Here is a 144,179-nt window from a genome sequence, read left to right on the forward strand (position 1 = left end):
TCACATCTGATAGATACACTGTCAGGCCTTGGTCTAGCCCAAGTAGCAGAGGGACCCTCTCATACTGCTGGCCATCTGTGGGATGGAATCTTCACTAATAACCCCAACATCAATTTTACCTATACCTTGCCATTAACCTGGACATATAATTAAACTGTAATGTGTAATATAAAACTTCACTACAATTCTCCCCCAGGAATCAGAAATGTCACCAGACGTTCCAGGCATGGAATAAAATCCAAACCTCTGACCTTGACTCTTAACTCTCTCACTCACTTATCATCACGGAAACTAGTCCAGATCAGATAGCAGAGGATTATCACAACTGGCCCATTTCAGCTCTTAACGTTGTTGCTCCTGCCAAAAGCTCAAATCCGATTTATAGAAAATTATCTCAGCCATGGTTTAACGACACGCTCAAAATAATCAAACAAGAATACCGGAGACAAGAGCGCAAATGGCTGTCTAAATATATCAGAGAGAAGAGAGATAAGTTCAAAGCCCGCATAAGCAGCTACAAACAATCAATTTTGGATGCCAAAACCAAAGATTATACATCAAAAATAAACTCAGCCAACAATGATTCCAAAACTCTTTTCCAAACCATATAAAACTGACCACACCGAGGGGAGAAGCTATGGCAATCATGAATCAAGACTTCTGCAATTCCCTAGTCAGTATCTTTCAGGAAAAGTCTTGAATATTTTTAACAATTTTACCAACAGCTTCTTATCAAACAGATCTATAAATTCAAGTCCTAATCTAGCTAGCCTTGGACATTTTAGTACTCCTTCAGTGGTACAGATTGCCAAACTCATTTCGAAGATTAAAGCAGGATCCCCTGATGACCTGTGCCCTCAAGGATTGTTCACATGGTCCCTGAAGTCATAGCACAACACCTTTCTGTTATTTTTTCCACCATGTTTATCATTGTATTTTCCCCGCCATCTGGAAAGCAGCATCAGTGCTTCCTCTCCTAAAGAAATCTACTCTTAATTCTCTGGATCTCAGCAATTACAGCACCATTGCAAGGCTTCCTTTTCCAGCTAAATGAGCAGAAACATTTATGAATATCCAACTCTCCGCATTTATGGAGGTTAATCATCTTTTAGATGACACACAGTTTAATTATAGAGAAAATCAAAGCACCAAATTGCTCTGAGAGCAACAGCACAGGTGCACCACAATGAAGATTGGAACAAGATATTAAATAAAATCCATGTCCAAAGCGTATTCTTCCAAACGTTTCTTCTTTATTCCATATATTTTTTTAAAGACGTGATCTGGATGATCAAGACACAGCGACGCGTTTCGTCCTTGTCAAAAGGACTTCTTCAGGGCGAGATGAGCCTTATACACTGTCATCATTGGTAAATAAACCACATGGTGACCCAAGAGCAGGGGAGAGGAGTTGGCCTAATGGCTAGGGCGGTCGACCTCGAATCTGGGGAACTGGGTTCGAGTCTCAGCAATAATGCTGAACATCCTGTGATTCTGCGCAAATCATTTAATCTAGCAAAACCAAAGGGGATGATGGATGGAGTGTTGAACATTGCAAGCACTCACCCCCAGTCAACTGATCTGAAAATGAATGTGTCCTCATGTAATGCAACTGGTGCGGTGTAAAGCATTCTGATACTCGATTTGGGTCAAGTTTGCGCTATATAAAACTCTGTAAAAATTTTTTTTTAAAGAATTAAAAAAGAGTACAGTAACCAGTTGCTTGCGTTCTTAATAGATAATATATAGAATTAAAGGTTTTGATTGGCACCCTAATCTATTAGGATAAGGGTGATTGGGAGTATAATAACTCACAAAAAGAACTGTTCAAAGTCCCAGGTCAGGGAACTTGATGAATGATGACAAAGGTTGCACAGTTGCAACACCAACCAGAATCAGCCTAAATCCTCCTCATTAGTGGTACACCAGACGGTTGCAGTGGGTGTTTATCGGTGTGCACACGCTTTTGTGGGTAGTTCCAGATTACGTTTATACAAATAAGGGATAGCATGGTAGGTGCTGAGGGTTATAGGGATCCACTGTCTAGCCTTCTTTGACCACCAAATCTGCTCTGCTTACACCGAGGATATTAGATCATCTCTAGATGATTGTGGCAATGCAGTCTTGATCCTGCTCGACTTCTCAGCAGCTTTTGATATGGCCAATCATGAACTTTTAGTCGACCTTCTGCGTGATTTAGGGATTAGAGACTCAACACTGGTGCTGCCTAAATCATTTCTTTCAGGACGCCAACAAATGGTGTCACTTGGTACTTTTGAGTCAGGAACCTATGGCTTGCCTTGTTGGTTTCCTCAGGGTCCCTCTTTATCCCCCACTCTGTTTAATCTTTTTGTTACACCGCTTGTTGCTTTGATTAAATCCTTTGGACTGTCATTGGCGTCGTATGCCGATAATATACAAATCATAGTCTGATTGACAAAAAATCAAAGTGGGGATACATTTAACAACTCTATGAGGGCATTGAGTAGCTGGATGGCCAACAATTGCCTGATCTTAACTCCTCCAAACCGGAGGATATTCAGTTCAGCAATAATCCAGCCATTTGGTCTTCTTATTGGTAGCAGTCTGATATGGGTATGACACCTACGCCAACTTCCAAAGTAAAAAATCTTGGGTTTCTCCTCGACAGTGAACTAAAATACAAAGAACAAGTCAACCTGACTACTTCCTCCTCTTTTTACCAGCTCGGCATTGTAAAGAAAATTGAAAAATGTCTTCTGGCTGATCTTATAAAAGTAGTTGTCATCGCCTTAGTGCTATCGCGACTGGGCTATTGTAACAGTCTTTACATCGGCCTTCCAGAAGGTCCACTTAAAAAACTTCAGACCATTCAAAATATGTCGGCACGATTTCTTCTAAGAATTCCCAAATATCAGTCTGCTAAAGCTTCTATTAGACAACTGCACTGGCTCCCAGTCTGCCATCATATTACTTTTAAGGCTCTTTGTCTGGCCTACAAAACAGGTCATGGAAAAGTCCCAGCCTAATTCAAGAAAAAATGTGTGCAGTGGGTTCTTGGCAGAATATTGCGCTCTTGCTCAGCTAATTTGGTGAGGTTTGCTTCCTTCAAATGTGCTATATGGGGGAAGAAGCTTCTTCAGTATCACAGCTCTTCACAGGAAGTGCCTGCCACCTGAACTGAAAACAGCGCCTTCACTCTCGGTTTACAGGAAGAACCTTAAAACCTGTCTATTTTACCAATGATCTCTGCTCTCGTCTGCACCCTTTTGATCTCCACAGGCTGTCTCCTCCAAGTAGTCATGAGTGTGTGTAGGATTGTGCTGGTGTTTAGGCATATGGAACTCTATATAGAAATCACTGAATACCTCCCCAATCTCTTTGGCCTCATAATTGTCTTCACCATTTTCATTAGTGATTTGGGTGACATCATTTACAGCTTATGTTTTTTTTATAACATTGGCAAGTGTCTTCCCTGGCCTCTCTCTTTCCCCTGTACTTTAGCGCAGCATTTGCTCAGTCACATACATCATTTATTGTAACTAATCCAGATCTCCTCTCTAATTTTTCTTCTTGTGTTGTAAGTGATTTTCCAAATGTTTGATTTCATTCTCTAGCTTGGTGGCACCACAGCATTTTGAGAACTCTATTCTGCGTATAAATGCATTGTTCCCTAACCACTACTTTACAAGCCTTGCACAGGGTGGCCTTCTGATTTGCAGAATTCTTATTTTCTTTGAAGTAATTATGGGTTGATGACCTAAGCACTCACAAAACTGTTTTTCTACCCACATTCTGGGGGATAAGTGCCATATTTTCTTTTCACATTGATTTCCTGGTAAAATAATTTGCATCAGCCCATGGGAGTGGTCCAATCATGTTTGGTCTAAATGTTCAGTTTCAGATACCCATGGGCTGACATCTTGGGTTGTAAACCAGAAGTCAAGTCTATGCCCAAAGTTATGACTTTCAAAGTAGTATGCATCTTGTCTGTGGCTGTGATGCCTCAGTTTCTACATATCAAGGAGTCCATTCTCCATTATGTTTTTGAGAGTGTTTCGAGCAATTGTGTGGCCTCTGGCTGAGGTTCTCTAGACTTCGATGCAGGCAATGTATTAGCAGCCTCAGTTTGTTTGCCTGTTCAGTGCATTCGATTGGCAGTTTGAGTTGCTTAGTGTGAGTGGCCTTCCCCATTTCATCAGCGCTTTGGTAGAAGCCACGTAGTGTGCATGCAGATTCAGTGTAAGAAGAGATGAGGCACCTCCACCACTGTCAGTAGTGCTATTGTGCTAATACTTGTGCCCAGTAGACATCCCAGGAGTGGCTATCACACAGCCTGGCCCAGTGGGACTACTGCTAGGGCTTACAACACCAGCCACCAATGTACAGTGTGAGACCCACCATACTCTTATAATAGTCTCTGCCACGGCACACCAATTATGATGTAGTCCGCAGGCAGTGTATCTATTGAATAGGGGAGCAGGGAGTCACAGTCGCTATACACACTCCACAGAGTCCTACTCAGGATTGTAAGAGTTGATTTAGAGTCACTACCTCAGAGATCCTTCCCCATATGTTCTCTATCCCCCTCACGGAGAGGTTCTGCAATTTAGCAGTGGGTGGCTTTTTCTAGTCTCCCAGATTCAAATGAAGGTGCCAACATTTTCGAAAAGGCCCAACCGCAGATGCAGGGTGTACCAGGCCATCGCATAGCACTAAGTTGCCCTTCGCCCCTCACCATCCTCACTTTTTGATGATCACATTACTTTGTCAGTGACGTTAGGTTGCTCGGAGGGCAATGCATGTAAAAGATGCAGTCATATTCAATTCGACTTGTTCGTCCTCTCCCAGGCACCTAATTTCAGAGGGATTCCGCTGTCCTTTAGACATTAAGGCACCCATTGAAGTAAGCGGGGAAGGGGAATCGACTTGGTCTAGGAGCACTAATGGAGATATAGACCTAGATTTGTGTCTCAGGTTGCCCATAGTTTTCTACTTGCCTCTGCGTTCTTCGAACTTGGTTGGCCATGTGTGACAGTTTGGCTTCTCTGGTCACCTACTCTCTCTCCTTTAGATTGCTATGACCTCAGAGTGTTGATGACATGTTTTAGATTTCATGCAACTCAGTGGCAGTTAATGTCGTTGTTGGTAAAGTTGTTAATAAAGGTATCTCTTACTTTATGCTGGCTCCGTCCTTACTTTGAGAAGACATCACAATTTTGGTGATGATCTGGATGGGATCTGGAGTATGTAGTACCTTAACGAGGTGACAAGATCTCACACGTCATTTCTGTCAGTTCGGCTGTTTGAAGTTGTGCTGGACGTGGCAACTGATTTCCAAAAACTCAAGGTACAGACTGCTGTTTGCTGTGGGGACTGGTTACAGTGTCCCAATTCTTCACTGTCGAATCTGTTGTGCGGCAAATGGATTTGATGTTAGGTGCCGGTCACCAGGGAGCATTGGACCGAGGAGCGGCTTCATGCGAGAGAGCTTCTGATTAGGGGTGGGCGGAATTTGCGAAAGTGACTTTCACAAATTATCGCGAAAATGTTAAAAATCTCCGCAAACATGCGGAAATATCGCGAAGATGTGGAAGTTTTTTTCCCGCCCGTTCGCAGTATTTTCTGCGTGGTCGCGGCTCGCCAACTTACCCCTGCAGTTGCGCGTGGGCGCGGCCATCTTGTTTTTGCTCTTCTCGCGGTGCATGATCGCGAGAAGAAAGATGTGATCGCGCGACCAATGACATTACTGCGGGCGCGAACTGTCGCGAGACAGCGCAAATGGCTACCAACAATCCAACATCTCGTGGAGAACGTGACCGGATCGGGAAAACTTGTGGGAGAACGCGGGGATTCAGGTAAGGTGATCAAGCGCGGGCGAGAAGGTATTAATTTACAGCGCGAGCAAGAAACAAATTATCGCTAAGCTGCGGAATGCGGAAATTTTGACATTTTCGCGCTCTCCGCGGAACACGAAAATGTCAAATTATCGCAATTTCCGCGAGCGGAACGGAAATTTAGCCCAGGCCTACTTTTGATGCTTACGTGGAGTTACGGCTTGTTTTTTTTTTCTCTCTCTCTCCTGTGGATTATTCTTGTGGAGTCTGTGGTTTCCTGTACTCTGCAGCCCGTTTTGAAGTAAGCTGGCCTGCGCAGTGTATCTCGTAATGTGTCTAGCGGAGGCATGTAAATAAGTAGTTTCAACCTTTCACAGTTTCGTAAAGATTTCGTCTCAGCTGTATCCAGTCTCACGTATTCTGCTGTCGGTCCTGACGGAAGCTGGGCTGTGCAAGGGAATTTTGTGTATTTAGGAGGCACGTAAACAAGGCAGTTACTGCTCTTGGACGTTTTGTTTCAGCATCATTATTCACAAGGAGTTTTTCCTTCTGTCGACATCTGTGACTGTGTTTTTTTTCTGTGGAGAAGACAATTATTTGAGGCGGTATCTCTTCGTTTCAGTGAGTGGAAGCACCTCATTTTTTTTTTTAAGAAATGTATGCGACAACAGAAGCTAAGAAACTCAAGTTTTGAATTATTATTTCTTTTGTTTTGTTCAAGAGGATTCATTTTAGAACAGTGACTCTGTTTAGTCATCTTATCTTTAAAAACGTAACATTTACATTTATTCTTGTTTTTCGAGGTGAATTTTCCATATGTTCTGGATTACCTTATTTATCCTTAACAGTGTTTAGTTGTGTTCTGCTTAGTTTTGTACAATTGTTGACATTATAGCTAAGCAATATGCAGAATGTTACTTCTCCACCATTGTTTTACCATCTCCAGGGGAACCTTTGATATGTTGGTCTAAATGGAAAAACGTTTTTGGGAATTATCCACATGTGTGTGGCACTAATCTTAGGGCAGAGGGGAAGCATGCTTTATTGTTACATTGTTTAGGAGCGGAAGGACAGGATGTTCTTGAAAACTTACCAGATCTTCCACATGCTGAAGCACGTGACTTGAATGAATTTTAAACTTCTATTGCCAAATTGGATCGTCATTATTTGGCCTGTTTTAGTACTATTTTGGAAAGATATCATTTTGGTTTGAGGGTACAGGGGCAGAATGAATCTGTAGAGGAGTTTGTGACTGCGTTGAGGAAATTGGCTTTGAAATCCAATGTTGGGGGTGTAGTTGAAGAAAGAATTAGGGACCAATTTGTGTTATGTTGCAACATTTACAAAATTAGAGACAAATTGTGGATGAAAGATGAACCCCCTTGGAGGAATTCCCCATTGTTGCGAAACAAGTGGAACACATGATGAAATGTGTGGGTGAATTAAAATCGGGGAAAAATTTAAATTCCTCAGAAAAAGAAAATTCTACTGAGATAAATGCAGTCAAGACTCAGAGTGTTCCTGAAGTAAAACAAACTCTGAGACCAAGAGTGCTAGGAAGTCTGAGCAGAATGTCAAAGTGAGGTGTTTCAGGTGTGGATTTTATGGACATGAAGCAAACGACAAATGTTGTCCTGCTGTGTCTCAAGTGTGCAATTCATGTGGTGTAAAAGGAGATTTTAGAAAATGCTGTAGAAACAAGTTTAGAAAACAATATAGGGGTAGAGGCAAAGATTCATGTCAAGAAATAGTTTTGCAAGTTTAGGAGTCTAATAAACTGGTTCTGTCTGAAGTAGTGAGCATCGATGGTAAGGATATTATGATGAAATTTGACTCATGTTCACGTATTACCATTATTTCTGAACAAACATTTTTCAAAATGTTTTGTAACAACTAGGGTGTCTATTAGAATGTCGGGCGGATCGCCTCCGCCCACATACCATTTCCCCCCGCCATATTAGAAAGACCGCCCACCGGTCTTCTGCCAGTCACACAGGTGACCGGGCGGGAAAGGGTCCTTATATGGTGGCGGTGTCTGCTAGACCCCGCCATCCATATTATGATGGCAGCGGGAAGCAGCCTTTATGGCATGCGGTCTTTGCCTTTGGGGTTCCGTAGCTGGCCCCCAGGCAGTTAGGGGGGTGCACAACATTGGCATGGGCAAAATAGCAGGCACCTCGTGGTGCCTGTCACCTTGTGCATGCCAATGCACGACGTGCATTCCCAGCATTGTGGCAGGCGGTGCTGTGAGCACTGCTCGCCACAATGCCGGGAATAGGGGATGCCAGCGCCACAGTGGCGGTGGCATCCTAATTGCTAATAAGTTTGTAAAGAAAGTTGGTAAACTATTTCAAAACAAGCTGGGAAAGTTGGTTGGCTACAAACACCGGATCAAGTTAAAATGTGATGTAATTCCTGTTGTATCAAAAGTGAGAAGGATTCCCTTACATCTACAGTCGGAGGTGGAGAGTGAACTCAAGAAGTTAACAGAGTGTGGGGTCATCGAAGAGGTTGAAGCAACTGAATGGTTGGCGCCCATTATCGTTGCACGCAAAGGAAATGGCGACATTCGTCTTTGTGAGCACCTTAGTGCGTTGAACAGTGAAGTAGTGGATGCCAAATTTCTTCTACCCAGTATTGAGGAAATGATTTCTACCTTCTCAGGTGCAAATGTTTTAGGCACATTAGACTTGATGTCAGCCTATCATCAGGTTGAATTGGATGGGTGCTCACAGGATCTGACTGCTTTTACAACTCCTTTTGGAAATTTTTGTTTCAAGAGAATGCCTTTTGGATTGATTTCTGCTGCAGCAGTTTTTCAAAGAATGATTTCAAACATCTTAAAAGATCAAGCTGGTGTTAAATATGATCAAGATGATATAATTGTTTTAGGAACAAACAATCAGGAGCATGATCACCATGTTTGCAAAGTGTTATCCAAGCTTCAGATGGCTGGTCTGACACTGAAGGCTGAAAAGTGTAAGTTTGGTGTTAGTGAAGTTTCATATTTAGGTTTCAAAGTTACTTCAGCAGGGATTAGACCTAAGAAAGACGTTGTCGATACTATTCAAACTTTGCAAGAACTAAAGAGGAACTTTCTTCGTTTTTGGGGACGGTTGAGTATTATAGTTGTTTTATCAAAAATGTTGCAAGTAAAACGTTTAATAGGAGAATTCTGTTAAAAACAAAACAGATTTTATCTGGGGAAAGGAATGTTGCCAGGAATTTGAAAATGTCAAGCGGAAGCTTAACAATGCTCCTTCTCTCCAGTCTTTTGATGCAATGTGTGAGACTAACATAGTGTGTGATGCCAGTGGAAAAGGGTTGGGAGCTCTTCTTATTCAAATGAACGATGGAAATGAGAATTTAATTGAGTGCATTTCTAGATCTGTCAGAGATGCTGAATACAACTACTCAGTTAATGAAAGAGTCTTGAGCTGTGTATTGGTCAATTTTGAGAATGAAACATTTTTTGGGAGTGTCAGGTTCTATGTCCAGACTGATCACAAACCGTCAGTTGAAGTGTTCAATAAGAAGAGTCTGGATTCGATTTCATCTCGAATTCACAGATGGATTGTTGGAGTGCAAGATTTTTCATTCACTGTCCATCAAGGTTGGTTGACATGTCTACCCCTCCGTTGGTTGTTGTTGATGATCTGGATGAGGAAGATGAGGTGAGTGTCTGTGAGGTGACAGGAGAAACCATAATGAAGATGAATGGTTAGCTGAACTGCAGAAGGATGACGTTTTGTGGAAGGTAAGGAACTTTGTCAGTTCAGGTAAAAGAAATAGATCTGAACTGAAGGAATGCGAGGGAGGTTGGGAGAAAATCATTGATGAGCTTGCGGTGGACAAGGGTTTCTTATTGCGAGGCACAAGATTATTTTCTCCTGAGATTTTGAGAAGTAGGATATTACAATTGGCTCATGAGGGCCACATGGGCATTGTAAAAACTAAGGGTAGGCTTCGCAGAGATTTCTGGTGGCCTGGTCTAGATCATGATGTGGAGCATTTGATCAGAGACTCTACTGAGTGTGTTCTTAGTGACAAAGGTTTAAGAACTAGTCAGACGCCCATGCTTTGTAGAACTCTACCCAAATATCCTTGGGAAGAAGTTACCATGGACATCTTGGGACCAGTGAGAGGAGAACATGCCACTCCCTATGTTTTAGTTCCCATGGATCTGCACTCAAGATGGGTTGAAGTGTTGTGTGTCCATGATATTTCTTCCTCTTTGGTGATTACATTTTTGGATAATATTTTTAGACGTGAAAGTTTTCCACGTTACTTGTTAACAGACAATGGTGTCCAGTTTTGCTCACGTGAAATGGACAATTATTTGAATGAGTGCACAAAACCTCTGCCTTATATCATCAAAAGACCAATGGTGCTATTGAGAGGGTGATCAAGTCACTTAAGGAAGGTATTCAATTGGCAAGAGTCAATAATTTGGATTCAAAGGTTGAGTTGTCTAAAAGACTGTCTGTGTATCGTATGTCACGTCACACAACCACTGGAAAGTCTCCATTTGAATTGTTCAAAGGAAGGGCACCTTCAACCAAGGTAATTCCTGTATGGATGCGCTGGTCTAAAGGGTGTGTAGACAATTCTGTTGGTGAGTGCAGAGATAAAGAATTAATGACGCAGAAAAAGAGGAAGTCTATGTTTGACTTGCCTAAAAATGTTAAGAATGTGTCTGTTAGCGTGGGGGACTTTGTTAAAGTAAAGGCTCCTAAAGGTTGTGCTGATTGGTGAAAATTCACCAGGAGGTTGCAAGTGGTGAAATATTTAAAAATGCAGTCAGGACACATGATGGACGCATCTGGAACAAAGGCAGGGTTGTAGTTGTTCCTGGTCCTAATGATAATTCTGGTATCATTTATGGAAGTGGCCAAGTGTCTAGTGATTTGCATAAAAAATGTATGCAAAACAATCACGAGGGTGGTCAGGGAGCACAAAGGAAGAGTTTTAGAGTCATTAAAAGAGCTGCATATCTTAGAGATTTTGTAGAATGAATTATGCTTGTTTCTCTATCTTCCTTTGTTTCTCTTTCTCTTGGTTTACTCTCTAATTTCTCTTTTTCCTTTATCCTTCTTTCTGTATTTACACTTAGGTCATTTACCGTTCTTTTTGTATATCTTTTATTAGTCATTTAATCGTTTTGTGTTTTTTAATATTTCATTATTTGTATGTGGAGGGAGAAGTGTGACAGTTTGGCTTCTCTGGTCATCTTCTCTCTCTCAGTTAGAATGCTATGACCTCAGAGTGTTGATGACATGTTTTAGATTTCATGCAACTCAGTGGCAGTTAATGTCGTCATTGGTGAAGGTGTTAATAAAAGTATCTCTTACCTTATGCTGGCTCTGTCCTTGCTTTGAGAAAACATCACACCATGCCGTACTGTTTTATAAAGCATATCCTCCTGGGGTGAGATTGGTGCGATCTTACACTTACAATGATCCATGGGACTATTTCCTGCCACCATTTTCTGTTGAGGGTTTGCGCTCCCGGCAAAGAATTGCATCCTTCCATTGTTTCCTTCCCTTACGAATCAGAGTTGTACGGGGTTGATTTTCAGTGTGTAGGTATAACATGTAATTATTGGCCATGTATTAGGAATTTGCTCTGGTCTGAGTAGTTCTTGGAGATACCTTAGCATATAGAATATGTTCGTTTATTTTTATTTTTACTTTCAGTGCTTTTCTGGCATACATGATATGCTTTTTTAATTGTCGCATTTGTTTGGACATCTTATCACACTTACATCCCCATCTTGTGGTTTTGTTTATTTACAGGTGCTAAAAATAGGGTGGATACCCCCCTATTGATATGTAACTATGATCATTTTGATAATCCGGGCTCAACACTTGGAAGGTTATTTCAAAACCTTGCTCATAAAGTGCACATCCATTATATTTTTTATTACAGGTATGTACATTTTTCATTATTGGTCTTTACATTATACTCATCACCCTTCAATAATGCCATATGTTGAATGACCTTTCGTTATTTTCTTTCACCTCTCTTTGGTTATTTCTTTGCAGTACATATATAATAATGACTTTTTGGTCCCTCATTAGGATCGTGTCTATTTATTACAGATGCCGCATCAAAATATGACTTACACATGTAGGAAACATTATCCACTATAAAGACGATATGAGTGGAAATATTTGATGGCAGTGAATTTCTGGCATGTGTATATTACACACATTATTTTTCTTGGCCGCAGCTTTGCCATTGCCCCTTCTGCTTGGTTTCCCTTTCACACAAGGTTCTTTTCTCTTTTTCTGCATTTGCAACAAGACCATTCACACAATACTGATGTAACGGTCATATATTTTAGGTGGACATCCTAATTCCTCTTGATTACCCTGTCTCCAATATATTATTGACAATCTGTTTGTCAAATTTTAATTGTGCATGGATTGGGGTTGGTATTACTCACCGCAAGTGCTCTTCAATATTCTTTTCCTATCTTTTCTGAATCTCTTGCTTAATTATTTTTTTTTGGGAGTTTTCTCATTTCATCAATAAAAGATAGCATCATGGCTCCTCGTTTTTGCATAACAATGGTGTGTTTCTTTATGACATAATACTCTCTCCCTCCTGCTCTCCTTTATGATCATATCCAACAAGATTATGGTTTTTTTTGTTTTCATATTCTTTATGATTTTGTAACATTGTCTTGTCTCAATAGTTTGTTTTGTTTTTGTGAAATTCTAATTTTGGATTGTGTGTCAATTTGTTTATTTTGTGAATGTATGTACATTTACATAAATATTTTTATATATTTGTACAGTTTATATGTACAGTTTTTTTATATGAAATATTTATTTATTTAACTTACATCCCTGAAGAAGTCCATTGTCTATTGGACAAAACTCGTTGGCTGGCTTTTTAAGACCATTTAAATGAAGCATTGATAAATGAAGAATATCACTAGATGACTTGAGGATTATTACTATCAGCTGTGAAATATTGATGTGCTTATAATATTTTTTCACTTAAATGTGGTGCAACTCTGTTCTTCATATATGATGATAATTTTATACTCTGTATTCTGAAATTCACCCTCCTTCATACCCAAACAATTGTCTCATCGTAAATGTTCACTTTTTCTTTCCTGTCTTCAAGGTTGCTGAGCAAAAGACCAAAGGCTAACACAAACCAACACTAGCCAACTGATAAGTGGCAGGTGCATGACTACATTTTGAAATGCAGATGGGGAGAATCATTGCAAAAACAAATACAATGTTTATGAATCCTCTAACTGAACATAATGACAGCAGTATGTAGCAATGTTGCTTTTCTGTTTGATCTCTATTGATCCCTCACTTAATGTTTGTACCATCATGATGCTGGGCAATGTGATACTGGTGCACCTCGTGTAACAATAGTTACAACAAATCGGCCTATTAAAGTTAGGCAATGGTTTGAGAAGGAATGCATTGAAATTATATCACAAGAAAGTTGCAGGATATTTCCATACAATCCTGTTTGACTAAACAATTACAGCTTCAGAGACACCATTGTGCCATGGCTTGTTGAAGTTTAAAATCAATCAATCAGGGACTTGTATACTGTGGCTACTCACCCGTGAGGGTCTCAAGGTGCTGGGGGTGGGGGTATGTTGGTCACACTGGGTGGAGGCTAGGGTGAGTTGGGCGGAGTGGAGTTGTCTGCTGGGTACCTTAGAATGCGAGGCAGTGGTTCAGGTATGCTGTTCCTTTGTTGTGTAGAGCTTTATAGGCATGACTGAGGAGCTTGAAGTTGATTCTCTGGTTGACTGGGAGCCAGTGGAGTTGTTGGCGGTGTTGCGTGATGTGGCAGGGGATGTCGAGCACCAGTCTAGCTGCGGCGTTTTGAAATTACTGTCGTTTTTTAGCTGTTTCTGGGTGACTCCAGCGCACAGTGTGTTGCCGTAGTAGAATCTCCTGTTGATGAGTGTGTGGGTGCTGGTCTTTCTGGATTCTATGGGTATCCATCTGAATGTCTTTCAAAGCAGGCTGAGGAAACTGGGTTGATTTGGCAGTTCATTGTATGCGATGAGTCTAGTATGATGCTGAGGTTACATGCATGGTCTATCGAGTGGACGGGATCTCAGGGCATCCGGCCACCAGAAGTCATCCCAGGCTAAAGGCGTGGGTCCAAGGATGAGCACTTCGGTCTTGTCCGAGATGAGCTAGCGGCAGCTGTCTGTCATCCAGGAAGAAACGGCCTTCATTCTATTGTGTGAGTTAGTTTTGGCGGTTGTGGGTTCGTTGTTGAGGAAGAGGATCAGCTGGGTGTCATTGGTGTAGGAGATAATGTTGAGTCTGTGGCTACTGACAATGGCTGCCAGGAGGACCATGTAGACATTGAAGAGGGTGGGTCTCAGGCTGGAACCCTGGGGCACTCCACAGCTGATCTCTCTGGGTTCAGAGATGAACAGTGGTAGTCTAACTTGCTGAGTCTGGCCGGTGAGGAAGAAGTGGATTCAGTCCTGTGCCTTGTTGCGGATTCCTACATCGTGGAGTCTTGTGTTTGGGGTGTGGTGAGAGACAGTGTCAAAGGCGGCCGAGAAGTCTAGTAGAATGTGGACTGGGGCAGCGCCCTTGTCGAGGAGGGAGCAGACGTCTTCTGTGGCACCAAGGAGTGCGGTCTCTGTGCTGTGGTTGCTTTGGAAGCCGGATTGGGAGGTGTCCATGATGTGGTTCACTTCAATGAACTAGGAGAATTGGGCGTTGGTGGCCTTCTTGATGACCTTGGCTGGGAAGGGGAGGAGGGAGACGGGTCTGAAGTTCTTGAGGTCTGTCAGGTCTGAGGATTTCTTCTTCAGCAGGTGGTTGATCTTGGCACGTTTGGGGAAGGTGACAGTTTCGATGGAGCAGTTGATGGTGCGGCAAAGCTGGAGGGCCATGGCGGCTGCTCTTTGGAAGATGTGGTACAGGCAAGGATCCGTCGGGGCTCCTGAGTCGATGCTCTTCATAGTCTTGAGTGTGTCCTCTGCTGTGAGAGGGTCCAGTGATGGTGGTGGACATAGTGACTCCCTGATCTTGTGGTGCAAGAATGTGCAAGTTCGTTGCATAGGTCTTGGGAGGGAGGAACGTCTGTGGTCTCGCTGTTTGGCCTGGCAACACTTAAACAATACAGTAATATGTGTCAGAAAAAGTGCTCTGCCATGCCAGCTAAGCCACTCCTAAGTTTGCCATGTCAGTCCACAGGATAGAATAGTTAATGTATGAATGTGCGATGCGGCAACCACTAAAGAAAGTTATGTCAATGCAGACAGATACTGAATGCTATTTGACACTGTATAGAGATAGATGTATTTCAGAGGCCTCATTAAGAAATAACATTTTCAGTTGTGGCTAGACAAATGATGAAAACTTCTTAAAAAGCGATTTGAAAAATTAGAAGAAAATAACAAAATATAAAATAAATTTGGAGCATTAACATGCTAGGTTTGATTAAACTAATGCATTCATAAAGTTGTAAGCTATCCGTTCTATTTTTTACTAGGCCTCAAATGACTAAAGCAATGCTATTTGAAAAAAAGCTTGAATAGAAGATGCTAAATATGCAGAAAAAGTTTGATACTTTAACTCTCCATGAACATGCCTGTCATAATAAAAATAAGTTACTTATATATTTTCAAGTATTTCCACAAAGATGACTGTCAACACATGATTTACTTTTTGTCATTTAATGGTGTAATGCAGACTTCATACATTAAGACACAGAATTTAAAATGTGAACTTGAGTTTTAACTTACTTGTAATTTCCCAGTCAACGGTGATTATGCAAACGGTTTTCTTTTTCATTAATACAGATGTTTTAACTGGTACACTACACTGACAAAATATTGTCACTCAAAATATCCCTATACAAAAATATCATGACCAAAATATCAATGTCAAAAATATCTACATCCTATACTTATGAAGGTAAGTAAACAAATATCGCAAAAAATATTGATGTCATAAATATAGTGGTACAAAACTTACAAGATGTAATATACATGTTAACAAATATAATAATGTAACTTAATTAACAAAGTTCCACATATATAATAATTATTGTCCAATCACCAAAGATAACGCACTCTCAGAGGTCAACTGTTTATTTCTTTAGACAATCGCTACGCGTTTCGACACCAAATGTGTCTTGCTCACACGATGTTTGAAACTTTACTAAACGTGCATTTATACAAAATTGTAAAAATAGAAGAAGCACTTCACTATTTCCTTGCAAACAGTACCAACATGGCAGCCATTATAGAACAGGTACCGGATTCGTATTGTCAAACACCATGTCTCTATTGGATTTAGCGTTCCGTAATTAGCATTCGAGTATATATTAATACTATCCGTGCATGAAACCCAGTTCATAAGTTAAACTTGATTTGAGATACAGGTATTACACTGAATCTAACACCGGGTATATTCTACAAGCAGTAACCTCGAATTGAAGTTACTAAAACTTTACGAGTTCCAACAAACACAGTTGTCACAGTGCACCACATTTGCATATGTGAACTTAACATCCAAATTTCAAGCGGACTAGTGCCATTTGCAAGTAAGTACACATTGATGTATACATAGTATCAATAGTATATAGGTATCTCACGTGTACACATTGATATACATAATACATATGTTCAAAATTGCATTCACATAATTAACTCACAATTTGCTAATCATAGAACCGTAAGCCCTGAAAAAAAGGCTGATAAAAAGGATTGAATATATCACTGGACTAGTGCCCATACATCACCCTTGCCGTGTATCTGTGAAGGAAACTACCTATAAATGCCAAATGGTAAAATTGATTCCAGATTATACTTCTCTGATAAACGTGACACCACAACAAGATTTTACTACAAAGGATTCTAAGTTTAGTGAATCCATATTTCAAAATATTAAAAAATAAAAAAAATTTGAAAGACAAGTTTTATAAAAGAAAATTTTTGTGAAGAAATATATATATAATCAAGGAGTGTAGTTCTTATCTTATTGGACGTGCAGTGGCAATCCTGGTGAAGAAAAAAGTAGGGAACCCGTGCAGTGTCTTGAAAAGTGATGGGTCCCTTCCTTTCCTCCTAGACAATAAAAAAAAGAACAGTTAAAATCGAAGACAGCTCAAACAGTAATCAGCATTACAGTAATGTCAAAGCGTCTAGGTTAACATAAAAACAACATTTTGGAGAAATAACTACTAAGGGACACAGCTTCAGTCATCATGTAGATGAGTTGCCAATTCCTCGTCAAGGTTGTGTCCCCCTGGAAATTTAGTTTCCAATTCCATTATCCATTTAGATTCTCTCTTCCTAAGGGATAGTTCTCTGTTACCTCCTCTTTTGCCTACATTTACCTGTTCTATGGCAAAGTATTTAAGGAGGGAGTTATTGGAATGATGTTTTTCCTGAAAGTGTTGTGCAATGGGATAGTTATGGTCTGTATTCGTAATAGCTCTCAGATGTTCCTGAATACGTTTCTTAACCATGCAGGTTGTACTCCCTACATACCTGAGTTTGCATGGACATTCAAGTACATAGATAACAAAGCTGGTGTTACAAGTCAAAAACTGTGTTATGATCTTATATTGTACTGACCCCACAACTTCAAATTCTTTGACCATGTGGCTGGATTTACATGCTCTACAATGTCCGCATGGATAGAAGCCTTTAAGATTAAATAGGTTTCTACTTGGGGTTTCCGTAATGTCCCCCTTAACCAGCATGTCTCTCATACTTTTCCCTTTCCTGTATGTAACTAAAGGTCTGTCACTAATACTGCCACCTATGATGGAATCTGATTTTAAGATTTTCCAATTGTCAGCCAAGATCTTCTGAAACTGTTTGGATTTATGGTTGATTGTCGTTATTACTCTCGTTTGTACTTCATCATTGTTGTCCTTTTCTGTGTACTCTAGAGCCTTGGATCTACTGATGTCCTTGATCTTATCAGTAGCCTTTTTTAAAACCCATTCTGGGTAACCATGCTCCTTAAATCTAACTAGCATGGTACTTTGTTCATGTAGAAAAGCCTCATCCGTACTGCAGTTTCTCCGTGCCCTAAGTAGCTCTCCGAATGGAATACTCCATTTCAATGACTCAGGATGAGCACTGAGGGCATGTAATAAGCTGTTGCCGGCAGTTTCCTTCCGGTGTAAGCTAGATACCATGATACCGTTCTGTACCATGATGAGGGTGTCGAGGAATTCTATTCTGTTTTTGCTCATACTCGATGTTAGCTGTATATTGTATGTATTGTTGTTCAGTTTCTTGATGAACTCTCTAGCTTCTTTTTCATTGCCTTTCCATATAATGAAAAGGTCATCGATATACCTCATCCATACTTTGACTTTGTTAAAGTCAAAGTCAAGATCTTTATCTTTCCGAAGTTCCTCCTCCCACTTCCCTAGGAAGAGGTTCGCAAAACTCGGTGCGAAGCACGTCCCCATTGCGGTGCCTCGCACCTGTTTGTAAAGCTCACCGTTGAACAGAAAGATGTTATTAGTGAGGCATACCTTCATCATGTCAGCCAACATTTTTGTATGTTCAAGATAGCAGATGTTCCTTGCCTTTAAAAAGTGTACACAGGCTTCTAAACCCTGGCTGTGATCAATGATAGTATACAATGAATTCACATCCAGGGTAATCAGTATGAATTCATCATCCCATGTGATATCTGCAATTTTATTCAGGAAATCCTTAGTATCCCTAATATGTGACGGTAATTGGACAACATATTCTTTTAAGAAGAAATCTACATATTTCGACATGTTCTCATTGACATTACCCAATGATGAAACTATGGGTCTCCCTGGTGGTATCTCAGAATTTTTGTGTATTTTTGGAAATAAATACAAAATGGGTAGTTTTGGAAAATCTTTTTTGAGAAAGCAGTATTCCTGCCAAGTAATGAGCCCTTCTACCTGCCAATTAGTTTTTCCCATGTAGTGGTTATACTACAATTATAAACATTAGTGGTACATTTGCAATAAAAGTTAGCATCATTCAATTGTTTTTGAGCTTCCTCTATGTACATTTGTTTGTCCCACAGAACAATATTGCCCCCTTTATCCGAAGGTCTTATCACAATATTGTTGTCTTGTGCTAATGAAAGGATAAATGCTCTTTGTTGTTTGGACAAATTCAAGTTTACATTTTTTGTGTACCTATCTTTTTGTTTGTATTTAATCAATTCCTTTGTAACCACTTCATGAAAAGTATCGATAGAGTCATAGAGGAGAGTAGGAAAAAAGATGGACTTAGGTTTGAAGGCTGTGCAAGCAGCTCTATTGGTGGTAACACAATTCTGATCTTCCAATGGTATATTACTCCCAGTATCTAGAGTGGAGTCCCCCAATACACACATTGTTTCAAGCACATTTGCATCATCTACAATCAGATTAGGTTGGGACAAATTGTCCACATGCCAAGTGGAATTATCTGGGGGGTCTATCGTTCCTCAGAGTATGCCACTTCTTTAGTTTAAGTTTTCTTATGAACTTAAAAATATCCACTCTAGTATTGGCATAGTTGTATAGTTCAGTAACGCCCATGGAAAAAACCACATTATGCTTGGGACTGACTTTCTGCCCTACTGAACTATACAACTATGCCAATACTAGAGTGGATATTTTTAAGTTCATAAGAAAACTTAAACTAAAGAAGTGGCATACTCTGAGGAATGATAGACCCCCAGATAATTCCACTTGGCATGTGGACAATTTGTCCCAACCTAATCTGATTGTAGATGATGCAAATGTGCTTGTAACAATGTGTGTATTTGCGCACCCAGTTTTTTTAAACGAATAGCGGCCACCCGGGTGGGACAAATTCCGGGGGCAAAATATGCCCCCCCCGGGGCTTTTAAAACATATTGGCGGGGGGCTCACTGCACCCCCTGGGGACCGCCACCCCCAGGGCTTATTAATTACGTTTGGGGGGCTCAAAGGCCCCCCCAGCACCGGGGATCGCCACCCCCAGGGTTTATCTAAAATATTTGCGGGGGGCTTATGGCCCCCCGCAACCCCGGGGACTGCCATCCCCGGGGCTTGTTTAAAAAAAAAAACTCTGTGTGGGGGGGCTCAAGCCCCCCCACACGCCCGGGGGACCGCCACCTCCCTGGGACTCTAAATATTTAAATTAGGGGACCCGTGATGTCATCAGTGATGTCATGAGTGATGTCACTGACCATGTCATGAGTGATGTAATATGTGACGTCATCAACAGTGCATTGCGGGCGCGCGAATTATAGCTAGCTGAAATAACTATAACGGGGGAATTTCAATGGTTTTGTACGAGTGAAATGTCCAGCTAACTCTAACACCCCTGAAACCTATGGTTTTTTCAGTGAAATTCTAAGGTTTTTTAAATGCTAATTCCTAACTATAACATGCCTGAAACCTATGTTTTTTTAGTGAATATGTATATATATATTTATTTATTATTTTAATCTTTTTTATATACAGTATTAGAGTATTTTATACATCTTTCTCTAGACTGTACTTTTGCCAACCTGAACTTCCCCTAGTTAGGATTAACTAGGGTGTTATACCTTAGCAGTAAGCAATGCTACAAGATTTAAAATTCAGAGAGTAGGGGGCTAATAAGATGATATTTAGCGCTGATTCCCCCATTCACCATGTTGCGTTAAGCTTCCAATATACAGCTCCACTCTGATCTATGCGAATGTCCTATGAGCCCGGGTACAATTGTTACTGTGAAATGAAGTAGTAAGAATACTAATATAATTCTAGTACCATGGTCCAAATCAACAATTAGCACATGAACATGTTTTACTGGTCTTAGTCAACACTATATAACGGGTGGTTATTCTATACCATTGTCAAGTAAACTGATGTAGATGGTTTTTAATTCACACAAGACACAGGGGTTCCTTTGATATTAAACACTTATTTTAGGTAATTTTTGTACTAAGTTTGGCGAGATAAACACATGGCAAGACAAGGATGGCAAGATAAAGGATGACATCCATTCATTATGAGATTTATCCTACCATTTGCAATTATGTTATTCATTTTACAGCTTTAAGACAAATGGCAACCTGCCAATGAATAATGGATATCTATACAGGTTATATTTTGCACAAAAGGGCACCAATATTTCCTTTTTTGTATTTATGCACATATGGGATTAAACCCAGGATTTTAACATTGATCATACATCAGTAAGAGGAATCAAAAGATAGCTCTTACCAGGGGCTGATTCATACAGAAGCACCTAGTCTACAGCTAGATTAACTCTGTGATTCCCACAATGTGCACCAAAGCGATTTTAATACAAGATTCCAACACAAATCTTGCTTCCTTTTACCATATGTATAGATGGAATTAGATTGGTGACTATCAGGCACTTCTGTTATTTTGAATGTCGCAAGTTTATATCAGCATGTTTTGCACAAAATAGGAATGTGATCTTTTCCTATATGCCTTTGTTTGCACTTGAGTTTACACTTAGGGATGTAACCCTAGTAACATTTTAATTTCAGCAACCAGAGTATGTATTTGTTATAGGCTCTGAATATTGAATATTGAATAACCTTATATTTCTTTGAAAGCAGCCATCACTATGCTCAATATACAATAGCATTATTTTGCACAATTGCGCATTTGCACAACAATGCTGTTTTTTTGCACATTATAACGTAATTTGCTGTAATGCTGAGCATAACATTGCGAATATCTTGCCATTGCCATATTTCTTTCTTTGTTTATAAAACTGAGCCATAGTATGTCTACAATTTCACCTAAAACGTAGTCACATGGTCTATTTTGAAACCTGCACTGTCACTTTAAAAGATATGGTCTGACATTTTCACATTGTCATGTGAACAAGGCTCGGACGAGCTGAAACTTTATGGCGACATACTGCACAAAATAAATTAAGCTGCACTTATCTACTGGTCCGTGTCCGTATGTGCTGTGCTGCTGCTGCTGCTCGACTGCGGAGATCGTGAGATATATATATATATATATATATATATTCACTGAAAAAACCATAGGTTTCAGGGGTGTTATAGTTAGCTGGACTTTTCACTTGTACAAAACCATTGAAATTCCCCCGTTATAGTTAGTTCAGCTAACTATAACTCGCGCGCCCGCAATGCACTGCTGATGACGTCACATATTACATCACTCATGACATGGTCAGTGACATCACTCATGACATCACTGATGACATCTCAAATGACATCACTGATGACATCACTGATGACATCATCCAGTGAATGTGTGTTTTTCTGAAAATTAAATATGTTTTATATATGTATATCTCAAGGTCGATGGAAGAATAAATGGGTATATAAGTGTCTAAATGGATGATTTGTTTTTGAAAAATTGATTGTGTAACTGACTGATTAAGTGTATCATAGTGAATACATGGCTTAGTGAGTAATGTTTAAATATGTAAATATCTGTATCAGTCTCTCACTTTGTGTATAAGTGGCTGCATGGGTTGGTGAGTAGCTACATGGGTGTCTATATAGGTTATTAGTTGGTTTTTTGAGTATCAGTCTGAGTGTCTGCATGGTTCGGTGGGGGGTATTACGTAGTGCATAGGTGCATGAATGAGTGACTCACTGTTTGTATGTGTTGAACACAGCATGTGTGCAGGACTGTATGGGTGGATGAGTGTGTGTATGGGTGTGTTAGTGAGTGAATGACTGTCTCAATAGTGTCTTTATGAGTAACTACATATGTTTTAAACTAGTATATGTGACTATTGGTGTATATATGTGAGTATATGTGAGAGTGAGAGATTGAAAGAGTTCCTGTATGAATAAGTATGTGTTTCTATAAGTGATTGTTTAAAAGACTAAGTATGTGTAAGTTTCCGTAGAAGTAAGTGTGGTGGTGTGTGTATAACTGTATATGCAAGTAAATGTATGTTTGATTCTTTATTAGCATGAGTGACTATGTGTGTGAGTAACTCTATGGATGAGTGGCATTGTGTAACAGGATGTATAGGTGCATGAGTACATATGATGAGTGAGTACATGTATGAGTGACTGTATAGGACTGTTGGTGAATGAGTGGATGTGTATGTGGATCTTAGAATTACTGAAGAGGTTGTTGTAACTGGTATTGGTATGTCCATTGTTTTGAAAATTTTAGTCTCTATTTTTGAGTGTGTGTATCAAAGGTTATATTAGGGTGAGAGGAGGTCTGCCACTCTATCACAAGGATGATGTCATCAGTGATGTCATCAGTGATGTCATTTGAGATGTCATCAGTGATGTCATGAGTGATGTCACTGACCATGTCATGAGTGATGTAATATGTGACGTCATCAGCAGTGCATTGCGGGCGCGCGAGTTATAGTTAGCTGAACTAACTATAACGGGGGAATTTCAATAGTTTTGTACAAGTGAAAAGTCCAGCTAACTATAACACCCCTGAAACCTATGGTTTTTTCAGTGAATTTCTGAGGTTTTTTAAATGCTAATTCCTAACTATAACGTGCCTGAAACCTATGGTTTTTTCTGTGAATTTCAAAGGTTTTTTAAATGCTAATTTCTAACTATGCCTACAGAGATAGGACATGTGAAGAAAGAAGAAAAAATGCACAGAAAGAAACAAAAGAAGTGCATAAAGGACCAACAGAAGTCCTCAAATACGAAGATAAGTGCAGGAAGAAGGATAACGTGCAGAAAGAACAAAAAGAAGAGCAGAAAGAAGCCTTGTTGCAAAATCATCCTTTACCCTCAACTTTTTCAGACGGATACTGGTGGTAACTGAGTCTGACTAGCCAGTCCTAGAGCCAGTGCTATGTTAAAAGACACTTAGAATACAGTGAAAACACCTACATACACTAGGGAACATTATGCGTTGGGGTCCCCCTGTGATTAGCATGACCTCCTCTGTAAGCCCCTAGTACATAATAGGGCATGGGGATTAAAACTACCTCTTAAAACAGGCCACAGGGCGTTTTTGCACACGTTAACTCAGGCCCCGTCCCCTCCCTTCACCACTGTGTAAACACACCCTGTGTCCATTTTTAGTTGGGAGATTAAGTTCATTTGAATCCTGAGGGTCCCTAGGGTCCAACTAGCCCACTAGGTACCTCCAGTAAATGCCACAGAGCTGTGTTGCAGAGAGGTGTAAAAAGTGGCACGGCCTGGACCACCTCCTTGCAATGCAGCTCAGTGGCGCTTACTGGAAGCACTTGGTGGGCTAGTTAGCCCCCAGGGGCCCTCAGTATTGAAGGGAAATTATATCCCCAATTTAAAACGTGCCATAGTGCGTGTTTGCACACGTCACCTCAGGCCCCGTCCCCTCCCTTCACCACTGTGTAAACGCGCCCTGTGGCTGTTCTAAGTTGAGAGATTAAGTCCCCTTGAATCCTAAGGGTCCCTAGGGTCAAACTAGACCACTAGGTACCTCCAGTAAGCGCCACAGAGCTGCGTTGCAGAGAGGTGTAAAAAGGGGCTTGGCCTCAGAACACCTGTCTGAAGCGCAGCTCCCTGGCGCATACTGGAGATGCCTGTTGGGGGCGCGTTTGCAGAGTGCTGCACGGAGGGGGCATGGCCTCCGGCACGATGCCAGTCTTTTATTTATTTTAATTTTTTAAGAAGGGGGGCTGTGTGGTTCCCCTTCTTATTCTAATTTATTGGCCCTGATGACCCCATCCCCCAGGGCCTGTCTCCTAATTATATTTTTTTGACCCCAATCCCTAGGGCCGGCCACTGTTTTTTATTATTTTAAAAAAATATTTATTTATAGACACACCTAGGACATGCTGGACAAACCGTAAGTACCTATCACCATGACGATTTGCGGGATATTCATTAAAAGGCGACTATGCATGCAATGAATCCACGTGGAATGTATTTACACTACTAGTGAAGCTCTGACATGTCTGATGCCCTACCGTGCCTAATCCCGGTAGACACCCTTGTCGTTTATTTATACAAACATGGGTAGCTATTGACGGGCACATTTAATACACATGCACACCAAGCCATTCAAAGGGGATTCGACAAAAATTCGACCAAAACTATGCAAGAAACCCCCCTCACGGTTAATAAAACACACATCCACTGCCGGATGTGTAATACTTTTTATTTTACTCTCTGGAAAGGGGACGAACATCACTTGAGAGTCACAGCGCGCTCCTGACAGAGCCCAATGCTGTGTTACACCCACCATTGCCTGCCGAGTGCCACACACCTCTGTGTTGTATTCCACTAGCTAGTGCATATGCTATGACACTCTCTAGCCCATGTGCACTGTAACACCACCCCGTGAATATGTCATGCCACACTTGTCTTCGCACGGGTTATATTGCCCCATCTAACGTGCCTTCCTCGATGCCTATGTTATAACGCACAGTGCTATGCCATACATATTACAATCTGCGATCCATATCTGTGTCACAGTGCATATGCAACGTTACACTCCCCAGCACATATTTTATATTACAACTTTAGAGACTAGTTAGGTTACACAACACTGCCCTGTGCATATTACACTCCAAGGCGCATATCGCATAGCACGCGCTAGTGCCTGTGCTATCTCGCGCTCTCCAATGAATCTGTCATTGCGCACAATGTATTGCATATTATATTTCACGCCCGGTTCATCTTATATCACACTTTTTGGTGCATAGTTTATACCATACACTATATCTAGTTTTCATTTTCAATCGTGCTCTCAGGACTATGTTCTATATAACACTGTGTTCACCTACCCTTTTCACGGGCATTACATTTTGCGATAGGGGGTGGAGGGTCAGGGGGTGTTTCTGCCAAGTGAGCCCGGAGTCACAGTCACAAACGTCCTCTTCTTCCTGAATAAAAGTGAGATTATGCTGCATACTTGTTCATATTTTAAGTAGTTCGCACAGACTCAATGTTTTAAAAACAATAAAGTTCCTAATACCCGCCTTCTCTGAACAGTTAGCTTGCTGCCCCATCCCCCTCCTCCCTATCCTCTGTTGTGTGAATCCATGGAATAGCCTCCTCCCTCCTGCCATGCATGGTCTGATGTGCTGCCACTGCCCTCAATTTAGTATGATGTACCAGTCCACTCCTCCTGCCCTCCATTGCCCAATTCTATGCCCCATCATTGACCTCCTGCTTAAACTCTGTGCTTAGCTTGCTGCCCCTATTCTCCTTCCCCCTGCCCTCCGATGTCTTTGTGCATGCCCCTGCTCCATCCTTTTTGCCCACCATGTCCCATGGACCTGCCACTCCTATCTACTCTGAGTGTTCTGTTGAGCTGCCACTCCCCTCCCACCTGCCTAGCATTGTCAGATGACTGTAACCTGTCCCTGCCACCTCCACCCTGCCTGTCCACATGCCATGCCCCTATCCTCTTCCTCCTGTCCTACATGGTCCATTGTACTGCCACACCCTTCTGCCCTCCCTGGTCTGTTGTGCTGCAACTGCTCCTCCTGCCTGCCCCGTGTGGTCTGTTGTGAGGTCCCTTCCCCTGAACTTTCTTGTCTGTGCACAGGTCCTGACCCTCCCTTCTATCCTCCATCGTCCTTTGTGCATGCCCCTGCACCCTCCTTCTTGCCCATCATAGCCATTGGTCTTCTGTGCTGCCATGGCCCCTCCCACCTTCCCTGTGTGGTCAGTTAGCTGCCCCTGACCCCCTCCCACCTTCCCTCCATGGTCTGTGTGTATGCCATCACAGTCTCACTGTTGCTCTTCATGGTGTGTCTTGCTTCTAGTGCCCATCCTGCCTGACCTCCATGGCTATCTTGCTGCTCCTGCCCTGCCCCCTTGCCCCCAGCCCTCTGTTTACATGTGAAGACCCCTACTCCCTCCCTCCTGGCTTGTCTGTTCCATTGTAATGCCCCTGATCCGTCCCTACTGCCCTTTATGGTCTGTAATGCTGCAGCTTTCTCTCCTGTCTGTCCATTATGGTCAGCTAGCTACCATTGCCTCTTGCCCCTCTGTTCTCTGTTGTCCATGTGCATGGTCCTGTCCCCTCCCTCTTGCTTTCTATGGATTGTTGTGCTGCACTCCCGTCCTGCATGCCCTGTGTGGTGTATTGTGCTGCTGCAAACCCTGATGCCTGCCCTGCAGGGTCAGTTTGGTGCACCTCTCCATGTCCCTCTTGTCCTCTGTTATCCAAGTCCATGTCCCTATCCCATTTCCTTCCATGATCCAATGTACCATACTTGCGAACATTTTGAACTTGGTAAGAGGGAGATTTTGAAAAAAAACTGGGGTATTGATTTTCCCCTTTGAGTTACATTGAAAAAGAGGATATTGTAGACAGGAGACAGATCAAATAAGGCCCATTTGAGCTTAAAAACATTGGACGTTTCCTGGCTGAATCGGGTCTGTTGGCATGTATGGTTGTACTACCATTGCCTCTTCCTTCTGCCCACAATGGTCTATTACATTGCCACAGCCTTGAAGGAGGGTAGATTTTGTATCACAGGGGGCCCCTGGCCCGTTCTGTCCACACCTGAAGTATGAGACCCTTGTCCTTGCCCTGCCAGCCGCATTTGTAGGCCGTATTAAATTGACCAGCGGGTCCTGTGTTGCTATATAATTATCCTGAGACATCCTTACCACTCAGCCAGCATAAAACCCCTGTGTAGGCCCTTCTGTTCAATATGTAGGCCTCTTTGTTAAATTGACCATAGCTCTGCAATTTTAGTGTATAGCAGTCTGAAGGCAGGTCTGCGAGGCCTTCTGCTCCAAACTAGTAGCCCCCACCCTACCCGAGTGCTCCGTGCTCGGTATCAAAGTTCAACATCCCACTGAAGCTGTCGACATACAGTAGGCTGCATCCTGGACTGGTATTTGCTTCCTGGGCAGGTTTCCCGCTTTTAAGGAAGTGGCAACCGCAGAGCGTCAAGTTAGGAGAACTGAGGAGATTTTGTACATGAATATATTGAATTCCCGTACAATACCCATTATTTTCTGCTTGCTCTATGGAACTTACGATAAGCGATTGGCCTGAGAGACTGACCTTTTCACCCAGTCCATTGTCAGCATTAAGTGGGTAAATGACGAAATGTCTGGTAAAATCTGCAGACGAAGCTTTTGGGTAGCATACGTAGGTAGATGTAGCGTGCAAAGGAGCCCACAAAATGATATAAAAAGGGAGCACCCACAGATATCGACGGACTACCTCGCCGTCTGTATGTAGGTTAACAGGCTGTGCAGGTTTTCCCCAAGAGCTGGGAGCTCTTGTCTTCCTTTGCTTAAAATGTCTTGCTCTGCTTTGCTTGAAGTATCTTATTCTATTTTACCTATATGAAATGTCATGTTATGTTTAACCATTGTTCTCTTTACTTTTGCATTTAAAAGATTTTGTATTGTAATTGCAGGAATGCTTGCTCTAAGAGTAAACGTGAGTGTTCCTAGGTAACATTTTCCTTGGTGTAACTTGTTTCTCATGATGCATTTATAGATGTGTTTTCTCTCTCTCTCTGTCAGTACATTAATTGAGATACAGAGAATATCATGACAGCTGTATGATTATCTGGATTCTGTATTTTGTACTTTATGTCTCTATTCTGCGGTTTCTTTGAAGTTGTATCTTCTCATTAAACTGCCATTGTATTCTGCCACCAATTCCATGTCTCATATGTCTGTTTTCTTCATTTTTGGAGCAAGCGTTCCTAGGCACCCCGGCTCAAATTAAGGTGCCCCTTTTGTCCCTGACTCACTCTCCTGCTCAGTTCTGTGGTGGCTCCCGGGGCTCTGGGGACTGCCTCTAGCTTCCTTGACCCGTAATAGATCTTCCCTCCAACAGCCTCTCTTGCAAGTCCTGTATTGTTGGTTTGTTGCCCCTGCCCCCCTTTCCACTGCCCTCCATAGTCTGTTGTGCTTCCACGGCCCTTCCTGCCTGCTCAGTGTGGTTAAATTGTTGCCTTTGCACTCTCCTACCTGCCTTCAATTTTCAGAGTCCGTGCCCCTGGCCTTTGCCTCTCAATAGTATCCCAATGAACAACTAGATTGCTAACATTCTATATTTATTACAAAAGTGTGGAACGCCTGACATCATCTTGATGTAATCAAAACTGTAATACCTAGAGCATTTGCTTTAGAAATTACATATATGAGAGGGTCTTATTGGCATCAAAATTATGGTTAGTGCTCTAAAAGACTAAAATAGGGACATTTTGTCTGAGTTTTCAAATAGCGACAAAGCACTTTTAAATTATTTGTTATCTTTATGTTTTTTTATCCAGTTGACCACTTGATTAAATGTTGCACTTAGGGGAGAGGATGTGGTGTTACTTCCAGAACTGCAGACTTTGCAACTGGGGAACCAGGTTGAAGTTTCTGCTTCAGCTCGACATTCTGTGATTCTGGTCAAATCACTTAGTCTCCCCATGTCTACAACCAAAATGAATATGTGCTTGTGTGATGTAACCAATGCTCATGTAAAGCACTCCAATACCTGACAAGTCTGCACTATATAACACTGCAAAAACACTAAATAATAAGTGTTTTGCACACTTCTGTCATTGGGCTATATTTGGGCTACATCTGGGTGATTTTGGGCTACATTTGGGCTCTTTTAGCTCCGGTGGCCATCTTGGGAGATTTATTTGTTATGAAGTTTCCTAATTTCCTCATGTACTGCAGTCTCCTCAGTAGGAAATGCTTTCAGTTTTTTACGTTGATTCCATCATGAAGGTATTCAGATATGTCACACATTTGCCATAAATTCTGAATGTTAGCACTCTAGTTGCTCATTAGATCACTGTAGTAAAACTACTGTTCACCATGGAAGTCTGCTCCTGGTATTAAAAGTGCATGTTTCAGTCTGCATGTCAGAATTTTTTAATGAAATAGAAGAGGATTTGAGAAGTCACTCAAAATGTGCCCTCATTTTCTTTCTTCAGCATTAATGATAATTTCTATGGCAAAATGAACCCCCTCATTGTGTTCCTTTTTAAATTAAATGTTTTAAGTGTTACCAGTTTATTCCAATCAAGATGGCTTCAGGTGTGCCATACTTTTGTCATAATGAAGACAGTAAGCGCTCTAGTTGTTTTTAAGAACATTCTGGGACATTCTGTCATTGGGCTATACTTGGGCTACATCTGGGTGATATTTGGGCTACATTTGGGTTCTTTTGTCTCTGGTGGCCATCTTGGGAGACTTATTTGTTATGAAGTTTCCTAATTTCCTCATTTACTGCAGTCTCCTCAGTAGGAAATACTTTCAGTTTTTTACTTTGATTCCATCAAGAAGGCATTCAGATGTGTCACACATTTGCCATAAATTCAGAATGTTAGCACTCTTTTTGCTCATTAGATCACTGTAGTAAAGCTACTGCTCACCAGGGAAAACTGCTGCTGGTATTGAAAGTTCATGTTTCAGTCTGCATGTCAGAATTTTTTAATGAAATAGAAGAGGATTTGAGAAGTCACTCAAAATGTGCCCTAATTTTTCTTTCTGCAGCACTAATCATACTTTTTATGGAAAAATGAACCCCCTCATTTTGTTCCTTTTGAAATTAAATGTTTTAAGAGTTACCACTTTATTCCAAGCAAGATGGCTTCAGGTGTGCCATACGTTTATCATAGGTAGGACTGTTAGCGCTCTAGTAGTTCTTTGGAACACTCTGGGAAGCTGCAGTAGAACACAAAGGAATCAACTGACAGTCTCTGCCCTTGTTGGATGTACATGTTTTACTGAGAATGTCAGACTTCATTCTCACATGACTGAGAAAGATAATGTGAATTTACAGAAAATAAGCTCTCAGTTTAGCTTATAGATCACCTTCCAAACCTCTGTGGTAAAAGCATGAGAAAATATTTTTCTCTCAATCATGATATCCCAGCAGAAGGCTTTTTCACATGGTGAAATCACCTTAGAACATACCACAATTCCTAAAATGAGTATGGTACCATCAACAAATGATTTATAATGTAACTAAAGTCTTAAAACCTTCTATTAACTGCAATGCTTTTTAATGAGGTGCTATCATGTATATTGGTCCCAAGATGGCTGCCAACACTTCTTGGATGAAGTGCTGACAGCCAATCAGATCTCAGGATGAGATGTGTGGTTAGGCTCCGCCCACATATATATATGCTTTTAAATGCTATTTTCTCAGGAAATACTGAACAGATTTACACCAAACCTACAAAAGGCACTTCCTTGACCTGAGGACTACCTCTCTGCCAAATTTCAAGTAAATCTGTTCAGCCGTTCGGGCTGTAGCCCTGTCTAAATGTCCTATGGAAAAATGCATGGGAAAAACGCGTTTTGGGACCCCCCTTTTATCTCAGCCCCCGCTTGACGAATCCCCCCGAGACTTTCAGGGTAGGAGCGGAGCGTAGCGCCCCACCTATTTTGAAAAATTCGCGAGGATTCGTCGACCGGCGCCAAGGTTATTCAAAATAGAATGTTGCGGATTTCCTATGGAAAAGGGGTCCTAACTATAACTACCTACTGGCGACCGCCAGTAGGTAATATATATATATATATATATATATATATACATATATATACATGAAGAGAGTTCAAATCCACAGGAATGAGGCGGCACGCTGTCCTGGTGATATAGGTGTTTTTAATCGCACACCAACAACAACGCGTTTCAGCCGTAAAACAGCCTTTGTCAAGTTGCCAAAGCTTTACCAAGCAGACATTTTTAAACATTTAACATCATAATGAATGAATGAATATAAAATGTATAGAGCGCTAACTTAGCCCAAGGGTGTCAAGGCGCTAACAGCAGAACTATATGCAAACAGGAGAAGACACACTCAGACAAGCATCTAAGGGAACAGCAAGGCCTTTAAAACCTTTCGAAAAAGAGTGTCTGATTGTTGTCCTGAAATTTCCTCAGGGAGGGAATTCCACAATTTGGCTGCGGCAATTGAAAAGGCTCTCTCGCCCCATCTCAACCTTTTAAACCTGGGAATGGTAAGGAGGTGTTTGCTTGCTGACCTGAGATTCTTAATGGGAGCATTGTGTCAAAATAAAGCTTTAATGCCATCAGGACCCAGGCCATAGTAAGCATTGTGAGTGAGGCAAAGGGTTTTGAACATAATTCTGCAATCCATAGGGAGCCAGTGCAAAGAAAGAAGAGAAGCCAAGACTGAGTGGTGTTAAGGCAAGTCCATCACCAGCCTGGCAGCGGCATTCTGCACCAGCTGCAGGCGCCGCAACTGTCCCTTGTTGATGCCCAAACAAAGGGCATTACACAGTAGTCCAATCTGGACAATATTAGCGCAACGACAACTTGCATGAGGCAAATGAGAGAAACTGCAAGATCTTCCTTATAAGCCTGAATAGCCCAAAACTGGTGGTCACCCTCCTGCTAATCTGCAGGTTCAAAGAAAGGGAATTGTCCACCAAAACTCCCAAGTATTTACCATGGGAGACGGGACTTGGGCACGTGCCCAGAGAGTCAGGCCACCACTCCCCGGATCTAATGTCCAACTTGTCCCCAATTATCTGCATGTCATCCGCGTACGACAGCACCTCCAAACCAAAAGATTTTACCACCTTTTCCAGCGGGGCAACATAGATATTAAATAACTTAGATCCCTGAGGCACTCAGCATGATAGGGGCGTTGGATCCGAATAGAAATTTCCCAATTTAACTGTTTGAGTCTGCTCGCTAAGAAAGGAAGCGAGAAGCCCTAAAGCCGAGCCCCCAATACCTATCTCTCTGAGGCGCTCCACAAGTCTCAGTGGGGATAAGATATCAAAGGCTGCGGTAAGATCAAGTATAATTAGCAAGGTGGTATGCCCTGCATCCACCTGTGTACGAATATTGTCAAAAACCGCAGTGAGCGCAGTTTCTGTGCTATGGCAGCTTCAGAACCCATGTTGAGAACCATCAAGGATTTGCTGGTCCCTCAAATAGGCACTCAGGTGGGAATTCAGGTGAGATTCTAGAATCTTCGCTGGGACCGGCAAGAGGGAAATAGGACGATAATTTTTCAGTTCCATCGGGTCCAGTGAGGGCTTTTTTAAAAGTGGCTTAACCTCTGCTGCCTTCCATACCCAGGGATATTGTCTCTCCGAGATGGCTAGATTTAGGACAATGGTAAGATGTGGTATAATAGCTAACCCTGGGCATAGTTTGCGAAATAGCGCTACGTGTAGCTATGCAAAGTGCACTTCGCACTACGCGAGCTACGTGTAGCTTCGCAAACTGCGTAGTGCATTGTGCAAGATGCTGTTCGCACTGATTGCACAGTGCCGGATGCTTGTCCGCACTGTGCAATCTGTGCAAACTGCATCATGCACAGTGCAAGCGGTCGTTTTCTGCCGCTCGAGTAGATTTCTACTCGAGGGGCAGCTTTCTCAACGCGGACTGGTAGTTTCTCATCACGAGTGGTCGCGAGCATACGTGACCACTAGCAATGAGAAACCTGACCTCCCCGCGATATGAAGCTCGCCGGGAGGTTTATTTTACACGCTCGCGATCTGCAACTTGATGTCACTGATCGCGATTGAGGAAAAAGTCTCACCAGGATGTCATTTTGCTTGCTCGCGGTCGCCAACTTGACATTGAGGAATAATTGCTGCACTACGCTACGCGTGTTTGCACTGTGCTATGTGCAATTTGCGTAGTGCGATGTAGCGCAAAGTACGCGAGCGTAGCGTAGTGCTTTGCCCAGGCTTAATAATAGCATCTATACCAACTTTTAGGACCTTCAAGGAACAAGGATCTGTAGGCGATCCAGACTTAACTCCTTCTAATAAGTGGTCTATAATCTCTGGTGACATACTCGGAAAAGCAAGTAAACTAGGAGTCACCTTCCTGCTGGAACTTTCCGTTGGATAGGTTACAGGCTGGGCATCTAGTTCCTTATTTAGATTTGAGGCTTCCAACTGAGCATATATATCTGAGATCTTAGTGTAAGAAAGGCTGAGAGCCTATCGCAGAGTTCCTGTGAGGGCTCCACAGGATCAGTAACCGGGGGAGAAATAAGGGAGTTAACAATGTTAAAAAGCTCTTTGGAGGATTTAAGTGACTCTGAAATTTTTCTGTAGTACCTTCCCTTTTCCTCCATGATAGTTGCTTTTTATGCTTTCAAGCATTGTTTATGCATCCCAAGAAACCGCCGGGCAGGCCCATCATGTCTTCAAATGATGGTCTACTGGAGAACACATCAATATTTTTGGACCATTTTTTAGCTCCATGTGTTGCAGAGCTTTGATCTTACTGTAAAGACACTACTGACTTTTTAAAACGTATTCATGATATAAGATGGGAAGAAGGTTTTGTCATGATTTCCCTTGATGTATGTTCTTTGTATACATGCATTGACCAACAGAAGGGGGTGGAAGCCTGCATGTATTATTTACAACGTCAACCTCTGGATATGTTGAATCATACACTAATGCTAAAAGAGATGATGCTTTTCTGCTTACAAGAAAACATTTTTCTTTTTGATACTACACTGTACCGACAAAGAACTGGTACGGCGATGGGCACCTGCTTCGCCCCCAGTCTTGCGAATCTCTTCCTGGGCTGGTGGGAGGAGCAGGTGGTCTGGAGCAATACCTTTGAAAAATATACTGAACACGTCCCCTTATGGTTGAGATACATTGACGATCTTTTTAATTATCTGGGACGGAGGTGTAGACTTAGCGAGGGAGTTCATTGATGCATTATCTGTCAATGATCTGAATTTACGTTTCACTCATTCTATCAGCGAAACCTCATGCGATTTCCTTGACATAAAAGTCTCTTTTGATAATATCAAAAACAAACTCACTACCGCCCTCTTCAGAAAAGAAATGTCGGGGAATGCTTTGCTGCATGCTCGTAACCATCACCCCCCTTCTTTGATTAATAGTATTCCTTAAGGGGAGATACTAAGAGCTCACAGGAATTGCAGCACTGATAGGGGCTATAATACTGAGAAGGGTACCATGGTAACGAGATTTAAACAACGTGGATACAGTGACAAAATTTTGAAACAAGCAACTGAGAAACTAGGTAATGTCAAACAAAGTGAGGTTTTATTTCGCAAAATTGCAACTAATACTGATAATGATGTGACCTCCAGCGGTCCACGTATGATTACAACATATAATGTGAAATCTGGGAATCTGAAAGCTTTGATGAAAAAACACTGGGCTGATCCAGTGATTGGTGACAAAGTGGGGGAAGTTCCATCAATAACTTATAGATGACCTGTATCCCTAAAAGACAAATTAGTTAAGAGTTACCAACAAATTCAACCCACTACAACCTTCCTACACGTGAAAGATGGCTTCCACAGGTGTAATTCTTGCAAAGCCTGTAAATATTCCACCAGCTGCAAGAGTTACAAAACACATGATGGCAGGGATAAACACATTAGAAAGTTTACTACATGTACCATCGATTATGTAATATACATTTTGGAATGCCCATCCAGCATGCGTTATATTAGTAGTACAAAACATCCATTAAAGAAACGCATCCTGGAACATTAAAGGGCTATAACTAATTTGGATTTCAACTATCCCATAGCACGACATTTCTATAATGCACATAACAGAAATAATAAACTGCTCACGTTCTGTGGAAGAGACAGAGTAATGAAACACATACGTGGTGGGGACAGAAAAAAACAGCTGCGCATCCTGGAATCAAGGTACATCATTGATTTAAACACCAGGATGCCCTATGAATTGAATAGAGAGGAAGAATTGAATACTCATATTGGGCATTGAGACTAGGCCAATATGTATCCGTAACCCAACTGCACCTCTATTGAGGATTATTATTCTTTTTAATTTCTATTCATTAAGTCTTTTCTTTATCTTGTTTTGTGTAGATAATTCTGATTTACCCGCACTAATATTTTAATATGGGGTACACATTCACATGGGTTTACACTGGCAGCGAGGCTAGGTTATAATACTGGACATTGGTCATTGATTGTTCTGTCATGTATTGCAATATCGTTTTCTGCAGTAAGGATATGTTACTGAAGCTTTTAATATTTGGACATTTGTCCTATATTAAGAGGTGATCATGTTATTTGATATATTATATCATTCTAGATCTCCGCACTATGTCCCATTGGGGACTCAAGCATCCTTGTTTATATTTCCTGGAGTTCTACATAAGTCCTCACAGCAACTGTATAATAGTGAAGATATTACAATAGGGCTATTTAAAACTAGCACCTCCTTTCACATGTCTTTTCAACACATATTATTTTCACTTCTTTATGACTTATCTTTACAAAGTGTAAACATTGATCATGCATATGTGAGCTGTACATATGAGGATGTTACGCATTGATAATCAATTTGTAATTTTGAAATCATTTAACCCTAATGCATACTGTGTCATAAAATAGAATGATGCTAGCGATTTCAGTGGTACCATCAGTATCATGGGAAATAGACAATTGAATATGGCGAGAGACATATTCCTGCATTTTGCATATAAACACGTTTTTGAAGTTTGATATATTATTTTTTACAGGATACATTATATAGATCGTATTTCTGTTAGAGATGTACTCATCAAGCGGAAATGATCGTAACTCTATTTAAATGATTATTCTTATGTCCTTTGAATGGTTTTTCGTTCATTTTGCATATTATTAATTATGTGTACCAATCTGCATATTTTTACTGTGTATCACAGCATTGTGAACATTAACAATACATTACGTTGTTTGTCTGCGTAACTTTCTATTTCCATGACTAGTTACACTGTTGAGCGGACAGCTTAGATCGTATCTCGGTAAGTTTTCAATAGAATTAATCATATTTGATTAATTTCTTTTATTTTCAATTTGTCTCCACCGCACTCTTAAAGATGCTAATCATTTATAATGAAATTGAAAATGTATATATTTCTGCATCGCCAAGCATTCTTGCATGTATATGCATAGTAACTTTTTCATGTCTATTATGATGTGTAATGTTTAAAAATGTCTGCTTGGTAACGCTTTGGCAACTTGACAAATGCCGTTTTGCGGCTGAAACGCGTTTTTGTTGGTGAGCGATTAAAAACACCTATATCACCAGGACAGTGAGCCGTCTCATTCCTGTGGGTTTGAACTTTCTTCATATATTGTGGTTATCGCTACCACGACAGGCACCGGCATCTTTTGCAGGTGTGCGGCTTTCAGCGGACACTTCTTTGAGAATAAATATATATATATATATTCACTGAAAAAACCATAGGTTTCACACACGTTATAGTTAGGAATTAGCATTTAAAAAACCTTAGAAATTCAGTGAAAAAACCATAGGTTTCACACATGTTATAGTTAGCTGGACATTTTACTCGTAAAAAACCAATGAAATTGCCCCGTTATAGTTAGTTCAGCTAACTATAACTCGCGCGCCCGCAATGCACTGCTGATGACGTCACATATTACATCACTCATGACATGGTCAGTGACATCACTCATGACATCACTGATGACATCTCAAATGACATCACTGATGACCTCACTGATGACATCATCCAGTGAATGTGTGTTTTTCTGAAAATTAAATATGTTTTATATATGTATATCTCAAGGTCAATGGAAGAATAAATGGGTATATAAGTGTCTAAATGGATGATTTGTTTTTGAAAAATTGATTGTGTAACTGACTGATTAAGTGTATCTCTCACTTTGTGTATAAGTGGCTGCATGGGTTGGTGAGTAGCTACATGGGTGTCTATATAGGTTATTAGTTGTTTTTTTGAGTATCAGTCTGAGTGTCTGTATGGTACGGTGGGGGGTATTATGTAGTGCATAGATGCATGAATGAGTGACTCACTGTTTGTATGTGTTGAAGACAGCATGTGTGCAGGACTGTATGGGTGGATGAGTGTGTGTATGGGTGTGTTAGTGAGTGAATGACTGTCTCAATAGTGTCTTCAGGAGTAACTACATATGTTTTAAACTAGTATATGTGACTATTGGTGTATATAAGTGAGTATATGTGAGAGTGAGAGATTGAAAGAGTTCCTGTATGAATAAGTATGTGTTTCTATAAGTGATTGTTTAAAAGACTAAGTATGTGTAAGTTTCCGTAGAAGTAAGTATGGTGGTGTGTGTATTACTGTATATGCAAGTAAATGTATGTTTTATTCTTTATTAGCATGAGTGACTACGTGTGTGAGTAACTTTATGGATGAGTGGCATTGTGTAACAGGATGTATAGATGTATGAGTACATATGATGAGTGAGTACATGTATGAGTGACTGTATAGGACTGTTGGTGAATGAGTGGATGTGTATGTGGATCTTTGAATTACTGAAGAGGTTGTTGTAACTGGTATTGGTATGTCCATTGTTTTGAAATTTTTAGTCTCTATTTTTGAATGTGTGTATCAAAGCTTATATTAAGGTGAGAGGAGGTCTGCCACTCTATCACAAGGATGATGTCATCAGTGATGTCATCAGTGATGTCATTTGAGATGTCATCAGTGATGTCATGAGTGATGTCACTGACCATGTCATGAGTGATGTAATATGTGACGTCATCAGCAGTGCATTGCGGGCGCGCGAGTTATAGTTAGCTGAACTAACTATAACGGGGCAATTTCATTGGTTTTTTACGAGTAAAATGTCCAGCTAACTATAACATGTGTGAAACCTATGGTTTTTTCACTGAATTTCTAAGGTTTTTTAAATGCTAATTCCTAACTATAACGTGTGTGAAACCTATGGTTTTTTCAGTGAATTTCTAAGGTTTTTTAAATGCTAATTCCTAACTATAACGTGTGTGAAACCCATGGTTTTTTCAGTGAATTTGCAAGGTTTTTTAAATGCTAATTCCTAACTATAACGTGTGTGAAACCCATGGTTTTTTCAGTGAATTTGCAAGGTTTTTTAAATGCTATTTTTTTTTTATATTCTTCATTTTTTTCAAACATATTTTTAATTTAATTTTTTACCTTTTATAAAGACTATGCTTAATTTTTTAAAATCATTAAATATTTATTTTATATAAATTTTTTAAAATAAACAAGTAAAATTTATTTCTAGATTATTATTTTTTTTTTTTTATAGTACGCGTACCGTAAGCTCACGGTAAGCGTACGGTTTACGCAACGTCCGTAATCTATCTACGCTGCTTGCGTATAGTTACGTACTTTGCGTAGCGCGCGTACTGCGCGTGGGACGCGTGCGCGCTTATGCAACACGCGCACGTTACGCGGAAGTGCCGGGAAATGACTGTTATGCGCATGCGCGCAAGCGCGTGTCTTTTTTACGCGCACGCGTACTTTTTGCCGTAAGCGTACCGTAAGCGTACCGTAAGCGTACGGTTGGTCATGTGATCATGAAACACAACTTTTGATTGGTTGAAACTACTTTCAGTTCTAGAACTCTCCTACACCACACCCATTCCCCTCATTTCTGCTTGTGATCCCTTGGGAGAAGGAGCTGGTTTGTCTTTGGGATACGATGGCAGAACAGCAGAGCTCTTCTGAGAGTGAGGCTAGCACCAGCAGCACTGTCTTGAGGCAGAGAGCGAGGAAAGTAAAGCCTTCTTATGTTTGGGATTATTTTACTTTTCCAGAAGGCCAGCAAAAGGTGAATGCACCCTTAGTTACTTGCAAGCTGAGTCAGCGTGTACTTTCTAGAGGTAATCCTGACAGGAAGTATTCCTTTGGGAATCACACCATGATGAGGCACCTCAAGGATGTACACAAAAGGACACATGCTCAACTTTTTGGAGGTAACTCTTCAGAAAGACGAGCCAGTACATCCACAGCAGCTCAGCCTGGACCATCACCTGCAGAGCTTACTCCTTCTTCTGCAGCTCAGGTGAGCCCTTCATCTGTGGGGGGAGAATCTCCTTTTGCTGGCCCTCTGGAAATGAACCCTCGATTTCGGAAGGTTGATATTCATTGCACATTTTGTAAAGCTCTAATTTGTTATAGGGAGACCAGTGTTTCCCTAGTGAATAACAAAATAGATCAGCACATTTGTAGCTTTGAATGATTTTCCCATGGTTCCTTTCCTCTGTCCCTGCATGAACACAACGGTTCTTTTAAGAGCCAACCTTATCTTTCATCTTTTTTTTACATTTTTTTTAAAAAACTTTTTTTTTTTTTTTACCGTACGCGTACGGTAAGCGTACCTTTTTTTTTATTTTTTAAAAAAAACACTAAAAATCATTTTTCACATTACAAGGTCCTTGAGAGACTACAATTATTACTATTGACTTACCATACTCACTGAAAAAAATATTTATTCATTTGTTTTTTTTAAAAATAGTTTTTTAAATGGTTGTAGTTTACGAAAATTTTCTATATCGATCTGAAAAAAAAGAAAAAAGTATTAATATTTTTAAACCATTTTATAATACAGTACACATATTTACATTTTTTACCAAAAAATATTTTTGCCTTATTTTTGCTGTTTTCAGAATATATTGCATTTCACTATAAATTGTGAAAGCAATTGCATTCATCATTTTACAGCGGGCAAAAAAAAATAACAATCTCAAAGATTGTATTAAAAAAGCCCAGAATCTCTTCTCACTTAAACTTATCATTACAGAAATGCATATTATTCTAAAAAAATATCATCTAAAAAAAAAACTTTTTTCTTTAAAATACCGTCTGATATTTTTGTTTCAGGAGTATAATCACAATATTATATCTCAAATAACTCCAAAATACATCTGATTTTATTTCCTTTAGGCCAAATTGTATTTTTTTTTTTCCCTGGAATAAATTTCCAAGGGAAAACCATTAAAATTCTAAAGTTTAATCTGTCCAGATCTCACCGATTCTCTGTAACATTTTGGTTCACAAAAATTTTTTGAATAATTTATTTAGTCCACAATAGAATTGGTTACTTTTCCACATGGCCAAATAGTAATTTTTTAAATCATTTTTGTAAAAATTTCCAATGGCAGTCCAATAGCATTCCAAAATTTAAAATGTGCAGAAGTTACCGATTATCTCTAAATTATTGGTTTTTCAAAATTGCATTAAAAATGTAAAAAGTCCACATTACAATTGGTTATCTTTCCTTTAGGCCAAATGATAATTTTAAAAAATATTTTTTCTACAAAATTGCAATGGTAATCCAGTAAAATGGTAAAATTATTTTGTCCAGATCTTGCCAAGTCTCTCTAAAATTTAGGTTTCAGAAAGATTAGATAGGAATTTGCTAAATCAAAAGGCAAACGTTGTTTGAAAATCAATTGGGAATCATTACACAGTGTCCAGCCTTTTTCACATTTAAGATAAACTGTGTAATGTCCAGAAGTAACAGTAGGTCCATCATGGAAAATTATTGCAACAGTTACAAAAGTTTTTCCTGAAATTGATAATTGCTGTCCTGTAAACTTCTTTATTAAAGTATCCAATTTTGAACCATCAGCTCTACATCGTTGCATCATTAAAATTACATACTGTCCGTATTCCCTTAAAATTAATGTTGAAAACATGTCAGAATTACACTCACCACATTTCATGCTATGATTAGCATCTTTAACTAATTTTGCAAAAGTGACTGTTTTACTCTCTGGCAATGTCAAATAAATAAACCTTTCATTATCAACAATAGAGCCACATATATTATAACAATTTTCACAACTATGTTCCCAATTATAAGAGAGACCAAAAAAAATGTCAATGGGAACTCCTTCTTCTTCCACTACCTGAAGAAAAAACAACAAGAATTCCTGTGCGTCTTGCTGTACATTTTGAGAAAACTGTGTTCGTCCTGAACATACATCTAAAAGTTTTCTAATGTCAGTAGCACTTTCTATTTGAGTTTTATCTTTACTCAGCTTTTGAAAAAGGAGACTGAGCTCTGAACAGAATCTTTTTCCCTGATTTACTATTATCTGCTCTTGCAAACTTTCCAGATAAAATACAACATTCAGCACTACATTAGCGTAGCAGTTAACACCAGAGCTATTTTCAAAATGACATCCTACAACCTGTTCTTCATTTTCCTTATTCTTTTTGCTTGCAATTACATCACTCCTCTTTTTTTTCCTCTTCTCTACATCTTCATTACAGATATTCTCATTTCTCCTTTTACGAGAAACTACACGTTTCTCCAACACAGGATACTGACCTAAATGAGGAGCATAGGTTCTTCTTAATCTATTATACTCCTTTACACAGTTTGTATCAGCACTAACTTTAGAATCATCAAAGTCAATCATGAATAAACCTGATAATGTTTTGACTCGTGACAAAGCTACATATGCCATACCTTCTTTGAACACAGTTGAACCAATGTTCACAAATGCACAATCTACAGTCAATCCTTGAGACTTGTGGATAGTTACAGCATATGCTAGTGAAAACGGAAACTGCTTCCTACGTACATATAAGTCTTTCACAAGCATGAAACGAACTGAACAACGACAAATGTCTTTAACTTCCTCTATCTGATCAAATTTTATTTTTAAACATTCAATTCCATCTTTTTTCTGATAATTAATAAAACCCACAACTCTTCCCATCGCTCCATTCACTAAGCCTTTTTCAACATCCAAATTTCTCCTTAAAAACACTCTACAGTTCATGCAAACATATAGATTTTTTTCTAATCCTGCTGTTTTGGAGATATTCTTCTCTAGTGAGTCCAATTTATTTTTCAGTTTGCCTGTTACTGTGACAGTAATTCTTCCATCCTCAATTTTGTCCACTGCTTCCAATTTCATGATGTCTTCATTTTCCAATTTCAAAAGCTCCTCATTAAATATTGAGCATTCACGTAGAGTTGGCATTAAGCAGATGACACTTTTGTTTTCTGCAATATTCTTGTATATTTTCTCTGCAACTATTTCTTCCTTTGGAAATAAGTTATGTAACAGCCGACTCTGTAATGCTTTTTTGCCAACTTCTGTGAGTAGTCCAATTCTGATATCTTTCAGAATACTTCCATATTCTTCATCGTTTGCTTGCCTCATATTAGTTGTAAGTTCCTTGTACTCAAAGAAGGACCAAATATTTGTATTTCCAATGCTTCCCAATGACTTCTTCGTGTCTTCATGTGTCACAGTATTAAACACTGGTTGTCCTTTAACTGGAGTAAGTTGCAAAAGATCCCCAAAAACTATGACGTGTTTTCCACCAAATAACACGTCATAGTCTGTCTTCAAAATTTGCTGCATTCTTAAATGCACAAAGGCAAGCATTAAGTTTGATACCATGCTCACCTCATCAATAATGAGAACTTGCATCTTCTTCAATACTCTTGACACTTCTAAGGATGCTTCTCCAGTTAGCTTGTTGAATTGTATTTTGTTCTCATGCTCCACTGGTAACATTAGCAAACGATGTAAGGTGATTCCTTTTATGTTATATGCTGCTAACCCAGTTGGAGCAGTAACCACACAAGACAAAGTAGAATCCGTTTTTTGCTTTAGGTAGCTTCTGATGACTTTAATTAGGAAACTTTTTCCAGTGCCAGCTTGTCCGCTTACATACATCCTGATTGGATGAAATGATGTGCATGAGCACTCTTTTTTGATATGTAGAAATCCGTGATCAATTTTGTTTTTGATCTCTTCATAAATTTGTTGCTGCTCTTGATTCAGTTGTCTTTCCAAATTTTCTAAGTCTATAAATTCTTCTTGAGCTTGATTCATAGCCGTTTCCACTTCATTCATGGCTATTGATGCTTCATTTTCAACGATTGGTTGTCCTAGGGGATCTTGACTGTATGTTCCTGAACTTTGGCTGTCCTGAGAACTGTCTCTAGCTATTTCTGCTGCAATTGTAGTTTCCTGTTCAATTTCTTCATTTAACATTTGCAGATAAGTTGAGAATGTACTGCATTGTATGCTGTCTTTGCAAGCATTAAAAGAATCTTCATAGCTCTGGAATTCTCCCAGTAGTTCATCCTCTGTACGCCATGGTTTAAACAACTGTAAAAGAGCCAAGTAGTAAAATTCTTTCTTGTCGGTAGTGTCGCAACTCAGCTTCCGGTGATTTATCAAACTTCCTTTGGTTTGCTTCACCAAACATCCTTCTTCACCAACAACTTTATATTTTCCACTGTTGATGTCTTCTGCAGCTTTCCGTGAATAAATGTAGTTCTGCAGCACTTCATAGAGACACATGTTCTCCAGATGATGACTTCTCTTGGGATAATATGTGTCCAACATGTTTGTTTTCAATATGTCTGTACTTTCTGGGTCATTCTCAGCCAAATATTCAATTTCTCCAACAGATTTCAGTACCCGATTTCTCATTGCTGCAAGGCCTAAACTTGCCCAAATTATTCTTCTTGACTTCGAGTAGAGACTTGCAGAAGATAACCTATCTGAACATTCGTAGGATCCAATTTCTCGATGCGATAACATCTTCAAACTGAAACTGTACAGCTTCTTACTGACAGTCTTCTCGTGAGAAATCTCTTCCCACATTTCCTTCAATTCTGTTTTTTCTGATTTCGTAATGTAAGACGTTACATATCGAGCAACAGCAATGGAATTGTCAGCAACATACTGTATATCCATGTTAGCGTTCCACATGGATAAAATGACTGGGTTGTAGTCATTTATATTTTTTGATTCTTCTTTTCTTTTAAGGTTGTAGGTATTCTTAGGTGATTTTCTTGTGATAGTATGTCTCACAGCTGACATAAAACTGTTGACTCTTCCATTTGTAAGAACAGGTCTAGGAAATCCAAATCGACATTTAGTGTAGTATTTTTCTTTGCTCTTGTATTTCCGTCGACAGTATTTTCCACACCGATGACTTTGGAAACGTAGAACTTGCTCCTTTAACTTGTTCTCTTCTGTGCTTTTAGGTATAGCACATGTTGCATATTCTTCAATGTAAGATAACACTGCTTCATCAGTATCTGTTCCAAACTTTGGGGCATCCTTGATCCACAGCAGCATATGAATATGAGGAGCACCTCTTGCCTGGTACTCTTTTCTCCAAAAGAAATCCACTACTTCTCCAAGGGGTGGATTTTTTTTATTGCAGATGAAGGACATCATAGCCTCAAATCTATGATTGAAATATCTGCAAACATTAACCGGATCCAATGAGCACAGTTCTCCTGCTGTCTTGTATTCGATGTTTTCAATGTTTGAATTGGCCTCTCGTAGAAAATCCAGTAAATCATCCCAAGCGTACTCGGCGCAGCTTAGGGTAAGGAACCATGTTGGTGTTCCTAAGTTGCGTAACATGCATTTTAGTTCACCATGGCGTCGGAACCAATATTCATTTGTCCCACGCTGACAAGCCATCAGATTGATCAGTTGTGTTTCCAAATGATCATCTCGGTGCTGCACTTTCTCCATAAAATCCTTAGCAGACACATTTTGTAAATGTACTCCAGTTTTTAAAATGTGATTTACTGCATAAGACAGTGCAGACAAGTCGCTTTCAAATAAAAGGTGGAACAAATAAGGGATACTTTGTCGAAATCTGGGATCTTCAGCATATAGTCTTGTAGTCCGATACTCAGAAGCTGGAATCTGTTCTGGACGTTCATCGTATCGTCCTCCTTTTCCTGTAGGAAACAGCTGGGGAAAACATCGAGCTTCCAAGCTCTCCTCCCATACACTCACGGGATTTCCTTTTGCTTTCTTCATCTGAAAGAGATCAATATTGTCTCCCATAACTTCTTTCGAATGGAGAGGATGTATGCTAAAATGTTCATAAATTTCTTCTTCCTTTGACTTGTCCACTTTTTCAATTTGTCCAGTTGGTGTTTCTGTGTCTCCTTGTAAATCTTCTTCTTCTTCTTCTTCTTCTTGTATATAAATTGATTCATACCATTTGTTATTTTTTTTCAAATACAAATTTGCTCTTTGTACTTTCCGCACATCTACCAGCTCCTGCCAAATCTTCTTATTCTTTGTAGGGACACCATTAACCAGAATAATTAATGGTTCAGTTTCCAAAGTATCTGCATCAATAGTTTCCATATTTTTTTTCAAATCCAAGGGCAAATACACCACTCTACCTTTTAAACCTCTCAGTAAATCTGAAGGAGGTAATTTACCAGTTTTGGGCTCCATACGTACTATGGTCTGGAACGGATGAACACATTGAATGAGTATAGACTCATATGTATTTAATTCAGAAAGTTCAGCAGGAATAGCATCCAATTCTAAATTATTATGTACAGCTCTGGTCGGCATTCTATTTTCCTCTAACTTGTTGTAGCAGTATTTACAAATACGCTGATCTTCACCCAATTCAAAACAATTTTCAAGAAATATATATGTGGCAAAATCCATCCACTTATAATTATCTTCATTTTCACTCTTTCTGTAGAGATCAACATTCCTAGTTTGTTTTCTATAATGAGTTCTGCGGCAACAAATACAAGTAACATTTGGTCTTTCATTAGAGACTATTGCAAATTTTGTTATGTGATCATTAAATGTGTTACTTACAGAGGGTTCTACATTCTCTTCCACTTCTGCCTCATTTACTGTGTCCTTCTCTGCACTGTTTTCTTCAGGACCAAAGTAACAAAACTGAATTTCATCAACAACCTTCTCTACATCTGATACCGTTCCTCGGAACAGAGCCCTATTCAATTCATTTAACTTTATTGCTGGACTTTTGGCAAAATACAACCGTCTCACAAACTTTCTCATTTCAGTATGATGAACAGCCAGCATCCTAAAATGATGGAAAACACTATTGCACACTTTTCTAGATAGACAAGCAAGAGAATGACCCTGCAAACCAGTATTCTCTCTCACTCTGCATGTATCCAGACTTTGAAGCACCTTAATCTTTTGTTTTACACTTTTTTTACTATATTCTCTTAGAAACTCTCGAAATCTGTCAATAGATTCCTGACGCACAGTGCAAATACTACTACAATTCCAAGTGTACACTGGGGCTTTAGGACGTCTCCCCATTGCCTCATCTGCCATCACTTGTACCTCATCTCTTGGAACCATTATCTCCTTCTCCATTATGCAACCATTTTTTACTTCGTATGAACGACCTCTGGTGTCAACTGCATGCAGCAAACTATTACTTTGAAAATAGCTTTCTTCATTAAAAAAAGGTTCACTACTTGAACTATGCATCCACTTTCCTAAAAACACTTTACAAAAGTTTGTTCTGTTCACTACTCTTTTGCTTTTGCTTTGTGATTTCAGTACATTAACCATTTTATCTAATGTACGCATCCTATTCAAAATTAATATGAATAGTTTCCTTTTTAATTCTAATGCTTTTGCTGCAATGGCTTCAATTTCTTTTTTTCTCTTATAATATTTAGCCTTTTGCTTATATTTCTTTATATCCTTTATCAAATTGGACATAACTCTTCTCTGAAACATTTTTCTACGTATCTCTTTAAATGCTGTTTTTCTGTTTATGTTAAACTTTTCAATTGCAGAAGGTATATTTGCATTAACTAAATCCTCAATTTTTTGCTGTTCTGTAGGTATTTGTTACATTTTTCCGAGAACAGACATTTTGTACATTTTTGTTTGTTTTCAATATTTTGTTTAGGAATTGTTTTTTTTGCTTACCAGAAGATTTTTTCTTTTTCCCAACATCAGCATCTTCTACTAACTTTGGTCCTCCAGTTGTCCTCAAATATAGTTTTTTTTTTAGCGTTTTTTGAACTCGAGATTTTGTAGGCATCTTAAATTTTGTTCACTGTTCTTCAGCAATACCTGAAAAAAACTAAAAAAAAAAATCCTTTATTGTATTTAAATATATTACTACATTTCTTTTCACAACAGTCACAAAACGAAATTTCATTGCCATTTTGAATGCACACAAACTGCTCTTTTTTTAAAATTTATTTAAATGCACATGTCCAAGCTTTTTTTTTTTTTCAGATCACCACCGTGTGTATTCTCTGTGACTGCCTACACTCCAGCAGGGGCAACCAGCCTTAGTGATGCTGAATATATTTGCATTACAGACTTAAACCTGAAAACCCCACTCGCTTCTAATTACTGTGCATGACTATACATGGCAAGCACATGGGTGTGTGCTAAGCCTCTGCTTTTTCCCCAAAAAATTCGCTCCTCTTTTCCATCTACTGCAACTGTGAAATCACCAGAGGAAGACGCAATAAATTTCTGCCTATAATTCTTCTATGCACACAGAGTCATGTTATCACATTAGTGCCAAAACGAAATTTCTTTGCCAATTTGAAAGCACACTTACTGCACTTTTTTTTTCGGGCCAAGTGAAAATCTCTTTTTACACTTTGAAATCACTTTTACAGACTGACACATTCTGAAACCTTTTTTTTAAATTTATTTAAATGCACATGTCCAACCTGGTTTTTTTTTTCATTCCACCACCGTGTGTATTCTCTGTGACTGCCTACACTCCAGCAGGGGCAACCAGCCTTAGTGATGCTGAATGTATTTGCATTACAGACTTAAACCTGAAAACCCCACCCGCTTCTAATTACTGTGCATGACTATACATGGCAAGCACATGGGTGTGTGCTAAGCCTCTACTTCTTCCCCCAAAAATTCGCTCCTCTTTTCCATCTACTGCAACTGTGAAATCACCAGAGCAAAACGCAATAAATTTCTGCCTATAATTCTTCTATGCACACAGAGTCATGTTTTCACATTAGTGCCAAAACGAAATTTCTTTGCCAATTTGAAAGCACACTTACTGCTCTTTTTTTTTCGGGCCAAGTGATAATCTCTTTTTACACTTTGAAATCACTTTTACAGACTGACACATTCTGAAACCTTTTTTTTAAATTTATTTAAATGCACATGTCCAAGCTGTTTTTTTTTCAGACCACCACCGTGTGTATTCTCTGTGACTGCCTACACTCCAGCAGGGGCAACCAGCCTTAGTGATGCTGAATGTATTTGCATTACAGACTTAAACCTGAAAACCCCACTCGCTTCTAATTACTGTGCATGACTATACATGGCAAGCACATGGGTGTGTGCTAAGCCTCTGCTTCTTCCCCCAAAAATTCGCTCCTCTTTTCCATCTACTGCAACTGTGAAATCACCAGAGCAAGACGCAATAAATTTCTGCCTATAAATCTTCTATGCACACAGAGTCATGTTTTCACATTAGTGCCAAAACGAAATTTCATTGCCAATTTGAAAGCACACTTACTGCTCTTTTTTTTTTGGGCCAAGTGAAAATCTCTTTTTACACTTTGAAATCACTTTTACAGACTGACACATTCTGAAACCTTTTTTTTAAATTTATTTAAATGCACATGTCCAAGCTGTTTTTTTTTCAGACCACCACCGTGTGTATTCTCTGTGACTGCCTACACTCCAGCAGGGGCAACCAGCCTTAGTGATGCTGAATGTATTTGCATTACAGACTTAAACCTGAAAACCCCACTCGCTTCTAATTACTGTGCATGACTATACATGGCAAGCACATGGGTGTGTGCTAAGCCTCTGCTTCTTCCCCCAAAAATTCGCTCCTCTTTTCCATCTACTGCAACTGTGAAATCACCAGAGCAAGACGCAATAAATTTCTGCCTATAATTCTTCTATGCACACAGAGTCATGTTTTCACATTAGTGCCAAAACGAAATTTCTTTGCCAATTTGAAAGCACACTTACTGCTCTTTTTTTTTCGGGCCAAGTGATAATCTCTTTTTACACTTTGAAATCACTTTTACAGACTGACACATTCTGAAACCTTTTTTTTAAATTTATTTAAATGCACATGTCCAAGCTGTTTTTTTTTCAGACCACCACCGTGTGTATTCTCTGTGACTGCCTACACTCCAGCAGGGGCAACCAGCCTTAGTGATGCTGAATGTATTTGCATTACAGACTTAAACCTGAAAACCCCACTCGCTTCTAATTACTGTGCATGACTATACATGGCAAGCACATGGGTGTGTGCTAAGCCTCTGCTTCTTCCCCCAAAAATTCGCTCCTCTATTCCATCTACTGCAACTGTGAAATCACCAGAGCAAGACGCAATAAATTTCTGCCTATAATTCTTCTATGGACACAGAGTCATGTTTTCACATTAGTGCCAAAACGAAATTTCTTTGCCAATTTGAAAGCACACTTACTGCTCTTTTTTTTTTGGGCCAAGTGAAAATCTCTTTTTACACTTTGAAATCACTTTTACAGACTGACACATTCTGAAACCTTTTTTTTAAATTTATTTAAATGCACATGTCCAAGCTGTTTTTTTTTCAGACCACCACCGTGTGTATTCTCTGTGACTGCCTACACTCCAGCAGGAGCAACCAGCCTTAGTGATGCTGAATGTATTTGCATTACAGACTTGAACCTGAAAACCCCACTCGCTTCTAATTACTGTGCATGACTATACATGGCAAGCACATGGGTGTGTGCTAAGCCTCTGCTTCTTCCCCCAAAAATTCGCTCCTCTTTTCCATCTACTGCAACTGTGAAATCACCAGAGCAAGACGCAATAAATTTCTGCCTATAATTCTTCTATGCACACAGAGTCATGTTTTCACATTAGTGCCAAAACGAAATTTCATTGCCAATTTGAAAGCACACTTACTGCTCTTTTTTTTTTGGGCCAAGTGAAAATCTCTTTTTACACTTTGAAATCACTTTTACAGACTGACACATTCTGAAACCTTTTTTTTAAATTTATTTAAATGCACATGTCCAAGCTGTTTTTTTTTCAGACCACCACCGTGTGTATTCTCTGTGACTGCCTACACTCCAGCAGGGGCAACCAGCCTTAGTGATGCTGAATGTATTTGCATTACAGACTTAAACCTGAAAACCCCACTCGCTTCTAATTACTGTGCATGACTATACATGGCAAGCACATGGGTGTGTGCTAACCCTCTGCTTCTTCCCCCAAAAATTCGCTCCTCTTTTCCATCTACTGCAACTGTGAAATCACCAGAGCAAGACGCAATAAATTTCTGCCTATAATTCTTCTATGCACACAGAGTCATGTTTTCACATTAGTGCCAAAACGAAATTTCTTTGCCAATTTGAAAGCACACTTACTGCTCTTTTTTTTTTGGGCCAAGTGAAAATCTCTTTTTACACTTTGAAATCACTTTTACAGACTGACACATTCTGAAACCTTTTTTTTAAATTTATTTAAATGCACATGTCCAAGCTGTTTTTTTTTCAGACCACCACCGTGTGTATTCTCTGTGACTGCCTACACTCCAGCAGGGGCAACCAGCCTTAGTGATGCTGAATGTATTTGCATTACAGACTTAAACCTGAAAACCCCACTCGCTTCTAATTACTGTGCATGACTATACATGGCAAGCACATGGGTGTGTGCTAACCCTCTGCTTCTTCCCCCAAAAATTCGCTCCTCTTTTCCATCTACTGCAACTGTGAAATCACCAGAGCAAGACGCAATAAATTTCTGCCTATAATTCTTCTATGCACACAGAGTCATGTTTTCACATTAGTGCCAAAACGAAATTTCTTTGCCAATTTGAAAGCACACTTACTGCTCTTTTTTTTTCGGGCCAAGTGAAAATCTCTTTTACAGACTGACACATTATGAATCCACCATGTGTAACTACAACAAAAACAATTCCCATTTCTATTATTCATTTCTTAAGTTACCACATACATCCCCTCTCAAACTGTAAACTCACCTTTAAAATTAGTTAGTTGTGAAAGAAATGTGTCACTCAAACAGCAGATTATCAGAGCCAGGATCTCTGTTCTCTACACCTCTCTCCTCTCAGCAGAACCAGATAATGGCAAACTTTCCCTCTATTTTTCCACACATATACATGTAAGTTTCAAATCTCAGTGCTTCCCCCTTTTTTTCAAATGTAATGACACATTTCTATTGGTTGAAAACCAACCCTTTTCCAAAAGTACCCTGCCCCCAACTTGACTTCTGCCTAGTACCCTTCCCCCAACTTGACTTCTGCCTGCTACCATAGCAACAGCTCATGGAACACTGCTGTGTGCAGTTAGGTCAGAAGTTCGACACACAATGTTTCAATTCCACAGAGCAAGAGTGCTTGACTTTTCAATCCTAACTGCAAATCCATAGTACTGTTCTTTGGTTACACATTTTTTTGTACCAATACAAAACATGCTTCTATTAATTTTCACATACAGCCTAGTTTTTTTTCTAGAATGGTATGAAACAGCCAATCAGTTCTTTTTGTTTTGTAAAAAATATGTATGCCTCCATTTCCAAACTGTCTTTCTTTTCATATTGCCATTCTACTGAAAGACACCTCCTGAGTGCATCCAGTTCTCCTTTGAAGATGTTCACAGTGTGGATTGTAGGGCACAGCTATGTCTTCTGGAGTGAAAAGTTTGCAGAGAAAACAGATATGGTGAGAGACCTTGCTTTGCCAAATGTAGACATTAAATGGATTGGTCAGAGAGGGTTAAAGTGGCACCAATTGATGCCATTGGTGAAATCCTTCATGCAAATCCAACACCCTGACCTCATAATAGTGCACTGTGGTGGCAATGACCTAGGCACTTTGACTGGGGTAGGTCTGGAAATGCTTATGAAGGACACCTTTGCACAACTGTTTACACTTTTCCCTAAAACTGCCTTTGTGTTTTCCAACATATGCCAAAGGCAAAAATGGAACTGGTCCAATCATTTCTGTCCACAGATTGACAAAGCAAGAAAGCACGTCAACAAATCTGTTTCTGCTTTCCTCCGTGACTATGGTATGGGTGCCATTTACCACAACAACTTGCGTTACGACATGCAAGACATTTATAGAGGAGATGGTGTGCACTTCAATGATGAAGGGAACAGAGTCTTCCTCTTGAACCTTAGACTCTGCATCGGTACTTACTTGTAGGTACCACTAAAAAAATGACTCCATAAACACAACAGCTCTTTTTAGAGCTCCCTAATTTCTAAACTCTTAAATCTGATTTTCATTTATTTATTTTTATTTTTTTTACCGTACGCTTACCGTGAGCTTACCGTACGCGTACCCCGTGATTTTTTTTAAAATCAATAAATGTTTTTTTTGTACTTTTCTGTCCTTCTTTGACCCCCTTACAATTGTTAGGGGGTCTGTAACTCTCCTCATTGCCCCCTTTCCTTGTTTTCACTCTTTTTTTTCAGAGTGAAATACACAAAATGGCGGCCGCCGCTTCCTGGTTTCGGCCGATTCGAATGTTTACTAAGATCTAAGAGCCAATCAGAATCGCGCTCGCGCACGCCACCGTACGCTTACCGTAAGCGTACGGTAAGCGTACCGTAAGCTGGCTCAGATATATATATTGATTTAAAGGCTATTTTCTCAAAATCTACTGAACTGATTTACACCAAACCTACAAAAGGCACTTCCTTGACCTACGGACTACCTCTCTGCCAAATTTCTAGTAATTCTGTTCAGCCGTTCGGGCTGTAGGTCGTTCTAAAGGTCCTATGGAAAAATGCATGGGAAAAACGCGTTTTGGGACCCCCCTTTTATCTCAGCCCCCGCTTGACGGATCCCCCCGAGACTTTCAGGGTAGGAGCGGACCGTAGCGCCCCACCTATTTTGAGAAATTCGCGAGGATTCGTCGACCGGCGCCAAAGTTATTCAAAATAGAATGTTGAGGTTTTCCTATGGAAACGTGGTCCTAACTATAACTACCTACTGGCGACCGCCAGTAGGTAATATATAGATATATATTATCTACTGGCAGTCGCCAGTAGATAGTTATAGTTAGGACCTATTTTCCATAGGAAATCTGCAACATTCTATTCGCAATAAGTCTGGCGCCGGTTGATGAATCCTCACGCAATGTTCCAAACTTTTGGCCAGCTCCGCTCCACTCCTAACCTGAAAGTTTCGCAGTGATCCGTCAAGCGGGGGGTGAGAAAAAAGGGGGGTCCCAAAACTCGTTTTCCTCATGCAATTTCCCATAGGATCTGTTGTTGCAGCTACAGCCTGAACCGCTGAACGGAATGACACCAAATTTGACAAAGAGGTAGTCCTCTGTTCAGACTCGTGCCTTTTGCATAAATGGTGTGAATCTGTTCAGTAGTTCCTGAGAAAAATAGGGTAAAAAAGTTAGTGATATCTATGGCCGGGGAGGATCCGCGGACCCTACCCGCACCGTAAGCGCACCCTCCCCGAACCAAGCGCGCACCCTCCCGATCGCGCGCTGAATGCTAACTGGCTGTCGAGTGTCTGTCTACATTCGAAACCAGGAACTGTTGGCGGCCATTTTCTGCCTCGGTAGAAGCGAGGCCGAAGAAGCAAGGGGAATAAGTGTGTAAAACATATAAAGGGGGCAGAGTGGAAATACTTTGACTCTCTAGAGGTACTTAGGGGGTCCCAGAAGGACCCCCTGGGCCCCCTTTGTTTAAAAAAAAAAAACGTCGAAATGCACGCAAGGTGCGCGCATCCTACCTCGTTGGGTGCACGGATTCTCAGGCGTTGGGTGAGCAGTTCCTAACGCGTTGGGTGCGCGGATCCAAGGAAAAAAAACTGAACTTTTTGGGAGATAAACATCAAGCTTAAGTGTTTTGTTCTTGAGTGCCTCTAAAAAGAGCTGTTGTGTTCATTGAGAGTTTTTGGTACTTATAAGTAAGTACCTATACAGAGTCTAAAGTTGTTGAGGAAGACTCTGTTTCCTTCATCAATAAAGTGTACTCCATCTCTCCTATACATCTCTTGCATATGAAAGCGCAGATTGTTATTGTAAATGGACCCCATTCTATAATCTCGGAGAAAAGCAGAAACAGATTTATTCACATGTTTCCTAGCTTTCTCAATTTGTGGACAAAAATGATCGGACCAGTTCCATTTCTGCCTTTGGCATATGTTAGAATACACAAAGGCAGTTTTGGGAAAAAGTGAAATCAGTTCTGCAAAGGTGTCCTTCATAAGCATTTACAGACCTACCCCAGTCAAAGTGCCTAGGTCATTGCCACCACTGTGCACTATTATTAGGTCAGGGTGTTGGATATGCATGAAGGATTTCACCAATGGCATCAATTGGTGCCACTTTAGCCCTCTCTGTCCAATCCATTTAATGTCTACATTTGGCAAACCTAGGTCTTTGTGAATGCCTTTGTTTTCTGCATACCTTTGGCTTCAGAAAATATAGCTGTGTCCCACAATCCACACTCTAAGCATCTTGAAAGGAGGTCTGGATGCACTCAGAAGGTCTCTGTAAATGAAATGGCAGTTTGGAAAGTAAGATTTTTCTAAAATGGGGGCTAGATGCAGTTTTGAAAAAGGACAAGAAATCATTGGTTGTTTGACAACCTTCTACACTGAAAGGTAGGGTGCATATTTCTGTTTTTTAAACCCATGATTGGTTAACAAAAACTGATTGTAAGGAACATTATACATGATAAGCTGATATGTTGAAAAGTCAAGCACACTTGCTGTCTTGATTAGCAACATTGTGTGCTGAACTTGTGACCAGTGTTCCATGACCTGTTTCTATGGTAACAGGCAGAAGGCAGATTGGGGAAAGGGTTCAAATTGATGTCATTTGGAAAGGGTTGAGATGTTTAACCAATAGAAATGTGTATTTGGTTTTGAATTTATGTGGGAAGGAATGTGATTTGATGTTTACATGTATATGGGGGAAAATGAGAGGGAAACTTTGCCATTCTTTGGTTCTGCTGACAGGTGCACAGTGCAGAGATTCTGTATAAGAGAATCTGCTGTGTGACTGATATCTGGTGTGTGACTGATATACTTCTTAATCTACAAAACAACTTGAAAGGTGAGTTATTTAATTGTGAGGGGATGTATGTAGACTATTTTGATTTTAATCAGAATAATGTATTTCTCCTGCTAAAGTGTAGGGAGTACTTATTTTCTCTACAATCTTATTGACAGTGTGTGTGCATGTAGAAACCATTCTGTGATAAGCATTTGTGTTTTTCATTTGGTTGCAGACAGATAACTGTGCTGTTTTTATATTTTAGTAGAATTAGAAACCAGTCATTGTTTATGAATTTGTGAAATGAGTTATGTTTCTACACTAAAATGTAGTTCTCCTTCTAGATGAAGAAATGTGTTTTTGTATAGTGCAAGGGATAGTGTTGTTTGTCTAGAATCACACAGTGAGTCTGTGTGCATTTGGGAACCACTGTGAGAGAAGCATTTGGTAACATCGTGTATTTGCTGACAGATAACTGTTTTAAAACCTGTCTTGTTGTCAAGTTTTAGTAGCATTAGAAGGCAGTTTTTGATTATGCTTTGATTAAATGAGTCAGGCTTTGACACAAAAGTGCAGTCCTGAAATATGTAGATTGTGTGCATTCCCCTTACCTCTTCCAGTGAGGTGAATGAGTTTTGGTAAACTCCTAGGGATAGTGGTGCTTGTCTAGAATTATACTGTGAGTGTGTGTGCTTTTGGGAACCATTGTGAGAGAAGCATTTGGTAACATAATGTATTTTCTGACAGATAACTCTTTTAAAACCTGTCATGTTGTCAAGTTTTAGTAGCATTAGAAGCCAGTCTCTGCTTATGCATTGATAAAATGATTCATGCTTTGACACTAATGTGCTGTACTTTAATATGTAGATTGTGTGTAGTCTCCTTACCCCTTGCACAGTAGTGAATGAGTTTTGGTAAGCTGCTAGGGGTAGTGTTGCTTGTCTAGAATCACACTGTGAGTCTGTGTGCATTTGGGAACCACTGTGAGAGAAGCATTTGGTAACATTGTGTATTTGCTGACAGATAACTCTTTTAAAACCTGTCATGTTGTCAAGTTTTAGTAGCATTAGAAGCCAGTCTTTGCTTATGCGTTGATTAAATGAGTTAGGCTTTGACACAAAAGTGCAGTCCTGAAATATGTAGATTCTGTGCACTTCCCTTACCACTTCCACAGTAGTGAATGAGTTTTGGTAAACTCCTAGGGATAGTGGTTGTTGTCTAGAATCTCACTGTGAGCCTGTGTGCATTTGGGAACCACTGTGAGAGAAGCATTTGGTAGATTGTGTATTTGGTGACAGATAACTGTTTTAAAACCTGTCATGTTGTCAAGTTTTAGTAGCATTAGAAGCCAGTCTTTGCCTATGCATTGATAAAATGAGTCATGCTTTGACACTAATGTGCTGTACTTTAATATGTAGATTGTGTGTAGTCTCCTTACCCCTTGCACAGTAGTGAATGAGTTTTGGTAAGCTGCTAGGGATAGTGTTGCTTGTCTAGAATCACACTGTGAGTCTGTGTGCATTTGGGAACCACTGTGAGAGAAGCATTTGGTAATATCATGTATTTTCTGACAGACAACTCTTTTAAAACGAGTCATGTTGTCAAGTTTTAGTAGCATTAGAAGCCAGTCTTTTGTTATGCATTGATAAAATGAGTGAGGGTTTGACACTAAAGTGCAGTACCATGTAGTGTTCTCTTCACTGCACCAGAACTGAAAATTTAAAGTTTTACCCAGGCACTGTCCTAGCACTAGTCTGATGATTTAGTCAGTTTCCAAGTACTCATGTTGTGAACCATACATTGCCACACAGAGTGCTTCAAATGTCTATGCAGTATGCATGCAGTCTTCTAACATACTATACACTTGTCTTTCACACCTTCAATTCCCAAGTCAGTATCCATATAGTCCGGCAAACATCCTGTCACTCCCTTTGCACTCCTCTAGTGACCCATTCAGTACCAAGTACTAATCCATTTACTGTGTCAAAAGCCAACCACGTATATAAATTCACCCAGGCACTCTCCTTCCTGTACTCTTAATCATTCAGTCAGTACCCAAGTATTCATGCAGTGAGCCAGGCCTTAGCACATTGACTGCTTCAAATACCTATTCACTATGGATGCAGTCGTCTAATCACCTACACAGTTGTTTTTCACACCTTCAATTCCTCAGTAAGTATTCATTCACTTCCAGGAAACACCCTGTCACTCCTTTTGTACTCCTCTAGTGACCCATTCAGCACCATGTACTAATCCATTCACTGTGCCAAAACCCAAACACTTATAAATTCACCAAGGCACTCTCCATGCAGTACTCTAATCATTCAGTCACTGCACAAGTATTAATGCACTGAGCCAGGCCTTAGCACATGGACTGCTTCAAACGAGTATCCACTATGAATGCAGTCCTCTAACCACCTACATACTTGTCTTTCACACCTTCAATTCCCCAGTCAGTATATATACACTCCAGCAAACACCCTGTCACTCCCCTTGCACTTCTCTAGTGACCCATTCAGTACCATGTACTAATCCATTCACTGCGCCAAAACCCAAACACTTATAAATTCACCCATGCACTCTCCTTGCAGTACTGTAATCATTCAGTCAGTACCCAAGTACTCTTTCAGCGACCGAGGCCTTAGCACATGGACTGCTTCAAACCCCTATCCACTATGTATGCAGTCCTCTAACCACCTACACACTTGTCTTTCACACCTTCAATTCCCTAGTCAGTATCTATACAGTCCAGCAAACACCCTGTCACTCCTTTTGTACTCCTCTAGTGACCCATTCAGCACCATGTACTAATCCATTCACTGTGCCAAATCCCAAACACTTATAAATTCACCAAGGCACTCTCCTTACAGTACTCTAATCATTCAGTCAGTGCCCAAGTATTCATGCACTGAGCCAGGCCTTAGCACATGGACTGCTTCAAATGCGTATCCACTATGCATGCAGTCCTCTAACCACCTACATACTTGTCTTTCACACCTTCAATTCCCCAGTCAGTATATATACACTCCAGCAAACACCCTGTCACTCCCCTTGCACTTCTATAGTGACCCATTCAGCACCATGTACTAATCCATTCACTGAGCCAAAACCCAAACACTTATAAATTCACCCATGCACTCTCCTTGCAGTACTGCAATCATTCAGTCAGTACCCAAGTACGCATTCAGCGATCCAGGCCTTAGCAGCATATGGACTGCTTCAAACCCCTATCCAATATGCATGCAGTTCTCTAACCACCTACACACTTGTCTTTCACACCTTCAATTCCCTAGACAGTATCCATACAGTCCATCAAACAGCCTGTCACTCCCTTTGCACTCCTCTAGTGACCCTTTCAGTACCAAGTACTAATCCATTTACTGCGCCAAAAGCCAACCACTTATAAATTCACCCTGGCTCTCTCCTTGCTGTACTCTAATCATTCAGTCAGTATCCAAGTACTCATGCAGCGACACAGGCCTTAGCACATGGACTGCTTCAAACCCCTATCCACTATACATGCAGTCCTGTAACCACCTATACACTTCTCTTTCATAACTTCAATTCCCTAGTCAGTATCCATACACTCCAGCAAACACCCAGTCACTCCCTTTGCACTCCTCTAGTGACTCATTCAGTACCAAGTACTAATCCATTCACTGCGCCAAAAGCCAACCACTTATAAATTCACCCAGGCACTCTACTTGCAGTACTCTAATCATTCAGTCAGTACCCAAGTACTCATGCAGTGAGCCAGGCCTTAGCACATGGACTGCTTCAAACGCCTATCCACTATGCAGGCAGTCATCTAACCAACTACACACTTATCTTTCACACCTTCAATTCCCCAGTCATTATTCATACACTTCTAGCTAACACCCTGTTACTCACCCAGTGTGTTTCCTTATAGTACTGTAATAATTCAGTCAGTTAGCATGTAGTCTTTTAGTGAGGTAGCCGTTAGGGCATGAACTGCTTCAAAGTAGTATGCACTATGAATGTAGTGTTTTAACCATTGTCACACTTGTGCTTCAGATCTATATTTTCTTAGGCAGTTTTTATATAAAATGTGTTTCTACAGTAATAGAATAGTATAAATTTGAAAGTTATTAATATACATTTATTTGTGATTCTTTTTTACAGATACTGTTTTTCAACGTTAAAATAGAGAAATCATGCCAGAAAAAAAAAGAAAAAGAAAAGAACAGAGACAGGAGGATTACTTGAAGAAACATCAACCACAAGTATTGAATGTACAAGATAATGTGGCTAAAAGGAAAAAATCTTCTGGTAAGATTACAAAGCAATTTATTAAAAATGTTTGTAGGACCAAACATAATGTACATAATGCTGGAACTACTGAGAATTTTTCAAGTAAGAAAAAAACTTCAAAATAAGAGGAAAAGCAAATGGTCAGTCAAACGAGAAAAAGTATGGTAAAAGAAGACAAAATCAGTATAAGGAATTACGCCAAAAAGTATTTTACAAGAGAGTAGTGCATAATTTGCTGAAAGAGGTGAAGAAATATAAAAAGAGAGCTTTATTTTATAAAAAGAAGAAGCATATTGAAAACATTGTGGAAAAGGCTTTTGAAATAAAAAGGAAACTGTTTATTTTAGTATTAATCCATGTAATGAAGGCCAAAAGTAGGAGGAAAAGAGTTATTAATAAAAAAAATTGTGATTTTTTTGGGGAGAATGGAAACACAGTTCCAGTTCAGAGCCTTTTTTTAACTAAGAAAGTTATTCACAGAGCAAAAAATTATTGTATGCAGTTGACACCAGTGGTAGAGGTTATGAGGTTAGAGACGGTTGTCCAATTGAGAAAGAGAAAATGGTTGAAAGAAATGCGGAAGAAGTGATGCTGATGAAGTTTTAGGGAGATGTGATAAAAACCCTGTGTACACTTGGGATTGCAATAGCACTTGCAGTGTGCGACAGGAATCTATTGAAAAATTATGTTGTTTTTTACGAGCCTATACTAAAAAAAGTGTAAAACAAAAGATTAAGCTGTTGCAAGGAGTGAGAAAACATACTGGTTTGCAAGGTCATTCTCTGGCTTGTCTTTCTAGGAAAGTTTGTCAAAGTGTTTTTCACCATTTCAGAATGCTAGCAGTACATCATACTCAAATGCAGAAGTTAGTGAGAAGGTTGTATTATGCAAAAAGTCCAGCACTAAAGTTAAGTGAGTTGAACAGTGCTCTTTTGCGTGGGTCAGTATCAGATGTGAAGCAGATCTGTGATGATATTGAGTTTTGTTACTTTGGTCCTCAGCAAGAGAGTGAAGAAACTGACACATTAGTAGAACAAAATGTTGAAGACAATGTACAACCCGTAATTACAGAAAAATGTGAGGATTAAATCACAAAGTTTAAGGTACTTTCAGGTGAAAGACCAAATGTTTCTTGTATTTGTTGTCGGCTAAGTTAATATAAAAAGCAGACTAGGGGTGTCAATCTGTATTTAAAAAGTGAAATAGAAGATAATGATAAGTGGATGGAATTTGCAACTTATTTGTTGGTAGGGGATTGTTTTGATTTGGGATCTGACTGAGCAGCATATTTGCAAATATTGTTATAACAAATTAGATGAGAATAAAATGCCTGCTAGAGCTGTTCATAATAATCTAGAGTTGGTTGCTATTCCATCAGAGCTGATAGATTTAAATACGTTTGAGTCTATTCTCATACAATGTGTTCACCCGTTTCAGGCTATTGTTCGTATGGAGCCCAAAACAGGTACATTACCTCCATCAGAGTTGCAAAGAGGATTGAAAGGAAGAGTTGTGTATTTACCGTTAGATTTAAGGAAAAATATTGAAACTATTGGTGTAGACCATGCAGAAAATGAGCCACTAGTCATTCTAGTTAATGGTGTTCCTACTAAGAATAAGAAAATTTGGCAAGAGTTAGTGGATGTTAGAAAAGTGCAAAAGGCGTCATTGTATCTGTTAAAAAATAATGAGTACTATAGAAATGTGTTTGTTGGAGATGAAGAAATAGATTTAGCAGAAGATACTGAAACAATAAGTGGACAAATAGAAAAAGTGGACATGTCCAGATGTGAATAGATCTATGAACATTACAGTGTACATCCACTTCATTCCAAAGAGGTGATGGGGAATACAATTGAGTTGTTTCAAATGAAAAAGCAACAGGAAGTCCCATGAGTGTATGAGAAGAGAGCTTGGAAGCTTGTTGTTTCCCGCAGTTGTTTTCAACAGGAAAAGGTGGACGATATGATGAACGTCCTGTGCAGATTCCTGCATCTGAATATCGGACAACAAGATTATATGCAGAAGATCCAAGATTTCGACAATGTATCCCTTATATGTTTCATCTTCTGTTTGAAAGTGACTTGTCTGGACTTTCATATGCAGTAAATCACATGTTAAAAACTGGAATGCATCTTCAAAATGTAACTGCAAAGGATTTTATGGATAAAGTGCATCAGAGAGATGATCATTTAGAATCTCAGTTGATTAATCTGATGACATGTTAGCGTGGGACTAATGAATATTGACAAAGATGACATGGAGAACTGAAATGTATGCTACGGATCTTGGGAACTCCTACATGGTTTGTTACACTAAGCTGTGCTGAGTATGCTTGGGATGATTTACTTGAATTTCTTCGAGAGGCAAATTCCAATATAAAAAAATATTGAATACAAGACACATGGAGAATTGTGCTCTTTGGATCCTGTCAATGTATGCAGATATTTCAATCATAGATTTGAAGCTATGATGTCTTTTATCTGCAATAAAAATAATCCTCCTCTTGGAGAAGTTGTGGATTTCTTTTGGAGAAAGGAGTATCAAGCAAGAGGTGCTCCTCACATACATATGTTGTTATGGATCAAGGACGCCCCCAAATTTGGAACAGATTCAGATGAAACTGTTTTGTCTTTAATTGAAGATTATGCTACATGTGTTCTTCCCAATAGCAGAGAAGATAAAAACTTAAAACAACAAGTCTTACAATTTCAAAGCCACAGGTGTGGAAAATACTGTCGACGAAAGTACAAGTCAAAGGATAAGTTCTATACCAAATGTCGTTTTGGATTTCCACATCCTGTATCATCCAAAGGAAGAGTGAACAGTTTTATGTCAGCTATGCTACAGACCATCACAAGAAAGTCTCCGAAAAACACCTACAACTTAAGAAGAAGCGAAGAATCGAAATACATAAATGACTACAATCCAGTTATTTTATCCATGTGGAACGCTAACATGGATATTCAGTATGTTGTGGACAATTCCATTTCTGTTGCTTGATATGTAATGTCTTACATTACTAAATCTGAAAAGACTGAATTGAAAGAAATGTGGGAAGAGATTTCTCACGAGAAGACTCTAAGTAAGAAATTATACAGTTTCAGTTTGAAGATGTTATCGCATTGTGAAATTGGAGCATATGAATGTTCAGAGCGGTTATCATCTGCAAGTCTATATTCCAAAAGTCGAAGAATCATTTGGGTGAGTCTAGGTCTTGCAGGAATGCGAAATCGGGTACTGAAATCTGTTCAAGAAATTGAATATTTAGCAGAAAATGAACCAGAAAGTACAGATATTTTGAAAACGTATATGTTGGACACATACTACCCAAATAGAAGTCATCATCTTGAGAACATGTGTCTCTATGAAGTGCTGCAAAACTACACTTTTAAACGCAATACTACAGAGAACATCAACGATGGAAAATATGGAGTGATTGTTCCGAAGGATGTCTGGTGAAACAAAGGAAAGGAAATTTAATTAATCACAGGAAACTGAGTTGTGACACTGCTGACAAAAGGGAATTTTACTATTTAGCCCTTTTGCAAATGTTTAAACCATGGCGTTTAGAACTAGAATTACTTGGAGATTTTCCCACCTATGAAGATTCATTTAATGCTTCTAAAGATAGCATACAATGCAGTGCTTTCGGAAATTATGTCAAAATGTTGAATGATGAAATTGATCAAGAAGCTACAATTGCAGCTGAGATTGATAGAGACAGTTCTCAAGACAGTCAAAGTTCTGCTGCACTGAGTCAAGATTAGGGGTGGGCGGAATTTGCGAAATTAACTTTCGCAAATTATCGCGAAAATGTTTAAAATTATCGCAAACAAGCGGAAATATCGCGAAGATGCGGAAGTTTTTTTCCGGCATGTTCGCGAGATTTTTTGCATGGTTGCGGGTCGCCAACTTACCCATGTGGTTGCTTGCAGGCGCGGCCATCTTGTTTTGAGTTGTCTCGCGGTGCATGATCGCGAGAAGAAAGACGTGATCGCGCGACGCATGACGCACTGCGGGCGCGAACTGTCGCGAGACAGCGCAAATGGCTAAAAACAATACAACATCTCATGGAGAACGCGACCGGATCAAGAAAACTTGTCGGCGAACGCAGGGATTCAGGTAAGGCGATCGCGCGCGCACGAGAATGTATTATTTTACAGCACAAGCAAGAAACAAATTATCGCCAAGCTGCGAATTTTTGAAATTTTCGCGCTCTCCGCGGAACGCAAAAATGTCAAATTATCGCAATTTCCGCGAACGGAACGAAATTTTCACCCAGGCCTAGTCAAGATCCACTAGGACAACCAATTGTTGAAAATGAAGCAGTGATTGCAATGAATGAGGTGGAAACAGCAATGTATCAAGCTCAAGAAGATGCAATACAGTTAGGAAACTTGGAAAAACAACTAAGGGGTCGATTCCGATCCTGGAGAAACCGGGTACGAACCGTCGGTCGGAGCGTTTTCTCCGTCCGACTCGTACCCGGTAAAAACACCATACAAACATGCAAGTACGATTCGTACGGAAACACCATTTCCGTACGATTCGTATAAAACACCGACTGACACAAAAACACATACAAATGTGATCCGGGACGGCGCGTACGCGACATGCGGACGGAGTTAGGCAGCTTTTTACGTACCAGCAAGTACGATTCGTACCGACAGCACTCCGGACGGCTATATTTTTACGGCACACAAAAAGTGCCGGTACAGCTAAGTACGCCGCGAAGCGTGAGGAAAAGGGGGCCCGGTACGTGCCGAACACCCCCCAGCCCCCCGTATGTCCGCGCCGTACCACCAGCTCCCCCCGTATGTCTGCGACCTCCCCCCGGCCCCCCCCCCCGTATGTACGGTGCGGACCCCCACCCCACCCCTGTATGTACGGTGCGGACCCCCACCACACCCCCCATATGTAGGGGGGGTGTAGGGGGGGAGCTGGGGATACGGTGCGGACATACGGGGGGCTGGGGGGATGTCGCAGACATACGGGGGGCTGGGGGGACGTCGCAGACATACGGGGGGCTGGGGAGATGTCGCGGACATACGGGGGGGGCTAGGGGGAACTTCGCGTACATACGGGGGGGCTGGGGGTACGATTCGTATGGGGAATATTTCTCCAGGATCGGAATCGACCCCTAAATGTTGAACAGAAACAAATATATCAGCAAGTGAAAAGCAAATTGACCATGGATTACTTCATGAAAAGAGAGGATGCTTATGTATAGAATTTCAACCTATCCGAATGTATGTCAGGGGTCAATCTGGAACAGGAAAACGTTTCTTAATGAAAGAAATTACAAGTTATCTACAGAAAACAACTGATTCGCATTTGACCTGTGTTGTCACTGCTCCAACTGGGTTGGCAGCACATAACATTAAAGGAATTACTTTACATCGTTTACTAATGCTGCCAGTAGAGCATGAGAACAAATTGGAATACCACAAGCTATCTGAAGAAGCTTGTTGTGAAGTTTCAAGAGTCCTGAAGAAAATGAAACTTCTCATTATTGATGAGGTGAGCATGGTCTCAAACTTGATGCTTGCCTTTGTGCATTTAAGAATGCAGCAAATTCTTAAAACAGAGTATGATGTGTAATTTGGAGGAAAACACGTCATAGTTTTTGGAGATCTACTGCAACTGACTCCGGTAAAAGGACAACCGGTATTTAAAACACTAGCCCATGAAGTTACCAGAAAGTCTCTTGGCAGTGTTGGTAATGTGAACATTTGGACTCATTTTGAATACAAAGAACTGACAGCAAATATGCAACAGGCAAATGATGCTGAATATAGAAGTATTCTTCAAGATATAAGAATTGGAATTCTTTCAAAACAAGGAAAACAAGCTTTGGAGAGTCAATTACTTTGCAATGTCTTTCCAAATGAAAATGCAGTTCCTGCAAAAGTGTACGTGGAAATTGCTAAAAATAAATCAGTGATTTGTTTAATGCCAACACTGCGTGAGTGTTCTATATTCAACGAAGAATTATTGAAACTGGAAAATGAAGAAATTGTAAAAATGGAAGCCATCGATAAAATACTGCATGAAGGAATCACTATTATTTTGACCGAAAAGTTGAGATCAAAACTGGATTGTGTAGAAAAAAAAATATCTAAAACTGCTGGTTTAGAAAAGACACTATATGCGTGTGTAAACTGTCGGGTAATTTTAAGGCGTAATTTGGATGTAGAGAAAGGTATAGTTAATGGTGCAATGGGTAAAGTGGTGGATTTTGTGAATTATCAGAAAAAAGAAGGAATTGAATTTTTAAAAATTAAATTTGACCAGATTGATGAAGTTAAAGAAATTGGTCGTTGTTCAGTTCATTTTTTACTTGTTAAAGATTTATATGTCAGTAGGAAACAATTTCCATTTTCTCTGGCATATGCAGTGACTATTCATAAATCTCAAGGATTAAGTATAGACAGTGCATTGGTGAACATTGGATCTGCTGTATTTAAAGAGGGTATGGCATATGTTGCTTTGTCGCGAGTCAGAACATTATCTGGTTTGTTTTTGATTGATTTTGATGAGACAAAGGTTACTGCAGATGCAAACTGTGTAAAAGAGTATAATAGGTTAAGAAGGGTTTATGCTCCAAATTTAGGTCAATATCCTGTATTTGAAAAGCGTGTGGTTGGTCGAAAAAGAAGGTTAGAGAATATCTGTTCTGAAGGTGTGAAGAAGGGAAAAGAACAAGATAATGTTGTGATTGCAGGTAAAAAGAAATTGGACACTGTTGAAGAGATTGTTGGTTATCAGTGTGAAAATAGTTCTGGTGCCAACTGCTATGCTAATGTAGTGGTCAATGTTGTTTTTTATCTGGAAGGTTTGCAAGAACAAATTATGAAGAATCATGAAAAAAGATTTTGTTCTCTGTTGCATTCTGTTTATGAAAAATTGACAACAGATAGAAGTAAAATACAATCTGTTTCAGATGTTCGTATGTGTTTGGATGTGTGTTCTGGTTCTACACAATTTACACAAAATATCCAAGAAGATGCTCAGGAATTGTTAATGTATATGCTTACCATTTTTGAAAATGAAGGTGTAGAAATAGAAAATATTTTTGGCCTTTCTTACAAATGGGAACATCATTGTGAAAATTGCATGTATACATGCAGCACCAATGTAGACACTGAGAGCTTTCTGTATTTAACATTACCAGACTGTAAATCAGTGTCTTTTAATAAAATAGTTAAAGGTGCAAATCAAAACATGGAGTGTAGCCAATGTAAATCAGAAATGTTATCCACATTATTCTTAACAAAATATGGAAAATACATAATTTTAATGATGCAACGTTCTACAGCTGACGGAAGAAAATTGGATACTTTAATAAAGCAATTTGTAGCAGCACAACTATCAATATCAGGAAGGGCTTTTGTAGCAATTGCAATAAATTTCCATGATGGTCCTTCCACCACGTCTGGACATTAAACTGCCTATCTAAAATGTGAGAAAGGCTGGACACTTTGTAATGATTCCCAGTTGGTTTTTAAACAACGTTTGCCTAGGGAATTACAAAATTCCTACCTAATATTTTTAAAGTCAAAGTTTTAGGAAGATAATTCACTCTCTGAGGAATTTATTATTATAATTTAATAGGACTACCATTGGACAATTTACATAAAGAAGGAATGCAAAAATACCATTTGGCCTCAAGGAAAGGTATATTTTTGAATTATGGACTTTTTGGTGGTCATTGATTCGGTGAATATTTTAATGCGGCAATATTTACAGTTTTTATAAGTTAAAGTTATAAAATTTTGTTAGCCGTAGCATTTCATATATGTGTGATTCGGATTTTCTGGTATTTTACTGAGAATAGCATGTTGATTTTTTTTTAACAATCTTTCTGATTGTTTTTTTTTTTTGCACGATGTTAAGTGATGAGTATGATTGAAATCACTATTTCTAGTGAAATTCAATATATTCTGAGTACAGCAAAAAAGGCAAACAAATTACTCTGTGGAAATTATGCTGTGCGGTTAAAAATGTATTTTTACTTGTTATACATTTTTTTTCTTTTCTTTCACAGATCCATATTTTAAAATAAGCAATTTATATGAATTTAGATTGCAATGAAAATCTGAAAAAAAAGTATACCATTTTTTATTGCTATTACTGTGAAGGTAAGTTTAACTAAGTCTCAATATGCAGAATGATGAGGTCTGCAAGAAGCTACAAAGTTGAAACACGTTTGTAAAAACACTCTGTTTATACCTATGTAATTTTAAAATCTGACCATAATCAGATATCATGTGACCTGCAAAAAAAGAGATTTGAGGGGTTCATAATATTTTCCATTGTAGCTATTGAAGGACAGCAATCATTTCAATAATTCTTCTTTGAACATCTTTGCAGACAAAACTCTGTGCTTACCTTCTATCATTCGCAAGGAATTTTTAAACTGGAAATATGTCACTTTTTGTAAAATAGTTATTGTGCAAGACACTCTTTCATATTTACAAAGAGAGGAAAAGGCACTCTGTGCACTTTTTATACTCCATGTAAATACAACCTCATTATGCACACCAGTTTGCGTTGAAAGGGTGTTCTATAAGTGTTGTTGTGCACGATTGCACTGAAAACTCATAGAACAAGACAAAGGTCTAGATTCATCAGAAATCATAAATCTCGATATGTGTGTGAATGCTGCACCATTCTAAAATTGGTGTAGGAAAGCACAAGGAGAATTGTTTTCATTTCTCCACATTTTTAGATCTTCAATGCATGCTACAATGCTCAGCATACATTGAAGGAGAAAAATGCCTTTACTGATTGTTTTTGTGCAGGAAGGTGTGTCTTCCTCATAGTTCTGCACTTATACATTCACCATAGGCTACTAATGCATTCATTCAGTCAATTACATACTACACATACATTCATCTAAACTTTCACACACTAACAAAGAAATGTAGCCCTTTTTTTTAACCAGGAAAGTTAGTTCTTACAAGAACTTTTTTCTTCTTCTTTTTTGTTCTTTATTAATTTTTTTGTTTTTCCAACAATTTTGTGATTTTTTTCGATTTTTTGGAGAAAAAAAAAACAAAAAACAAAACAGGAGGAACCAAACAATGAACTTCAGGGAACAATAAAAAAACAAACAAAACTAGCAAATGTGACTTTCTTGCCGGCGGCAGATCAGATCGATCGTAGCACAAAGTCGCATTGCACTTAGTGCAGAGCACTTTTAAAAATTGAAATTGAGGACGGATGTCCAAGTTTTGGGCTGATGGATGCACTCTTGAATTGATCAGCTGCGATGAGGTGGAAGGCGCAGGAGCAGGAGTGTTTCTCATCCGTTTGCAACTGTTTGGATGAAGGGTCCTTAGGTGTTCATCATACTAGCTGTGCCGCACGAGTATTTCTTGTTAGGATCCCCTCGTGACAGCACTCTTTTGCAAATCTTGCATGTGACCAAGGTGGCATTGGTCTTATTCTGCCCCTCGGGAAAAGTAAAAAATTTCCACACCACTGAAGAAAAACGTTCTTTGTGTGGTGCCTCCTCCAAAAATTCATCCTCAGATGTATGAGGAGATGCAGGTGTTGCCTGCTGCCCTGAAGCCATTTTAAGTTGAAAAAAGTTAGAGGTAAGTGTAAACTTAGTCTAAAAAATCTTCTTCTCTGCAAAGAGATGCTCCTCCAAAGAAGGTCAAAGAAGAATGATTGAATTGGGTGGGGTCTTTCAATAGTTAGAACAGGAAGTGTAATGAACCAATCAAATCTCTTTTTTTGCAGGTCACATGGGATCCGCGCACCCTGCGCATACGCAGCACGCACCCAGCGCGCATCCGCGAAATTGAATTAAAAAAAATTATAGGATTAGATGTAAAAATATATTAGTTTTAAGACTAGTTTAGAGTTTGTCTTCAATTAATATTCACATGAAATACATATATATATGTTTTTTTAAATGTTAAATATTTCGCAGGATCCGTGCACCTACCGCGCCATAGACGCAGATGAGGCATCGCGGAAGCGCGTAAACGTCGCGTTACGTACATCGAACGTGTCGCGTGTAGGCTGGGAGTCGCGTAACGGTCGCATTGCGATCGCGCACTAAACACGTACCCAACGCATACCATGCACGGATGCTAGCGAGTAGGGATTGAGAACGGTGCCCATAGGGTGCGCGGATCCAAAAACATGTTTTGAACATATAGTTAAATAAATATTTTTTAAAATATAAAAAAATATGTTTGAAAAACCCAATAAAAACAAATAATGTTTTTTAATTTTTAAAAGAATTAATTAAAAAAATACATTTAAAAAATGGTGATTAAAAAGAATTTTAAAAAAACATAATTAATTAAATTGACACACTGAATTTGAAAAATATAGAAATCCAATGAAAATCATTAAACATGATATCTTTAGAGATAAGTTATAGATAGGAATTAGCATTTAAAAAACCTTTGAAATTCACTGAAAAAACCATAGGTTTCATGCACGTTATAGTTAGGAATTGGCATTTAAAAAACTTTGAAAATCACTGAAAAAAACAAAGGTTTCAGGGGCGTTATAGTTAGTAATTGGCATTTAAAAAACCTTAGTAATTCACTAAAAAAACCATAGGTTTCAGGGGCGTTATAGTTAGCTTGACATTTCCGTCATACAAAACCCTAGAAATTCCGCTGTTATAGTTAGTTCAGCTAACTATAACTCGCGCCCCTGCAATGCACTGCTGATGACGTCACATATTACATCACTCATGACATGGTCAGTGACATCACTGATGACATCACTGATGAGATCTCAAATGACATGAAATGTGTTTAAAAACATTCTAATATAAATTAAACAATAAACTATTTAAAAAATGTTAAACTTAATTTTCCCACCCCTATAAGTGCAACAATCGGGTAGGTGTTGGGTAGGGGGGAGGAAAAATTATTATTCTCACTGCAGAGAGGGCAACAGTAGGGAAAGTGTTGGATAGTGGAGTGATAAAATGTACTATTCCCACTCCAGTAACTGCAACAGTAGTGAAAGTGTTGGATAGTGGAGGGGTACAAATTACTATTCCCACTCCAATAAGTGTAACAGTAGAGAAAGTGTTGGACAGCAGAGGGGTAAAAATTACTACTCCCACTTCTGTGAGTGCAAGAGTTGGGAAAGTGTTCGAGAGCGGAGGGATAAAATGTACTTTTTCCACTCCAGTCAGTATATCAATAGGGAAAGTGTTGGGTTGTGGAGGGGTAAAATTTACTATTCTCTCTCCAGTCAGTTCAAAATTAAAAACAAACAAAATATCATCAACGGAATAAAAGAATATTTTCAAAAAGTGAGTTGAAAAAAATATTTTAAAAATAAAAATATATTTCTTAATAACATTAATCAAAATAAATAAATCATGTTAAATACATATCACAAATACCTACAAATACTATATTAAATAAAATATTTTTTTCCCATCAAATTGATATTTTATTTACAAATTATTTATTAACAAAATCATTAATTATTACATACATTTTGTCTATTTACTTCCTAGCCTGTAACACCGCACAACTCAAACCCACATCGAAAATAAAGAAAATGTATTTGCATAATTAACATAATTAATGATCAAATAAACAAATATTATTAATTAAAAAACAAACAAAACACATCAAGGGGTCGATTCCGATCCTGTAAAAAGGCCCTATGAATAGTCGTACGGAGCGTTTTCTCCGTACGACTCGTACCAGGTAAACTCATTTCACAACCTAGGAAGTACGATTCGTACAGAAAGCCTTTTTCTGGACGAATCATACAAAAGACCATACAGCAAAAAAATACTCACGATTCCGATCTGGAAATGCTTGTACGCGACGTCCATAGGTATTTCAAAAGCGTTTTCCGGCCCAGCAAGTACGATTCGTACCGACGTCACTCCGTACGGCTCTTTGTTTACGGGAGCCAAACACAGCCAGAAAAGCAGAGTCCGACGCGAACGGCAACGCCACAGAGCCCCGGAACGCGACGTACAGCCATGAACCCCATCGTACGTGTCATCCCGGTCCTCTTGGATTACGACCTGGTGCACCGCACCCGACAAACACGACGTAGAAGGTGCGAACAAAATGCATGGGTACGGTGCGTACCACACGTACTCCTACAGCGCCATGACAACAGTGGTACGGACCGTACCCATGCATAAATGCGTGGGTACGGTGCGTACCACACGTACCCCTATGGCGCCATGACAACAGTGGTACGGACTGTACCCACGCATGAATGGTTGGGTACGGTGCGTACCATACGTACCCCTACGGCACCATGCCAACAGTGGTAGGGACCGTACCCACGCATGAATACGTGGGTACAGTGCGTACTCCTACGGCCCCATGAGTACTCAGTAACGGACCGTACCCACGCATGAATGTGTGGGTACGGTGCGTACCATACGTACCCCTACAGCACCATTCCAACAGTGGAATGGACCGTACCCACACATGAATACATGGGTACGGTGCGTACCACTACGACCCCATGAGTACTCAGGTATGGCCGTACCCATGCATGAATGCGTGGGTATGGTGCGTACCATATGTACCCTTACGGCAACATGCCAACAGTGGTACAGACCGTACCCACGCATGAATACGTGGGTACGGTGCGTACCCCTATGGCCCCATGAGCAGTCAGGTACAGACCGTACCCACGCATGAATGCGTGGGTACAGTGCGTACCCCTATGGCCCCATGATTAATCAGGTACGGACTGTACCCACGCATGAATGCGTGGGTACGGTACGTACCCCTACGGCCCCATGATTAATCATGTACGGACCGTACCCACGCATACCCCATTACGGCAGCAGGAAAATTTGGATACGAGGCGTACACATGCCAGGAATGTGGGCATAGAGGACTGGCCCAACATGTTACCTACAAATTGTTGTGTGTGTAGGTCCTGGCCAGCAGTGTACAGCTCCAAGGGGGGGACGGAGTGCCGCAGGAGAGACACTGCTTCCGTCAGTGAAGAGTCCATGGACCGCAGAAACCTGCGTTGCTCATTCATCGTTGATGACATGCCCTCCACGAACGACACCAACTGTGTGAGCAGTCTAGTGTGATCATGGAGGACATGCAGCATCGATGCCTGACCAACCTGCAACTGGTGCAGTGTGTCCACAGACTCTTCACTGAGGGCAGCAGAGGTGACAGGGGCAGGGGGTGCGGTGCCTGGTCTGAAGGAGACATGGTGGGACCGTGTATGGACAGAAGGGACGGGAGCAACTGGGAGGGCAGAGATGGCAATGGAGGAGGCGGGTACAGTGCACGACCCTCTAGTCTTTGCATGACCCACATCACACAACAGGCTCATGCTGCAGCCATTCTCCAAGCAATGTCCTTGTGACAATCATCCTCCTGCCATCAGGCAACCCCTAAGCACACACACGACACCTTTGCATGCTGAGTGTGCTACTCCAACTGCCTACACAGCGCTGCCCAGCCTACCAGACCCTGTCATTCCAACCAGGTTATATGCCTCCTACTCCACACCCGCTCCATCCACCAGCACGCCATTGGACTCTGTTACCTCCTCAACACTACAGCCCCACATATCACCTTCATGACAGTAATCTGGACAAAAGCATCCTCAGCACATGACATCTTCATTGCCATCTCAGACGGATCCAAGATCACCCGCAGGGAGGCCAACACCACTCCCGGGGGCTGATTTGGTAATTATTGACAAATACACCCTCAGAGTCACAAGTCTGGGTTCGCAGCAACTCCCTAGCAACCCTCGGAGTAACATTCATCTACAGATCTGCAGGCCTACATCCACAATTCCGCAAAGCCATCAACACGTACATCTGCACGCAGGCCCTCACCTCCACAGGCTACATGTTGCTGGGGGCCAGTAACTTCTTGCTGGAGGGGACACACACCACCATTCATCATTGGTCCATCAACATTTGAATCCACGTCTCCAAAAAGCAACACAGTGCCACACACCCCGCTACCAATCCCTCAAAGATGCCTGATGTAAGTCACCACAGACAAGCTGTGTGGTACACTCAAAACAACACCACCGCCACACCCTACAAACTCACACACTGGATCAGCAACTGATCCACCAATCTTGCCACATTGACGGACTTTCCTGTGAAGCACAACAACAGTTAAGGCACCTGGGACATGGCAGACCTACAGGACTCCTACAGACCTAGCCGGACTCTTGTGCAAACCTTGCAACACAAAGCGCCATCATTTTCCTTACAGCCCTGGAAAACACCACATACAGCCAACACCATATCATCAGCAAGGCCAAGTGGATATCCTTCAGATAGTGCAGAGACACCCAAACACACGACATCAAAGAGCTCATCAGCATTGTGAGTGAACTGACAGCAGATCTCCATCCAAGACACCCCACCCTTGCAAGGCAGATCCCATCCCTTGCTACTTTGTACCACTGCAAGCTCATGGCCATGGACAACAGCCTTGGCACACAGAGGCAGACAACACTATTTTCCGCTGGACAAACCCCCCTCAGGTCATGGACTCCCGTCAGCAGCAAGTACACAACCTGGATCAGGTACACCATCCACTCTGGCTCTCCATCAGGCCCCTTCCCACACAACATCTCAACCACATCATTCGCCATCCTTGAAGCCCACGTCCTGCGCGTCATGAATGTCTCCTTTGAGTTAGCCACATTTCATGGCTGCAGGAGGCATGCAGAGCCCCAGGCCCTTCTTAAACAACGGACGGCAGTACCGCAGGATCTCCTGGTACATCAGCCTACTTCCCTACCCGGCAAATGTCACCAGGAAGACACTTAACTAGCAACTGACCAATTTCCTACATTCAACCAGCTCCAGCCAACTGGCACCAGACCGTTTTACACAGTAATCACACCACTGCAACCGTCATCATTGCCAACACCAATGACTACTTTGCCCTGCTCACCAATGGTGAGGCCACCACCCTTGACCTCTCAACGCCATTCTACACCATGTGCTACCACACTGTCAGCTCACACATCTCCAACACTGGTATCCAGGGGAAGGCCCAGGATTCACTCAGGAAGTAGCTCACCAGCAAGGCCCAGGGAGTCTGCCTCCACCCTGCAACATGTAGTGCACTGGAGTCATCTGGCCCATGCCACAGGGCTCTTCTCTCAGCGTGACGATCTTCAATGTCTCCATGACCCCCCTCTCCACCATCACATGCACACACAACCTCATCATCATCTGGTATGCCATTGACACCCAGCTGCTCCTCAAACTCACCAAAGAGCCAGCCATTGCCAGATCCAAACTTCAAGAAGGCATGAGATCCGTTGATGAATGGCTGAACATCAGCCATCTGAGGCAGGACTTGGACGGGACAGAGGTCATCATCTGAGGATTATCCCCTTACGGCTGGGTCAACTCCTTGGGTCCCACTGGTCTGTGCACCGCACCAGCACCCAGTGGCCACGCAGGCAAGCTGGTGTTCATCATGGACCCATCGCTCACAATTAACATGCAACTCACCAACATCTGTACCTCATGCTGCAACACCCTCCACATGCTGCTGATGGCCCCCAGATAGATCCACTACAAGGCAAGACAGACCGTCCCCCTGGTCCAGGACACCAGCCGGCTCAAATACAGCACCGGCCTCTACAGAGGACAACAGCAAACATGCAAGAGAAGTTATCCACATCCAGGGTGCATCCGCACACCTCATCTGCAACATCCCCCGCCCCAGCTACATCACCGTCCACCTGAGAGAGGTACAATGGCTCACTGTGTGCTGCAGGATCACCTTCAGACTCCTCAACCACACTCAGGAGGCAGTCCACAACCCCAGACCCAAACCGACCTTGGACGTGTGTCATCCAACACCCCTTTGGCCCTACTCCATGCAGCCCACCTTGCCCTGGCCACCATTCATCACATCCAGATAACCTCTGCATGCAGGAGATAGTTCTCCCACCTCGCAAAACAGACCTGGTACTCCCTCCCTGGGCACATCAACATGACCCATGACCTCTACACCTTCATGTAACTGTACCAAATTGGTCTGTCAGAGCAATATAGCAAGCCCCCCCTCAGCAGTTGAGGCCATCACGAGTGAGTATTAGGCTCCATGTCTGTATTTTGTGATACATTGTGAGCCATGTGTGTCCTCAACCGGACTCAGATCCAAGTGTATGGATGGCTGGAGTTAGTTCCACACTCAGGCATACTTTAACATATCCCCACATGTAGGTTGTGGACTCATGCTAAATGACGGCAACATGAAATTTCAATTATTACATTTTTAATTTCGAGCTCTGGGGTGTGATTTGTGCACAGAAAAAGGGGCAATGCAGGGACCATAGAATACAAAGTTCACAGGGGGAGATGGGATCCTTGCCATTTGAAGTAATCAGATTCCAGCCCACAGTGTTTGGCATCATTGGTCAGACTGTGACCAGCAAGTCCATGTGGCAGATGATGTCAGTCAATGGGGTGATGCTGTCGCACATGAAGGCCAGGTGCCTGGCCAGGTGACCTGGGAGATGTGGATGGCCCGCTGCCTCTCACGGTCTTTTCCGTGGACGACCAACCTTCCTCCGGGGACCCTCAGATGCAGGCCTTGACGATGTTTGGGACGCTCCGTCGGACGAATCCTCCTCCTCCTCCCTCCCTGTGGCTGGTGCTGGTCTGCGCCTGGTGTCACAGAGAGGGTTGCCCATGTTGTCGGCGATCCGAAGGAGTGAATGGCTTATGTCTCTTTGCACCGCCAGGAGCTCAGCCAGTCTTGCCTCCATACGTCCTTGGTGTTGTTGTTGACTGGCTTATTGCTCGGCCTGCTGGTTTTTGATCTCTGTGAGGGTCCCCACTACCTGGCTGATATCCCTGGTGTCACGCCGGTATACCTCCATGATGTTGCGGATGTGTGACCCTTCAGCTGGCTGGTCAGGTTCTTGCCTCCACCTGCCTCCACTCCCGCCACCCCTGTCCACACGAGCCGGGCCTGCCGTTGTAGGCACATCGGGTCGACGGGACCCCTGAGGGATGGTAGTGATGGTGTTGTCTGCCTCCTCCTGGGTGCCTGCTGCACCTTATCCCTCCTGGTCAGACTGGCTCTGTTCACTGCGGGCAGGGCTCCTGGGTGTCTCCTGTGATGTGGCAGGAATGGGGGTGGTGGTTGGCACAGATGTTCCTGAACCAGGTGCTGCAGGGGCTTGGACACCAGAGGGTCCAGGTCAGTCGGGGTCATCCGCGGAGTGTTGAGAGGCATCGCTGCTGGTGGGATCCGGTTCCTCCCGAGCCTGTGACTGTGATTCTTCCCCCCCATTGTTGGGGGGATGTTCATCACGTTGCCCTGTGTGTGAGAGAGAGACAATGTTAAAGCTGTTTAATGCAACATGCATGTTTCATACACATTCAAGTTGGCACAGTTCCTCCAGGTAGTTGTATGTGCCTAGCATTTTCCTCAATGTTCACTTGTGTATGGTAATGTTGCGGGGGACAGATTGATATGTTCACCTGAGTGTTTGACATGTCCATTTGTGGCTTGGATACTTCTTCGGCTATGTATTGGTGTTGTTGTGTTACATGTCCATTGTGGCAGTGGGTAAATCCATTGCCTGTCCTGGTGGTGTGTGCTTGTGTAAGTGGTGTGTGTGACTGGGCCTGATGGTGGGTGTAGTGTGATTTGGCACTGGGGCTCCCAGGTGATGTAGCTGTCCCCCCATGGAGCATGCTGCCATGACAGTGAGTGTGAGTTCCTATCCTAGATATCTGACCTTGTTGTGTTGATTTTTGTGTTTGCACTGGTCACAGGAGGGCCTTGTGCTGCCTACACCAGGGCCAAGTGTGAGCTATCTTGTCAGTACTTTCCCAATCCCTGGGCATTGCGCATGGTGCATGGGTATATAGCTGGGCCATAATTGTGTCTGATTTGGAATTCAAACATGCGTTTTGGTGCACCCACCCTCCACGCATACCGAACATCCATTCTTGGGTTGGTGCTTCGTGAGGATTGGACATGGCATGGCCTTGCTTTCTCAATGGGGCATACACATGTTATTGGCATTCGCGTTGTTTGTGACTGTGGTTCTGGTGGGTGAAGGCTTGGGGGTAGTTGCGTGCATTAGGTGTAGTTGGGGTGTGGATGCCATTACCCCCATGTTACGTAAGTGGTTTGTGTACTCACCAGGCTCTGGAGGTCCTTGGAGTCCATGTACTCCCACTGGCGGAAGCATGGCCATCACCTTCTCCTCCCAGGGATGGAAATGTACTGGTCTGCGGGGTGTGCCACCTCCAGTGATGTTGGTCTGGGCATGCTTTTCATTAATTTTTCTCTTGACCGCCCTCCGCATATCGTACCACCTGGCTTGGCATTCATTCCTGGTCCTTCTGATGGGTGCAAGAGCATTCACCCTCTCGACGATCCTCTGCCACAGGCATGATTTTTCTGCTATGCTGGTCTGTCTGACCAATGTTCCAAACAGCTATGGCTCGACTCTGATGACTTCATTGACAAGGATGTCCAGCTCCTCCCTTGTGAACTTTGGATTCTTGTCGGTGGGCATGGTGTGGGGTGAGGGTGTGGATGGTTATGGGTGTATGGGTCTGAATGTGATGGTGTGTGTGTGAATGTGGAGAGGGGGTATGTGTGAAGGGTTGTGTATGTAGGTGTATATGTTTAGGTGAATGGGTGCAGTGGTTTGTGTGTGCTCTGTAGCAGTGGTGAGTCTGTTGCAAAGGCTCATGGTTTGTGTGTGTTCCCTTTTTATTGGTCCATTTGTGGGTGGGGCTCAGTTTGAATTTTTGGTGGGTGTGTTATAAGGGGTGGTTGTGAGGTTGCCCCTCTGTTTGCCTGTTTGGATGTGTCCAGGTCAGTCCTTTTCATTTCTTGTGCAGTGTAGACGTGTTTTGTGGTGTTGTGCGAGTCGAATAGGCCCTCCTTGTGCTGTTTTACAGTGTCTGTGGTTCAGTACGGTACAGGGGTACAAATCGTACAGCCACACACCACCATGCGTTGTGTATGTACGGCGTGTACACGAACATTGCTATGTACAGTGCGTACACCCCATTGCTTCTGTACGGTGCTGGTGCGTAGACTGCCATCGCGTATGTACGGTGCGTACCCGCAACATCGCATACCCGCAACATCCACCGTACATACGCGATGTTGGGGGTATGCACCGTACATTCACAATGGGGATATGGTGCGTACATATGCGCTGGGGGTAGGCACCGTACATACGCGCTGGGGGTACGCACTGTACATTCACACTGGGGGTACTGTGCGTACCTCCGTGGGGGGGTACGTTGCATACGTACGCGCTGGGGGTACGCACCGTACATTCGCCCGGGGGGGTACGGTGCATACCTACGTGCTGGGGGTACGGTGTGAGCTATGCGCTGGGGGTACGCACCGTACATTTGCACTGGGGGTACGGTGCGTACCTATGGGGGGTACGGTGCGTACCTACATGCTGGGGATACGGTGCATACTTACGCAGTGGGGGTACGGTACGTACCTACGCACTGGGGGTACGCACCATACATTCGCACTGGGGGTACGGTGCGTACAAACTTCGCTTCATAGCGGGCAAAGTCATTCCCCATTCCGACGTTTTCCGGGTCCGTCTCGTACTAATTTTCCTGCTACGATTCGCACGGATCGGGCCGATCCGTATGTACTTTTTCCCATACGGATCGTACTTCACGGGTCGGACGTGACTTGTACGATTCATACGGAAATAAAAATACAGAATCGGAATCGACCCCCAAATGTGATTAACTTCCCACCCTTTACACCTATCATCCCCACAACCCACATCTAAAATTAAACTGTAAAAAAATTAATTACATAGTTTAAGAAAAATGTCAATTACATAACTAATAGTATTTAACAACTAATTATAAAGCACGTAAAATGTATTTACTCCACACCCTTCAGCTCTATAAACCCAACCACAAAAAAATTTAAAAATTACTCTAATTAATTATCAATTAATTAATTAAGATTAATTATCAACTAATTAATAATTAATAACAAATAAATTACTTCCCCCACGTACTGCTAAAAAGCCCACAACTAAAATTAATTACACAATTTTCATATTTAATTGTCAATGAATTAATATTAATTAACAACTGATTTTTAATTCATTACAAATAAATTACTTTACACCCTTTCACTCTATAAACCCCACAATCTGAACATAAAATAAATTACACATTTACCATAACTAATCGTCAAGTAATTAGTTAATTTTAATTAACAACAAATTATTAATTAATTTCAAATAAATTACTTCCCACCCTTTACCCCTATAAACCCCACAACCTGCACCTAAAATTTACCCCCAAAAAATGAAATCACAATTACCATTATAAATTCTTGATTAAATAAACATTAATAAATAAAAATATTAATTAATTCATTATAATTAAGCTACTTCCCACCCATAAACAATACTTATACAAACAAATACATCACTTACATTTAAAATATATACTAAAATACATACCACTAATTAAAAAGTGGATATTTTAAACAACTATATTTTGGTAAAGGATATTCATTTTTAAATTCTATATTTCTTACCTTAAAGTCGATATTCTGGACCACAATATTCTTGCTGTCGGTATTTCTGTTTAACGATATTTAAAACTCAATTTTAGTGTAAGTCGACATTTCCAACTTGATATTTTGACTGAATACCGTTTCAACTTCTACATAGACCATTGGTTAGGGACCTGATTTTAGAAGGTTAAATATGTAGAAAATATATGGGAAAGTAATATTGAATGAAGCAAAATCCTCATGAACCAAAAAAAAGGCCCTAATTACGATGCTGGTCGGACTAGCGTCTGACCAGTATTGTGTCGGAATGGAAACCAACTGACTAGTAGTCGGCGGCTCCATCTAATGAATTTGGATGAGAACGCCCATGAGACATCCATTTCTCCATTGCGACTTGTGCTGTGTCACGACCCACATTAGAAACATTGATGTTTTCAAACATCCCTGCACCATGTGGCAGACATTATGCGCTGCAGGGATGTTCAGAGGGGCACCATAGGTACCTCCCAGGCCCCACAGTGGAGGGTCAGGGGGTAATGTGGCCCTGCTAGGGTGCCCTAAAGTCACTTTCCGTCTTCATTTTTCATGGCGGGCAGACCGCCATGAAATGGCAGGCAGAAAGTGACATTGTAATCCCGACAGCTGAGCTGAGGCTGGCTCCACTGTCATTTTGGGATTACAATTCCACCCACTGCCCCGACAGGCTCTGTGAGCCCGTCGGAAGTGTAGAGAAATTCCCCTGCAGCTTTCATCTGACCGCCAGTATCATAATACAGTGGTCAGATGGAAACCTATGATGTCAGGCAGAAAGCCTCCGACTAACTGTCAGATGGCATTCCACCCAACATCATAATAAGGGCCATAATCGTTATGATTTAACTGCAAATGTAACATTGCTGTCTGTGTAATATTGTATTCCTGTGAGATGACGAGGAGTGATCCTGTTTCTAGAAGAGCATTGGACGCTGTTTGACTAACGGGAGATGAGAATCTGTAATAGTGTGTGTTCCTAGTGTAGGTTACCACACTTTTTTCCACTTTCCAGACCATTTTTTCCATGCCATTTTACCTAGACCCAGACCTTATACCACATTGTTTTGAGGTGCTGCTCAGTTTCTTGAACCTCTCTTTAAGGGAACTTCTGCTTTGCTATTTTGATCTATTTGAGCTGATTTTGATGCTAGAGCTACATGCTTTTCTCGCTCTCTTGAACTGGAAGTCTTTATGTCTTCTGACTAACTTCACTTTCCACCTGATTCTTAGAAAGGATTGTTTCCTTTATGGAACATGCTTTAATGCATTTATTAGATGATTAGATTGACCAATATTGATTTTATATTTCTGTCATATCTTGATGATTGAGATTAATATGAATTTAACTTGTGAGTTACAATAAAAATGATCTAATGAAAGATTTTTTAATAAAACCCTTTAACTCATACCAAACTCTCATTGTTGACTGATAATAGATTAGTAAGTATGATTATTCTTTTATGTGATGATCACCCCTCTTCTCTTCTAAAACATCGTAAAAAATCTATTGCTTTTGAAAGTAAGCAGTGACGAGGGTTAGCCCTGATTCTGGTAAACCATGACTTTTAATCCCTCCGATTTTCATATAATGCCTAGCAGTTCTCCTTCCCACCAGTAATTACATCTCAATTAGTGGTAAAGAAGGTACTTCCAGGAAACAGTAGACCATCTCTTAATGGCAGGAAGACTATCCGGGGGGTAATCACTGACCCTTTAGGTGGGATGAGCCATTTGGCAGAGGACAGGAAAAGACTTCATTGAGAAACAGATTGCATTGTGAAGGCCCAGATGAGCAGCCTGCTTTTTAACACTGATAAGACATAAGGAAGACAAAAATGTTTTAACCCATCTCTCAGACATTACTCTTTGTATGCATAAGAAGGGGGAACTTTCCCCAAGTTAGGAAGAGTACTGGGTATGTGTTTACCTTGGGTCGAATCTGGAACAGGATATGAAGCTCTTGAGAGGAGAGTTTGATGCTTGCCATATTGATTAGAGACTCTAGAGAAGAGTTACAGCCAAGCACAATATGAAGTACTGAAAAAAGGGGTCTGAGGTTTGGTGGGACCACAGCATTGATTCGGTGTACATTAGCGAACAATGTCTGCATAGTGTTACTTTACAAAAAATGTTTTAACTTGGTAGTAGCAATCCCCAAAGTGGATAAACCGCACCTCAAGAAGAAAAACCAGCAGTGTAGTTGTTAACTAAATATAAGCATGAATATTTGTTCAACAATATAAGGTATCAGGGTGCTGAAATAACTAGGAGCACCAACTACCACATGGTGCTATCGGCAAGTTACAAGAAGATGCACATAAACATATCGAGAAGTACAGTTGGAGCACCCCCTTAATCGTCACAATGAATTCAATCAAAGCATATATCCTCTATAAGAATATATCAAAGCAAAATGTATCCACGTCTCAAAGTCTGAAGGCGAATATATCTTATTTCAATCCCACGTAGGTTTTCAAGGACCATCCACATATTGAATGAAAAAGACCTTCTTTATTTATGTACGACAAATTCCCAGCAGTTCATGATGCCAACACGTGTTTCGTCAGTACATGTCAGTATTCAGACTTTTTCAAGGCTGGAAAATAAACATCATATGCAGTCCATAAGCTATTATGTCTAACAACTAATACAGGCATTCATCTACTTGTAACGCTCTTCTTGTATGGCTGATTAATATTTATAATTGCCGACATTTATTATCGAATAGGGTGTCTACGAATATGACATCCTATGCAGTTGACTCTAATTCATGGTGCCTCTTCATCCTTTCCTCCATCACTTTTTTCAAGTAGGAGTAGGTTGAACAGATAGTACATATGCCTGTCTTAGTTGGCCTTTGGACTCTGTCCACTTTATTACTGTTAACAGTGCTGAAGTATGTATGCTCTCTCACGTAAACATGTTAAAATTGGCTTACTCTCAATTTGCACATTACATTTATTATTAAGTCCCTAGTAAAGTGCTACTACATGTATTCAGGGGCTGTAAATTAAATGCACTAGAGGGCCTGCAGCATATATTGTGCCACCCACTTAAGTAGGTTTTCAAAACATATCTTAAGCCTGACATTGCAGCCTGTGTACAGTTTCAAAATGTCAATCCAATTTGGCAAGCCTGATCATCCTGCCAGGGTGGGAGGAGCAGAGCTGTTCTCTGCCTCACTTACATTTCAAAGGAGCTGCCTCAGGACACTCACAAATAACTTCTTGACACCAGTCTTTTGTTACCCTAGTCCTCTTAGATCCTGGTCAGGAACAGGAGGGAAATTGCACACCCAGATGGCAGATGATAGAAATGTCTCCCACTTCAAAGGCTGGCCTCAGCTCTTCATATTGTAACTCTATAGTTGCTCTTCAGTACACTTCTGGACCTATGGAGGATACTAAGAAGACCTGTCTTGGCAGTCAGAGTAATTCCCTGCTGCTTGAGGCCTGCTTTGTACCTCATAAGACTGCCCTGCCGCTACCAGAGATCTGCCCTGCTGTTTGAGGACTACCTTGCTGCTTGATCCAAAACTACCAAAGTTATTCCAAGTGCTACTTGACTGTCCTCCCTTGCAAGCTACAGAGACACAACAAGCTGCTGCAACTTGAACCACGCACCTGGACCCAGAGGTGACTCCTACCCTTCAGGTGGTGTCCAACCAGTTCTGGACCCTTGTTATGTGATGCTAAATGTGCCCAAACAGCCAAAAACTAAAACTTGAGACTTAGAAAATGTTGCACTAAAAAGTGGCCTGAGAACCAACAGAAGACTGGGATCTACCTGCTCACCAATACACACAAGAAGCATCGCTGTTCTGCCTTACTACATGGTAGCTCCTGCTACGTTATTCTCTGCAACTGCAAATCCTATTCAGCAGGTCATTTGTGGAAGGGGTTACTGCATTGTGGAGCCCTCGCCGGCTACATCCTGCAGCTTTGTCCCACTGGAGAGTTTCAGCTTTCAAAAAACATAAACTTCCAAATGTAGAAATTTTCATTTCATTCAATTTTCTCAGACGGCTCCCTGACCCAATGTTGCCTCCTTCTCAGACACTGCCCACTGCCCTGCGTCACTGAACGTTTCCGTCTCAGACACTTTTATTAAAACATTCTTCTAAGACCGAAGGTAAGCCAAGACTGGGCCCAGTCGATTTTGTGATCTGAACCCGCTCAATTGAGGTTGGCCATGACCTTCGACTTGCCCCGGTCCTGAGTGACTAGATGCCTGTGGTTGGAGCTTTGATCTTTTAGGCACTAGTTTTTACTAAATCTTTAAAAATGCATAACTCTGGTTCTACTGGTTATATTTTTGTTGTTTTGCTCTCAAATTATTTACTAAGCTTTTCTTTATTTTTATAAATGGATGTGGGATTTTTCTTGTGTTGTATTTTCACTCTGTTACTGTTTGTGTGCGGCATAAAAACCTTAGATATTGCCTGACTGCTTTTCTGTCTAGCTACCAGAGGGTTAAGCACAGGTTAATTAAGTGATTGTTTGTGGTTCACCCTGATAGGGATTGTGGGTGTACCTGGGGAGTGTTCACACCCCTCTCATTCAAAACCCAATTTCTTACAGATTTTTTCAAATTTAGAGCAGTGGCTGATAAATGCTGTTACTGTAATAAATGTTGTATTTATTTGCTAGTTGTTTGTACCTTAGGGGGTCATTATGATCGCAGGCGGATCGCCCCGCCCAACCAGCGGGGGCGATCCTCCCGCGAAAACTCAGTTTCCCCCCGCCAAATTAGCATGGCAGGGGGTACCGCGGCAGACGTAAAGTCCATCTGCCACTTTTCCGCCGGTCGGATCGCCGACCGGGCGGAAAAGGGAGACAATATTGTGGCGGTGCCTTGCCTCCATATTATCCTGGGCATCGCCGCCATGGAAAGGCTGGTGGAGATTGCTTTGGGGGCTCGTTACGGGCCCGAGAGGGTGTGGGGGCTGCACTTGGGGAGTACCTATGGTACCCCCCTTCATTGACATACACAAGCTGGCAGGCATGCCAATGCACAACATGCATTTTTAACATTGTGGCGGGTGCTGCTTACAGCACCACCAGCCACAATGTTAAATATGCAGGATGCGGCCGCCAGGGTGGCAGTCACATCCTAATAGGCACAGCTGGACTGCCACACCTCTGGCGGTTGGTCCAGTTTACCGTTACAGTCCACCCGTTATCGTAATGGGCCCCTAAGTGTTCATATGGGAAGCTTTTACTTCCACTTAGGGGTACCAAAAAGTCAATGGGGCTCATTCACAAGCCCACTTTGCATGGCTTTTCAGATACTCGTAATCTCTCTAGTCGCTGTTTTGCCTTACTCTGCATTGAAGTGGGGGGTTCTATGTGAATTGCAGCAGGTTTTTCCATGCAACACCCATATATTTTGACACATTCCCAGATTTGCAAGGACTTGTAAATCTGGGAATGCGTCAAAAGCCTTCGCCTTCCAGGGAAGGAGTAATGAGGCGAAATATCTTTATTTCCCCTTGTTTTTCCTCTTTCTATATGTGCTGCATTCTGGTAGCATACAAAGAAGAAGGAACATATCTACATTGATTGTTTTTGTGCAGAAAGGTCTCCCTTCCTGCACAAAAACAATAATTCCTACAAATCAGACACCCTTGCACCATGGTGCAAGGGGGCCTGCGTCGATGCAATAAAGCCAAAATGGCACCAGCGCAGTGGTGAAGGACAGGCATGCTCCATTCATTATAAATACGATGCATTCCTATATACAAATTTTGACGCAGGGCAGTGTCGTAATATGTCTTATCATTAAATTACATTTTAGTTTCTTGCTTCAGGCATTTTGTTATTTAGACCTTTATTTGAGGAATTGTCTTTAACTGAATAATACATGACTCTTGCTATAAGTTATGTCGACTTTTCAGTTTAATTTCCAAGTAAACTAACTCACCTAACTGAGAATAAAGGATCTGCTAGTCCCAAAAGCATAATGAAGCACTGGTCCACCACATGGGTAAGAGCTGTTAAGCAATGCAGAAACACCCTAAATACTGTGAAGCCATTTTCTACATACCACATGTTCTCAGAATACTTTATGGTCGGGAATTGACTTTCTGGTTTGAAACTCTATGGGAGTTATTATCTACTTGTAGTCACAGATCTAAAAAGTAGAACTACAATAACATTTCTTTCAACATGCCACAGGTACAAAAAGGTTAATTAACTCATACAGAAACAACATAAGAGAAGTCTCAAACTCAGGTTTCAAATCGAATGAAAAATTGATTAATTACAATTAATGGCAACGTTTATGTAGAGGTCGACTGCCTAAAGTCAATCTTAAGTAAATGGGCTGTAAACAAATTATCAATGATATTGTAATTTCCATCAAATACATTTCCTGTTATAAAGAACCAGTACCATCTAGAATGCAAATTTCCATTAGTTTAAAAAAGCTAATCTATTTAATGTGATCCCCATGAAATTATCATCAAGAGCCTTTTTCTTAAAGTCTCAAACAGTTAAAATCAAAGGTCAGTTTTGAAACCTTACATTCTTGAATATATGGCACCTTCGAGTTCCAAGGAGCTAAACTACTCTCAATGAAAATTGAGATAGCGCTTCAGGTTACCTAGAATAATTGCGTTACAACAGGTCATAATCATGAGTTAGGGCTACGACATAAAAATCCATTTTATCAGAACAACTGCATTCCAACATGTTGAAATCAATAGCTTGATGTGAATTATCATATTCAGTAAATGCTATATTTTAAAGTTATCATCAAAAGAAACATTCTTCTTCATGATTCGAAATTTCAAAAAACATAAGTCAATATCAAACCCATATGCTCCTATTTCTACGTCAAAGTCAAACTATTCCTGGGTGTGAGATACCTTTGAGCAGAAACGAAGTAAATACTTTCTGGTCATTAGTTTCACTTTACAGTAGCTAAAATGATGTAATTACAGAGGATGACGACCTGTTTAATGATAAGGAACATTATTAATTATGCCTTTCCCTAATTTAATGCCACCAGAATACAAGAAACAAATATATTACAAAGGACAGACAAGCACTTGCCCAAAGGCCAGTTTCAAAACATTAAGGGGTCTATTACGATGTCCGCCCGCTACCGCAACGGATAAAGGGACCGCCCGCCATAGCTGTGGCGGTCCCGCCATTCAGATCTGGATGCGCCCTCCACACTGGCGGGCGCATCCCTCATTTTGTACATTGCGGCGGGCAGTGCTGTAAGCAGCACCCGCCGCAATGTATAAAATGCATGTAGTACATTTGCATGCACAACGTGGCAGGCACCGCGCAGTGCCTGCCACCTTGTGCATGCAAATACAGGTGCACCCCAACACCCTCGGGCCCACAACGGGCCCCCAAATGCAGAAACCGCATGCCTTTCCATGGCGACAATGCCACCATCGAAAGGCTGATCTCCGTCATCATCATAATATGGATGGCGGTGTCTTGCAGACACCGCCACCATATTATACACGTTTTCCCATCCGCCACGGACCCCCAAGCCATCCTAATATGGCGGGGGGTAATTCTGGCATGGATGGCGGGTGGATCGCCGGTGGTGTTTACCACCGGGCAGGCGGGGGCAATGCGCCCGCCATCCTAATAGGCCCCCAAGAGCCTTATTTCGATGTCGGTCGGAAAGCCTCCACTTTCTGGCTAACATGGAAGGTTTACATTCTTACCGTTGAATAACAATATCGGCGGTCAGAGTATAAACCGGCCAGGGAAACTGAATGGGTTCCGACAGGCTCAAGGAGCCTGTCGGTCAGTCGGAAACCACTCATAATCCCATAAGGACAGTATTTACACCGTCCGGATTATGATCTGAGTTTCCAACAGCTGTTCCATGTCAACCTGTCAGTACGTGGCATGGCCCCCTTTGCCCCTGGCACTCCAGTTGTGGGCCTGGGGGGCACCAAAGGTTCCCCCCTTTACATCCCTGCACCATGTGGCAGGAATGTGCAAAACCTTCCATTGTTCAAGAGGAGCTTGTGATGCAGCACAAGCTCCCATTGTAAAATGGAAGTTTGCGACAGCACCATGTGCGGTCGCTTCCTAATTGCAGTCTGAGGATGGCCGACCGGAGTTCAGTCCATTCCGCATCATCGGCGATGTCAGTCGAAGGCAACTCCGACCCGCATAGTAATGAGGCCTTAAGGGTCTGATTTAGAGTTTGGAGGATCCGTGCTCCATTGCAAACACAATAGCTTTTCCATCTGACTATTATAAATGTGTTATATTCCAATACACTATAATAAGGCGTACAGGATATCAGACATGTTTGTAATGGAGTATCACCGACCTAACTCTAAATCAGGACCAATGTTCTTTAGGTTCCATTCAATTTAAATAGGATAAACATCTCTTCTCTAATCCTAGGTTCAAGTTTTTAGTAAATAGAAATGCTTTTATTAAATTACTCACTATAAATCATGGTTTGCACTAATTTACTGCTTTTAATACATTCTGAAGAAAAATACGTGTTGATAAAGCCATCATTCATTTCTTGATTTTCAAGAACCTTAAAATTTACTCTCGCTGGCATGAATTATGCCACAACTATTAATTATAATTTAGTGCCATCAAACCAATATGGAAAATAAAATATGAAATCAACAAAACTGTTGAGGAGACAAAGCTTAATTACAAATTTTTTTAAAGGTACGCATCTTGTCGCAACTCATCATCCCTCTTAAAACCAGCAATTAAGGGCCATAATTTGCATATTCAAAATCTCTTCTTTTCTCTCAGCAGTTTTTCTTTGTTACCACCTCTTCTGCCACCTTCTGTCTTGCAGGAAGGCACTCATTTGATGTCCTTTATGTCAGTTTTATAATCTGTATAATGAATCTGGAGGCATATTGGGTAACTAGTGTCTGCCTTTTTGATTCACAAGTTTTCTTAGCATTGTTCTTCATTGATTCTGGTAAATGGTCCCATGTAAACATTACAGCTAACAAATGTAATGAGACAGTAAGTTTTATTGTCATTAAAAAATGTAATAGCTTTTTTAATTTCAAGAATCCCAGTATTATCTCTATTTGCCTCTAATATAGAGGCAACAAACACAACTGTCACACTCGAAGAATTCAGATAGTTTCATAACTTCATTATTTCTAGGTATATTTCTACAAGGTGTTTGAGTATAAATGGCATATAAGGTATTCTTGAGAGTGGCCCCTCTTCTAAATGTTATCACTGTTTAAGGTGTAAGGTATTGTCTGATGTCTTAAAACATAAGTTCTAGATACCAATGTTTATGAGTCATCTGACAGATGCGTGATCTCTCTTTGGTAAACTTTGCAATGAATTTTGTTTTAGGATGTTTAGATTTCTCCATATTAGATCCTTGGGGTTTGTGATATAATCATATCTGGTAAAAATTAGACTTCTTTATGAAAGCTTTGTTTGCATTGTCTTTTCTTCATCCTCTCTCTCTCTGAACTGTTTTGGTTTTTTAAATACTTCTTTGGTGTAATCTAAATCTGCAGTACAGAATATTTTTACCCATAGGGAATGATGCTAATCTGATGCTTGAATGTGCAAATCTGGAATGAAATATAATATTCACTGATATTTCCTTTCTGTATAATCTACTTTGCATTTTGTCTTCAGAAATATGGGGTCCACAGTCTAAAAAGAGTATGTAATTGCTATTGAACTACAATGTGAATTCATCATTTATTGTAGTTTGATTGCCTCTGTTACAACATTCTTGTAATCTCTGCTTGGGTCATTTTCAAGTTGCTAGTGTAGCGTCTATAAATCATAACCACAACAACATTTTGATATTAAGTTAGAGTCATCCCCTTTTTGTTTTTAATTGTAACAGTCCTCTGGATTCTGTGAGCCTATCATGCAGTTCTTTGGGGCAACATCTGCTGATTGTAGCTATGGTTATACCACAGGTTAAATAGATGCAGGTGGTTCAAGTATTTTTATATCCCTGAAACTTGGGAAAATGAGGCAAGCCAGCAAGCCCTTGGAGTCAGTCTGGGTTCAAGTGATGCAGGTCCAGTCCTTCTCACCAAGGCAGGAGAACAGCAGGGAGCAGGACAGCTTGGCAATGCAAGAGCACAGCAATCCTTTCACCTGAACAGCAGCTCTGCTTCCTGGCAGAGTAAGCACAGGTCTAGAAGTGTATTGATTTGGTAGTTCTAGAGGTCCAGTACTTAAGCTCAGTAGTGCCATTGAAGTGAGGGAGACTTCAAAGAAAGCTTTGTAGTGCACAGAGGTTCTCCCTTCTTGCCCTGGCTCCAGATACACTTCGGGGGTTAATCAATCCTCTGTGTGGGGACTGAACACAGCTTTTTCAGGTGTGTCAGCTCCTCCCACCCATCCTGCTCAGTATTGCTCATCTGCAGAGGGATGACTACTAAGGAGCATCTACCCTTCCTTTCCGTTACTGTCTAGAGGGAATGGAGAAAGCCATTTGCCACCCACCCTTGACGTGTATTCCAGAGACATTCAGAAGGCAAAAAATGACTAAAGTAAGTAAATGGCAACTTTCTAAAAGCCTGCATTGCTAAACTGGAATTTAAAATCTAACTTCACCATAAGTTGTGATTTTACATTGTGAGTTCAGTGACGCTAAACTTGAAAAATCAATCTCTTCACAATTGGGAGCTACACTCAGAAGATGTAATAAGGTAATCCCATCGTTATCCTATTGGAGAGACAGGCCTTTCAGTAGCGAACAATGAAATTGGGAGTTTTTCATTATCAAGACATGTAAAGTGTTAAAATACATTTCCTGGCTTTTAAATACATTGCACTCTGCCCTGTAGGTTATACAGGGCCTACCTTAGGGAGTGACATATGTATGAAAAGAAAATGTTTAGGCCTGGCAAGAAGGTGTACTTGCCAGGTCCACATGGCAATGTGAAACTGCACACACAGGGCCCCATTCACAAAGGTAAAGTTATACCAAAAGTCTAACGTGGAGCAAAGGTCTAACTTAACTACTTTTCAGGTATTTACAAAGTTAAAGTTAGAACAAAAGTCTAACTTAGATCAAAAGTCTATCTTTATTTGTAGTAACTTACCTAAAGGAATACCGAAAAGTAAAAACATTTGACTTTTGGTCTGAGTTAATCCTTGATAATAGCAGCAATACCCAATAAAAAAGTCCCAAATTCCGAACAATATGAAGAAATATAGAATAGCGGTAATAACTTATGTATAAGTGCACAAGTAGAATTAGTGCAACACAAACCTAAATAAATAAAAATCTTTTGCATAAAAATCATACAACCATCATTACAAATTATTGAAAAGCATACTTAAAATCAGATTAACACTGCCTACCCCAAAGATCATTACCAATTGCAGGAATATCCAATATGGAAATGTAAAAAAGATGACAACACAACACCATACCCAATAGCACCAATAGCTGATATCAAAGTGCAAGAGTACAAATAGTGCAAATCGGACCTTCATAAAACTCATTGTCCTAAGCATATGTCTGTTAGAATAGAAGAGTTGGGTGTCTCTAGTTGGCAGTGGTATGCACCCTGTCCAAATAGGGATTCTTCCTTCTAGTCAGGGTAAGGGGATTGCACAGCTATGATAACTCCTGCTCACCCCCTTGGTAGCTTGGCACGAGAAGACAGGCTTATCTCAGAGGCAATGTGTGCAGTAACACAGTGAAATCACTGCAAATGGACACCATACCAGTTTAGAAAAAATAACAATCTTTATCTAATCCAAACAAGACCAAAAAGACAAAAATCCAATATACATAACTCAAAATATGACTTTTGAGCTTCTTCAAGCAATGCTATCCATAGAATTCTGTGGATGCATGATTTTTACACAAAGTACCACAAATGCGTCAGAATCCACAAGGCAAAAAAGCCGTAGAGGAGGGAAGTGTTGAAAAAAACACAGTGATGCATCAGTTCCTGAGTCCTTGGGGAGGGCTTGTGACAGTTCTGCTAAACACAGGAGAAGTGGTGTATCTAATCTGGACGATAGGGGTGAAGTGATGCGTCAATTTCCCAGATGATTCTGGACTGCGGGTGTTGCGACAGAAAAACTTGCCGAACAGGTACAATGCATGAGAAAATTCAGGTACTATGGGTGCTGCGTGGATTTCTGTAGCCACTGAACGGTGAAGTGTTGATTCTTATAGCCGCACAGCAGGGCCTGCGTTGGAGTTGGTGTGGGGCGGCTGCTTGGGCCGTGGGCAGGAACTACATTGATATCTTTGGCTGCATGAAGCTGTGCTTTGGGAATTTCTCCCGCAAGGTGGTGGTGAGTCAGAAAATGCAGCTACAAGAAGAGAAAAGTGTTGATTTTGTAGATTTCTTAAGTTATTCACATATTTCTGTAGCAGGAACAAACCCCATGGGCCCATAGCTGGAATAGGCACCCCCCTGGCAGGTCAGAACTCCCAGCAGTGGAGTTCAAGGAGGCTGTAGGGGAAGTCTTTGTGTCCCTGAGACTTCAGAACAGGAGGAAAACACACACAAGCCCTAGGAGATTCTACTCAAGCAGGTTACACCGCAAATGCCAGACTTTGTCCTCTACTTGGTCGAATCAGCAACTGCAGGCCAACCCAGTAAACAACACACAGAAACGGGCAATCTAATGTTCTGGGTTTTAGGTCTAATACTTATATCCCTTTTTCCCTTTGAGGTCTTTGTTCAGGAAGTCTCTCTTTCTCAGTAAAACCAGTTTAGTCCTGCTGAGTCAAGTTTCACTACAGTAGGTAGAGACAGCATTGTGCAAAGCAGCCACATCCTATTCAGGTGTCAGTGACAACTCCTCCCACCACTCTAGCCCGGGATGGCTCATCAGCATATGCAGGGCACACCTAAGCTCCCTTTATGTGAATGTCTGGAGTGAATGCACAAACAGACCCTGTCAGTCTAAAACCATACGGTGAATACACAAGCAGGCAGAGGCACACAGGATGGTTAAACAGGAAACTACACACTTTTTAAAAGTGGTATTTTCAAACACACAATTTTAAAAATACCTTTTCTAAAAGGTGTGCTATTAAATTATGAGTTCTAAGAGCCAAAACTCCAAATCTCTAGCTGTTCACAATTGAAAGCTTCACTCGTAAAATGTTACAAGCCAACTCCAAAGATTTCCTATGGGAGAGCTAATCCTTGCAATAGTGAAAAATGAAATACACAGTATTTCACTATCAGGATATGTAAAACACACCAGCACATGGCCTGTCTTTAACACACACTGCACCCTGCCCATGGGGGTACCTTGGGCCTATCTTAGGGGTGATTTGCATGTAAGAAAAGGAAATATTTGGACCTGGCAAGTGGGTGCACTTTTCTGGTCAACATGGCAGTGGCAGGTCTGAGACACATTTGAAAGGCTACGTGTGTGGGTGGCACAATCAATGCTGTAGGCCCAATAGTAGCATTTGTTTTACAGGCCCTTGGCAAACACAGTGCACTTTATTTACCAGTAAATCAAATATGCCAATCATGGATAACCAATCATAATCACAATGTACACAGAGAGCATATGCCCTTTAGCACTGATCAGCAGTGGTAAACTACCCAAAGTCTTAAAGCCAACAGAAACGAGGTTAAAAAAATGTAGGATGCAAAAAGTCAAAATGTTTGTGGATAAACCTGACAAAAGGGCCGTGTTTAACAATATCAAAAGTGCAGAAAGTGCAAATCACCACAGAGTTAAATTCATTCACTACTAATACTGTTTAAAGATACAGTTTAATGTGACAATGTGAGCAATAAACCAATCTAACCAGTGCAAAAGTTAGATCCACATATAGCATTTCTTTCTGAAATTTAGAGAAAGATGTTAAAAACCCTATTAACCTCCTAGATTAATCAGTGGCATTTTGGAAAATAGTGGTCTCCTCTGCCCAGGTTGCCTCAAATCTCTGAGGAACCGCAATGTGCTTGGCAAAGGCCTCCTCAAAGGCTTTGGTCCAAATTATTTTGTTGAAAAAATGATGGTAAGTAGGCATTGTATCTGTTTCCCAGCACTGAAAAATCAACGGGCGAACCACCGCAATAGGTAGTGATATAAAATACTGCTGATGCTTACGAAGGTGGTGTACCTCATGAGATGAACCAAACATACCAACATTGGTGCCGATCACGATCCTGCAAAAACCGGGTACGAACCGTCGGACGGAGCGCAATCTCCGCCCGACACGTACCCGGTCGTCAATTTTCACAAACAAGGAATTACGATTCGCACGGGTACACCATTACCGTACGAATCGTAAAAAAGCCCGACCGAACAAAAAAACACCTACCAATGCGATCCGGGAAAGCGCCGACCTGACGTCGGGACGCTCGCAGCCAGCCATTCACGACCCAGGAATCACGATTCGCACCGACGTCACCCCGCACGGTGAATATTTTGCGGCAGCCAAAAACTGCCGGGAAATCAGGACGACGCGAACAAGGACCACCAGTACGCGACGGACAGACGACGACGCGAACAAGGAGGACCAGTACGTGACGGACACACAGGACGACGCCACCAAGGAGGACCCGTACGCGACAGGACGACGCGATCAAGGAGGACCCGTACGCGACAGGACGACGCGAGCAAGGAGTACCAGTACGCGACGGACAGATATGGACCCGAACCTACGAGTCATCCCTGCCCTCATAGCAGTACACCTCCTCTACAGGTTACGACGCAGACACCGCAGAAGGTCAGAATAACTAAGGGAGGGGGGAAAGTGGGTTGGGGTGGGGGTGGCACGACCAGGGCAGGCCACAAAACAACCACATAAGTCACACACCACACATGGCCTGGACATACCTGACTCCCATGCCCTGGTCACCACGAGGGGGTGGGGGCGTGTCCTGATAAGCCAGTGACCGCCACAACGGAAGTCCGTCACCACGCGAACCGGCAACACAACCAGACAGGTACGTCCCGTACCCACGCCTGAAGAGCGTGGGTACGAGTCGGACCACGCCCACACACGTCACCCCAACAATGGCGGGACGGATCGCACCCACGTGGCAAAGGCCTGGGTACGGGCCGCACAAACATCACATAGCGTGGGGACGGATATGTACGGACCCTACCCCCACCCCGTATGCAAGGAGCGTACCCCCCAGCCCAACAGTGCAAGTACGACCCGTACCCCCACCCGCGTATGCATGGAGCGTACCCCCCATGCCAACAGTGCAAGTACGACGCGAACCCTCACCCGCGTATGCAAGGAGCGTACCCCCCAGCCCAACAGTGTAAGTACGACCCGTACCCCCACCCGCGTATGCAAGGAGCGTACCCCCCATGCCAACAGTGTTAGTACGACCCGTACCCCCACCCGCGGACGTACGGAGCGTACCCCCACTCCAACAGTGTAAGTTCGACCCGTACCCTCACCCGCGTATGCATGGAGCGTACCCCCCATGCCAACAGTGTAAGTACGACTCGAACCCCCACCCGCGGACTCACGGACCGTACCCCCACCCCAACAATGTAAGTTCGACCCGTACCCTCACCCGCGTATGCATGGAGCGTACCCCCCATGCCAACAGTGTAAGTACGACTCGAACCCCCACCCGCGGACTCACGGACCGTACCCCCACCCCAACAGTGTAAGTACGACCCGTACCCCCACCCGCGAATGCAAGGAGCGTACCCCCCAGCCCAACAGCGTAAGTTCAACCCGTACCCTCACCCGCGAATGCAAGGAGCGTACCCCCCAGCCCAACAGTGTAAGTACGACCCGTACCCCCACCCGCGAATGCAAGGAGCGTACCCCCCAGCCCAACAGTGTAAGTACGACCCGTACCCCCACCCGCGTATGCAAGGAGCGTACCCCCCAGCCCAACAGCGTAAGTACGACCCGTACCCTCACCCGCGAATGCAAGGAGCGTACCCCCAGCCCAACAGCGTAAGTACGACCCGTACCCCCACCCGTGAATGCAAGGAGCGTACCCCCCAGCCCAACAGTGTAAGTACGACCCGTACCCCCACCCGCGAATGCAAGGAGCGTACCCCCAGCCCAACAGTGTAAGTACGACCCGTACCCCCACCCGCGTATGCAAGGAGCGTACCCCCCATGCCAACAGTGTAAGTACGACCCGTACCCCCACCCGCGGACGTACGTAGCGTACCCCCACCCCAACAGTGTAAGTTCGACCCGTACCCTCACCCGCGTATGCATGGAGCGTACCCCCACCACACCAGTGTAAGTAGACTCGTACCCTCACCTCGAGTGCATTGAGCGTACCCCCACCGTGTATGTGCCAAGCGTGTGTGCAGAGTCCACCCAGCAGTGCCCTGAGACAGGAGGGGTGGTTGCCTATCACTCCCAGCAGTGCCCTGAGACAGGAGGGGTGGGTGCCTATCACTCCCAGCAGTGCCCTGAGACAGGAGGGGTGGGTGTGGAGTCCTCCCAGCTGTGCCCAGAGACAGGAGGGGTGGGTGTGGAGTCCTCCCAGCAGTGCCCTGAGACAGGAGGGGTGTGTGCAGAGTCCTCCCAGCAGTGCCCTGAGACAGGAGGGGTGGGTGCCTATCACTCCCAGCAGTGCCCTGAGACAGGAGGGGTGTGTGCAGAGTCCTCCCAGCAGTGCCCTGAGACAGGAGGGGTGGGTGCCTATCACTCCCAGCAGTGCCCTGAGACAGGAGGGGTGTGTGCAGAGTCCTCCCAGCAGTGCCCTGAGACAGGAGGGGTGGGTGCCTATCACTCCCAGCAGTGCCCTGAGACAGGAGGGGTGGGTGTGGAGTCCTCCCACCAGTGCCCTGAGACAGGAGGGGTGGGTGCCTATCACTCCCAGCAGTGCCCTGAGACAGGAGGGGTGGGTGTGAAGTCCTCCCACCAGTGCCCTGAGACAGGAGGGGTGTAACACATGTGTGTGAGGCCAGAATTATCCACATGCATACTGGCTACAAGGGAACATGACCCCATGAACTCATGTCAACAGACTCCATACACAAGTACAGTGATCATCAAGGATGCCACGATTGTTGCAGGTGGAGACATGGCCCTGCATGCATGGCCAAAGTAGAAGGGCTCCGTCACACACACAGCTCATGTAGACACAGCTCTGCGCTAAACATTGGGAACACCCTGCAGGGAAGAAAGCTGGGTACACAGAGGAAGGAATACACCCTGGGACAAGTGCACCATGCAGTAACTGCTTACATGAACAAAGAAAGTTAGCCAACACCTTGTGATGGCACACAGATCCCAGGGTCCCACCAATGAGCAGTACACTACTACATATCCCACACACCCAAACCCTTACACACCACCAAAAACCATGTAGCAGCCCCACCAACACCAATACCAGCATAGCAGTAGTGTGATAATGAAAACAAAATTAAGCTTTATTCAGCATGAGCACAATGTCCGTGGATCGCAGGCAGTTCAATCTTCACAAAGCCCATAGGGCAGTCAATGATTCTCAGCTAGATGGGGGACACAGTGGGATGCGTGTCCCCTACCTTGCCTGCACAGTCAAATGGCATCGTCTTCCACACTGGTGAGGGCATCAGGGGGGGGGAAGCAACAGGCACCGCAGGGACATCAGGGCAAAGGGGCGGCGTTGTGGGTGCAGGGATGGAGGACTCCACCACCGGGGGTGGGTCAGTGCCAAAGGCGGAGGCCAGGATGGCACTACACACCTTTGCAAGGTCCTCCAGGGAGTCCCCTGCACCCGAAGGGACCTCAGGCCCCAAGGAGGGGGGGGTCAGAGGGATGGGTCGCAGCACCACCGGGGGAGGGTGGAGACAGGGGGGAGACTCAACCACCCTGACCGGGGACCTCCTTGACCGCTTGCGTGGTGGTGTAACTGTGGGGCTCAGGGACAGAGCGGCCATGAAGGAGTCCTTGGGGGAGATGTGGCCAGGAGAGCTGAGGGGAGGGGATTTGGAGGGAGTGGACTGGGTGGAATGCGGACTCCCACTATGGCTGCGTGTCACACGTTTGCCCCCCGACCCAGTGGGTGTGCCTACCTCACCCTGTGTGTGCGTGTCAGGAGGAGTGCGGTGGACCTTCCCTGCTGGTGTGGTGCCCGTGTCCGTTGATGTGGGTGCATGCCGACGTCTGGGTGTACGTGGGACAGGCATGGGAGTGGGAAGTGTGGATGGGGCAGGGGTAGGTGGGGGGAGGTCGCGCTGCGGGAGACCCACTGCTGCAGTCAGTGTGGAGTCGATGGACCTCAGCAAGTTGCGTTGGTCAGCCTGCGATGAATGAATGCCCTCCAAGAAAGCCTCGATGTTGGTGAGGGTTTTGCCGTGGGCATGGAGGACATTAAGGATCGCAGCCTGACCAACCTGCAGTTGCCGCTGGATGTCCACAGACTCTGCATTGGCGGCAGCAGTGGAGACAGGGGCAGGGGGTGCGGTGCCTGGCAGGAAGGAGACATGCTGTGACCGGGCACGCTGGGAAGGACACGAGCAAGTGGGAGGCGGCTGGTGGGAACTGAGGGGGCGGTGCGAGGTGTTGTTCCGCTGTCAGCTGCTGGTGCAGCCACCGCCCACTCGGAGACATCCTCCTCGGACCTGTCAGCTTCGTATTCTGACGTGCCAGTCGACAGGTCCTCGGCCACACTATCCTCCACCTCTGTCCCACTCGATGTGCCAGCCCCGATGTCACGGCTGTCACTGGTGCTCGGTCCCTCCGCCTTGCCTGTGTCCATGTCTCCCTCTGTGTCCCCCGACGATGCTGTGGGCAGGGTGGAGAGACAGAAATTAATCAGACAGCTGTACACATCAGTCACATGAGTACAATCGACATAGGTAACACTGCATAGCCTGAAAAGGAAGATCCCTAACATCTACTAAACAAGGTACCGATGTAGGGCATGAAACACACAGTTGGTTGAGCCACCATGCCACTGAAATACCATGGAGAGCATGAGACAATAGCTAAACACAGGAAACGGAGTCTGACATAGCACCCAGGCTCTGGGGACAATCCAGCACTGCATCTGCACCACACAGCGTTGGCGAAAATACCGATGACCAGGGACCATATCCATGAACTTGAGACACATGCTGCATAGGTAATGCTGAAAACATGCCCAACATGACTCGGTCACTGCACATTGCGTGTGTGTCCAGACACATCACACACTGCCCAGACCCAGCAAGTAGAAATCAGGATTTGACACATAGGCATTGCCCGCACCAACAAGACCCTACACGAGGCAAATTGTTGAGACACAGGTGGCACCAACATCTCATAGTCTGGCTGATACACACAGGGGCAGGCAAAAAGCAAGAGTGTACGCCAAACAGCCAAGGTGCGCCTGTACAAATAATGAGGTACCAGTGCCCATCCTCAGATGAGTATAACAAGACACACAGGCACTGGCAACTGTGAGTATGTAGAAGGACAATCAGGTCAGGCTGCACAGTGGACACCTGTACAAAATAGCACGTCTATATACATGGTGACAGGGGACAATGGCACAGAGCACAACCTACGCTGTAGACACTGAGATTGTCCACGTTTATGATGACACATACACCACTGAGGAAAAGGTGCCCCAGGGGACAGTAGTGGGCACGCAACTACATGCTACTGAATGGTAATGACTGCAACACACGTCACCATCCCTGCACTATGTGTATCGCACACTCATGCACATCATGTCACAGGCCACTACATAGGACATGCGCGCTGTAAGGTATGACACATGAGAGACCAACTCCCATGTCTGGAGTCAGCATCAGTGCCAACTGACATGGAACCCACATGCAGTGAACTTGACAGTGCACAGGCAAGGTCCCACAACCTGTTACACACCACCCCCACACATGATGCTACAGTCATTGTTCTCGTGGACAAAGCGCCAGCCTACATCACCTTGTGAAGGAGTGACTACACACAGACCAGGGAACACATTGCAAGGAGGGGAAGGGTGGCAGGGGCACAGCGCTATACTGGGGCAAACAGGATCTGCACAGCACCTTTAAACCCTGCCAGTTAATTCATGCTACTGTGCCCTTACAAATGCCGGTGACACACAACGAACACACATGTACCTACCCCCTTCCGGCTGCTGCATCGCCTGTAAGCGCCTCTCCAGGTCTGGAAAGACCACCGGCAGCACAAGTGTTGGACAGGCCTCACAGACGGCTTGCTCCCTCCCCGCTCGACAGGGCCCGAACTCCGGCCCACCTGGCATATCCCCGCGACAAGCACCTGTACTCCGTCTCCCGACGGACCCTCTGCCCTCGGACCCCTACTCATCACGGGGTCCAGCCCCACCGGCTTCCCCGGCCGGGTCAAGCCGCCATCTTGGGCCCTGCACCACGCGGCCGCATGGCCTCCCCTCGACCCTAACCCCGGGCCTGGCCGGCCCCGACATCCCGGCACCACCATCCACCCAGGAGGTGAGCGGACCACTTGGCAGGTCAATGGGAGAACGAAGTGTCAAGGGCTCTCCCCCGCCAGGTGCCGATCGCCCCCAGCCCCCCAGGCACTGGCTCCACCCCCTGCTGGGTGTCTGGACACCTTCATCCCGGACCCTCCGACCTCCAAGTGCGAGGGTCCGGACATCAAAGGGCACCAGCCCTATAACTGAGGCAGCTCCGGAGCAGGAAGGCAGTTGTATCCTGGAGTCGAGAGACACCGAGTGAACTCAACCCTGACGGTCTACTGGCGCTGCCGTAGCCCGCTCTTGTGAACCATCGTCCTGCCTGCTGGCGCTGCCGCGGCCTTCTGCAACCTTCATCTTCCTGGGACCTGCTGGCGCTGCCGCGGCCCGTTGTAACGACCATCCTCACCGGGACCTGCTGGCGCTGCCGCGGACCGTACATCTTCCGGGGACCTGCTGGCGCTGCCGCGGCCCGTTGTAACGACCATCCTCACCGGGACCTGCTGGCGCTGCCGCGGACCGTACATCTTCCGGGGACCTGCTGGCGCTGCCGCGGCCCGTTGTAACGACCATCCTCACCGGGACCTGCTGGCGCTGCCGCGGACCGTACATCTTCCGGGGACCTGCTGGCGCTGCCGCGGCCCGTTGTATCGACCATCCTCACCGGGGCCTGCTGGCGCTGCCGCGGACCGTACCACCTAACCACCAAGCTCGAGGATAGTGAGCTCATCATCATCTCATCCGAACTACCTGATTGGTAAATAGACTGACCCGCTACCCCCTTCCCTACCTTACGAGACTCTAATCGAGGGGACCCCTGAGTCCAGACCTCCTTGTACCATTCTACCGTATCTTAAATAAGTGCCTATAAAGAACACTGAACCTTATCCGTGTGTGATATCTGTCTGTGGGGGGGAAGTTACTTGTCTGTACGATCGCTGGAGACGGCTCTCCCCGGAGACCTCTCCCCCTGACCCCGGCCGGCCCTCCCGGTCCGTCTACCTTTTCTAACATTGGTGGCCAGCGGCGCGATCCGAATCAACGCGTAATCGTACAGAAAGTAGCTCACCCCACAACATAAGCACGATGTCGACCAAAGATAGCAGCTCCACCGAGAAATTCCAAATGGAGAAATTAGAAGAATACAACCACCGCGAACTGAGACAATTTTGCATAGAACTTGGCATTGCTACCACCGGCCTGAGTACCAAGGATGATCTAAAGCGCGCTCTGGAGTCATGGACAGAAACGGGGGTCACAGGACCCTCCGACCAAAGCAGCGTCACACCAGACCAAACCAGCGTCACACCAGAGGGGAACGCCACGGCTCCCGAGGAGCGGGGAACGGGCCTCCCGCAAGAGGAGATCCGAGAAAGAGACAGAGTCAGATTACACGAGTTGGAGATGGCACGACTCAAGATGGATGGGGAACTCAAGTTAGCTGAACAGAAACTCAACCTCGAGCACATGCGGCTCCGAGAGGAACGAGAAGAAAAGCAGAGACAGAGAGAGCTGGAAGAGAAAAAAATAACGCTCGAGCACGAGCGCCGACTAGCGGAAATAGAACTGCGCAAACAGAATAAAGAACTGGGGGTGCCTGAGCGACCACACACCCCGGGGCCAAGTGAGAAAAAAGTTCATATCCCCAAGGATGTTGTCCGCGAATATGTCTGAGAAGACGACATACAACAGTGGTTTAAAGCCTATGAGATCGCAATGACCTCCCACCGGATCGACCGGAGTGATTGGGGAGCCGGACTTTGGGGGAGATTTATCAACGAGGGTCGCGATGCCCTGCTGCAGCTCCCCGATCACCAAATGTCGTCCTACGACCACATGAAGGCTGCCCTCCTCACCCGCTACGGCCTCACGCCCGAGATGTACCGCCAGAGGTTCAGAGATTGCACCAGGATCTCAGGTACAACTTGGGTAGAATACGTGAACTATTTCAGCCGGGCATTCGAAGGTTGGATCAAGGGAAGTCAGGTCACCACCTACGAACAACTCTTCAACCTTATGGTATGGGAGCACCTGTCAAACAACTGTTTCGTCGAGCTCAGGCAGCACCTACTCGACAGTAAGCTGACTGACCCCCGGCAGCTCGCCGCCGAAGCTGACCGGTGGGAAAGCACCCGAGTGGGCCGGAGAGGGCCCCACGACCAGAACAGAGGCAACCAAGGCCAGCACCGTCCTCGGGGAGGAGGAGGGGGCCAGGGGCGAGGGAGAGACGCCTTACCAGCAACACCCGTGGCCAGCACCCCGCCTCCGGCCGGCCGGGGCAACCCCCCGTTGCGGCCTGGGTACCGAGCCAACGTCACGTGCCACCGGTGCCAGCGACTAGGCCACTACGCCAATGACCCGAACTGCCCGCTAAACCAAACACCCAAGCCCCGCCAGGTAGCGGCCGCTGCCCTAGGGGAAGAGCAATCATCGGAGGGACCCGAAGAGTACGAGCCGGCCCAGCAAGGGTGGGAACCGGCCGCCATGGTCCTGGCATGCCTAGGGGGAAGAGACATGGTTCCGCGGGCTCCCCTACCCGCCAACACCAGAAAATACGGTCAGTGGGTGACCATTAATGGACAGAGAGCCGAGGCCTTGCGTGACACCGGCGCCAGCGTAACGGCCGTCCGCTGTCATCTGGTGAAGCCCGAGCAGATCCTGCCGAACATTCTCTGCCCCGTCCGCTCGGCAGATAACTCTGAGAGTATGTGTAAGATGGCCTGCGTCCCGTTTGAATGGGGAGGGGTCTCCGGCCTACTGAAGGTGACGGTCCGGGACGATGCCCCCGTGGACTGCCTCCTGGGGAATGACCTCGAGAGTTCCCCGTGGGCCACCGTCGAGAAAAGAGAGCACCTGGGGATGCTGGGCCTCCCGGACTGGGCCTGCATAACCACCCGATCCATGGCCGCCCGTGCCACCCCCCGATCAGAAGAAACCGAATGGCCAGCACCTCCGCCCCCGGTTGCCCCCGTAGAGGACAACGGCGAGTCCGACCTCCCGGACCCGACTATCGAAGAAGACGCGCAACACCTGGACCTTCCGGATCTGGCTCAGTGGCGTCAAGAGGGGGGGCCCACCCAAGAACAGTTCCGCCAGGAACAAAAGACCTGTCCCTCCCTCGAGGGACTCCGCCAACAAGCCAATACCCAAAACGCCGGGGACACTACCGGAACCCACTGGGTCTACTGGGATAACGACCTGCTCTACAGCGAGCAAAGAATCGCCGAGCTGGGGGCCGGTCGAGTTCTGGTGGTACCGCTCCGCTTCCGAGACTTTCTGCTCAACCTGGCCCACGATGTCCCCCTGGCTGGACACCTGGGCCAGGACAAAACGTACAGTCGCCTGGTGACCCACTTTTTCTGGCCGAAAATGAGGAATGACGTCCTGAACCACTGCCGATCTTGCCCCACGTGCCAAGCCAGCGGGAAGAGTGGTCGGAAGCTGAAGGCCCCTCTGCAACCCTTCCCTGTGGTCACCACCCCGTTCGAGAGGGTGGGGATAGACATTGTGGGGCCTCTGGACCCCCGCACGGCACAAGGACACAGGTTCATCTTGGTACTAGTGGACCATGCCACCCGCTACCCCGAGGCGGTGCCCCTACGGACAGTGACAGCTCCGGTGGTTGGCCGGGCCCTGATGGGGATCTTCTCCCGGGTAGGCTTCCCCCGAGAAGTCGTCAGCGACCGAGGTACGAATTTCATATCTAAATACATGAAGTCCCTCTGGCAACAATGCGGGGTCACCTACAGATTCACGACCCCCTATCACCCCCAAGGGAACGGACTAGTGGAGCGTTTTAACCGCACTCTCAAGGGGATGATTGGGGGATTGGAAGAGCCTCTCCGTCGCCAGTGGGATGTACTGCTCCCGTGCCTCCTCTTCGCCTACCGGGAAGTTCCCCAGAAGTCCCTCGGTTTAAGCCCCTTCGAACTCCTGTACGGGCACCCTGTGCGAGGGCCCCTCAGCCTAGTCAAGGAAGGTTGGGAGATGGCCCCCTTAACGACCCCTCCAGACGTCTTCAAATACATCCTGGCCTTACGAAACAAGACCCGGCGCTTCAGGGAGATGGCCAAGGCGAACCTCGAGGCCAGCCAGGAGGACATGAAGAGGTGGTATGATCACAACGCCTCCTCCGTTGAATTCGAGCCTGGGCAGCAAGTATGGGTGATGTCCCCCACCGAACCATGTGCCCTGCAAGACAAGTGGACGGGGCCCTTCAAAGTGGTCGAGCGTAAAAGCCCCGTCACTTACCTCATCGACATGGGGTCCCCCCGGAACCCCCTGCGGGTCCTCCACACCAACCGGCTCAAACCACACTTTGTGCGCTCCGAACTAAGCCTCTTGATGGCCACAGACAGTGGTACAGAAGAAGACTCCGAGCCCCTCCCGGATCTCCTAAAGACTCAGGAGAAGGACGGCTCCGTGGATGGGGTCCGGCTCTCTGACGCCCTCACTTCGGAGCAACGCCAGGACTGCCGGGACCTCCTGCTGCAGTTCGCTGCCCTGTTCTCCCTCACCCCCGGGGTCACCCCTTGGTGTTTGCACGACGTAGACACCGGGGACAGTCCCCCTGTCCGGCACCGGGCCTACCGCGTACCAGATCGGGTACGGGCCTGCATACAGGAGGAAGTGGCCAAGATGCTCACGATCGGGGTCATCGAGCCCTCGGACAGTCCCTGGGCCAGTCCGGTTGTATTAGTTCCCAAGGCCGCTGCCCCCGGCACCGCCCCTGAACTGAGATTCTGCGTCGACTACCGGGGCTTGAACGCTGTCACCCGGACCGACGCTCATCCCATCCCCCGAGCAGACGAGCTGATCGACCGGCTGGGGGCCGCCCGCTACCTTAGTATCTTCGACCTAACGGCGGGCTACTGGCAGATCGGCCTCACACCCAGAGCTCAGGAACGGTCAGCCTTCTCCACCCCCGATGGCCACTATCAATTTAAGGTCATGCCCTTTGGCTCGAAGAATTCAGCGCTGCCTACCTGGACGATATCGCTGTATACAGCCGCCACTGGTCCGACCACCTCCGTCACCTCCAAGAGGTCCTCCAAGCCCTCCAGCGGGCCGGCCTCACCATTAAGGCCGGCAAGTGCCAAATTGGCCAAGGGTCTGTGACCTACCTTGGGCACCAAGTGGGAAGCGGGCTGGTGGCCCCACTACAACTTAAGATTGCTGCCATCCAGTCCTGGCAGCCCCCCGTCACCCAGACCGAGGTCCGAGCCTTCTTGGGGCTCACCGGCTACTACCGGCGGTTCGTGAAGGACTACGGCAGCATCGTGGGGCCCCTCACGGGTCTCACATCCAAGAATCAACCGAAGCGGGTCAACTGGACTCCTGATTGTCAAGCGGCCTTTGAGGAGCTGAAGGCCGCCCTGTGCACCGCCCCGGTGCTCCAGGCCCCCGATTACAGTCGGGAATTTGTGGTGCAGACCGACGCCTCCGACCACGGCATCGGAGCCGTCCTCTCTCAGTTGAACCCCGAAGGTCATGACCAGCCGGTGGCCTTCATCAGTCGACGCCTCCTGGCCCGAGAACAGCGTTGGAGCACCATCGAGAGGGAGGCATTTGCAGTAGTGTGGGCCCTCAAAAAGCTCCGACCCTATCTCTTCGGTACCCACTTCCGGGTACAAACCGACCATCGACCCCTGCAATGGCTGATGCAGATGCGGGGGGAGAACCCAAAACTCTTGCGCTGGTCCATTTCCCTGCAGGGAATGGACTTCACTGTGGAGCACCGACCAGGCCAAGACCACGCCAACGCGGATGGCCTGTCCCGCTTTTTCCGCCTCGACGAAGAGAGTCCCCAAGGAGATGGGTGACTCTCCCCGCCTTCAGCTGGGGGGGACGCATGTTGGACAGGCCTCACAGACGGCTTGCTCCCTCCCCGCTCGACAGGGCCCGAACTCCGGCCCACCTGGCATATCCCCGCGACAAGCACCTGTACTCCGTCTCCCGACGGACCCTCTGCCCTCGGACCCCTACTCATCACGGGGTCCAGCCCCACCGGCTTCCCCGGCCGGGTCAAGCCGCCATCTTGGGCCCTGCACCACTCGGCCGCATGGCCTCCCCTCGACCCTAACCCCGGGCCTGGCCGGCCCCGACATCCCGGCACCACCATCCACCCAGGAGGTGAGCGGACCACTTGGCAGGTCAATGGGAGAACGAAGTGTCAAGGGCTCTCCCCCGCCAGGTGCCGATCGCCCCCAGCCCCCCAGGCACTGGCTCCACCCCCTGCTGGGTGTCTGGACACCTTCATCCCGGACCCTCCGACCTCCAAGTGCGAGGGTCCGGACATCAAAGGGCACCAGCCCTATAACTGAGGCAGCTCCGGAGCAGGAAGGCAGTTGTATCCTGGAGTCGAGAGACACCGAGTGAACTCAACCCTGACGGTCTACTGGCGCTGCCGTAGCCCGCTCTTGTGAACCATCGTCCTGCCTGCTGGCGCTGCCGCGGCCTTCTGCAACCTTCATCTTCCTGGGACCTGCTGGCGCTGCCGCGGCCCGTTGTAACGACCATCCTCACCGGGACCTGCTGGCGCTGCCGCGGACCGTACATCTTCCGGGGACCTGCTGGCGCTGCCGCGGCCCGTTGTAACGACCATCCTCACCGGGACCTGCTGGCGCTGCCGCGGACCGTACATCTTCCGGGGACCTGCTGGCGCTGCTGCGGCCCGTTGTAACGACCATCCTCACCGGGACCTGCTGGCGCTGCCGCGGACCGTACATCTTCCGGGGACCTGCTGGCGCTGCCGCGGCCCGTTGTATCGACCATCCTCACCGGGGCCTGCTGGCGCTGCCGCGGACCGTACCACCTAACCACCAAGCTCGAGGATTGTGAGCTCATCATCATCTCATCCGAACTACCTGATTGGTAAATAGACTGACCCGCTACCCCCTTCCCTACCTTACGAGACTCTAATCGAGGGGACCCCTGAGTCCAGACCTCCTTGTACCATTCTACCGTATCTTAAATAAGTGCCTATAAAGAACACTGAACCTTATCCGTGTGTGATATCTGTCTGTGGGGGGGAAGTTACTTATCTGTACGATCGCTGGAGACGGCTCTCCCCGGAGACCTCTCCCCCTGACCCCGGCCGGCCCTCCCGGTCCGTCTACCTTTTCTAACAACACGCCTGTGGAGGTGGCTCAGACGGCGGCGGCCGCGGTTCTTGTGGCTCTCAGGTGAGTCCCCCAGCAGGAGCCGTGCAATCCTCCGCGTCCAGCACCGGATATCCTGCCAGCGTTTTCTCACCTGGGGCAGGCTCCGCCTCCGACCATCCACACCCCTCACGGCACTGACGGCGGTCAGCCAGATCTGCTCCTTGGCAGTGGCGCCTACCTGTGAGGAGGAACAAGTGACACCACATCAATACACCAGCCACATGTCACAGAGAGACATATGGGTACAAATTAGCTGGTTACAACAAGGCATGTCATGCAGCCAACGCATTGCACCTTTGTCATAGGGACATCATCCCCTGGTGAGGGAAAAAGCAGTACGTGCCACAGTGGGTACACAGGTGAAATGATGGCAATGTCACAATCAATGATCAAGGCTCACACTGTGCATCACACCCACCCCTCCTGTCTCAGGGCACTGCTGTGAGTGATAGGCCCCCACCCCTCCTGTCTCAGGGCACTGCTGTGAGTGATAGGCCCCCACCCCTCCTGTCTCAGGGCACTGCTGTGAGTGATAGGCCCCCACCCCTCCTGTCTCAGGGCACTGCTGTGAGTGATAGGCCCCCACCCCTCCTGTCTCAGGGCACTGCTGTGAGTGATAGGCCCCCACCCCTCCTGTCTCAGGGCACTGCTGTGAGTGATAGGCCCCCACCCCTCCTGTCTCAGGGCACTGCTGTGAGTGATAGGCCCCCACCCCTCCTGTCTCAGGGCACTGCTGGGAGTGATAGGCCCCCACCCCTCCTGTCTCAGGGCACTGCTGGGAGTGATAGGCCCCCACCCCTCCTGTCTCAGGGCACTGCTGGGAGTGATAGGCCCCCACCCCTCCTGTCTCAGGGCACTGCTGTGAGTGATAGGCCCCCACCCCTCCTGTCTCAGGGCACTGCTGTGAGTGATAGGCCCCCACCCCTCCTGTCTCAGGGCACTGCTGTGAGTGATAGGCCCCCACCCCTCCTGTCTCAGGGCACTGCTGGGAGTGATAGGCCCCCACCCCTCCTGTCTCAGGGCACTGCTGGGAGACATCAGGCACCCCCCCTGGGACCCCCCCGACAGTACATGGCATGTGTGTTACACCTGGACGCAATGGCAGAAGTCACAGTCACAACATAGGGACAGTCTGTGGCAGTGGCCTATGCACTCACCTGATACCCTGGTCGCCCATACAGCATGGAGTACTGTGGGAGGATCACATCCAGCAGAGCCATGTTCTCCTCCAGGGTGAATGGCTGTGTCCTCTCCACAGCCCTTGACATGGTTCCAGGGAATCAGTAGCAGCAGCTGGGTCGACGAATGCAAAGATGTGCAGGCAAGTGCTCCCTCATGGGACCTGGCTGCCTTATTTGTGCCCTTCTGCCCAGTCTCATGCACAGGAGTACAGAGTGATTGGTCACTCACATTTGCATCCTATGTTTCCACCAATCCCTTCAAACCTAGCAGTCTGTGGGTTCTCTATCGGTTTCATTCTCCTGCATGATGTCAGCCCCACAAACACATTGCAACAAAGTAGAAGAATTCCAACTGACTTCTGCTGTGCACCTTCCAGAACAATTTCGAATTTTGAACTTGGTCTCCATGACAACCAGCATGCATGTAGGCCTTAATACTTGTCCCCTATGTAATTTGGAGCATCACACACAGGTACGGTGCGTTTCGGGGCCCTAGGGCACCCCAAATGCATGGCAACGGCCCGTACATGCATGCCTACGCTCTCCATCACTATGGGTCTGCACGCATATGCGTACCCGTAGTGTTACGGACCGTACACACGCATGTACGCTCTCTATCACTATGGGTCTGCACGCGTATGCGTACCCGTAGTGTTACGGACCGTACACACGCATGTACGCTCTATATCACTATGGGTCTGCACGCGTATGCGTACTCCTAGTGATAGTGAGCGTACATGCGAGTGTACGGTCCGTACCACTACGGGTACGCATACGCGTGCAGACCCATAGTGATAGTGAGCGTACATGCGTGTGTACGGTCCGTACCACTACGGGTACGCATACGCGTGCAGACCCATAGTGATAGTGAGCGTACATGCGTGTGTACGGTCCGTAACACTACGGGTACGCATACGCGTGCAGAACCATAGTGATAGTGAGCGTAGATGCGAGTGTACGGTCCGTACCACTACGGGTACGCATACGCGTGCAGACCCATAGTGATAGTGAGCGTACATGCGTGTGTACGGTCCGTAACACTACGGGTACGCATACGCGTGCAGACCCATAGTGATAGTGAGCGTACATGCGTGTGTACGGTCCGTAACACTACGGGTACGCAAACGCGTGCAGACCCATAGTGATAGTGAGCGTAGATGCGAGTGTACGGTCCGTACCACTACGGGTACGCATACGCGTGCAGACCCATAGTGATAGTGAGCGTAGATGCGAGTGTACGGTCCGTACCACTACGGGTACGCATACGCGTGCAGACCCATAGTGATAGGGCCGTACACACGCATCTACGCTCACTATCACTATGGGTCTGCACGCGTATGCGTACCCGTAGTGGTACGGAACGTACACACGCATCTACGCTCACTATCACTATGGGTCTGCACGCGTATGCGTACCCGTAGTGCTACGGACCGTACAAATGCCTGTACGCTCGCCATCACGATGGGTACACATACGGCAGCACTCCCACAGTGATTTGGGAACATGCACAGGCCCTCTCAGCAGCAGTACGGCGGTTTTTACACATCACTGTGGTGATAGGCAACACACATGTAGGAATAGGGCAGACATACTTGTCCATGGATGAACATACTTGTCCAGGAATGGACATCAAGGCATCGTCTGTGCATTACTACATGTGTGGGGCACAGGTGTCACAGGCTGTGATGTGGAACATGCCTCCTGAGTGGAGAAGGCACCAGATGTATGATGAGATGTGTACATGTGTACTGTGTGAGGGTGCAATGTGTGCCAGGCATGCCCTTGACTCCTTTGACATGTGTGCATGTGGGACTGCGCACTTGGGGTGAGCGTCACTGGCATGGCACGGACACCAACACACGGAAGTGTCCCATGATGCCCGGTACAGGGGTCATGACACATGACTTGTCACTACCCACAGTGCACAATGTGACTATGTCATATATGTGTCCGGGATTTACATCAGGTTGATGTTGTAGCACCCTCAAAAGCTGCAGCCGTTGCAGCAGCCAACATGTGGCTGTGTGTAGATTGTCATTGCACACTGTTCCCAACACCATGCCACATGTGTTATCGGATGTGAGGTGCACATGTATGCATGGGACACGGAGTAGCGTGACAAGGCCATGTCAGCAAACTCACAAGCAATGTGTGGTGAGTCATGACATGTGCACCTTCATGGCAAGGTGTGTGGGCTGGACTAGTGTAATGTCATGTGACCTGTGGCTCCAGTGTTCCGCTACCAGTCTCTGCAATCGGCATCACACTTCTGCTGATGTGTGGGTGTATGTCACTCCTGTCATGCGTCGGGCAGTGCACTTGCACTGGGACACAGCTATTTCCATGGCGTGGCATGGGGAGGTTCTCAATCACCGTGTGTAGCTGGGTCTTGGAAGGAGTGTCACCTTGCATCCATACGTGTCCTGGGCATGCAGCACATGCCTGACTCCCTATGTGGCATGTGTGTATTGCCAGATTTACATGTGCTCAGTAGACATGAGTTGTTCTCGTAGTGCACTCACTCTTCCTTGTCACTTCCAAATTACTGCAGAGCGCCTCCTGTTGCCCGAAGAATTCCAGACTTGGCTACCATGCAGGAGAATGACAGGATCCGGCTCTACCGCTTCACCCAACCGTTGATTCTGGAGCTGACGGCGAGACTGGCACCACACCTGCAACCGCAGCACAGGTATCCTACGGCACTGACACCCCAGCTGAAGGTAATGGCTGCCCTACATTTTCTGGCCACGGGTACCTTCCAAAATACCATAGCTCATGTTGGTGGCATGTCCCAGAGCATGTTCAGCGGTGTGCTGCATGATTTCTTGGAGGCCATGTTGATTCACCTGGATGACTTCATCAAGTTCCCAACCCCTGAACAGATGACTGAGGTCAAGCGTGGATTCTATGCCCTGGGAGGGATGCCCCATGTCATTGGGTCCATAGATGGGACACATGTAGGTTTGGTACCACCACACGCACGGGAGGTGGTGTACCGCAATCGGAAGCACTACCACTCCATCAATGCCCTTGTGGTGTGTCTGTCCAATATGGTGATTTCACATGTCTGTGCTCGTTTCCCAGGATCAGCACACGATGCCTACATCATGAGGCGTAGCGGGATGCCTGATATGATGATGCAGCTGCGCAACGAACGGGCATGTGTTGTTGGTGGGTACAGTCTGTCTGTCCTGTATTCTGTATAGCCGACCAGCACGACCGCTACACCAGTTCTAACGATGTCCATGTGCTTCCCATGTAGGGGACGCTGGCTATCCCAACATGCCTTGGCTGCTGACACCTCTCCTCAACCCCATCACGCCGGCCCAGCTCCGCTATAACACCGCCCATGGCCGGACAAGGCGAGTGATAGAGAGGACGTTTGGCATGCTGAAGAGCCGATTCCGGTGCCTCCACAAGACCGGCGGTGCACTCCCTTATGCCCCGGCGAAGGTCTGCAAGATCTTCATGGTCTGCTGCATGCTGCACAACATGGCAGTTGAAAGAGCTGTGCCACTCATCCTGAATCAACATGACGAGGACCATCCACCCGTGGAGGACGAAGGGCTTGGCAATGGGGCTAGTGATGTGGAGGATGTGGAGCCACAAGAGGACATCCGGACTCGGCTCATACGCGACTTCTTTGCTTAGTGGTGAGTACCAGGGTCTGAGTGTGCACGCATTGGTCCCCGTGTGGCATGCGTTGTGATGTGTGTCTCCACCTGCATGTATGGCACGTGGGTCAGAGGTGTGTGTGGGTGTGTCACTGGAGTGATGGTGGCAGTGATGGTAGTATTTCCCCAGTCATAATTGTGACCTAGCATGTTGTCATCCATACATGTGTCGAGTAACTGCACATGCAAGTGGCTGTGCTTTTTGTGGCTGACTTCTTGTGTGTCTCTCTTCCCCAGGTACCTGCGCATGCCGTTTGCTGGTTGCATTGTTGTGGCACTGCTATTCCTCATGGACATGACATCGTGGGCTGACTCAGCGTTACAGGCACGGACACGTTTGGAAGTCTCCATGGGGTAAGGGATGCATCTGGGGTGTATTGGGTGTGGCAGTTGTTCACGATGTGTGCACACTGCCCCGGTCGGGGTTTGGTTCCTCTGCAGACATGTGGCATCCCCATGGGACACGACATGCAGCTGGGTACACCTGAATAGATGGGCTGCCTGGTTGTCAGTCATCAGTGATGGGATAGTGGATTGTGATGATGGCATCAATGTGTGTGACACTGCCCTCGGACACATACGGTTAACATTGTCTTGACATGGCGTGGGACTTCCACATCAGCGGATGTATGGTGTATGGCAGGCTCTCCGTGAGCAGCTGTGGGTGTTTAGCTGTTAGCCGACGCTTGTGTGCCAGTTCCATGGCTATCACGCATTTGTGCTGCAGAAGGGGGGTGCCAGTGTTGGAGCCAGATGTTACTCCACATGATGTGTTCATGTGTACTTCAAGTTGCCTCTGCAATCCCAAAAACATGACTAATAAAGGTGTCCCTATGCCTCCAAGGTGCCTCTTCTCAGTCTATGCTGGTGTGTTGGCACGGTGCATCCTGCATGTCTGGCATGGTATTCCCTGATTGTGGCTATGTGTCAATGTGTCGAGTGGCAAGATGCAAGCTGTGTGTGTGTGCTGAGACTGTGTATTGGGCATGATGTCCATGACTGTGTGGGTATTGTGACATGTGCCATCCCCATACATCCAACGTTGTCCATGACCCCATTCTCTGCATCCACCGGACTCAAGCTTGCAGGACATGGTTCTGCCACCTGTCTACACATACCTGGGTGCCCCCCAGGACACGGGCCAGGATCCCTGACCTCTGCGCATGACTGTTGCTGTACTCAATGTGTCTGTCAGCACGGTTGTTCGGCCACCCCCTCAGCTGGTTCTGACCATCACGGGTGTGTATGGTGCTCCATGTCTGTCTTGCCTAATAAACTGTGACCCATGTGTCCTGTGCCAGACTCAGGCCCCAGGGTGTGGATGGTTGAAGTGAACAGATGACTCAGGCATGTTCAGACTGTACAAGACACATGTTAGGTAATAATGCTACCAGCAGGCATCTACTCTTAATAGTGTGATTTATTATTGGGGGGGGGGGACAAAGTGAGGGGCTTTCCGGGATTAGGGAATCCAAAGTTCAGTAGGGGAGTTGGTGTCCTTGCCATTGGAAATCCTCAGAGTCCATGCCACAGTCTTTGTCAACATTGGTCAGCCAGTGACCAGCAGGACCATGTGGCAGAGAATGTCTCTTGATGCTGTGATGCTGTTGCTCCAGTGGGCCAGGTGCCAGGCCAGGTGTCCTGGGAGATGGTGATGTAGCAGCCACCCTCACGGTCCTTTCCGTGGACGACCCGGCTTCCTGCGGGGAACCTCAGCAGCAGGCCGTGACGACGTCTGGGATGCTCCGTCGGATGTTTCCTCCTCCTCCTCATGATCCCTCCCTGTGGGTGGTGATGTTCTCCGCCTTCTGGCACAGGGAGGGTCGGCCATGGTGTCGGCCATCCGACGGAGTTCAGCGTGAATCCCCTGGGACGCCGTCACTTGCTCAGCCTGTCTGTCCTCCATCCTCCGTTGGTGTACCTGTAGACAGGCTATTAGCTCCGCATGTTGCTGGGCCTGCTGGACCTTGATCCCCTCGAGGACGGACACAACCTGGGACATGCCCGTGGTGTCCTGCCGGTATGAGTCCAGGATGTTATGGACTTGGGAAAATACCGGATCCCCAGCCAACTGGTCAGGCTCGCGCATCCGCCGTCCTCCACTCCCACCACCCCTGCCCACTTGCGTCTGGCCTGCACTTGTGGGAACATCGGGTCTCCGGGACCCCTGAGGGGTGGCATTGGCGTTGTCGCCTGCCTCCTCCTGGGTGCCCGGGACACCGTGTCCCTCCTGGCGAGCCTGGCTGCATTGTGGTGTTGGGGCAGGGATCCTGGGTGTCTCCTGGGATGTGGCAGGAGTGGGGGTGGTGGTTGGCACGGTTGTACCTGACGCAGGTGCTGCAGGTGGTTGGACACCAGAGGGGCCAGGTCGGTCGGAGTCGTCCGCAGAGTGGTGAGAGTGGTCGCTGCCGGTGGGATCGGTCTCCTGCAGATCCGGGTCCTGTGAGTGTTTCCCCCCAGTGTTGGGGGGTGCAGCACGACGTTGACCTGTGTGTGAGAGAGAAAATATTAATTTTGATCCATGCAACATCCATGTTTCATCCGTTACAAAGTTGGCACATTTCCTCTTGGAATTAGGATCTGTCTTGCATTCCACTCACAGTGCACTTGTGCATGGGTGTGTCCCTTGGGCACCAATTTGGTCCCTTTAACTATGTGTGGCACAGTCTTACTTGCTGCGTCAAGTGTGACTGCAGTCAGCAGTGGAGTGTGCATGTGTGGCGAGCCATGCATTTGCGCCTTCCTTGTAGCACTGTACATGTGCACATGGAGTGGATCCACACACTTATATGATGCAGGTGGCTGTCCTTGTGCTCGTGTACAGGTTGTGACATGGCCCTGCGTTTTGCCATGATGAAGAGGGGGGGTTCTGGCACTGGCCACCCTTGTCTACATGCACGCAGTCCACCTGCTGACGAGCAGACATTCCCACACACCAAAGGACTGATTTGCTCTCCCTGTGTCTCCCTCCTTCTCTGTCCCCCTCTCCCTCCCTCTCTGTCCCCCTCTCCCTCCCTCTGTGTGTCAGCCTCCTCCCTCTGTCCATCTTCCTGTGTCTCCCTCCCTCTCTGTCCCCCTCTCCCTCCCTCTCTGTCCCCCTCTCCCTCCCTCTGTGTGTCAGCCTCCTCCCTCTGTCCGTCTCCCTCCCTCTCAGTCCCCCTCTCCCTCCCTCTGTGTCCCCCTCTCCCTCCCTCCGTGTGTCACCCTCTGTCACCTTGGCCCAGCTTCCTGGGCACACACTGTTAGCAGATCTTTGAGTGGCCCTTGGCCTGTTGATGTGAGTTTGTTTCTGATCTCCAGGCACCCATTTTGTCTGCTGTGTGTCTGTGCGCTGCTGCTGTGGTGGTGTGTGCTGCCACTCTTTCACAATGTTGGCTGTTCATTAGCTGCTGTCATGTGCAAAACAGTGCCTTCACCCCCATGTGTTGATGCAAGGCGTCCGCCATTTGCTAGCAAGTCATTCCTGTGTTGGGACACAGTGTTTGTCTGGCTGTGACCTAGGCCATATGGGCAGAGGGCATTGTTGTCTGCTTTGGAGTCGCACTATGTGATTCTTGGTGCCCAGCCTCCCGCCATCCGGGTTACCGTGTCATGTGTTGTTGTCTTCTGTGGCCTGTGACTTGACATTGTCCAGCTGGGTGCATGGGGCATGGTGGCAGCAGTGGCATGTGCCTGCTCATGGAGTGTGGTTGAGTCATGCGATGGCTTGTGGTTGCGTGCCTGTTCTTAATTTTGGTTGTGGTTGCAGTTCCCCCCATGTGAGGTGCGTTGTTTGTGTACTCACCCGGGTCTCAGAGTCCTTCTACTCCTTCAACTGCCTCCACCGGCAGTATGGCCATCACCCTCTCCTCCCAGGGATGGTACTGTACGGCTCTGCGGGAGGGCCCTCCTCCGGTGGCGTTGGCCTGGTCGTGTTCCTCCTGCCTCTTGGCTCTGACCCTCCTCCGCAGATCGTACCACCTGTTCTGGCAATCCTGCTTGGTCCTCCTGGTGTCCGCAACAGCATTCACAGCATCGACGATGGTCTGCCACATGGCTGTTTTGGCTGCCTGGCTGGTGCTTCTGACCAATGTTCCAAAGATCTGTGGCTCGACTCTGAGGATTTGATCAACAAGGACCTCCAACTCTCGGTGACTGAACTTTGGATTCTTGGTAGTGGGCATGGTGAGGGGTGTGGGTGGGGATGGTGTGGGTGTGGGGGGTGTGTGGATGTTGGGGGGGGGTGTGGATGGTTGTGTGTGTGTGTGAATGTGATGAGAGGGTGTTTGTGAGGGTGGTCGTGTGAAGGTGTGCAAGTGTAAGATGTGGTGTAGCTTGTAGTCTGGTTCTGTGGTGTCTGGCAGCAGTGAGTCTGTTGCAAAGGCTCATGGTTTGTGTGTGTGGGCCCTTTTCATTGGTCCATGGGTGGGTGTGGCAGTGTTTGAATTTTGGGTGGGTGTGTTATAAGGAGTGGTGGTGTATTGGGCCTCTGTTTGTTTTTGACAGTTGCAGGTCAGTGATTGTGTTATTTTAGTGGTTGTTGGCCATGTTTAGTGGCTGTGTGCCTTTCGAATGGTGTATTCTTGTGTTGTTTTGTTTTGTCCTTGTTGTGTACGTGCGTTTTGAGCGTGTGTACGGTGTGTACATGGGCCATTTGGTTGTACGATTATGTCCTTGTGTGTGGCTTTGTACGACTCGTACATGCGGTTGTGATGTTGGGGCATGGGGTGCGCTCCGTACTTAGGAGGTTGTGTTGGGGGTGCGCCAGGAACGTACTGGGGTGTAGGTACACGGGGGGTATGACACGTACTGGGGTGGGGGTGGGGCTCGAACATACTGGGGTGTACATAGACGGTGGTATGACACGTACAGGGGTGGGGGGGTGTACATTGACGGTGGTACAACACGTACAGGGGTGGGGGGGTGTACATTGACGGTGGTACGACACGTACTGGGGTGGGGGTACGACTGGAACGTACTGGGGTGTAGGTACACGGGGGGTATGACACGTACTGGGGTGGGAGTGTGGCTCGAACGTACTGGGGTGTAGGTACACGGGGGGTACGACACGTACTGGGGTGGGGGTACGACTGGAACGTACTGGGGTGTAGGTACACGGGGGGTATGACATGTACTGGGGTGGGGGTGGGGCTCGAACGTACTGGGGTGTAGGTACACGGGGGGTACGACACGTACTGGGGTGGGGGTACGACTGGAACGTACTGGGGTGTAGGTACACGGGGGGTACGACACGTACTGGGGTGGGGGTAGGACTGGAACGTACTGGGGTGTAGGTACACGGGGGTACGACACGTACTGGGGTGGGGGTAGGACTGGAACGTACTGGGGTGTAGGTACACGGGGGGTATGACACGTACTGGGGTGGGGGTAGGACTCGAACGTACTGGGGTGTAGGTGCACGGGGGTACGACACGTACTGGGGTGGGGGTACGACTGGAACGTACTGGGGTGTAGGTACACGGGGGTATGACACGTACTGGGGTGGGGGTGGGGCTCGAACGTACTGGGGTGTAGGTACACGGGGGGTACGACACGTACTGGGGTGGGGGTACGACTGGAACGTACTGGGGTGTACATTGACGGTGGTACGACACGTACTGGGGTGGGGGTACGACTGGAACGTACTGGGGTGTAGGTACACGGGGGGTATGACCCGTACTGGGGTGGGGGTGTGGCTCAAACGTACTGGGGTGTAGGTACACGGGGGGTACGACACGTACTGGGGTGGGGGTGTGGCTCGAACGTACTGGGGTGTAGGTACACGGGGGGTACGACACGTACTGGGGTGGGGGTACGACTGGAACGTACTGGGGTGTAGGTACACGGGGGTACGACACGTACTGGGGTGGGGGTAGGACTGGAACGTACTGGGGTGTAGGTACACGGGGGGTACGACACGTACTGGGGTGGGGGTAGGACTGGAACGTACTGGGGTGTAGGTACACGGGGGGTATGACACGTACTGGGGTGGGGGTAGGACTCGAACGTACTGGGGTGTAGGTACACGGGGGGTACGACACGTACTGGGGTGGGGGTACGACTGGAACGTACTGGGGTGTAGGTACACGGGGGGTATGACACGTACTGGGGTGGGGGTGGGGCTCGAACGTACTGGGGTGTAGGTACACGGGGGTACGATACGTACTGGGGTGGGGGTACGACTGGAACGTACTGGGGTGTACATTGACGGTGGTACGACACGTACTGGGGTGGGGGTACGACTGGAACGTACTGGGGTGTAGGTACACGGGGGGTATGACACGTACTGGGGTGGGGGTGTGGCTCGAACGTACTGGGGTGTAGGTACACGGGGGTACGACACGTACTGGGGTGGGGGTGTGGCTCGAATGTACTGGGGTGTAGGTACACGGGGGGTACGACACGTACTGGGGTGGGGGTATGACTGGAACGTACTGGGGTGTAGGTACACGGGGGGTACGACACGTACTGGGGTGGGGGTAGGACTGGAACGTACTGGGGTGTAGGTACACGGGGGGTACGACACGTACTGGGGTGGGGGTAGGACTGGAACGTACTGGGGTGTAGGTACACGGGGGGTATGACACGTACTGGGGTGGGGGTAGGACTCGAACGTACTGGGGTGTAGGTACACGGGGGGTACGACACGTACTGGGGTGGGGGTACGACTGGAACGTACTGGGGTGTAGGTACACGGGGGGTATGACACGTACTGGGGTGGGGGTGGGGCTCGAACGTACTGGGGTGTAGGTACACGGGGGGTACGACACGTACTGGGGTGGGGGTACGACTGGAACGTACTGGGGTGTACATTGACGGTGGTATGACACGTACTGGGGTGGGGGTACGACTGGAACGTACTGGGGTGTAGGTACACGGGGGGTATGACACGTACTGGGGTGGGGGTGTGGCTCGAACGTACTGGGGTGTAGGTACACGGGGGGTACGACACGTACTGGGGTGGGGGTACGACTGGAACGTACTGGGGTGTAGGTACACGGGGGTATGACACGTACTGGGGTGGGGGTGGGGCTCGAACGTACTGGGGTGTAGGTACACGGGGGGTACGACACGTACTGGGGTGGGGGTATGACTGGAACGTACCGGGGTGTAGGTACACGGGGGTACGACACGTACTGGGGTGGGGGTACGACTGGAACGTACTGGGGTGTAGGTACACGGGGGTACGACACGTACTGGGGTGGGGGTAGGACTGGAACGTACTGGGGTGTAGGTACACGGGGGGTATGACACGTACTGGGGTGGGGGTAGGACTCGAACGTACTGGGGTGTAGGTTCACGGTGGTACGACACGTCCAGGGGTGGGGGTACGACTGGAACGTACTGGGGTGTAGGTACATGGGGGGTATGACACGTACTGGGGTGGGGGTGGGGCTCGAACGTACTGGGGTGTAGGTTCACGGTAGTACGACACGTACTGGGGTGGGGGTATGACTGGAACGTACTGGGGTGTACATAGACGGTGGTACGACACGTACAGGGTTGGGGTGTGTACATTGACGGTGGTACGACACGTACTGGGGTGGGGGTACGACTGGAACGTACTGGGGTGTGGGTAGACGGGGCTATGACACGTACTGGGGTGGGGGTGGGGCTCGAACGTACTGGGGTGTAGGTTCACGGTGGTACGACACGTACTGGGGTGGGGGTACGACTGGAACGTACTGGGGTGTATATGGACGGTGGTACGACACGTACTGGGGTGGGGGGGTGTACATTGACGGTGGTACGACACGTACTGGGGTGGGGGTACGACTGGAATGTACTGGGGTGTACATGGATGGTGGTACGACACGTACAGGGGTGGGGGGGTGTACATTGACGGTGGTACGACACGTACTGGGGTGGGGGGGTGTACATTGACGGTGGTACGACACGTACTGGGGTGGGGGTACGACTGGAACGTACTGGGGTGTACATGGACGGTGGTACGACACGTACAGGGGTGGGGGGTGTACATTGACGGTGGTACGACACGTACTGGGGTGGGGGGTGTACATTGACGGTGGTACGACACGTACTGGGGTGGGGGTAGGACTCGAACATACTGGGGTGTAGGTTCACGGTGGTACGACACGTCCAGGGGTGGGGGTACGACTGGAACGTACTGGGGTGTAGGTACACGGGGGGTATGACACGTACTGGGGTGGGGGTGGGGCTTGAACGTACTGGGGTGTAGGTTCACGGTGGTACGACACGTACTGGGGTGGGGGTACGACTGGAACGTACTGGGGTGTACATAGACGGTGGTACGACACGTACAGGGGTGGGGGGGTGTACATTGACGGTGGTACGACACGTACTGGGGTGGGGGTACGACTGGAACGTACTGGGGTGTGGGTAGACTGGGCTATGACACGTACTGGGGTGGGGGTGTGGCTCGAACGTACTGGGGTGTAGGTACACGGGGGGTACGACACGTACTGGGGTGGGGGTTCGACTGGAACGTACTGGGGTGTGGGTAGACGGGGCTATGACACGTACTGGGGTGGGGGTGTGGCTCGAACGTACTGGGGTGTAGGTACACAGGGGTACGACACGTATTGGGGTGGGGGTACGACTGGAACATACTGGGGTGTAGGTAGACGGGGCTATGACACGTACTGGGGTGGGGGTTCGACTGGAACGTACTGGGGTGTACCTAGACGGGTGGGGGTATACATATACGGGGGGTACGTGTCGGACGTACGGGGGCTGGGGGGAGTGTTGGGCGCGTATGCGGGCACATGTCTCCATGGTTGCTGTAGGAGTTCGGTGCGGACGGTGTTTTTTCCATACGGTTGTAACCTCGGACGCACGGGATGGATCGTGATTCCTCGGTCGGACTTGGATTTTCACGTTTGTAAGGTAAATCGTCCGAGGACGTGTCGGACACATTTTCCGACCCGAGGACATGTGGGGAATGATTCCCAGGGCGGTTCGTATGGACTTTTTACCATGCGAATCGTGATTGCCAGTTCGTACGTCACTTGAACGATTCGTACGGTAATAAGACCCGATACGAGTCGCACGGGGGAATTTTTTACCGGATCGTGATCGGCACCATTGTTGTTGGGGAACTCGTCAGTTTGGGTAGTTTATCTGATGCCATAGAAAACCTTACTCCAGAAGTGTTGCATCCTGGGACAGTTGAAAAAGATTTGTACCCATGTGCCCCCTTCGATTTAATTACAGCTAAAGCACTGATCAGAAAGTGATGGAAGCATCTTATGTAACCTATGTGTGAGTAATGGTAAGTGGACATAATATTGACTTTTTAATGTTGACATACAGTAATGTCGAGTTTAGTATATTGACAGTACTGAATATCAATGTAATGTATATCAATGTTAAAAATATAGTTTTTTAGTGTTGTAAAAAATATCGAAGTTTTAAATGTCGTGTCAAAATATCGTCATGTTAAAATATCGTTATAGTACTTTTTTATTATGTGTAATGTTTGTTTTTGGTATAATATTAGTTAATTAATATTATAAAAATGATAATTTGTATTTACATTTTTAGGGGATAAAGGTGGGGAGTGTTTTAAAAAATTTGAATTAAAATTTAAAATAAATACAAAATTTGTAAAATTAAGTTTAAAATGTTGTTTTAGGAGCGGGAGGTTGGGTTTATAGGGGATAAGGGCGGGGAGTGTTTTAAAGAAATTGATTTCAAATTGTAAATAAATCCAAAATTTGTAAAATTAAATTTAAAATGTTATTTTTAGAGGGGGATGTTGGGTTTATAGGGGATAAGGGTGAGGAGTGTTTTACAAAAATGTATTTCAAATTTTAAATACATTCGAAAGTTGTCAATTTAATTTAAAATTGTAGTTTTAGGAATGGGATTTTGGGTTTATAAGGGATAAGGGTGGGGAGTGTTTTAAAATATTTACAAATTTGGTAAAAGTTAAAAAGATTAATTCGGAATTTCAAGAATAATGTTTTAATGATTATTTTGTTGCTTTTAGTTTGAATGAAGGTCTGTATTTGTATAATTTTTATTAAATTGTAAATAAAATATTTTAAAGAAATATTTTTGATGAAATTAAATTCATAAATGTACTTGTAAAATATTGTTTTAAGAGTGGTTAAGTGTAATTTTTTTTATTATCATATCTGGATTATTAATAGTTATTAATATTTCATAATTAAATGTATTATGCATTTTAATAATTAAGCGATTTTATTTGTGTTTCATAATAATTATATATTAGAAATTGTTAACTTTTATTTATTTTTTAAATGAAAAATTATCATAATAAGTTTGAAATATTATAATATAAAATATGCATTATGTATAATATTTTATTTTAAACAAATTATAGGGAAATATAGTAATTTTTATGTTTATTATTCGGTTTACAAATTTCAAAAATGAAATTTTATGTGTATTATATTTAAATGAATATTCAGAGTAATCTAAATAAATATTGTACATTTTTAAAATAGAAAATGTTAAAGGAAATATGTTTTATGTACAGTATATTCCATGATGTGATATTAATTGGAGTGGGTATAGCCAAATATATATGTTTAGTGTACAGCACCTACCCTGATTTACTATTAACAGGAGTGGGATTAGTCATTTAATTATGTTTAGTTTTCAGCACCTTTTTAAAATTAATATTAACTGGAGTGGGAATAGTAATTTAATTATGTTTAGTGTCCAGCACCTTTCCGTATTTAATATCAAATGGAGTGGGAATAGTAAATTATATAGGTTTAGTGCCCAGCACCTTCCAGGAATTTATACTTACTGTAGTGGGAATAGACAATTAATTATGTGTAGTGTCCAGCAACTTCCCTGACTTAATACTAACTAGAGTGGGAATAGCAAATTCTATCGGTTAAGTGTCCAGCACATTCCCTGACTTAATACTCACTGGAGCGGGAATAGTAATTTATATAGGTTTAGTGTCCAGCAACTTTCCTGACTTGATACTAACTGGAGTGGGAATAGTAAATCATATAGGTTTAGTGTCCAGTACCTTCCCTTACTCAATACTAACTGGAGTGGGAATAGTAAATTAAATAGGTTTAGTGTCCAGCACCTTCCCTGACTTAATACTCACTGGAGTGAGAATAGAAATTTATATAGATTTAGGGGCCTATTAGGATGGCGGTCGGAAAAGCACCCTGACCGCCATGGAAGCGGAAAACAACAGTCCGCCGTAACCGTGGAAAAATCGGCAGCCAAAGTAGGATTATCTGCCAAAAAATACCGACCGCGGTAGAACGGGGCAAAGAAAAACTGCCCGTAGCGGGCGCAGATGGCCAAAATCTGTCCGCGAGGCGGTCGATTTCGCAGCGGAAAAACACCAACCCGCCACAAGTATATATGGATTATTAATAGTTATTAATATTTCATAATTAAATGTATTATGCATTTTAATAATTAAGCGATATTATTTTTGTTTCATAATAATTATATATTAGAAATTGTTAACTTTTATTTATTTTTTAAATGAAAAATTATCATAATAAGTTTGAAATATTATAATATAAAATATGCATTATGTATAATATTTTATTTTAAATAAATTATAGGGAAATATAGTAATTTTTTATGTTTATTATTCGGTTTACAAATTTCGAAAATTAAATTTTATGTGTATTATATTTAAATGAATATTCAGAGTAATCTAAATAAATATTGTACATTTTTAAAATAGAAAATGTTAAAGGAAATATGTTTTATGTACAGTATATTCCATGATGTGATATTAATTGGAGTGGGTATAGTTAAATATATATGTTTAGTGTACAGCACCTACCCTGATTTACTATTAACAGGAGTGGGATTAGTCAATTAATTATGTTTAGTTTTCAGCACCTTTTTAAAATGAATATTAACTGGAGTGGGAATAGTAATTTAATTATGTTTATTGTCCAGCACCTTTCCGTATTTAATATCAAATGGAGTGGGAATAGTAAATTATATAGGTTTAGTGCCCAGCACCTTCCAGGAATTTATACTTACTGTAGTGGGAATAGACAATTAATTATGTGTAGTGTCCAGCAACTTCCCTGACTTAATACTAACTAGAGTGGGAATAGCAAATTCTATCGGTTAAGTGTCCTGCACATTCCCTGACTTAATACTCACTGGAGCGGGAATAGTAATTTATATAGGTTTAGTGTCCAGCAACTTTCCTGACTTGATACTAACTGGAGTGGGAATAGTAAATCATATAGGTTTAGGTGCCGATTACGATCCGGTAAAAACCGGGTACGAACCGTCGGACGGAGCATATTCTCCGTCCGACGCGTACCCGGTCGTCAAAATATACAAACATGGAATTACGATTCGCACGGGAACACCATTTCCGTACGAATCGTAAAAAAGCCCGACCGAACAAAATAAACCTACAAATGCGATCCGGGAAAGCGCCGACCTGACGTCGGGACGCTCGCAGCCTGCCATTCACGAACCAGGAATTACGATTCGCACCGACGTCATCCCGCACGGTGAATATTTTCCGGCAGCCAAAAACTGCCGGGAAATCAGGACGACGCGAACAAGGACTACCAGTACGCGACGGACAGACAGGACGACGCGAACAAGGAGGACCAGTACGCGACAGGACGACGCGAACAAGGAGTACCAGTACGCGACGGACAGACAGGACGACGCGAACAAGGAGGACCAGTACGCGACAGGATGACGCGAACAAGGAGGACCAGTACGCGACGGACAGACATGGGCCCGAACCTACGAGTCATCCCGGCCCTAATAGCAGTCGACCTCCTCCACAGGTTCCGACGCAGACGCCGCAGAAGGTCAGAACAACTAAGGGAGGGGGAAAGTGGGGTGGGGGGGGTGGCAGGACCAGGGCAGGCCACAAACCCCCTACCAAAGTCACACAGCACACATGCCCTGGACATACCTGACTCCCAGGCCCTGGTCACTACGAGGGGGTGGGGGCGTGTCCAGATAAGCCAGCGATCGCCACAACGGAAGTCCGTCACGACGCGAACAGGCAACACAACCAGACAGGTACGTCCCGTACCCACGCCTGAAGAGCGTGGGTACGAGTCGACCACGCCCACACCCACGTCACCCCAACAATGGCGGGACGGCTCGTACCCACGTGGCAAAGGCCTGGGTACGGCCCGCACAAGCATCACATAGCGTGGGGACGGATATGTACGGACCCTACCCCCACCCCGTATGCATGGAGCGTACCCCCCACCCCAACAGTGTAAGTACGACACGTACCCACACCCGCGTACGTATGGAGCGTACCCCCACCCCAACAGCGTATGTACGACCCGTACCCACACCCGCGTACGTATGGAGCGTACCCCCACCCCAACAGTGTAAGTACGACTCATACCCCCACCCGCGTACATATGGAGCGTACCCCCACCCCAACAGTGTAAGTACGACTCGTACCCCCACCCCAACAGTGTAAGTATGACTCGGACCCCCACCCGCGTACGTATGGAGCGTAGCCCCACCCCAACAGTGTAAGTACAACCCGTACCCACACCCGCATACGTATGGAGCGTACCCCCACCCCAACAGTATAAGTACGACTCGTACCCCCACCCGCGTACGTATGGAGCATACCACCACCCCAACAGTGTAAGTACGACTCGTACCCCCACCCGCGTACGTATGGAGCGTACACCCACCCCAACAGTGTAAGTACGATTCGTACCCCCACCCGCGTACGTATGGAGTGTAGCCCCACCCCAACAGTGTAAGTACGACCCGTACCCACACCCGCGTACGTATGGAGCGTACCCCCACCCCAACAGTGTAAGTACGACTCGTACCCCCACCCGCGTACGTATGGAGCGTACACCCACCCCAACAGTGTAAGTACAACTCGTACCCCCACCCGCGTACGTATGGAGCGTAGCCCCACCCCAACAGTGTAAGTACGACACGTACCCCCACCTCGAATGCATGGAGCGTACCCACATCCGTGAATGTCATGAGCGTACATATTGTGAAATTGGAGAGGTGGGTGCAGAGTCCTCCCAGCAGTGCCCTGTGACAGGAGGGGTGGGTGCCTATCACTCCCAGCAGTGCCCTGAGACAGGAGGGGTGGGGGCCTATCACTCCCAGCAGTGCCCTGAGACAGGAGGGGTGGGTGCCTATCACTCCCAGCAGTGCCCTGAGACAGGACGGGTGTGTGCAGAGTCTTCCCAGCAGTGCCCAGACACAGGAGGGGTGTGTGCAGAGTCCTCCCAGCAGTGGCCTGAGACAGGAGGGGTGTGTGCAGAGTCCTCCCAGCAGTGCCCTGTGACAGGAGGGGTGTGTGCAGAGTCCTCCCAGCAGTGCCCTGTGACAGGAGGGGAGTGTGCAGAGTCCTCCCAGCAGTGCCCTGAGACAGGAGGGGTGGGGGCCTATCACTCCCAGCAGTGCCCTGAGACAGGAGGGGAGTGTGCAGAGTCCTCCCAGCAGTGCCCTGAGACAGGAGGGGTGGGGGCCTATCACTCCCAGCAGTGCCCTGAGACAGGAGGGGAGTGTGCAGAGTCCTCCCAGCAGTGCCCTGAGACAGGAGGGGTGGGGGCCTATCACTCCCGGCAGTGCCCTGAGACAGGAGGGGAGGGGGCCTATCACTCCCAGCAGTGCCCTGAGACAGTAGGGGTGGGTGCCTATCACTCCCAGCAGTGGCCTGAGACAGGAGGGGTGTGTGCAGAGTCCTCCCAGCAGTGCCCTGTGACAGGAGGGGTGTGTGCAGAGTCCTCCCAGCAGTGCCCTGAGACAGGAGGGGTGTGTGCAGAGTCCTCCCAGCAGTGCCCAGACACAGGAGGGGTGGGAGCAGAGTCCTCCCAGCAGTGCCCAGACACAGAAGGGGTGGGTGCCTATCACTCCCAGCAGTGCCCTGAGACAGGAGGGGTGTGTGCAGAGTCCTCCCAGCAGTGGCCTGAGACAGGAGGGGTGTGTGCAGAGTCCTCCCAGCAGTGCCCAGACACAGGAGGGGTGGGTGCCTATCACTCCCAGCAGTGCCCTGAGACAGGAGGGGTGTGTGCAGAGTCCTCCCAGCAGTGGCCTGAGACAGGAGGGGTGTGTGCAGAGTCCTCCCAGCAGTGCCCAGACACAGGAGGGGTGGGTGCCTATCACTCCCAGCAGTGCCCTGAGACAGGAGGGGTGTGTGCAGAGTCCTCCCAGCAGTGCCCAGACACAGGAGGGGTGTGTGCAGAGTCCTCCCAGCAGTGCCCAGACACAGGAGGGGTGTGTGCAGAGCCCTCCCAGCAGTGCCCAGACACAGGAGGGGTGTGTGCAGAGTCCTCCCAGCAGTGCCCAGACACAGGAGGGGTGGGTGCAGAGTCCTCCCAGCAGTGCCCAGACACAGGAGGGGTGGGTGCCTATCATTCCCAGCAGTGCCCTGAGACAGGAGGGGTGTGTGCAGAGTCCTCCCAGCAGTGCCCTGAGACAGGAGGGGTGTGTGCAGAGTCCTACCAGCAGTGCCCTGAGACAGGAGGGGTGTGTGCAGAGTCCTCCCAGCAGTGCCCAGACACAGGAGGGGTGTGTGCAGAGTCCTCCCAGCAGTGCCCAGACACAGGAGGGGTGTGTGCAGAGTCCTCCCAGCAGTGCCCAGACACAGGAGGGGTGTGTGCAGAGTCCTCTCAGCAGTGGCCAGACACAGGAGGGGTGTGTGCAGAGTCCTCCCAGCAGTACCCAGACACAGGAGGGGTGGGTGCAGAGTCCTCCCAGCAGTGCCCAGACACAGGAGGGGTGGGTGCCTATCACTCCCAGCAGTGCCCTGAGACAGGAGGGGTGAGGGCCTATCACTTCCAGCAGTGCCCTGAGACAGGAGGGGTGGGGGCCTATCACTCCCAGCAGTGCCCTGAGACAGGAGGGGTGGGTGCCTATCACTCCCAGCAGTGCCCTGAGACAGGAGGGGTGGGGGCCCATCACTCCCAGCAGTGCCCATGGAACGCAAAGGGTGGAGTAGTCACAGATACCATGCCCACAAATGCCAGTCAGGTGCACAAAGACCCTGCAGCACATGTACCACATGTGTTCGAGGCTGGGAGTATACGCATGCATAGCGCAGAAAAGAAAACATGTACACATGAAGTCATGTCAATAGGCCACATACACAAGTACAATGACTACCAAGGATGCCACGAATGACGCAGGTGGAGACATCGCTCAGCATGCATGTGCAAAGGTGAAGGACTACGTCACACACCCAGATAATGGACACACAGCTCTGTGCCAAAGTCAGGGGACACCCTGCAGGGAAGAAGTCAGGGTACACAGAGGAAGGAATACACCTTGGGACAATTGCAACATGCAGCAACTGCTCACATGAATGGAGAAAGGTAGCTAACACCGTGTGATGGCACACAGATCCCAGGGTCCCCCCTATGAGCAGCACACTACTACATTTCCCACACACCCAACACATGACCAACACCCACAACCATGTAGCAGCCCCACCAACAGCAAGGCCAGCAAAGCAGGAGTGTTCCAAGGGCAAAAATAAATAGCTTTATTCAGCATGAGAAAAAAACTAGTATGACGTGAGTCCAATTTTAACAAAGGCCATAGGGCAGTCCAGGAGTCCCAGCTGGATGGGGGACACAGTGGGATGCGTGTCCCCTAGCTTGCCTGCACAGTTACAATCCGTTGTCTTCCACAGGGGTCAGGGCATCATGTGGGGGGGAAGAAACAGGCACCGCAGGGACAGGAGGGTGAAGGGTAGGTGTCGTGGGTGCAGGGATGGAGGACTCCACCACAGGGGGTGGGGCAGGGCCAAAGGCGGAGGCCAGGATCTCGCTGCACACCTTAGCAAGGTCCTCCAGGGACTCCCCTGCACCCGAAGGAACCACAGGCCCCAAGGAGGGGGGGGGTCAGAGGTATGGGTCACAATGCCACTGTGGGAGGGTGTGGACAGGGGGGGGAATCAAGCACCCTGACCGGGGACCTCCTTGACCGCTTGCGGGGTGGTGTCACTGTGGGGCTCAGGGACAGAGCGGCCATGAAGGAGTCTTTGGGGGAGATGTGGCCAGGAGAGCTGAGGGGAGGGGATTTGGAGGGAGTGGATTGGGTGGAATGCGGACTCCCACTCTGGCTGCGTGTCACACATTTGCCCCCCGACCCAGTGGGTGTGCCTACTGCACCCTGTGTGTGCGTGTCAGGAGGTGTGTGGCGGACCTTCCCTGCTGGTGTGGTGCCTGTGTCTGTTGTGGTGGGTGCATGCTTACGTCTGGGTGTATGTTGGACAGGCATGGGAGTGGGAAGTGTGGAAGGAGCAGGGGTAGGGGGTGGGACGTAGCGCTGCAGGAGACCCACTGCTGCAGTCAGTGTGGAGTCTATGGACCTCAGCAAGTTGCGTTGGTCAGCCTGCGATGAATGAATGCCCTCCAAGTATGCCTCCATGTTGTTGAGGACCTGGCTGTGGCCATGGAGGACATTAAGGATCGCAGTCTGACCAATCTGCAACTGCCGCTGGATGGCCACAGACTCAGCATTGGCGGCAGCAGTGGAGACAGGGGCAGGGGGTGCGGTGCCTGGCAGGAAGGAGACATGTGGTGACCGGGAACGTTGGGAAGGGACACGAGCACGTGGGAGGCGGCTGATGCCAATGGAGGGGGCGGTGCCAGATGTAGGGCTGCTGTCAGATGGTGGTGCAGCCACCGCCCACTCGGAGTGATCGTCCTCGGACCCGTCCGCTTCATAGTCTGTTGTGCCAGTCGACAGGTCCCCGGGGTCACTCTCCACCGCCTCTGTCCCACTCGAAGTGCCAGCCCCGATGTCACCGCTGGCACTGGTGCTCGGTCCCTCCGCGCCGTCTGTGTTCATGTCTCCCACCGTGTCCCCCGACGATGCTGTGGGCAGGGTGAAGAGACATAAAGTAATCATACACCTGTATACATATGGCACACGAGTACAATCTACGTAGGTTACAGTGCATAGCCTGAAACAAAGGATGAGTTACAACTACAAAACAAGGTACATACGTAGGCCCTGCAAGACACAGTTGTGTGACCCACCATGCCATGGAAAAACTATGGAGAGCATGACACAATAGCAAATGAGATGACATGGCAATCTGACTGAGGAGCAAGGCCCTGGGGACAATACAGCACTGCATCTGCACCACACAGCGTGGCAGGAAATTGGGATGAGCAGGGACCAAATCCAGGAACTAGAGGCACATGCAGCATAGGTAATACTGAGAACATGCCCACCCTGATTGGCACGCTGCACCTTGAGTGTATGTCCAGACAAACATCACACACTGGCCAGTCCGAGCAAGGAGATGACAGGTCTTAACATGTAGGCCATGGCCGCCCCACCCACCCCCTACATGAGACACATCTGTGGAGACACAGGAAGCACTTACATCTCTTAGTCTGGGTGAAATACACATGGGATGCAATAATTCAAGATTGCACACCAAATACCCAAGGTGCGCCTGTCCAAAGAATCATGTACAAATGGGCATCATCAGATGATTGCTACAAGACACACAGGCAATGGCCACCGTGAGTATGTACTTGGAAAATCATGTCAGGCTGGACAGTGGACACTTGTAATACATCTCACGTCAATAAACATGGTGCCAGGGGACAATGGCACAGAGCACAACCTATGCTGTAGACACAGAGATTGTCGGCATTCTCGGATTACACACATGATACCTAGGAAAAGATGCCCCTGGGGACAGTAGTGGCCACACAACTCCATGCTCCTGAATGGAAATGACTGCAACACACGCTAACATCCCAGCACTATGCGTAACGCACACTCATGCACATCATGTGACAGGCCACCACATGGGACATGCCTGCTGGAAGGCCTCGCACTCAAGAGATTAACTCCCATGTCTGAAATCAGCATTAGTGCCAACTGACATGGAACCCACAAGTCCAGAACTGGACAGGGCACAGGCAAGGTCACTAAACCTCTTACACACCACCCCCACACATGATGCTGCAGGCATTGTACACTTGGAGAAGGTGTCAGGCTACATAACTTTGTGATGGAGTGACTACACAGAGACCAGGGAACACATTGCAAGGTGGGGAAGGGAGGCAGGAGAGGCCTGCAACACTGTGGGTAACAGGATCGTCACAGCACCATAAACCCTGGAAGTGTATCCATGGAACAGTGCACTTACAAATGCTGGTGAAACACAACAAACACACACATGTACCTACCCCCTTCCGGCTGCTGCATGCCCTGTAGACGCCTGTCCAAGTCAGGAAAGACCACCGCCAGCACACGTTTCTGGATGTGGGAGAGACGGCGGCGCCCGCGGTTCTTGTGGCTCTCAGGTGAGTCCCCCAGCAGGAGCCGTGCGATCCTCCGCGTCCAGCACCGGATATCCTGCCAGCGTTTCCTCACCTGGGACAGGTGCCGCCTCCGACCATCCGCACTCCTCACGGCGCTGACGGCGTCCAGCCATATCTGCTCCTTGGCAGAGGCGTCTACCTGTGAGGATGAACAAGTGACACTACATCAATACACCTTGCACATGTCATGGGGACACAGATTAGAACACATTTGCTGTTTACAACAAGGCATAGTATGCATCCAACGCATTGCAACTTGGTCATAGGGACATGATCCTGTGGGGGAAGGCCAAAAGCAGTACGTGCCATTGAAAGGACACAGGTGGAATGAGGGCAACTACACAATCAATGATCCAGGCTCACACTGTGCATCACACCCACCCCTCCTGTCTCAGGGCACTGCTGGGAGTGATAGGCCCCCACCCCTCCTGTCTCAGGGCACTGCTGGGAGTGATAGGCCCCCACCCCTCCTGTCTCAGGGCACTGCTGGGAGTGATAGGCCCCCACCCCTCCTGTCTCAGGGCACTGCTGGGAGTGATAGGCCCCCACCCCTCCTGTCTCAGGGCACTGCTGGGAGTGATAGGCCCCCACCCCTCCTGTCTCAGGGCACTGCTGGGAGTGAGAGGCCCTCACCCCTCCTGTCTCAGGGCACTGCTGGGAGTGATAGGCCCCCACCCCTCCTGTCTCAGGGCACTGCTGGGAGACATCAGGCATTCCCCCCCTGGGACCCCCCTACAGTACAAAGCATGTGTGTCACACCTGGACACAATGGCAGAAGTCACAGTCACTAAAAAGGGACACAGTCTGTGCCAGTGGACACTGAACTCACCTGATAACCTGGTCGCCCATACAGCATGGGGTACCGTGGGAGGATCACATCCACCAAAGCCATGTTCTCCTCCAGGGTGAATGGCTGTGACCTCTCCACAGCCCTTGACATGGTTCCAGGGAATCAGTAGCAGCAGCTGGGTCGTGGAATACAAAGATGTGCAGGCAAGTGCTCCCTCATGGGACCTGGCTGCCTTATATCTGCCTTGCTGGCCCATCTCATGCACAGGAGTACAGAGTGATTGGTCACTCACATTTGCATTCTATGTTTCCTCCAATCCCTTCAAACCTAGCAGTCTGTGGGTTCTCTATCGGTTTCATTCTCCTGCATGATGTCAGCCCCACAAACACATTGCAACAAAGTAGATTCATTCCAACTGACTACTGCTGTGCACCTTCCAGAACACATTAAAATTTTGAACTTGGTCTCCATGACAACCAGCATGCATGTAGGCCTTAATACTTGTCCCTCATGTGTCCCCTATGTAATTTGGAGCTCCACACACAGGTACGGTGCGTTCCGGGGCCCTAGGGCACCCCAAATGCATTGCAACAGACCGTACACGCGTGCCTACGTTCACTATCACTATGGGTGTCCTCGTGTATGCGTACTCGTAGTGGTACGGGCCGTACACACGCCTGTACGCTCCCTATCACTATGGGTGTCCTCGCGTATGCGTACTCGTAGTGGTACGGGCCGTACACACGCCTGTACGCTCCCTATCACTACGTGTACGCATACGCGAGGACACCCATAGTGATAGGGAGCGTACAGGCGTGTGTACGGCCCGTACCACTACGAGTACGCATACGCGAGGACACCCATAGTGATAGGGAGCGTACAGGCGTGTGTACGGCCCGTACCACTACGAGTACGCATACGCGAGGACACCCATTGTGATAGGGAGCGTACAGGCGTGTGTGTGGCCCGTACCACTACGAATACGCATACGCGAGGACACCCATAGTGATAGGGAGCGTACAGGCGTGTGTACGGCCCGTACCACCACGAGTACGCATACGCAAGGACACCCATAGTGATAGGGAGCGTACAGGCGTGTGTACGGCCCGTACCACTACGAGTACGCATACGCGAGGACACCCATAGTGATAGGGAGCGTACAGGCGTGTGTACGGACCGTACCACTACGAGTACGCATACGCGAGGACACCCATAGTGATAGGGAGCGTACAGGCGTGTGTACGGCCCGTACCACTATGGGTGTTCTTGCGTATGCCTACTCGTAGTGGTACGGGCCGTACACATGCCTGTACGCTCGCCATCACGATGGGTACACATACGGCAGCACTCCCATAGTGATATGGGAACATACACAGGCCCTCTTCGCAGCAGTACAGCGGTTTTCACACATCACAGTGGTGACAGGCGGCACACAGGTAGGGATAGGGCGGACATACTTGTCCATGGATGGACATACTTGTCCATGGATGGACATACTTGTCCATGAATGGACATACTTGTCCATTAATTGACATCAAGGCATCGTCTGTGCATTACTACATGTGTGGGGCACAGGTGTGATGGCCTGTGATGTGGAACATTACTCCTGAGTCGAGAAAGCACCAGATGTATGATGAGATGTGTACAGATGTACTGTGTGATGGTGCAATGTGTGCCAGGCATGCCCTTGACTCCTTTGACATGTGTGCATGTCGTACTGCACACTTGGGGTGAGCGTCACTGGCATGGCACGGACACCAACACACGGAAGTGTCCCCTGATGCCCGGTACAGGGGTTAGCACACCTGACTTGTCACTACCCACGGTGCACAATGTCATGTATGTGTGGGGGCTTCCCATCAGCTTGATGTTGGAGCACCCTCAAAAGCTGCAGCCGTTGCAGCAACCAACATGTGTCTGTGTGTAGATTGACATTGCACACTGTTCCGCACACCATGCCACATGTGGTAGCAGATGTGAGGTGCACATGTATGCATGGGACACGGAGTACTGTGACAAGGACATGTCTGCATCCTCACAATGAATGTGTGGAGAGTCATGACATGTGCACCTTCATGGCAAGGTGTGTGGGCTGTCCTAGTGTGATGTCATGTGACCTGTGGCTCTAGTGTTCCGCTACCAGTCTCTGCAATCGGCATCCTACTTCTGCTGATGTGTGGGCGTATGTCACTCCTGTCTTGCATCTGGCTGTTCACTTGCACTGGGACACAGCTATTCCCATGGCATGGCATGGGGAGGTTCTCAATCTCCGTGTGTAGCTGGGTCTTGGTAGGGGTGTCACCTTGCATCCATACGTGTCCTGGGCATGTAGCACATACCTGACTCCCTATGTAACATATGTGTATTGACAGATTAACATGTGCTCAGTACATATGAATTGTTGTCGTAGTGCACTCACTCTATCTTGTCACTTCCAAATTACTGCAGAGCGCCGCCTCTTGCCCGAGCAATTCCGGACTTGGCTGACATGCGGGAGAATGACAGCATCCGGCTCTACCGCTTCCCCCAACCGTTGATTCTGGAGTTGACGGCGAGACTGGCACCACACCTGCAACCGCAGCACAGGTATCCTACGGCACTGACACCCCAGCTGAAGGTAATGGCTGCCCTACATTTTCTTGCCACGGGTACCTTTCAATATACCATAGCTCATGTTGGTGGCATGTCCCAGAGCATGTGTTGCCGTGTGCTGCATGATTTCTTAGAGGCCATGTTGATTCACCTGGATGACTTCATCAAGTTCCCAACCCCTGAACAGTTGACTGCGGTCAAGCGTGGATTCTATGCCCTGGGAGGGATGCCCCATGTCATTGGGTCCATAGATGGGACACATGTAGCTTTGGTACCACCACACGCACTACCACTCCATCAATGCCCTTGTGGTGTGTCAGTCCAACATGGTGATTTCACATGTCTGTGCTCGTTTTCCAGGATCAGCACACGATGCCTACATCATGAGGCGTAGCAGGATGCCTGAAATGATGATGCAGCTGCGCAACGAAAGAGCATGTGTTGTTGGTGGGTACAGTCTGTCTGTTGTGTATTTTGCATAGCCTACCAGCACGACCGCTGCACCACTTCTAACGATGTCAATGTGCTTCCCATGTAGGGGACGCTGGCTATCCCAACATGCCATGGCTGCTCACACCTCTCCGCAACCCCATCACGCCGGCCCAGCTCCACTACAACACCGCCCATGGCCGGACAAGGCGAGTGATAGAGAGGACGTTTGGCATGCTGAAGAGCCGATTTAGGTGCCTCCACAAGACCGGCGGCGCGCTCCCATATGCCCCTGCGAAGGTCTGCAAAATCTTCATGGTCTGCTGCATGCTGCACAACATGGCAGTTGAGAGAGCTGTGCCACTCATCCTGGATCAACATGAAGAGGACCATCCACCCGTGGAGGACGAAGGTCTTGGCAATGGGGCTAGTGATGTGGAGGATATGGAGCCGCAAGAGGACATCCGGACTCGGCTCATACGCAACTTCTTTGCTTAGTGGTGAGTACCAGTGTCTGAGTGTGCACGCATTGGTCCCCGTGTGGCATGTGTTGTGATGTGTGTCTCCACCTGCATGTATGGCACGTGAGTCAGAGGTGTGTGTGGGTGTGTCACTGGAGTGATGGTGGCAGTGATGGTTGTATTTCCCCAGTCATAATTGTGACCTAGCATGTTGTCATCCATACATGTGTTGAGTAAATGCACATGCAAGTGGCTGTGCTTTTTGTGGCTGACTTCTTGTGTGTTTCTCTACCCCAGGTACTTGCGCATGCCGTCTGCTGGTTGCATTGTTGTGGCACTGCTATTCCTCATGGACACGTCATCGTGGGCTGACTCAGCGTTACAGGCACGGACACGTTTGGAAGTCTCCATAGGGTAAGGGATGCATCAGGGGTGTATTGGGTGTGGCAGTTGTTCACGATGTATGCACACTGCCCCTGTCGATGTTTGGTTCCTCTGCAGACATGTCGCATCACCATGGTGCACATGACATGCAGCTGGGTACACCTGAATAGATGGTCAGACTTGTTGACAGTCATCTGTAATGGGATAGTGGATTGTGATGATGGCATCAATATGTGTAACACTGCCCTCGGACACATGCGGTTAGCATTGGCTTGACATGGTGTGGGACATCCACATCAGTGGATCAATGGTGTATGGCAGTCTCTCCGTGAGCAGCTGTGGGTGTTTAGCTGTTAGCCGACAATTGTGTGCCAGTTCCATGGCTAACACGCATTTGTGCTGCAGAAGTGTTGGACCCACATGTTACTCCACAAGATGTGTTCATGTGTACTTCAAGTTGCCTCTGCAATCCCGAATACATGACTAATAAAGGTGTCCCCATGCCTCCAAGGTGCCTCTTCTCCGTCAATGCTGGTGTGTTGCCACGGTGCATCCAGCATGTCTGGCATGGTTCTCCCTGATGGTGGCTATGTGTCGATGTGTCGAGTAGCAAGATGCAAGCTGTGTGTGTGGGCTGAGACTGTGTATTAGGCATGATGTCCATGACTGTGTGGGTATTGTGACATGTGCCATCCCCATGCATCCAACGTTGGCCAGGCCCCCATTCTCTGCATCCACCGGACTCAAGCTTGCAGGACATGGTTCTGCCACCTGTCTACACATACCTGGGTGCCCCCCAGGACCCTGGACATGATCCCTGACCTCTGCGCATGACTGTTGCTGTACTCAATGTGTCTGTCAGCACGGTTGTGCGGCCACCCCCTCAGCTGGTTGGGCCCATCACGGGTGTGTATGGTGCTCCATGTCTGTCTTGCCTAATACACTGTGACCCGTGTGTCCTGTGCCAGACTCAGGACCCAGGGTGTGGATGGTTGGAGTCAAAAGGGAGCTCAGGCATGTTTCGACTTTTCAACACACATGTAAGGTAATAATGCAACCAGCAGGCATCTTCTCTTCATGGTGTGAATTTTTATTTTGGGGGGGGGGGGGGGATAAAGTGAGGGGCTTTCCGGGAGTTTGGAATCCAAAGTTCAGTAGGGGAGTTGGTGTCTTTGCCATTTGAAATCCTCAGAGTCCATGCCACAGTCTTTGTTAACATTGGTCAGACAGTGTCCAGCAGGGCCATGTGGCAGAGAATGTCTCTTGATGCTGTGATGCTGTTGCTCCAGTGGGCCAGGTGCCAGGCCAGGTGTCCTGGGAGATGGTGATGTTGCGCCGACCCTCAAGGTCTTTTCCGTGGACGACCCGCCCTCCTGCGGGGACCCTCAGAAGCAGGCCGTGACGACGTCTGGGATGCTCCATCGGATGTTTCCTCCTCCTCCTCCTGATCCCTCCCTGTGGGTGGTGATGTTCTCCGCCTTCTAGCACAGGGAGGGTCGGCCATGTTGTCGGCCATCCGATGGAGTGTATCGTGAATCCCCTGGAACACCGTCACTTGCTCAGCCTGTCTGTCCTCCATCCTCCGTTGGTGTTGCAGTAGACAGGCATGTTGCTGGGCCTGCTGGGTCTTCATCTTATCGAGGGTCCCCTTGATCTCATTGAGGGTGGACACAACCTGGGCCATGCCCGTGGTGTCCTGCCGGTATGTGTCCATGATGTTACGGACATGGGAAAATACCGGTTCCCCAGCCAACTGGTCAGGCTTGCGCCTCCGCCGTCCTCCACTCCCACCACCCCTGCCCACTTGCACCTGGCCTGCCCTTGTGGGTACATCGGGTCTCCGGGACCCCTGAGGGGTGGCATTGGCGTTGTCGCCTGCCTTCTCCTGGGTGCCCGGGACACCGTGTCCCTCCTGGCCAGCCTGGCTGCTTTGTGGTGGTGGGGCAGGGATCCGGGGTGTCTCCTGGGATGTGGCAGGAGTGGGGGTGGCGGTTGGCCCAGTTGTACCTGACGCAGGTGCTGCAGGTGGTTGGACACCAGAGGGGCCAGGTCGGTCGGGGTCGTCCACAGAGTGGTGAGAGTCGTCGCTGCCGGTGGGATCGGGCTCCCGCAGATCCGGGTCCTGTGAATCTTCCCCCCCAGTGTTGGGGGGTGAACCACGACGTTGACCTGTGTGTGAGAGAGACAATGTTAATTTTGGTCCATGCAACATCCATGTTTCATCAGTTTCAAAGTTGGCACTTTTCCTCTTGGAATTAGGATCTGTCTTGCATTCCACTCACAGTGCACTTGTGCATGGGTGTGTCCCTTGGACACCACTTTGGCCCGTTTAAATATGTGTGGCACAGTCTTACTTGCTGCGTCAAGTGTGACTGCAGTCAGCAGTGGAGTGGGCAGGTGTGGCGAGCCATGCATTGGCGCCTTCCGTGTAGCACTGTACATGTGCACATGGAGTGGATCCACACACTTATATAATGCAGGTAGCTGTTGTTGTGCTCGTGAACAGGTTGTGACATGGGCCTGTGTTTTGCCATGGTGAAGAGTGGGGGTTCTGGCACTGGCCACCCTTGGCTACATGCACGCAGTCTACCTGCTGACGAGCAGACATTCCCACACACCACACGGCTGATTTGCTCTCCCTGTGTCTCCCTCCCTCTCTGTCCCCCTCTCCCTCCCTCTGTGTGTCAGCCTCCTCCCTCTGTCCGTGTCCCTGTGTCTCCCTCCCTCTCTGTCCCCCTCTCCCTCCCTCCATGTGTCTGCCTCCTCCCTCTGTCCGTGTCCCTGTGTCTCCCTCCCTCTCTGTCCCCCTCTCCCTCCCTCTCTGTCCCCCTCTCCCTCCCTCTCTGTCCCCCTCTCCCTCCCTCTCTGTCCCCCTCTCCCTCCCTCTGTGTGTCACCCTCTGTCACCTTAGCCCAGCTTCCTAGACACACACTTTTTCCAGTCCTTTGAATGGCCCTTGGCTTGTTGCTGTGAGTTTGTTTCTGATCTCCAGGCACCCATTGGGTGTAGTGTCTGTGTGTGCGCTGCTGCTGTGGTTGTGTGTGCTGCCACTCTTTCACAGTGTTGGCTGTTCATTAGCTGCTGTCATGTGCAAAACAGTGCCTTCACCCCCATGTGTTGATGCAAGGCGTCCGCCATTTGCTGGCGAGTCTTTCCTGTGTGGGGACACACTGTGTGTCTGGCTGTGACCTGGGCCATATGGGCAGAGGGCATTGTTGTCTGCTTCTGAGTTGCACTATGTGAATTTTGGGGCCCACCCTCCTGCCATCAGGGTTACCGTGTCATGTGTTGGTGTCTTCTGTGACCTGTGACTTGACATTGTCCAGCTGGGTGCATGGGGCATGGTGGCAGCAGTGGCATGTGCGTGTTCATGGAGTGTGGTTGAGTCATGCGATAGGTTGGGGTGGTTGCGGGCCTGTTAGTGATTTTGGTTGTGGATGAGGTCCCCCCCATGTGAGGTGCGTTGTTCGTGTACTCACCCGGGTCTCGGAGTCCTCCTAATCCTTCGACTGCCTCCACTGGCTGTATGGCCATCACCCTCTCCTCCCAGGGCTGGTAGTGTACGGGTCTGCGGGAGGGCCCTCCTCCGGTGGCGTTGGCCTGGTTGTGTTCCTCCAGCATCTTGGCTCGGACCCTCCTCCGCAGATCGTACTACCTGGCTTGGCATTCCTGCCTGGTCCTTCTGGTGTCCGCAACAGCATTCACAGCATCGACGATGGTCTGCCACATGGCTGTTTTTGCTGCAATGCTGGTCTGTCTGACCAATGTTCCAAAGAGCTGTGGCTCGACTCTGAGGATTTCATCAACAAGGACCTCCAACTCTCGGTTACTGAACTTTGGATTCTTGTTGGTGGGCATGGTGAGGGGTGTGGGTGTGGATGGTGGGGGGTTTGTGTGGATGGTTGTGGGTGTGTGGGTGTGGTTGTGCAGGTGTGTGTGTGTGAATGTGATGTGGGGGTGTTTGTGGAGGTGGTTGTGTGGAGGTTTGCAAGTGTAAGGTGTGGTGAGGCTTGTAGTATGGTTCTGTGTTGTCTGGCAGCAGTGAGTCTGTTGCAAAGGCACATGGTTTGTGTATGTGGGCCCTTTTTATTGGTCCATGGGTGGGTGTGGCTGTGTTTGAAGTTTGGGTGGGTGTGTTGTAAGGAGTGGTGGTGTTTTGGGCCTCTGTTTGTTTTTGGCAGTTGCAGGTCAGTGGATGTGTTTTTTTTGTGTTTGTGGGCAATGTTTAGTGGCTTTGTGCCATTCGAATTGTGTATTCTTGTGTTGTTTGGTTTTGTCCTGGTTGTGTACGTGCGTTTTGAGCGTGTGTACGGTGTGTACATGGGCCATTTGGTTGTACGGTGCTGTCCTTGTGTGTGGCTTGGTACGACTCGTACATGCGGTTGTGATGTTGGGGCCTGGGGTGCGCTCCGTACTTAGGAGGTTATGTTGGGGGTGCGACAGGAATGTACTGGGGTGTACATAGACGGTGCTACGACACGTACAGGGGTGGGGGTTCGACTCGAACGTACTGGGGTGTACATAGAGGGTGGTACGACACGTACAGTGGTGGGGGTTCGACTCGAACGTACTGGGGTGTACATAGATGGTGGTACGACACGTACAGGGGTGGGGGTTCGACTCGAACGTACTGGGGTGTACATAGAGGGTGGTACGACACGTACAGGGGTGGGGGTTCGACTCGAACGTACTGGGGTGTACATAGAGGGTGGTATGACACTTACAGGGGTGGGGGTTCGACTCGAACGTACTGGGGTGTACATAGACGGTGGTACGACACGTACAGGGGTGGGGGTTCGACTCGAACGTACTGGGGTGTACATAGACGGTGGTACGACACGTACAGGGGTGGGGGTTCGACTCGAACGTACTGGGGCGTACATAGACGGTGGTACGACACGTACAGGGGTGGGGGTTCGACTCGAACGTACTGGGGTGTACATAGACGGTGGTACGACACGTACAGGGGTGGGGGTTCGACTCGAACGTACTGGGGTGTACATAGACGGTGGTACGACACGTACAGGGGAGGGGGTTCGACTCGAACGTACTGGGGTGTACATAGACGGTGGTACGACACGTACAGGGATGGGGGTTCGACTCGAACGTACTGGGGTGTACATAGACGGTGGTACGACACGTACAGGGGTGGGGGTTCGACTCGAATGTACTGGGGTGTACATAGACGGTGGTACGACACGTACAGGGGTGGGGGTTCGACTCGAACGTACTGGGGTGTACATAGACGGTGGAACGACACGTACAGGGGTGGGGGTTCGACTCGAACGTACTGGGGTGTACATAGAGGGTGGTACGACACGTACAGGGGTGGGGGTTCGACTCGAACGTACTGGGGTGTACATAGACGGTGGTACGACACGTACAGGGGTAGGGGTTCGACTTGAACGTACTGGGGTGTACATACATGGGGGTCGGACACATACAGGGGTGGGGGTACGACTGGAACGTACAGGGGTGTACATTGACGGTGGTACGACACGGACAGGGGTGGGGGTACGACTGGAACGTACTGGGGTGTACATAGACGGTGGTACGACACGTACAGGGGTGGGGGTACGACTCGAACGTACTGGGATGTACATTGACGGTGGTACGACACGAACAGGGGTGGGGGTACGACTCAAACGTACTGGGGTGTACATAGACGGTGGTACGACACGTACAGGGGTGGGGGTACGACTCGAATGTACTGGGGTGTACATACATGGGGGTCGGACACGTACAGGGGTGGGTGTACGACTCGAACGTACTGGGGTATACATACATGGGGGTCGGACACGTACAGGGGTGGGGGTACGACTGGAACGTACAGCGGTGTACATTGACGGTGGTACGACACGTACAGGGGTGGGGGTACGACTCAAACGTACTGGGGTGTACATTGACGGTGGTACGACACGTACAGGGGTGGGGGTACGACTCGAACGTACTGGGGTGTACATTGACGGTGGTACGACACGTACAGGGGTGGGGGTACGACTCGAACGTACTGGGGTGTACATTGACGGTGGTACGACACGTACAGGGGTGGGGGTACGACTCGAACGTACTGGGGTGTACATAGACGGTGGTACGACACGTACAGGGGTTGGGGTACGACTCGAATGTACTGGGGTGTACATACATGGGGGTCGGACATGTACAGGGGTGGGGGTACGGCTCGAACGTACAGGGGTGTACATAGATGGGGGTCGGACACGTACAGGGGTGGGTGTATGACTCGAACGTACTGGGGTGTACATACATGGGGGTCGGACACGTACAGGGGTGGGGGTACGACTGGAACGTACAGGGGTGTACATTGACGGTGGTACGACACGTACAGGGGTGGGGGTACGACAGGAACGTACTGGGGTGTACATTGACGGTGGTACGACACGTACAGGGTGGGGGTACGACTCAAACGTACAGGGGTGTACATACACGGGTGGGGGTGTACATACACGAGACCCGGGTGAGTACACAAACAACGCACCTCACATGGGGGGAACGTCATCCACAACCAAAATCACTAACAGGCACGCAACCACCCCAAGCTATCGCATGACCACACTCCATGAACACGCACTTGCCACTGGCGCCACCATGCCCCATGCACCCAGCTGGACAATGTCAAGTCACAGGCCACAGAAGACACCAACACATGACACGGTAACACGGATGGCGGGAGGGTGGGCCCCAAAATTCACATAGTGCAACTCAGAAGCAGACAACAATGCCCTCTGCCCATATGGCCTAGGTCACAGCCATACAAACACTGTGTCCCCACACAGGAAAGACTCGCCAGCAAATGGCGGACGCCTTGCATCAACACATGGGGGTGAAGGCACTGTTTTGCACATGACAGCAGCTAATTAACAGCCAACATTGTGAAAGAGTGGCAGCACACACCACCACAACAGCAGCACAGAGACAGACACTACACCCAATGGGTGCCTGGAGATCACAAACAAACTCACATCAACAAGCCAAGGGCCATTCAAAGATCTGCTAACAGTGTGTGCCCAGGAAGCTGGGCTGAGGTGACAGAGGGTGACACACAGAGGGAGGGAGAGGGGGTCACAGAGGGAGGGAGAGGGGGACAGAGAGGGAGGGAGACACAGGGAGACGGACAGAGGGAGGAGGCTGACACACGGAGGGAGGGAGAGGGGGACAGAGAGGGAGGGAGACACAGGGACACGGACAGAGGGAGGAGGCTGACACACGGAGGGAGGGAGAGGGGGACAGAGAGGGAGGGAGAGGGGGACAGAGAGGGAGGGAGACACAGGGACACGGACAGAGGGAGGAGGCTGACACACGGAGGGAGGGAGAGGGGGACAGAGAGGGAGGGAGACACAGGGACATGGACAGAGGGAGGAGGCTGACACACAGAGGGAGGGAGAGGGGGACAGAGAGGGAGGGAGACACAGGGACACGGACAGAGGGAGGAGGCTGACACACAGAGTGAGGGAGAGGGGGACAGAGAGGGAGGGAGACACAGGGAGAGCAAATCAGCTGTGTGGTGTGTGGGAATGTCTGCTCGTCAGCAGGTAGACTGCGTGCATGTAGCCAAGGGTGGCCAGTGCCAGAACCCCCCCTCTTCCCCATGGCAAAACACAGGGCCATGTCACAACCTGTTCACGAGCACAACGACAGCTGCCTGCATTATATAAGTGTGTGGATCCACTCCATGTGCACATGTACAGTGCTACACGGAAGGCGCCAATGCATGGCTCGCCACACCTGCCCACTCCACTGCTGACTGCAGTCACACTTGACGCAGCAAGTAAGACTGTGCCACACATAGTGAAAGGGGCCAAAGTGGTGCCCAAGGGACACACCCATGCACAAGTGCACTGTGAGTGGAATGCAAG

This window comes from Triturus cristatus, chromosome 8 (assembly GCF_964204655.1).
Source record: "Triturus cristatus chromosome 8, aTriCri1.1, whole genome shotgun sequence".
Lineage (NCBI taxonomy): Eukaryota > Metazoa > Chordata > Amphibia > Caudata > Salamandridae > Triturus > Triturus cristatus.